This window comes from Oncorhynchus keta, unplaced genomic scaffold (assembly GCF_023373465.1).
Source record: "Oncorhynchus keta strain PuntledgeMale-10-30-2019 unplaced genomic scaffold, Oket_V2 Un_scaffold_19987_pilon_pilon, whole genome shotgun sequence".
NCBI classification, from domain to species: domain Eukaryota; kingdom Metazoa; phylum Chordata; class Actinopteri; order Salmoniformes; family Salmonidae; genus Oncorhynchus; species Oncorhynchus keta.
In genome coordinates, this window is record NW_026290851.1 from 1 (window position 1) to 142769 (window position 142769).

General features: G+C 45.6%; 8 protein-coding genes and 7 long non-coding RNA genes across 78 annotated transcripts in view; 9 read left to right on the plus strand and 6 right to left on the minus strand.

Moving 5' to 3' along the window:
* The first annotated feature begins 3404 nt into the window (after positions 1-3404).
* Positions 3405-6076, plus strand: LOC127927955 (uncharacterized). Its single transcript, XR_008129691.1, has 3 exons — positions 3405-3499; positions 3674-3802; positions 6012-6076. It is a non-coding gene; the product is annotated as an uncharacterized LOC127927955 (long non-coding RNA).
* Positions 6077-10688: 4612 nt separating this feature from the next.
* LOC127927958 (uncharacterized) lies at positions 10689-14522 on the plus strand. 2 transcript variants are annotated; one of them, XR_008129692.1, is made up of 6 exons: positions 10689-10840; positions 12650-12802; positions 12884-13042; positions 13299-13662; positions 14202-14273; positions 14376-14522. It is a non-coding gene; the product is annotated as an uncharacterized LOC127927958 (long non-coding RNA). The 2 variants fall into 2 exon arrangements; XR_008129693.1 differs by having other exon boundaries at positions 12665-12802.
* Positions 14523-18951: 4429 nt separating this feature from the next.
* LOC127927962 (zinc finger protein 90 homolog) lies at positions 18952-35962 on the plus strand. Its single transcript, XM_052514742.1, has 6 exons — positions 18952-19096; positions 19467-19990; positions 21000-21131; positions 30040-30104; positions 33764-33962; positions 34525-35962. Exons 2-6 carry the CDS (start codon positions 19663-19665, stop codon positions 35064-35066), a joined length of 1266 nt encoding a protein of 421 aa, XP_052370702.1. The 5' UTR covers positions 18952-19096; positions 19467-19662; the 3' UTR covers positions 35067-35962.
* Positions 30387-32119, minus strand: LOC127927967 (uncharacterized). The gene is made up of 5 exons (XR_008129738.1): positions 32035-32119; positions 31468-31791; positions 31036-31197; positions 30739-30900; positions 30387-30549 (listed from the first exon to the last, which is right to left on the minus strand). It is a non-coding gene; the product is annotated as an uncharacterized LOC127927967 (long non-coding RNA).
* Positions 35963-40222: 4260 nt separating the features above from the next.
* On the plus strand, positions 40223-54696 carry LOC127927963 (zinc finger protein 239-like). Of its 2 annotated transcripts, none has more exons than XM_052514744.1 (7): positions 40223-40969; positions 43263-43412; positions 44918-45351; positions 45459-45553; positions 45847-46032; positions 54069-54251; positions 54528-54696. In XM_052514744.1, the coding sequence occupies exons 1-7, from the start codon at positions 40919-40921 to the stop codon at positions 54602-54604; spliced, it is 1176 nt and encodes a 391-aa protein (XP_052370704.1). In that variant the 5' UTR covers positions 40223-40918; the 3' UTR covers positions 54605-54696. The 2 variants fall into 2 exon arrangements, with proteins under 2 accessions (XP_052370704.1, XP_052370703.1); XM_052514743.1 differs by lacking the exon at positions 40223-40969 and adding an exon at positions 40985-41454.
* Positions 54697-55231: 535 nt separating this feature from the next.
* Positions 55232-58020, plus strand: LOC127927956 (uncharacterized). The gene is made up of 4 exons (XM_052514720.1): positions 55232-55258; positions 55540-55650; positions 55874-56426; positions 57795-58020. The coding sequence occupies exons 1-4, from the start codon at positions 55232-55234 to the stop codon at positions 57938-57940; spliced, it is 837 nt and encodes a 278-aa protein (XP_052370680.1). The 3' UTR covers positions 57941-58020.
* Positions 58021-68536: 10516 nt separating this feature from the next.
* On the plus strand, positions 68537-79546 carry LOC118381473 (zinc finger protein 835-like). Of its 50 annotated transcripts, XR_008129694.1 has the most exons (9): positions 68537-69116; positions 69421-69607; positions 69859-70974; positions 77003-77696; positions 78695-78772; positions 78813-78890; positions 79009-79048; positions 79123-79202; positions 79280-79345. XR_008129694.1 is itself a non-coding variant. In XM_052514727.1 (7 exons), the coding sequence occupies exons 1-7, from the start codon at positions 68724-68726 to the stop codon at positions 79037-79039; spliced, it is 2499 nt and encodes an 832-aa protein (XP_052370687.1). In that variant the 5' UTR covers positions 68538-68723; the 3' UTR covers positions 79040-79080. The 50 variants fall into 50 exon arrangements, 15 of the variants coding, with proteins under 15 accessions (XP_052370687.1, XP_052370688.1, XP_052370701.1 ...); XR_008129696.1 differs by lacking the exons at positions 78813-78890; positions 79009-79048 and having other exon boundaries at positions 68538-69116; positions 78734-78812; positions 79280-79334; XR_008129722.1 differs by lacking the exons at positions 78813-78890; positions 79009-79048 and having other exon boundaries at positions 68538-69116; positions 77003-77666; positions 78700-78812; positions 79280-79334.
* LOC127927965 (uncharacterized) lies at positions 71196-77567 on the minus strand. Of its 2 annotated transcripts, none has more exons than XR_008129731.1 (4): positions 77428-77567; positions 71757-71930; positions 71436-71549; positions 71196-71321 (listed from the first exon to the last, which is right to left on the minus strand). It is a non-coding gene; the product is annotated as an uncharacterized LOC127927965 (long non-coding RNA). The 2 variants fall into 2 exon arrangements; XR_008129730.1 differs by having other exon boundaries at positions 71379-71549.
* A 2985-nt stretch (positions 79547-82531) lies between the features above and the next one.
* Positions 82532-83953, minus strand: LOC127927959 (buccalin-like). Its single transcript, XM_052514724.1, has 3 exons — positions 83487-83953; positions 83292-83369; positions 82532-83252 (listed from the first exon to the last, which is right to left on the minus strand). Exons 1-3 carry the CDS (start codon positions 83951-83953, stop codon positions 82805-82807), a joined length of 993 nt encoding a protein of 330 aa, XP_052370684.1. The 3' UTR covers positions 82532-82804.
* Positions 83954-86063: 2110 nt separating this feature from the next.
* On the plus strand, positions 86064-88042 carry LOC127927964 (zinc finger protein 567-like). Its single transcript, XM_052514745.1, has 2 exons — positions 86064-86811; positions 87084-88042. The coding sequence occupies exons 1-2, from the start codon at positions 86136-86138 to the stop codon at positions 87542-87544; spliced, it is 1137 nt and encodes a 378-aa protein (XP_052370705.1). The 5' UTR covers positions 86064-86135; the 3' UTR covers positions 87545-88042.
* Positions 88043-90103: 2061 nt separating this feature from the next.
* Positions 90104-91785, minus strand: LOC127927966 (uncharacterized). Of its 6 annotated transcripts, none has more exons than XR_008129736.1 (4): positions 91737-91785; positions 90793-90954; positions 90423-90708; positions 90104-90143 (listed from the first exon to the last, which is right to left on the minus strand). It is a non-coding gene; the product is annotated as an uncharacterized LOC127927966 (long non-coding RNA). The 6 variants fall into 6 exon arrangements; XR_008129737.1 differs by lacking the exon at positions 91737-91785 and adding an exon at positions 91222-91296 and having other exon boundaries at positions 90423-90773; positions 90852-90954; XR_008129732.1 differs by lacking the exon at positions 91737-91785 and adding an exon at positions 91222-91296.
* Positions 91786-93692: 1907 nt separating this feature from the next.
* Positions 93693-100615, plus strand: LOC127927960 (zinc finger protein 782-like). The gene is made up of 5 exons (XM_052514725.1): positions 93693-94701; positions 94967-95126; positions 96791-98302; positions 98517-98717; positions 99688-100615. The coding sequence occupies exons 1-5, from the start codon at positions 94693-94695 to the stop codon at positions 100332-100334; spliced, it is 2529 nt and encodes an 842-aa protein (XP_052370685.1). The 5' UTR covers positions 93693-94692; the 3' UTR covers positions 100335-100615.
* A 12-nt stretch (positions 100616-100627) lies between these two features.
* LOC127927968 (uncharacterized) lies at positions 100628-101565 on the plus strand. Its single transcript, XR_008129739.1, has 3 exons — positions 100628-100905; positions 101158-101208; positions 101549-101565. It is a non-coding gene; the product is annotated as an uncharacterized LOC127927968 (long non-coding RNA).
* Positions 101566-103475: 1910 nt separating this feature from the next.
* Positions 103476-113243, minus strand: LOC127927954 (uncharacterized). Its single transcript, XR_008129689.1, has 15 exons — positions 113075-113243; positions 112095-112370; positions 110525-111076; positions 108637-110090; positions 107946-108185; positions 107423-107742; positions 107037-107236; positions 106744-106903; positions 106146-106465; positions 105593-105992; positions 105005-105404; positions 104716-104835; positions 103847-104166; positions 103608-103767; positions 103476-103487 (listed from the first exon to the last, which is right to left on the minus strand). It is a non-coding gene; the product is annotated as an uncharacterized LOC127927954 (long non-coding RNA).
* A 7613-nt stretch (positions 113244-120856) lies between these two features.
* Positions 120857-142769, minus strand: part of LOC118383942 (oocyte zinc finger protein XlCOF6-like) — a 22012-nt gene continuing 99 nt past the window's right edge. The window contains exons 1-4 of one of the 7 annotated variants that reach the window (XR_008129690.1): positions 142508-142738; positions 138784-139354; positions 133792-136036; positions 132910-133743 (exon numbers count right to left, since the gene is read on the minus strand). Coding sequence is in view for 6 of the 7 variants with exons in the window: in XM_052514714.1 (XP_052370674.1) it covers positions 121797-123902; positions 124076-124655; positions 142508-142575 (2754 nt within the window). In the remaining variant the exon portion in view is untranslated. The other 6 variants (XM_052514714.1, XM_052514716.1, XM_052514717.1 and 3 more) reach the window with 6 other exon arrangements.

Genomic DNA, 142769 nt, shown 5'->3' on the forward strand with positions numbered 1-142769 from the left:
AAGACCAATCAGATTTGTTGTTCGGATGGTGTGTTCTCTTTCTAACATTAGTAAACCCAGCTGATAGATGGAGCCGATACCGAGGTAACGTGATCTAAGTCTACCATGACGACAAAAATACAAACAAGATGTTGGGAGATTACCATAGCACGCTTGTAGCCTATTGAATGCTATAGGAGACTCGTAAATACAGCTATTTATCGATATTATTGTGGGAGTCAGCAGCCAATTATGGCAATTTTAAGTCATAGAGCCACTTTTCTCTACGTTACCAGCTAAGCTATGTCAATGCTACCACTTTTCTCTACGTTACCAGCTATGTCAATGCTACCACTTTTCTCTATGTTACCAGCTAGGCTATGTCAATGCTACCACTTTTCTCTACGTTACCAGCTATGTCAATGCTACCACTTTTCTCTACGTTACCAGCTATGTCAATGCTACCACTTTTCTCTACGTTACCAGCTATGTCAATACTACCACTTTTCTCTACGTTACCAGCTAGGCTATGTCAATGCTACCACTTTTCTCTACGTTACCAGCTAGGCTATGTCAATGCTACCACTTTTCTCTACGTTACCAGCTATGTCAATACTACCACTTTTCTCTACGTTACCAGCTAGGCTATGTCAATGCTACCACTTTTCTCTACGTTACCAGCTAGGCTATGTCAATACTACCACTTTTCTCTACGTTACCAGCTAGGCTATGTCAATGCTACCACTTTTCTCTACGTTACCAGCTATGTCAATGCTACCACTTTTCTCTACGTTACCAGCTATGTCAATACTACCACTTTTCTCTACGTTACCAGCTATGTCAATACTACCACTTTTCTCTACGTTACCAGCTAGGCTATGTCAATGCGCTAGCTCTAGATGTAAAGAAACTAGGCAGGTCTCTAAGTTACGTAACGATAGCAGAACTAACGATTCACAACAGCACTGACGTTACATGTCAGGTTTTCAATGTGAAAACATTAGCTGACGCAAAACACTTACTCTGCTGTTATCTGTCTTCTTCGCTGGTTTAGGATGTCTTCTGCAGATGATCTTCAGGGTTACAGTCTCCAGGCTGTTTAACTAGAACGCACACATTTTCCCCGCATTCGCGGGCGGGGCATAGGAAGTAGAGATCAGAAATCAACTCAATCCTCCTGAAGCCTGCTAGTTTAAAAAAAACGTGTTTACCCCCTTAAATATTCCACTGATGGTCAAACTGATTCAAAAAAATAATACCTAGCTTTTTGATCTACAGGGCTACAGGTTCATACCGTGATCTGACAACAATGTGGAGGTCAAAAATGGCCATTGAGTTCCTTTTTAATTTTAAGTCCAAAAATGGATGTAGCAACTATAGATTCTAGCTTTTTTTTTAAATGACTCATTACCCTTTGACCTTTTTTTTAAATGACTTTGACCTTCAGCTCTCATGTTAAGTTAGTTAGTTAGTTAGTTGATTAGTTAGTAATTAATGGTTTAGTATATTTAACACAAACTATTGTCCTCATCCACACAGGAGACAGTTCTAACAACCACCACTCTGAGACTACTGAGGAGAGTCTCCCTGCAGCCGTAGAGCATAAACAACAACAACACAAAAACAGCATCACAGCTGTCACAGAAGAGTCCACTCCCTGCCTTGTGTGTGGAAAGGAGTTTCCCATTGCATACAAGCTACAAGTCCATATGAGAATCCACACTGGAGAGAAGCCTTACTCCTGCTCTGTGTGTGGGAAAGAGCTTCGCCCAGAAGGGGAGCCTGACGCTCCACCAGATCGTCCACACCGGAGAGAAACCTTACTCCTGCCCCGACTGTGGGAACACCTTCTCCCAGATGATCAGGTGTGTTGTTGTTGTTATCAGTGTTGACCAGTTCCGTATTAACTTCTTGCGTCGAGCAATCCCGTATCGGGAGCGTAATCATAGCCTCAAGCTCATTACCATAGCAAGCGTTAACTATTCATGAAAATTTAAAATGAAATTAAATAAATATATTGGCTCACAAGCTTAGCCTTTTGTTAACAACACTGTCATCTCAGATTTTCAAAATATGCTTTTCAACCATAGCTACACAAGCATTTGTGTAAGAGTATTGATAGCTAGCATAGCATTAAGCCTAGGATTCAGCAGGCAACATTTTCACAAAAACAAGAAAAGCATTCAAATAAAATAATTTACCTTTGAAGAACTTCGGATGTTTTCAATGAGGAGACTCTCAGTCAGATAGCAAATGTTCAGTTTTTCCAAAAATATCATTTGTGTAGGAGAAAACGCTCCGTTTTGTTCAGGTTTGGCTAAGAAAAAACCCTGAAAATTCAGTCATTACAACGCCAAACTTTTTTCCAAATTAACTCCATAATATCGACAGAAACATGGCAAACGTTGTTTAGAATCAATCCTCAGTGTTTTTCACATATCTATTCGATGATAAATCATTCGTGGCAGTTTGGTTTCTCCTCTGAACCAAATGGAAAAATGCACGCAGCTGGGAGATTACGCAATAATTTCGACGGAGGACACCAAGCGGGCACCTGGTAAATGTAGTCTCTTATGGTCAATCTTCCAATGATATGCCTACAAATACGTCACAATGCTGCAGACACCTTGGGGAAACGACAGAAAGTGTAGGCTCATTCCTGGCGCATTCACAGCCATATAAGGAGACATTGGAACACAGCGCATTCAAAATCTGGGGCACTTCCTGTATGAAATTTCATCTTGGTTTCGCCTGTAGCATTAGTTCTGTGGCACTCACAGACAATATCTTTGCAGTTTTGGAAACGTCAGAGTGTTTTCTTTCCAAAGCTGTCAATTATATGCATAGTCGAGCATCTTTTCGTGACAAAATATCTTGTTTAAAACGGGAACGTTTTTTTTTTTATCCAAAAAATTAAAAGAGCGTCCCCTATATCGAAGAAGTTAATTAGTGCATACCTAGATTCTAGTGCACACCATAGCAAAACGTTTTTGCAAGGAGAATGAAAACAAGCGCTTCATATTGAACAGGTCATCCCTTCTCTGTTACGGCTGTGTGCATCTTTCGGTTCCTAGTGAACCCGATCCTCGTCCGTCCTTTTTTAAGTATATATATATTTAGGTTGGCACATACCATTTGCTCATGGAGTTCATTGGTTTGTTTTGACTGGCTGCTATGTGGGTGTAATGAAACTTAAACTACCTATAACCGACTTATCTTTATAACTGATCAGCCTGAAGAGACACCAACTGCTGCACACGGAGAAGACCGTACAGCTGCTCCGAGTGTGGGAGAAGCTACACCCAGCAGAGAAACCTGAGGTGTAACTATGCTTTTTATTTATCAAATATACGGTTTACAGGGTCATTTCAAATAGTCAGAAGTGTTTTTTGTTGTTGTTTTTTATCTACTTTTATCTTATCTTAGGGCCCACCAGCTGAAGCACACCGCAGAGAGACTTCACCGCTGCTCTGTGTGTGAAGAGCTTCTTCACACCCTCAGGACTCAGGGATCACCAGAGGTTAGTATGGACTTGAATCGATGATTTCACTATTATTTTTTGTAATCTCTTTCATTTGATGTTCCTTTATTAATCTCTTTTATTGCCTTCTGTTGTAGTTTTTGATCTCCTATATTTCATTGTTAAGTGTTGTGATTTTAAATACACTTTTAAATCAAGTTTGATTTGATTTAGGTCTCACACAGGAGAGAAACCATTCCATTGCTCTGTGTGTGGAAGAGCTTCTCACGGCCTGGTCCCCTGAGAGAACACCAGCAGACTCACACGGGAGATGGTGGACAGGTGGAGCGAGACCGCGGCAAGGTGGGAGACAAACCAAATCGCAATAGCCTGGGCCTTGGGAATAGGGTTCCATTTAAATTATGACTGACAGTGTTTCAAGTGTTTCAAGTGTTTCAAGTGTTTCAAGAGGAGACGTCAATATTCTGTCTACTAGGGAACCTACATAGGTAGTCAGGGCCATCTAGGGAACCTACATACAGGTAGTCAGGGCCATCTAGGGAACCTACATAGTAGTCAGGGCCATCTAGGAACCTACATAGGTAGTCAGGGCCATCTAGGGAACCTACATAGGTAGTCAGGGCCATCTAGGGAACCTACATAGTAGTCAGGGCCATCTAGGGAACCTACATAGGAACCTACATAGGTAGTCAGGGCCATCTAGGAACCTACATAGGTAGTCAGGGCCATCTAGGGAACCTACATAGGTAGTCAGGGCCATCTAGGGAACCTACATAGGTAGTCAGGGGCCATCTAGGTCAGGGCCATCTAGGGAACCTACATAGGTAGTCAGGGCCATCTAGGGAACCTACATAGGTAGTCAGGGCCATCTAGGGAACCTACATAGGTAGTCAGGGCCATCTAGGGAACCTACATAGGTAGTCAGGGCCATCTAGGAACCTACATAGGTAGTCAGGGCCATCTAGGGAACCTACATAGGTAGTCAGGGCCATCTAGGGAACCTACATAGGTAGTCAGGGCCATCTAGGGAACCTACATAGGTAGTCAGGGCCATCTAGGGAACCTACATAGGTAGTCAGGGCCATCTAGGGAACCTACATAGGTAGTCAGGGCCATCTAGGGAACCTAAATAGGTAGTCAGGGCCATCTAGGGAACCTACATAGGTAGTCAGGGCCATCTAGGGAACCTACATAGGTAACATCTAGGGAACCTACATAGGTAGTCAGGGCCATCTAGGGAACCCATAGGTAGTCAGGGCCATCTAGGGAACCTACATAGGTAGTCAGGGCCATCTAGGGAACCTACATAGGCAGTCAGGGCCATCTAGGAACCTACATAGGTAGTCAGGGCCATCTAGGGAACCTACATAGGTAGTCAGGGCCATCTAGGGAACCTACATAGGTAGTCAGGGCCATCTAGGGAACCTACATAGGTAGTCAGGGCCATCTAGGGAACCTACATAGGTAGTCAGGGCCATCTAGGGAACCTACATAGGTAGTCAGGGCCATCTAGGGAACCTCATAGGTAGTCAGGGCCATCTAGGGAACCTACATAGTCAGGGAAACCTAAATAGTCAGGGCCATCTAGGGAACCTACATAGGTAGTCAGGGCCATCTAGGGAACCTACATAGGTAGTCAGGGCCATCTAGGAACCTACATAGGTAGTCAGGGCCATCTAGGGAACCTACATAGGTAGTCAGGGCCATCTAGGGAACCTACAGTCAGGGCCATCTGGGAACCTCAGGGCCATCTAGGGAACCTACATAGGTAGTCAGGGCCATCTAGGGAAACCTACATCTAGGGTCTAGGAACCTACAGGTAGTCAGGGCCATCTAGGGAACCTACATAGGTAGTCAGGGCCATCTAGGGAACCTACATAGGTAGTCAGGGCCATCTAGGGAACCTACATAGGTAGTCAGGGCCATCTAGGGAACCTACATAGGTAGTCAGGGCCATCTAGGGAACCTACATAGGTAGTCAGGGCCATCTAGGGAACCTACTAGGGAACCTACGTAGGTAGTCAGGGCCATCTAGGGAACCTACATAGGTAGTCAGGGCCATCTAGGGAACCTAAATAGGTAGTCAGTGCCATCTAGGGAACCTACATAGGAACCTACATCTAGTCAGTGCCATCTAGGGAACCTACATAGGTAGTCAGGGCCATCTAGTGAACCTACATAGGTAGTCAGGGCCATCTAGGAACCTACATAGGCAGTCAGGGCCATCTAGGGAACCCACATAGGCAGTCAGGGCCATCTAGGGAACCTACATAGGTAGTCAGGGCCATCTAGGGAACCTAAATAGGTAGTCAGGGCCATCTAGGGAACCTACATAGGTAGTCAGGGCCATCTAGGGAACCTACATAGGTAGTCAGGGCCATCTAGGGAACCTACATAGGTCAGCCATCTCAGGTAGTCCAGGGCCATCTAGGGAACCTACATAGGCAGTCAGGGCCATCTAGGGAACCTACATAGCCAGTCAGGGCCAAGAGCTTAGTTATTCCTATCTTGTTTAAAAAAAATATTATATTGAATTACATTTCCATTCTAGGACCCTGGTGACCGATCGAGACCCAAACCCACAGAGTCCCTGGGTGAAACTCTGGGACTGAAAATATAGTTAGTTGAAGAACGAGAGGAGAAGAGGAGGAAGGAGGTTGGAGAAAGAAGGGAGGGGAAGGAGGCGAGAGGAGAGGAGGGGGGAAGGGGAGAGAGGAGAAGAGGAGGGGAAGGAGGCGAGAGGAGAAGAGGAGGAGGGGAAGGAGTCGAGAGGAGAAGATGAGGAAGTTGGTGGTTTGATCAATTCCGACGGAGAGGAAGTTGGTCACGTTTCTCTTTCTAGTAAGAGGAAGAATGATGATGATGATTTTGATTGAGCTCTTCAAAATGGCACCCAATTCTCTACATAGCACTACTTTTGACCAGAGCCCTATAGGGAATAGGGTGCTATTTGGTACACAGCCTCTGTGTTAGTTAGTCGGTCAGCTACTGTTAGCATAACGGCTAAGTATTTGTTTAACCTGCTCTACACTTTTGCCCTTAGGGCTCTATGTAGGAAATAGGGTTTCATTTGGGGACGCAGATCCATTGTTTAACCTCTCCACTTTTCCACACAGGAAAAAGCCCTGTCCCAGTCTTTGTTAGCGGTGAGATTCCCTCTACATCAACAGAACCTGAACAACACCAAAACATCCAGGAGAAACGATACAGAACCAAGAAGCCTCACCTCTGCTCGGTGTGTGGAAAGGAGTTCCCTAAACCATCGAAGCTAGTTGCACATCTCCGCACACACAGCGGAGAGAAACCCTTCCGCTGCTCCGTGTGTGGAAGAGGTTTCTCCACAGGGGTATCACCCTACAGAGACACCTTCTGACGCACACAGGGAGAAACCTTACCACTGTTCTGTCTGCGGGAAGAGGTTCATCCAGCGAGGGAATCTGTTAAAACACCAGAAGGTACACACTGGAGAGAAACCTTACCCTGCTCCGTGTGTGGACGGAGTTTCCCTCGATTTGAGCGTCTGAAGGACCACCAGCGGACACATACAGGAGAGAAACCTCAATCTTGCGATGTCTGTGGGATGAGGTTCTCCTACGCATCCTCCCTCAAGGTCCTTTAGCCATTATTACACTTCCCTATATTGTTTTTATCACTTAAATTTAAATTGTCACATGCTTTGTAAACAACAGGTGTAGACAATATACACAATGAGTAACGATAACTTGGCCAGTACTGAGTCCATGTGCAGGGTTACCTTTATTTAACTAGGCAAAGTCAGTTAAGAACAAATTCTTATTTTCAATGATGGCCTAGGAACAGTGATGTAACTGCCTTGTTCAGGGGCAGAACGGCAGATTTGTACCTTGTCAGCTCGGGGATTCGAACTTACTAGTCCAATGCTCTAACCACTAAGCTACCCTACTGCCCCAGGGTAGACATGAGGTAGACATGAGGTAGATATGTACAAATATAACTAGGAATAAAGTGACAGATAATAAAGAGTAACTAACTATTAATCTGATGGATTGGGGGGGTAGAAGCTGTTCAGCAGTCTGATGGCTTGGGGGGGTAGAGGCTGTTCAGCAGTCTGATGGCTTGGGGGGGTAGAAGCTGTTCAGCAGTCTGATGGCTTGGGGGGTAGAGGCTGTTCAGCAGTCTGATGACCTGGGGGTAGTAGAGGCTGTTCAGCAGTCTGATGGCTTGGGGGGTAGAGGCTGTTCAGCAGTCTGATGGCTTGGGGGGTAGAGGCTGTTCAGCAGTCTGATGGCCTGGGGGGTAGAGGCTGTTCAGCAGTCTGATGGCTTGGGGGTAGAGACTGTTCAGCAGTCTGATGGCTTGGGGGGGTAGAGGCTGTTCAGCAGTCTGATGGCTTGGGGGTAGAAGCTGTTCAGCAGTCTGATGGCTTGGGGGTAGAAGCTGTTCAGCAGTCTGATGGCTTGGGGGGTAGAAGCTGTTCAGCAGTCTTATGGCTTGGGGGTAGAAGCTGTTCAGCAGTCTTATGGCTTGGGGGGTAGAAGCTGTTCAGCAGTCTTATGGCTTGGGGGGTAGAAGCTGTTCAGCAGTCTTATGGCTTGGGGGGTAGAAGCTGTTCAGCAGTCTTATGGCTTGGGGGGTAGAAGCTGTTCAGCAGTCTTATGGCTTGGGGGTAGAAGCTGTTCAGCAGTCTTATGGCTTGGGGGGCTGTTCAGCAGTCTTATGGCTTGGGGGGTAGAAGCTGTTCAGCAGTCTTATGGCTTGGGGGGTAGAAGCTGTTCATGGTCCTGTTGGTTCCAGACTTGGTGCATCGGTACCGCTTGCCGTGCATTAGCACAGAGGGCAGTCTATGACTTGAGTCTTTGACAATGTTTAGGGCTTTCCACCTGGTATAGAGGTCCTGGATGGCTGGGAGCGTGGAGTGCAATTGAGATTGCATCATCTGTGTATCTGTTGGGTATGTGAATAGGACTGTTATATTATATTATTATATTATTATATTATTATTATATATTGGACTCTGGGTCCAGGGTGTCTGGGATGATGATGGTGTTGATGTGAGCCATGACCAGCCTTTCAAAGCATTTCATGGCTACAGAAGAGTGTTACGGGCGATAGTCATTTAGACAGGTTACCTTGGCCTTCTTGGGCACAGGGACTATGGTGGTCTGCTTGAAACATGTTGGTATTACAAACTGGCTCAGGGAGAGATTGAAAATGTAAGTGAAGACACTTGCCAGCTGGTCAGTGCATGCTCTGAGTATGCATCCTGGTAATCTGTCTGGCCCTGTGGCCATAGTGAATGTTAACCTGTTTAATGGTCTTACTCACATCGGCTACAGAGAGTGTGATCACAGAGTCGTCCGGAACAGCCAGTGCGCTCATGCAAGGTTTACTGTTGCTTGCCTCGAAGTGAGCATAGAAGGCATTTAGCTTGTCTGGTAGGCTTGTGTCACTGGGCAGCTCTCGGCTAGGTTTCCCTTTGTCATCTGTGATAGTTTGCAAGCCCTGCCAGATCCGACGTGTGTCAGTGCCGATGTATGAGGATTCGATCTTAGTCCTGTATTGATGCTTTTGCCTGTTTGATGGTTCATCCGAGGGCGTTGCAAAATTTCTTATCAGCATCCGGATTAGTGTCCTGCTCCTTGGAAGCAAAGCTCTGGCCTTTAGCTCATTGCGGATGTTGCTTGTAAACCATGGCTTCTGGTTGGGATATGTACGTACCGTCACTGTGGGGGGACGATGTCGTCGATGCACTTATTAATGAAGCTGGTGGCTGATGTGGTAAACTCCTCAATCCTGGAACATATTCCAGTCTGTGCTGAAGAGAAACAGTCCTGTAGGTTAGCATCCGCTTCATCGGACCACGTTCGCATTGAGCATTACTGGTACTTCCTGATTAGAGTTTTTGCTTGTAAGCAGGAATCAGGAGGATAGAGTTATGGTCAGATTTGCCAAATGGAGGGCAACGGAGATATTTGTATGCGTTTCTGTGTGTGGAGTAAAGGTGATGGTAGAAAGGAGGTAAAACAGATTTCAGTTCACAAATTAACTCACATCAGTAAACTCCACCTTGCTTTCGGTGGGCTGTATTTTTCCACAGTTCACATACATAGTTTATCACCCTTCTGCAACATGTTTCATTATCTTCTGCAAGCCTAGGCTTTTCTAACAGTTGCTCTCCTCCCTAGGGTGGGGAGGCTCTCTCCAGTTATTAGTTTCACCGTTATTACAAGTCGACAGTTCAGTTGTCCTTGTAATGTCTCAACTATACCCAGGTCATATTGCGAAATAGTAACACAATGGCCTAGTCTTAAAAAGTATAGTCACACATATTATTGGATTATGACTAACACATTTTGACTCTAACACATTTCATGCAATTATATGGTTTCAGGGTGGAATACTTTAGTCATTATCTTAAACATACAAATTCTTCTATCAACAGGTCCATCGCAGGATGCACACTGGGGAGAGACCTTACCAGTGCTCTGTCTGTGGGGAGAGCTTTAACTCAACAGCAAACCTGAGAAAACACAGACAGTCCCACACTGGAAATAAAGGGTCTGCTAACATGAAGAGGGGTCGGCTCCTGAGGTCGTCCCACACTGGAGAGGGGTCTGCTGCTGTTACTGGAGGATTTCAGACTGCTGGAGGTGATGCTCTGGTAAATCATCAGACTACCTGTGGACTATTCAAACCAGATGGGGGAATATGACATCACTAACAGGATTAATTGATTGATTTGTGGCTACAATATTTGTACAGTTTAAAAGTACAAATAAATGCCAGAGGATAAAAACATTTTATAAACTGGGTGGTTCGAGCCCTGAATGCTGATTGGCTGACAGCTGTGGTATATCAGACATTATAAACTAGGTGGTTTGTGCCCTGAATGCTGATTGGCTGACAGCCTTGATATATCAGACATTATAAACTGGGTGGTTCGAGCCCTGAATGCTGATTGGCTGACAGCAGTGGTATATCAGACCGTATACCACGGGTATGACAAAAGATTACATTTTTGGGCTCTAATTACGTTGATAACCAGTTTATAATAGCAATAAGGCACCTTGGAGGTTTGTGGTATATGGCCAATATACCGCGGCTATACCCCTCGTGCCTTATTGCTTAAAAATACACGTATTTCATCAGAGTAGGATGGAATACATTTTTAAAAAACTAAACAGTCTCTTAACTCAACGTACTGTGTGACTCCTCTGCCATTTAGGGAACCGTGGTCAAAGATAAAGCTCTCTGGATCCTGACCCAGGCCACGGTGAAGGCTGCAGTCAAACATCTACCATATATATCGAGAATAAAGAAGAAGAAGAAGAGGAGGAGGAGGAGGAGGAAGTTGGTGGTTTGATAAATTCGAAGGAGAAGAAGTTAATTGGGATTACCTCAGTAAGTAAAATATTATTATTGATGTATTGGCTGAATCCTACATAGTGAACTAGATGGTTGTTGATGTTCAGGCTGAATCCTACATAGTGAACTAGATGGTTGTTGATGTATTGGCTGAATCCTACATAGTGAACTAGATGGTTGTTGATGTATTGGCTGAATCCTACATAGTGAACTAGATGGTTGTTTATCTACAGGCTGAATCCTACATAGTGAACTAGATGGTTGTTTATCTACAGGCTGAATCCTACATAGTGAACTAGATGGTTGTTTATAGATGGTTGTTTACAGGCTGAATCCTACATAGTGAACTAGACGGTTGTTGATGTACAGGCTGAATACATAGTGAACTAGATGGTTGTTTATCTACAGGCTGAATCCTACATAGTGAACTCAGGCTGAATCCTACATAGTGAACTAGATGGTTGTTTATCTACAGGCTGAATCCTACATAGTGAACATTGGCTGAATCCTACATAGTGAACTAGATGGTTGACAGGCTGTACATAGTGAACTAGATGGTTGTTTATCTACAGGCTGAATCCTACATAGTGAACTAGATGGTTGTGAACTTTATGTTCAGGCTGAATCCTACATAGTGAACTAGATGGTTGTTTATCTACAGGCTGAATCCTACAGTGAACTAGATGGTTGTTGATGTTCAGGCTGAATCCTACATAGTGAACTAGTTTATGCTGTACATAGTGAACTAGATGGTTGTTTATTCAGGCTGAATCCTACATAGTGAACTAGATGGTTGTTGATGTTCAGGCTGAATCCTACATAGTGAACTAGATGTTCAGGGTTGTTGATGTTTATCTACAGGCTGAATCCTACATAGTGAAACTTAGTGAACTAGAAGGTTGTTGATGTTCAGGCTGAATCCTACATAGTGAACTAGACGGTTGTTGATGTTCAGGCTGAATCCTACATAGTGAACTAGATGGTTGTTTATCTACAGGCTGAATCCTACATCGTGAACTAGACTTGTTGATGTTCAGGCTGAACTAGTGAACTAGATGGTTGTTTATCTACAGGCTGAATCCTACATAGTGAACTAGACGGTTGTTGATGTTCAGGCTGAATCCTACATAGTGAACTAGATGGTTGTTGATGTATTGGCTGAATCCTACATAGTGAACTAGACGGTTGTTGATGTTCAGGCTGAATCCTACATAGTGAACTAGATGGTTGTTTATCTACAGGCTGAATCCTACATAGTGAACTAGATGGTTGTTTATCTACAGGCTGAATCCTACATAGTGAACTAGATGGTTGTTTATCTACAGGCTGAATCCTACATAGTGAACTAGATGGTTGTTGATGTTCAGGCTGAATCCTACATAGTGAACTAGACGGTTGTTTATCTACAGGCTGAATCCTACATAGTGAACTAGATGGTTGTTTATCTACAGGCTGAATCCTACATAGTGAACTAGACGGTTGTTGATGTTCAGGCTGAATCCTACATAGTGAACTAGACGGTTGTTGATGTATTGGCTGAATCCTACATAGTGAACTAGATGGTTGTTGATGAATTGGCTGAATCCTACATAGTGAACTAGATGGTTGTTGATGTTTAGGCTGAATCCTACATAGTGAACTAGATGGTTGTTTATCTGACATTGGCTGAATCCTACATAGTGAACTAGATGGTTGTTTATCTACAGGCTGAATCCTACATAGTGAACTAGATGGTTGTTTATCTACAGGCTGAATCCTACATAGTGAACTAGACGGTTGTTGATGTTCAGGCTGAATCCTACATAGTGAACTAGATGGTTGTTGATGTATTGGCTGAATCATCAGGTCCTGGATCTTCAGCATTGCAGGGCCCGAAGTCAGTTTCTGAAAAGTTTGAGAACCAAGTTGAAGATGATGATGATGATGTGGAAGAAGAGGAAGTTGGTGGTCTGATCAATTCAGACGGAGAAGAAATTGGTTGGGATCGTCATCGTATCAGTAAGTGATAGAATGTTGACAGTTAGAATGTTGATGATTCACTCGTTATCTAACCCCCCCCATACTGTTTCATCAACACAGTCAGCCGTCCTTCTGACAGCGAGGAGAGTCCCTCCGCATCAGGAGAACCTGAACAACACCAGGAGGATCCCAACAACACCAAGTCTCACCACTGCTTTAGATGTGGGAAAGACTTTGCCAACATCTCTAACCTACGGCGACACCAGAAGAGACACTCAGGTCGTTGTCTCCACTGAGTGCCTGTTAAAATGATGAGTTCTAAATATGGAATTCCACATGACGTTCTTTGATTCCTTTTCATTGATATGTTGTTGTGACCCATTTTAGAATTCACTTTGAACGTGTGTTCCAAATGGCACCCGATTCCCTTCGCAGTGTGCTACTTTTGACCAGAGCTCTATGGGCCCTAGTGCACCACCAAGGGAATAGGGTGCCAATTCGGACACAACCCTAAACACTAAATCTGACTCGACAGGAGAGAGTTCCGAACACAGATCTGACAGTGAAGCCAGGAAGTCCCACTGCTGCCCAGAATGTGGAAGAGACTGTAAGAAGCTATCAGCTCTACAAAAACACATGAAGATCCACACGGGAGAGAAGCCGTACCCTTGCTCCGTGTGGGAAACAGTTCCGTGAAAGAACAGCCCTCCGCGACCACCAGAAAGTGCACACGAGAGAAAACCTTACCCTTGCCCCGACTGTGGGAAGAGGTTCGCTCACTCAGGAGCTATGAAGAGACACCTGCTGACGCACACCGGAGAAAAACCTTACTCCTGCTCTGTGTGTGGGAGGAGCTACACCCAGATAGGGCGACTGAGAGAACACGAGCGAACACACAGGTCGGTTCTATGTTAAGTTTAGATATTCGGCTGTTTAGTCTTTGCTGGCTCCTTCTTAGTCTGCCTATCTTGTAGTATTAGTCACACACATATATAGGTTTTAGCCCGTTTTTAAAAAGCATTTCTACCGCTGTTGCTGATGCACATCAGATCTGGGCCACAAAACTTCTCAGAGTAGAAGTGCTGATCTATGACCTGTTCATATAATCTTATTCATTATGATCTAAAAAGGCTAAACTGATCCTAGATCAGTACTCCTACTCTGAGAGGTGTTGTGAATTACGGGCCCAGCTCATTTGTCAAATAATTGGGCAAAAGTTCAGAATTAGGCTGTCTGTGTAAACGTAACCTTTGTGATTTCTGTGTGTAATAAAAAGTGGTCTACACATAAAATGCATTTATTATTATTGTTATTATTGTTATTATTGCTATTATTATTATTATTATTATTATTATTGCTATTATTGTTATTATTGTTGTTGTTGTTGTTGTTGTTATTATTGTTATTATTCTTTTTATTATTCTTATTATTAATATAGCGATGAGAAACACGACTGTTCCGTCTGTTGGAGGAGCTTCGCCAAAGCTAAGGCCCTCGTCGCTCACTTCAGGTAAAGCACTTTGGGACAACAACTGGTGTTAAAAAGGGCTTTTATTAAATACATTTGTGATCCACTGATTCATTAATGAATTGACGTTTTGATTTGATTCAGGACCCACACGGGAGAGAGACCCTACAGCTGTGAGGAGTGCGGGAAGAGCTACGTACGAACCCAGAACCTCAGAGCCCATCAGAGGAAAAGTCACAGCAGCTCACTACCAAACCCTGGGACTGGGACAGGGGAAACCCTGGGACTGGGACAGGGGGAAACCCTGGGACTGGGACAGGGGAAACCCTGGGACTGGGACAGGGAAACCCTGGCTGCAGGGGTGAAGAGTGAAGAGGATTCTATTAGTATCAGTGACGAAGAAGAGAAGGAGTTGATGCTAGCAGGGGTGGAGGAGAACGAGGACTAGCCAACCACATTAGGATAGATTCCTCTTTGTGCTGACCATCTCTAGACACCGAATGAATAGAATGGACCAGAGCGAGGACTAGCCAACCACATAGGATTTTCTGCATCAAAAATGGTACCCTATTCCCTAAATACCAGGTCCTGGTCAAAACTAGTGCACTATATATAGGGAATAGGGTGTCATTTGGGATGCAGATAGAGTCTGTGGTGATGATCTGTAGACAAAGAACCAATAGAATGGACTGTAGTTCTAAATTCCACCAGCGGAGGGCGAGCAAAGTCGGACGAAAATTATTAGTGTTGAGAAATTTAGTTTTATCTAAAACATACTTTTAGTCATGTAGTGTATGTGGACACCTGCTCATCTAACATCTCATTCCAAAATCATTGGCATTAATATGGAGTCGGTCCCGACTTTGCTGCTATAACAGCCTCCACCTCTTCTGGGAAGGCTTTCCACTAGATGTTGGAACATTGCTGCGGGGACTTGCTTCCATTCAGCCACAAGAGCATTAGTGAGGTCGGGTACTGATGTTGGGCGATTTAGGCCTGGCTCGCAGTCTGTGTTCCAATTCATCCCAAAGGTGTTTGATGGGGTTGAGGTCAGAGCTCTGCAGGCCAGTCAAGTTCTTCCACACTGATCTGAACATACCATTTCTGTATGGACCTCATTTTGTGCATGGGGGCATTGTCATGCTGAAACAGGAAAAAGCCTTCCCAAACTGTTGCCACAAAGTTGGAAGCACAGAATCTTCTAGAATGTCATTGTGTGGTGTAGCGTTAAGATTGGTGGCAAACTTTACACCACTCTGCCCGATGCTTGGTATTGCGCATGGTGATCTTAGGCTTGTGTGCGGCTGCTCGGCCATGGAAACCCATTTCGTGAAGCTCCCGACTAACATTTATTGGGCTGATGTTGCTTCCAGAGGTGATTTGGAACTCGGTAGTGAGTGTTGCAAACCGAGGACAGGTGATTTTTTTTTTTACACACTTCAGCACTCTGCGGTCCTGTTCTGTGAGCTTGTGTGGTCTACCACTTTGTGGCTGAGCCGTCTTTGCTCCAAGAAGTTTCCACTTAGTTAGTTGAAATGTGGCATCCAATGACGATGCCACATTGAAAGTCACTGAGCTCATCAGTAAGGCCATTTTACTAGTTTGTCTATGGAGATTGCATGGCTGTGTGCTCGATTTTTAAACGGATGTGACTTAAATAGCCGGATCCACTAATTTGAAGGGGTGTCCACATACTTTTGTATATATATATTGTGTATAGAAGGGTTGTCTTTTACTTTTTTTTTTTTAAACTGCATTGTTGGTTAGAGGCTAGTAAATAAGCAAGTTCACTGTAAAGTCTACACCTGTTGTATTCAGCGCATGTGACTAAATACAATGTGATTGTCAGGAAAAGGATGAGTGCAAATCAATGGGGCAGAAGGCCGTGAGTTGTTATGATTCTGAACGTCATTTAGCAAAGCAACAATGACAAGGAGCTGCCATAGTTCCATCTGGTTCTCGATACCATGTCTTGTTTTGACTGATGTCTCATCTATGCTAATATGGCTCAAATTAACTAGCTAGCTAACCAACGACGATTTATTTGAGCGATTTGAACAAGTTGTCTCATTGTGCAAATGTATTGGTTTTCAAAAAACATTTGTAGAATAAAAATATAGTTTACATATTGTCAACAATATAAGCCTGTTTTTTCCTCAAAAGTTGCGCCTCATTATTAACGTAAACTCACCCCATTCCGTACAAATGTGCGCAACCGCAACATTCAAACTAGGCTACAAAGAAAACTAATGGGACTGTAGCGACTGTTCACGTCAAAATTGAGGGTGTGAACTAGGTTTCTATTCAAGCATTGATCGACATGGTAATGGCTCTATAGTATTGGAGAAAAGTTGGAAAAAAACGGACCGTTACATTATGACGTGTCATGTCGTAACGTACAGCACGCATAAAGCAACTATTTCTGTCTTACAATCTCTCTCCACCAGGTGTAGCACTTCTCTCATCCTTTAAAAACAAGAAATGGACAGTGACGGGGTAAGGGGGGGGATACCTAGTCATTTTTTTTTGCGTCATCCTTCTGTCATCCTTCTGCCGCTGTTTATTTCTAAGATCACTTTAGCACCGCCCTAAAAACCCGATTCAAATTCGACACAAACCTTCAAATAGGTATGTAATGAAAGATTATATAAACTCTTTATAGTGTTTTATTTACATTTTAGAGTCGATAAGGTGATAAGCTCGAGTGAAAAGAAGCAATTTTCCCACACATCTCTCCTTTTCACTATCAGGCATTAGTTTCGCTTCCCCACCCGCCATTTTTAAAAAGACCAGATGGGGCTCATAGCCTGCTTGAATTATGCAGAAACAGGCAGCGTTTAGGTCATGCAATTGATTCTGTTGGAAAGGGGAGACATTGTGCTTTACAATGGTATTGACATTACAGTTTAAGGTATAAGGTGAATGCACCAATTTGTAAGTCGCTCTGGATAAGAGCGTCTTAAATGACGTAAATGTAAATGTAACGATCTAAATTACGTTTTGGGGCGCTAAAATAAGGGCAATTGTACGGACCAAGGCGATGTACGAGTTTACGTTAGTTGCTTTTACAACCAACCCATCCACTGACCACGAACATTCCGTTAAATTTGGAGAACTTGACTGAAGAGATTATGCAATTCTGTTCTTTTTGTATACATCTCAATCATTCAAATATGTTAAATTCCTTCACATTTGATCATATTTGTATTTTTTCTGGTGGTGCCAATAATTAACCCTGTGCGTTGTAGCCAACACATGCAATACCACTCACTGAACAGACAACACATGGACGTCTATGCACAATTTCAATGTCATGATTGAATAAATACCTGGCCCCTTGAACAAAACCTGCTCCTTTCCCTAAATTAACGAATCAATGATATTTTAATTAATGTCACTAGGGTCTATAGCAGTTTACCAGGCAGTTGCCCCTCTCCCTCCTGTTTACTGCCTTTCCCCTCCAACACGTGGCGGTAGAGCGCCAGGTGCTGCTCACTGACCGAAGAAGAATATCCCGGAAGTAGGTGGATGCAAGCGCTAGTTGGATAGCTACTTCACTTCAAAATACGGATTAAAATATGTCCATATACCATTTCTGATACGGTTGTGATTGGCATAGACATTATGTAAAAAAAAAAAAAAAACATTATGTAACTGTAACGAGCTAGACGCGAGGAGGCACAAAACAACTTTTGGTAATTTAGCTTGTTTAGCTAACAAGTTAGCTGTCAAATAGTTTCCACGACAACCGTTCCGACCCCCCGTTCTGAGGTGACGGTTTGTTTCTCCAAACCACAAAAGTCTTACAGAAGAACTGTTGGGTCGATTCACAATGGATGAGGTGAGAACGCGCACATCTAGTAACACACGTTCGCTCGGTCGCTAGCTGGTTTGTTGTCATAGCAAATGTTAGTGGCTAGTTATCGTGGAATAAAAGGCAAGCGGTCAGTCGATCCCTGTGTTATTGCTCCATCTAATGATCGTTATATTCCACTACAGTAGGTAATGGTAGTAAATGCAATCTTTAGCGGTCTGTCAGATTCATAATATAGGCCGCAGATTTATCCCTGACTAAAGACCACGTGACCTGGCCAGGAAAACTCTGGGCCTTGTTTCCGGATCAGATCTTATTGGCCTGTTCCAAGTGGCACCCGATTCCCTATATAGTGCACTGCTTTTGACCAGGGTCCATAGGACTGAAGTATTGTACTATATAGCCATTTGTGAAGGATACATTGTCAGGGTAAAACTCATGGTCGTAGTAGTATAATATAATACATTGTAGTTAACGTCAGACATCCCTCTGTTCCATCATTGTATCTGTGGCAGATCGCCTAGCAGTTACAAGCATTGGGACAGTCACTAGTTTGAAATTTATTTATTTTATTTATATTTCACTAGGCAAGTCAGTTAAAGAACAAATTCTTATTTACAATGACAGCCTACACCGGCCAAACCCAGACGACGCTGGGACAATTGTGCACCGCCCTGTGGTACTCCCAATCACAGCTGGTTGTGATACAGCCTGGATTCGAACCAGGGTGTCCGTAGTGCCTGAGACCGCTGCGCCACTCGGGAGCCACTTGGAATCCCCGAGCCGACCTGGTGAATCTGTTGATGTGCCCTCGAGCAAGGCACTTAACCCTCATTGCTCCTGTAAATCGCTCTGGATTAGAGTGTCTGTTAAATGACTAAAATGTAATGTAAACATTTATTGTAGGACGGTGATGGCAGATCCAGCCTGTCTAACTCCTGTCCCACTCGACCTGAACCCACACAGTCACCGGTTCCTGTCAGGAACCACAGGAACCAGAGAACACTGCAGGGCCCCAAGCTGCTAGAAGTTGACTGGGATTCTCTTTTTAGTAAGTTGGAATAGTTTGGGAATGTTTTGAATTTGAAGTTTTGGGATGGAATAGAAAGTGACTTATCGTTGAATGATTTACGTTCATCTAACTCTGTGTTCTTCAATCCTGGTCCTGGGGACCCAAAGGAAGCACATTTGAGTTTTTGCCCTACCACTCACACACTTTGAACTCATCAACTCATCATCAACCCTTTGCTTTGAATCAGGTGTTTTAATGCTAGGGCAAAAAAAAAAAAAAAAAAATGTGCAACCATTTGGGTCCCTGGGACCAGGATTGAGAAACGCTGATCTAACCCAGATGTGTTGAATTCATGTATTTCCACCAATAGTACTAATGCGTGATAACATTCGTTTTATCATTCACACAGGAGAGAGACAACCTCCACCAGGGGCAGCTAAACAACACCAGGAGAATCAGCAGAAACCCAAGACATTTCACGCCTGTCCAGTGTGTGGAAGACACTGCCAAAAGTTATCCATCCTGCAGATCCACATGAGAATCCACACGGGAGAGAAGCCGTACCCTGCCCCGACTGTGGCAAGAAGTTCGCTCACCTGGGAGCCATGAGACGACACCACCTCACACACACGGGAGAGAAGCCTTACTCCTGCTCTGTGTGTGGGAAGAGTTTCACCCAATCAGGACATCTGAAAGAGCACCAACAGTCTCACTCCGGAGAGAAGCACCACTGTCTGATCTGTCTGAAACAGTATATCAGAGCAGAAGATCTGAAGATTCACCACAGAGTTCACACGGGAGAAAGGCCCTACCGCTGTGCAGAGTGTGGCAAGAGCTACATCAGGTCAAAGAATCTCCGGGCTCACAAGCTGACTCACCAGAGGACAGGAGGTGCTGCTAAAAGTCACAGGGAGATGGCAGCTACTATCCAGGGTGAGTTGGGAGATCATTTATTAATAATAAACTATGCATAAAGGACTGGGGGTGTCCCGAACAGAGTGAGCCAAGACTTGGACTAAGAAGATCTTTTAATGGAGAATCTCCAATTGAGAATGCTTGTTAGTCCGGCACTAGGCCCACTGTGAATGCTTGTTAGTCCTGCACTAGGCCCATTGAGAATGCTTGTTAGTCCGGCACTAGGCACATTGAGAATGCTTGTTAGTCCTGCACTAGGCCCATTGAGAATGCTTGTTAGTCCGGCACTAGGCCCACTGAGAATGCTTGTTAGTCCTGCACTAGGCCCATTGAGAATGCTTGTTAGTCTGGCACTAGGCCCATTGAGAATGCTTGTTAGTCCGGCACTAGGCCCATTGAGAATGCTTGTTAGTCTGGCACTAGGCCCATTGAGAATGCTTGTTAGTCTGGCACTAGGCCCATTGAGAATGCTTGTTAGTCCGGCACTAGGCCCATTGAGAATGCTTGTTAGTCCGGCACTAGGCCCACTGAGAATGCTTGTTAGTCCGGCACTAGGCCCATTGAGAATGCTTGTTAGTCCGGCACTAGGCCCATTGAGAATGCTTGTTAGTCCGGCACTAGGCCCATTGAGAATGCTTGTTAGTCCGGCACTAGGCCCATTGAGAATGCTTGTTAGTCCGGCACTAGGCCCATTGAGAATGCTTGTTAGTCTGGCACTAGGCCCATTGAGAATGCTTGTTAGTCCGGCACTAGGCCCATTGAGAATGCTTGTTAGTCCGGCACTAGGCCCATTGAGAATGCTTGTTAGTCCGAATGCTTGCACTAGGCCCATTGAGAATGCTTGTTAGTCCGGCACTAGGCCCATTCTATGTCTGGGAAACTGTCCCAGGAGGTTTTCCTGATGATGATGATGATGATGATGATGATGATGATGATGATGATTAGTTCTACATTTAGATGATGCCTGTACATCAATAGCTGTGTCATAAATTAACAAACATGCTTTGTCTTTCTCTCTGCCTGCCAGTGAAAGTGAAGGAGGAGGAAGAAGAGGAAGAGGTTGGTGGTTTCATCAATGCCGAAGGAGAGGAGGAAGAGGAGGTTGGTGGTTTCATTAATGCTGACGGAGAGGAAGTTGGCTGGAGTTTCCCTGATCTCAGTAAGTAGAGGCAGAATGGTGACACAATCAGTTGTATTGGTTGTGTGTTCCAATTGACACCCTAATCCCTTTATAGTGCACTTACTTTGACCAGAGCCCTGTGGGGAATAGGGTGCCATTTTGGACACGACCTAGATCACTTGTTTGGCTTATTTAGCCACCCAATTATTTAACTCACAAATTATCTCCACAGGAGAGTCCGTAATACCAACCTATCTCCATAGGAGAGAGTCCTGTCCATGGCTCTGGTAGTCTCATTATAACCAAAAATACCAACCAGTGAGAGTTAAAATTATGTTTTCGAATGACATCCCCGGGAGGTAAAAATATTTTGTGAAAACAATAGTGGTCCTAAAACGAAACCTTGAGGAACACCGAAATTTACAGTTGATTTGTCAGAGGACAAACCATTCACAGAGACAAACTGATATCTTTCCGACAGATAAGATCTAAACCAGGCCAGAACCTGTCCTTGTAGACCAATTTGGGTTTCCAATCTCTCCAAAAGAATGTGGTGATCGATGGTATCAAAAGCAGCACTAAGGTCTAGGAGCACGAGGACAGCTGCAGAGCCTCGGTCTGAAGCCATTAAAATGTAATTTGCCACCTTCACGAGTGCAGTCTCAGTGTTATGATGGGGTCTAAAACCAGACTGAAGCGTTTCATATACATTATTTGTGTTCAGGAAGGCAGTTTAACAATTTTGAGAGGAATGGGAGATTTGATATAGGCCAATATTTGTATTTATTTTCTGGTTCAAGATTTTGCTTTTTCAAGAGAGGCTTTATTACTGCCACTTTTAGTAAGTTTGGTACACATCCGGTGGATAGAGAGCCGTTTATTATGTTCAACATAGGAGGGCCAAGCACAGGAAGCAGCTCTTTCAGTAGTTTAGTTGGAATAGGGTTTAGTAGGCAACTGGAAGGTTTAGAGACCCTAACCTTTTTCGGGAATATTTGAGAGAGATACAGGATTAAAAAACTCTGTCTCCCTTGATCTGAGGTCCTGGCAGTTCTGTTCAGACTCAGGACAACTGAGTTTTAGAGAAATTCGCAGATTCTTGTTTTAAGAGGTGTGACTGCCTTCCAGAGTATTATGCAAAAATAAATGTAGATACCTGGTTAGGGGGTTAATTGATTTTTGTACTCTGACGTCCTTGGGTAGGTGGAGGGAGTCTGGAAGGGCATCTAGGAATCTTTGGGTTGTCTGAGAATTTATAGCGCAGCTTTTGATGATCCTTGGTTGTTGTCCGAGCAGATTATTTGTTGCGATTGCAAACGTAATAAAATGGTGGTCCGATAGTCCAGGATTATGATCCACAATATTTATTCCACGGGATGAAACTAGATCCAGAGTATGACTGTGTCAATGCGTAGGTCCAGAGACATGCTGGACATGATGACGTTGATGCCTCCGAAAGCCTTTTGGAATGAGAATGTGGACTTCTCCATGTTAATATTGAAGTCACCAAAAATGTGAATATAATCTGCCATGACTACAAGGTCCGATAGGAACTCAGTGAGGAACACTGTATACGGCCCAGGAGGCCTGTAAACAGTAGCTATATAAAATGTTTGGGTAGGCTGCATAGATTTCATGACTACAAGCGCAACAGACTAAACTGCTTTCAAAATATATATATTATTATATATATATATAAATTGAAATTTGCTGTCAAATGTTAGCAACACTTCAGTCTTTGCGGGATGCGCGGGGGATATGGTCACTAGTGTCACCTGGAAAAGAGGCCTCATTTAACACAGTAAATTCATCAGGCTTAAGCCATGTTTCAGTCAGGCCAACCACATCATTATACCTCTCATTATAACCCATAATACCAACCTCTCTCATTATAACCCATAACCCATAATACCAACCTCTCTCATTATAACCCATAATACCAACCTCTCTCATTATAACCCATAATACCAACCTCTCTCATTATAACCCATAATACCAACCTCTCTCATTATAACCCATAATACCAACCTCTCTCATTATAACCCATAATACCAACCTCTCTCATTATAACCCATAATACCAACCTCTCTCATTATAACCCATAATACCAACCTGTCTCATTATAACCCATAATACCAACCTCTCTCATTATAACCCATAATACCAACCTCTCTCATTATAACCCATAATACCAACCTATCTCACTATAACCCATAACCCATAATACCAACCTCTCTCATTATAACCCATAATACCAACCTCTCTCATTATAACCCATAATACCAACCTCTCTCATTATAACCCATAATACCAACCTCTCTCATTATAACCCATAATACCAACCTGTCTCATTATAACCCATAATACCAACCTCTCTCATTATAACCCATAATACCAACCTCTCTCATTATAACCCATAATACCAACCTCTCTCATTATAACCCATAATACCAACCTCTCTCATTATAACCCATAATACCAACCTCTCTCATTATAACCCATAATACCAACCTCTCTCATTATAACCCATAATACCAACCTCTCTCATTATAATCCATAATACCAACCTCTCTCATTATAACCCATAATACCAACCTCTCTCATTATAACCCATAATACCAACCTCTCTCATTATAACCCATAATACCAACCTATCTCACTATAACCCATAATACCAACCTATCTCACTATAACCCATAACCCATAATACCAACCTCTCTCATTATAACCCATAATAACAACCTCTCTCATTATAACCCATAATACCAACCTCTCTCATTATAACCCATAATACCAACCTCTCTCATTATAACCCATAATACCAACCTCTCTCATTATAACCCATAATACCAACCTCTCTCATTATAACCCATAATACCAACCTCTCTCATTATAACCCATAATACCAACCTCTCTCATTATAACCCATAATACCAACTACTCTCTCATTATAACCCATAATACCAACCTCTCTCATTATAACCCATAATACCAACCTCTCTCATTATAACCCATAATACCAACTCATTATAACCCATAATACCAACCTCTCTCATTATAACCCATAATACCAACCCTCTCATTATAACCCATAATACCAACCTGTCTCATTATAACCATAATACCAACCTGTCTCATTATAACCCATAATACCAACTCTCTCATTATAACCCATAATACCAACCTCTCATTATAACCCATAATACCAACCTCTCTCATTATAACCCATAATACCAACCTCTCTCATTATAACCCATAATACCAACCTCTCTCATTTTATAACCCATAATACCAACCTGTCTCATTATAACCCATAATACCAACCTCTCTCATTATAACCCATAATACCAACCTCTCTCATTATAACCCATAATACCAACCTGTCTCATTATAACCCATAATACCAACCTGTCTCATTATAACCCATAATACCAACCTAGTCTCATTATAACCCATAATACCAACCTCTCTCATTATAACCCATAATACCAACCTCTCTCATTATAACCCATAATACCAACCAACCTGGAAGTCTCATTATAACCCATAATACTACAACCTAGTCTCATTATAACCCATAATAACCTGTCTCATTATAACCCATAATACCAACCTCTCTCCAACCTGGTAGTCTCATTATAACCCATAATACCAACCTACAGGAGTCCTGGTAGTCTCATTATAACCCATAATACCAACCTCTCTCTACAGGAGTCCTGGTAGTCTCATTATAACCCATAATACCAACCTCTCTCTACAGGAGAGAGTCCTGTAGTCTCATTATAACCCATAATACCAACCTATCTCTACAGGAGAGAGTCCTGTAGTCTCATTATAACCCATAATACCAACCTCTCTCTACAGGAGAGAGTCCTGTAGTCTCATTATAACCCATAATACCAACCTCTCTCTACAGGAGAGAGTCCTGTAGTCTCATTATAACCCATAATACCAACCTATCTCTACAGGAGTCCTGTAGTCTCATTATAACCCATAATACCAACCTCTCTCTACAGAGTCCTGGTAGTCTCATTATAACCCATAATACCAACCTATCTCTACAGGAGTCCTGTAGTCTCATTATAACCCATAATACCAACCTCTCTCTACAGGAGTCCTGGTAGTCTCATTATAACCCATAATACCAACCTCTCTCTACAGGAGTCCTGGTAGTCTCATTATAACCATAATACCAACCTATCTCTACAGGAGTCCTGTAGTCTCATTATAACCCATAATACCAACCTCTCTCTACAGGAGTCCTGGTAGTCTCATTATAACCCATAATACCAACCTCTCTCTACAGGAGAGAGTCCTGTAGTCTCATTATAACCCATAATACCAACCTCTCTCTACAGGAGTCCTGGTAGTCTCATTATAACCCATAATACCAACCTCTCTCTACAGGAGTCCTGGTAGTCTCATTATAACCCATAATACCAACCTCTCTCTACAGGAGAGAGTCCTGTAGTCTCATTATAACCCATAATACCAACCTCTCTACAGGAGAGAGTCCTGTATCTCATTATAACCCATAATACCAACCTCTCTCTACAGGAGTCCTGTAGTCTCATTATAACCCATAATACCAACCTCTCTCTACAGGAGAGAGTCCTGTAGTCTCATTATAACCCATAATACCAACCTCTCTCTACAGGAGAGAGTCCTGGTGTCTCATTATAACCCATAATACCAACCCTCTCTACAGGAGTCCTGTAGTCTCATTATAACCCATAATACCAACCTCTCTCTACAGGAGTCCTGGTAGTCTCATTATAACCCATTATACCAACCTATCTCTACAGGAAGTCCTGTAGTCTCATTATAACCCATAATACCAACCTCTCTACAGGAGAGTCCTGTAGTCTCATTATAACCATAATACCAACCTCTCTCTACAGGAGAGAGTCCTGTAGTCTCATTATAACCCATAATACCAACCTATCTCTACAGGAGAGAGTCCTGGTCAGTCTCATTATAACCCATAATACCAACCTCTCTCAGGAGTCCTGTAGTCTCATTATAACCCATAATACCAACCTATCTCTACAGGAGTCCTGGTAGTCTCATAATATAACCCATAATACCAACCTCTCTCTACAGGAGAGAGTCCTGTAGTCTCATTATAACCCATAATACCAACCTCTCTCTACAGGAGTCCTGGTAGTCTCATTATAACCCATATCTCTCTCTACAGGAGGAGTCCTGTAGTCTCATTATAACCCATAATACCAACCTCTCTCTACAGGGAGGAGTCCTGTAGTCTCATTATAACCCATAATACCAACCTCTCTCTACAGGAGTCCTGTAGTCTCATTATAACCCATAATACCAACCTATCTCTACAGGGAGTCCTGTAGTCTCATTATAACCCATAATACCAACCTCTCTCTACAGGAGTCCTGGTAGTCTCATTATAACCCATAATACCAACCTATCTCTACAGGAGTCCTGTAGTCTCATTATAACCCATAATACCAACCCTCTCTACAGGAGTCCTGTAGTCTCATTATAACCCATAATACCAACCTCTCAGGAGTCCTGGTAGTCTCATTATAACCCATAATACCAACCTCTCTCTACAGGAGTCCTGTAGTCTCATTATAACCCATAATACCAACCTCTCTCTACAGGAGAGAGTCCTGTAGTCTCATTATAACCCATAATACCAACCTCTCTCTACAGGAGTCCTGGTAGTCTCATTATAACCCATAATACCAACCTCTCTCTACAGGAGTCCTGTAGTCTCATTATAACCCATAATACCAACCTCTCTCTACAGGAGTCCTGGTAGTCTCATTATAACCCATAATACCAACCTCTCTCTACAGGAGAGAGTCCTGTAGTCTCATTATAACCCATAATACCAACCTCTCTCTACAGGAGTCCTGGTAGTCTCATTATAACCCATAATACCAACCTCTCTCTACAGGAGAGAGTCCTGTAGTCTCATTATAACCCATAATACCAACCTATCTCTAGGAGTCCTGGTAGTCTCATTATAACCCATAATACCAACTTATCTCTACAGGAGTCCTGGTAGTCTCACTATAACCCATAATACCAACCTATCTCTACAGGAGTCCTGTAGTCTCGTTATAACCCATAATACCAACCTCTCTCTACAGGTGAGAGTCCTGTAGTCTCATTATAACCCATAATACCAACCTCTCTCTACAGGAGTCCTGTAGTCTCATTATAACCCATAATACCAACCTATCTCTACAGGAGTCCTGGTAGTCTCATTATAACCCATAATACTAACCTCTCTCTACAGGAGAGAGTCCTGTAGTCTCATTATAACCCATAATACCAACCTATCTCTACAGGAGAGAGTCCTGGTAGTCTCATTATAACCCATAATACCAACCTATCTCTACAGGAGTCCTGTAGTCTCATTATAACCCATAATACCAACCTCTCTCTACAGGAGTCCTGGTAGTCTCATTATAACCCATAATACCAACCTCTCTCTACAGGAGAGAGTCCTGGTAGTCTCATTATAACCCATAATACCAACCTATCTCTACAGGAGGAGTCTGGTAGTCTCATTATAACCCATAATACCAACCTCTCTACAGGAGTCCTGGTAGTCTCATTATAACCCATAATACCAACCTATCTCTACAGGAGTCCTGGTAGTCTCATTATAACCCATAATACCAACCTCTCTCTACAGGAGTCCTGGTAGTCTCATTATAACCCCATAATACCAACCTCTCTACAGGAGTCAGGTCTCACTATAACCCATAATACCAACCTCTCTCTACAGGAGAGATGTAGTCTCATTATAACCCATAATACCAACCTATCTCTACAGGAGCCTGGTAGTCTCATTATAACCCATAATACCAACCTCTCTCTACAGGAGTCCTGTAGTCTCATTATAAAAATTAAAGCTCTCTACAGGAGTCCTGGTAGTCTGAACTATAATAATACCAACCTATCTCTACAGGAGTCCTGGTAGTCTCATTATAACCCATAATACCAACCTCTCTCTACAGGAGTCCTGGTAGTCTCATTATAACCCATAATACCAACCTCTCTCTACAGGAGTCCTGGTAATCTCATTATAACCCATAATACCAACCTATCTCTAAGGTGAGAGCTGTAGTCTCACTATAACCCATAATACCAACCTATCTCCACAGGGGTCCTGGTGGTCTCATTTATAACCCATAATACCAGCCTCTCTCTACGAGAGTCTGTAGTCTCATTATAACCCATAATAAACCTATCTCTTCACCTATCTCATTATAACCCATAATACCAACCTCTCTCTAAAGCCTCTCATTATAACCCATAATACCAAGCTCTCCACAGGGTCTGGAGTCTCATTAAACCCATAATACCAACCTATCTCTACAGGAGAGAACCCTAATGTACCAACCTCTCTCTCATGGTAGTCTCATTATAACCCATAATACCAACCTATCTCTACAGGAGTCCTGGTAGTCTCATTATAACCCATGTAAACCTATTTTCTGACATCCCCAGGAGGAGTCCTGGTAGTCTCATTATAACCCATAATACCAACCTCTCTCTACAGGAGTCCTGGTAGTCTCATTATAACCCATTAATACCAACTATCTTACAGGTCCTGGTAGTCTCATTATAACCCATAATACCAACTATATCTTTACAAAGAGGCCAGAACCTGTCCTGTAGTCTCATTATGGGTTTACCAGCCTCTCTCCAAACCTATCTCATTATAACCCATAATACCAAGCCTCTCTCTACAGAGTCCTTGAGTAGTCTCATTATAACCCATAAAACCAACCTCTCTCTACAGGATTTGTGTCTCAGGAAACCAGTTTAACAACCTTTTAGAGGAAGAGATTTGTCCTGGTATTCTCATTATAACCCATAATACTTTTTCAACCTATCTCTACTTTTAGTAAGTCCTGGTACACATCGGTGGATTAGAACCCGTTTATTATGTTCAACCAGGGACCAAGCACAGGGGAAGCAGCTCCTGGTAGTTTCATTATAACCAATGGAAGGTTTACCAACCTATCTCTACAGGAGTCCTGGTAGTCTCATTAAAACCCATAATGTCTCCTGATCTGAGGTCCAGGAGTCCTGGTAGTCTCAGGACAACATAATACCAACCTTTTAGAGAAATTCGCAGATTACCAACCTGTTTTAAGTGACTGGTAGTCTCATTATGCAAAAATAATAGATACCTGGTTAGGGGGTTAATTGATTTTGTTGAACCTAGGTGGAGGGACAGGAGAGAGTCCTGTAATCTCATTGGGTTGTAATACCAACCTATCTCTACAGGAGAGAGTCCGAGCAGATGTAGTCTCATTATAACCCATAATACCAACCTATCTCTACAGGAGTCAGGTAGTCTCATTATAACCCATAATACCAACCTATCTCTACAGGAGTCCTGGTAGTCTCATTATAACCCATAATACCAACCTATCTCTACAGAGAGTCCTGTAGTCTCATTATAACCCATAATACCAACCTCTCTCTACAGGAGAGAGTCCTGTAGTCTCATTATAACCCATAATACCAACCTATCTCTACAGGAGTCCTGGTAGTCTCATTATAACCCATAATACCAACCTCTCTCTACAGGAGAGAGTCCTGTAGTCTCATTATAACCCATAATACCAACCTCTCTCTACAGGAGTCCTGTAGTCTCATTATAACCCATAATACCAACCTCTCTCTACAGGAGAGAGTCCTGTAGTCTCATTATAACCCATAATACCAACCTCTCTACAGGAGAGAGTCCTGTAGTCTCATTATAACCCATAATACCAACCTATCTCTACAGGAGAGAGTCCTGTAGTCTCATTATAACCCATAATACCAACCTCTCTCTACAGGAGAGAGTCCTGTAGTCTCATTATAACCCATAATACCAACCTATCTCTACAGGAGAGAGTCCTGTAGTCTCATTATAACCCATAATACCAACCTCTCTCTACAGGTGAGAGTCCTGTCCATGACTCTGGTAGTGAAGGAGGAAGTCCCCCTACATCACACACCAACAAGGTGGGAGACATTAATGACCAACATTTTATGAGATTAAATGTAGTTCATTATAACCCATAATCAGGTCTGGAACCCTAATACCAACCTTTCTCTACAGGTGAGAGTCCTGTCCATGACCTAATGTAAAGCTTTCAGGACTGGAATGTCCCTTACATCACACACCAACAAGGTCAGGACTGGAACCTAATGTAAAGCTTTTCTGGAACCTAATTAAAGCTTTCATCTGGAACCTAATTTAAAGCTTTCAGGACTGAACCTAATGTAAAGCTTTCAGGACTGGAACCTAATGTAAAGCTTTCAGGACTGGAACCTAATGTAAAGCTTTCAGGACTGGAACCTAATGTAAAGCTTTCAGCTCTGGAACCTAATGTAAAGCTTTCAGGACTGGAACCTAATGTAAAGCTTTCAGGTCTGGAACCTAATGTAAAGCTTTCAGGACTGGAACCTAATGTAAAGCTTTCAGGTCTGGAACCTAATGTAAAGCTTTCAGGACTGGAACCTAATGTAAAGCTTTCAGGTCTGGAACCTAATGTAAAGCTTTCAGGACTGGAACCTAATGTAAAGCTTTCAGGTCTGGAACCTAATGTAAAGCTTTCAGGTCTGGAACCTAATGTAAAGCTTTCAGGTCTGGAACCTAATGTAAAGCTTTCAGGTCTGGAACCTAATGTAAAGCTTTCAGGACTGGAACCTAATGTAAAGCTTTCAGGACTGGAACCTAATGTAAAGCTTTCAGGACTGGAACCTAATGTAAAGCTTTCAGGACTTGAACCTAATGTAAAGCTTTCAGGACTTGAACCTAATGTAAAGCTTTCAGGACTGGAACCTAATGTAAAGCTTTCAGGACTTGAACCTAATGTAAAGCTTTCAGGACTGGAACCTAATGTAAAGCTTTCAGGACTGGAACCTAATGTAAAGCTTTCAGGACTGGAACCTAATGTAAAGCTTTCAGGACTTGAACCTAATGTAAAGCTTTCAGGACTTGAACCTAATGTAAAGCTTTCAGGACTGGAACCTAATGTAAAGCTTTCAGGTCTGGAACCTAATGTAAAGCTTTCAGGACTGGAACCTAATGTAAAGCTTTCAGGACTGGAACCTAATGTAAAGCTTTCAGGACTGGAACCTAATGTAAAGCTTTCAGGACTTGAACCTAATGTAAAGCTTTCAGGACTGGAACCTAATGTAAAGCTTTCAGGACTGGAACCTAATGTAAAGCTTTCAGGTCTGGAACCTAATGTAAAGCTTTCAGGACTGGAACCTAATGTAAAGCTTTCAGGACTTGAACCTAATGTAAAGCTTTCAGGTCTTGAACCTAATGTAAAGCTTTCAGGACTGGAACCTAATGTAAAGCTTTCAGGTCTGGAACCTAATGTAAAGCTTTCAGGACTGGAACCTAATGTAAAGCTTTCAGGTCTGGAACCTAATGTAAAGCTTTCAGGTCTGGAACCTAATGTAAAGCTTTCAGGTCTGGAACCTAATGTAAAGCTTTCAGGTCTGGAACCTAATGTAAAGCTTTCAGGTCTGGAACCTAATGTAAAGCTTTCAGGACTGGAACCTAATGTAAAGCTTTCAGGTCTTGAACCTAATGTAAAGCTTTCAGGACTGGAACCTAATGTAAAGCTTTCAGGACTTGAACCTAATGTAAAGCTTTCAGGTCTTGAACCTAATGTAAAGCTTTCAGGTCTTGAACCTAATGTAAAGCTTTCAGGTCTGGAACCTAATGTAAAGCTTTCAGGACTGGAACCTAATGTAAAGCTTTCAGGACTTGAACCTAATGTAAAGCTTTCAGGTCTTGAACCTAATGTAAAGCTTTCAGGTCTTGAACCTAATGTAAAGCTTTCAGGACTGGAACCTAATGTAAAGCTTTCAGGACTGGAACCTAATGTAAAGCTTTCAGGTCTTGAACCTAATGTAAAGCTTTCAGGTCTGGAACCTAATGTAAAGCTTTCAGGACTTGAACCTAATGTAAAGCTTTCAGGTCTGGAACCTAATGTAAAGCTTTCAGGTCTGGAACCTAATGTAAAGCTTTCAGGACTTGAACCTAATGTAAAGCTTTCAGGACTTGAACCTAATGTAAAGCTTTCAGGTCTGGAACCTAATGTAAAGCTTTCATGTCAGGTCTTGAACCTAATGTAAAGCTTTCAGGTCTTGAACCTAATGTAAAGCTTTCAGGTCTTGAACCTAATGTAAAGCTTTCAGGTCTTGAACCTAATGTAAAGCTTTCGGGTCTTGAACCTAATGTAAAGCTTTCGGGTCTTGAACCTAATGTAAAGCTTTCAGGTCTTGAACCTAATGTAAAGCTTTCAGGTCTTGAACCTAATGTAAAGCTTTCAGGTCTTGAACCTAATGTAAAGCTTTCAGGTCTTGAACCTAATGTAAAGCTTTCAGGTCTTGAACCTAATGTAAAGCTTTCAGGTCTTGAACCTAATGTAAAGCTTTCAGGTCTTGAACCTAATGTAAAGCTTTCAGGACTTGAACCTAATGTAAAGCTTTCAGGTCTTGAACCTAATGTAAAGCTTTCAGGTCTTGAACCTAATGTAAAGCTTTCAGGTCTTGAACCTAATGTAAAGCTTTCAGGACTTGAACCTAATGTAAAGCTTTCAGGTCTGGAACCTAATGTAAAGCTTTCAGGACTTGAACCTAATGTAAAGCTTTCAGGACTTGAACCTAATGTAAAGCTTTCAGGTCTTGAACCTAATGTAAAGCTTTCAGGACTTGAACCTAATGTAAAGCTTTCAGGTCTGGAACCTAATGTAAAGCTTTCAGGTCTTGAACCTAATGTAAAGCTTTCAAGTCTTGAACCTAATGTAAAGCTTTCAGGTCTTGAACCTAATGTAAAGCTTTCAGGTCTTGAACCTAATGTAAAGCTTTCAGGCCTTGAACCTAATGTAAAGCTTTCAGGTCTTGAACCTAATGTAAAGCTTTCAGGTCTTGAACCTAATGTAAAGATTCAGGTCTTGAACCTAATGTAAAGATTCAGGTCTCGAACCTAATGTAAAGCTTTCAGGTCTCGAACCTAATGTAAAGCTTTCGGGTCTCGAACCTAATGTAAAGCTTTCGGGTCTCGAACCTAATGTAAAGCTTTCGGGTCTCGAACCTAATGTAAAGCTTTCGGGTCTCGAACCTCATGTAAAGCTTTCGGGTCTTGAACCTCATGTAAAGCTTTCGGGTCTTGAACCTCATGTAAAGCTTTCGGGTCTTGAACCTCATGTAAAGCTTTCGGGTCTTGAACCTCATGTAAAGCTTTCGGGTCTTGAACCTAATGTAAAGCTTTCGGGTCTTGAACCTAATGTAAAGCTTTCAGGTCTGGAACCTAATGTAAAGCTTTCAGGTCTGGAACCTAATGTAAAGCTTTCGGGTCTTGAACCTAATGTAAAGCTTTCAGGTCTTGAACCTAATGTAAAGCTTTCAGGTCTTGAACCTCATGTAAAGCTTTCAGGTCTGGAACCTAATGTAAAGCTTTCAGGTCTGGAACCTAATGTAAAGCTTTCAGGTCTTGAACCTAATGTAAAGCTTTCAGGACTGGAACCTAATGTAAAGCTTTCAGGTCTGGAACCTAATGTAAAGCTTTCAGGACTGGAACCTAATGTAAAGCTTTCTTGTATTGTGTTTATAAATATAGTTCTGACATGGTTCATGATGATGTTCTGTTTTCATTGTAGGATCCTGGTCACCAATCCAGCACCAAAGCTGTAGAGTCCCCGGGTCCCGATCCAAGACATGAGGAGGACATCACTCAAACACCTGGGATGAACATTCATATTGTAGAAGAGGGGAAGGAGGAAGTGAAAGAGGAGGATGAAGTTGGTGGTTTCATCAATTCTGAAGGAGAAGAATTTGACTGGGATTCTGTTCAACATAGTAAGTGGAGGTAGTGTTCTTTAGTTGACTGGGGTTCTGTTCAACATAGTAAGTGGAGGTAGAACTCTGTTCTTTAGTTGACTGGGGTTCTGTTCAACATAGTAAGTGGAGGTAGTGTTCTTTAGTTGACTGGGGTTCTGTTCAACATAGTAAGTGGAGGTAGAACTCTGTTCTTTAGTTGACTGGGGTTCTGTTCAACATAGTAAGTGGAGGTAGAACTCTGTTCTTTAGTTGACTGGGGTTCTGTTCAACATAGTAAGTGGAGGTAGAACTCTGTTCTTTAGTTGACTGGGATTCTGTTCAACATAGTAAGTGGAGGCAGAACTCTGTTCTTTAGTTGACTGGGGTTCTGTTCAACATAGTAAGTGGAGGTAGAACTCTGTTCTTTAGTTGATTGGGGTTCTGTTCACCCCATCTCCTATGAAGTGCACTACTTGTTGACCAGGGTCCTGGACAAAGTGGATGCACTTGATAGAGGATAAGGTACCATTTTGGGATACGGACTGTGAATGAATGTCGACTTGCTCGCCTCAATACCTAACCCACTCTGTTATTCACACAGGAGAGAGCCCTGACTGTGGCTTCAACAGCAAAGCGAGTCCCGCCACATCAGAACATCCTGAACACCAGGAGAGTCACAAAACGAAGACGTCTCACTGCTGCTCAGTGTGTGGCAGAGAGTGCTACAAGCTCTCAGTACTGCAGATCCACATGAGAATCCACACGGGAGAGAAGCCGTACCCCTGCCCCGACTGTGGCAAGAAGTTCGCTCACCTGGGAGCCATGAGACGACACCTCCTCACACACACGGGAGAGAAGCCTTACTCCTGCTCTGTGTGTGGGAAGAGTTTCACCCAATCAGGACATCTGAGGGAGCACCAGCAGTCTCACAGTGGAGAGAAGCCTCACCTGTGTCTGGTGTGTGGGAGAGGGTTCTCTAGAGCGTCAGACCTCCGGATCCACCACAGAGTTCACACAGGGGAGAGGCCGTACAGCTGTGACTACTGTGGGAAGAGATACGGCCGCTGTCAGAAGCTACGGGCTCACCAACGGACACACCACAGCGACAGGACACACGCTGATACTGGAGAGGAGACGGAGTGAATGACCACGAGGCTTTGAACATGAGACGTGATAAGCTTAGTATTCCTACAGGTGATGTTAGCAGGCTGGACAACAACGATGACACACGTTGATCGTCATCAGACAGGAGAACAATACACTCCATTGGAATAGACATGGTTCTAGAATCCACCTAAATGATTCACAGAATTCTGATGCAGGACACGGGCTGCTGGGGAGGGGAGAGACGCTGGGTGAAGTTCCCCTGCCTGAATCCTAACCTTAACCATTAGTGGGGGAGATGCAAAACTGACCAGCGTCTAGGGGCAACTTCACCCTACTCCGTTTGGGGGAAAGAATGGGGAGGCTTTATCAGTAAGTGTTGACAGTAGAACTAATGGGTGTTTGTTAGTAGGGTGGACAAACACAACTATTAACCTTGTGATGAAGAATGAGAGGCTCGGTTAGAACCATTACAATGGACGTGGTTCTACATTCCACTTGAAGAAAGCACCCAGTTCTGATGGAGAGATGAAATAATCAGTGCTGTCCAGTTTGTTATTGAACTTGAACCAGAGAAAGTGAACCCCAAAAGATGGCCGCTAGACGGTGTTCTAAATTGGAATCGTGGAATGCTTGTTCTCTGTCCACCACATCCTGTGTGAGGAACCCAGTTGAAATGATTGTTTAAAAAATAATAATAATGTTGATGTAATAATTGTGTTCTATATTGGATAACATCCCAAATAATGTTCAGTCACAGGACATTTTGATGACAGAGAGAGAGCTGTGGCTCCGTCCATGCTGTCATTCAGATCATTACGCCACTATAAGATAGTAAACAAAGGTGTGTCATGGTGGTTTTAATAAATAGGTTACAAAAACCTACCTAACTTTTTAATCTATTTAAAAATAAAAACAAGTTTCTGTTTTCTGTACCATTTTATGCCAACTCCTTTCACACTACTGAGCCAAGCTGATGGATATGAAGAGTAAGGTTTTTATTTGCTATGCTTGAAGACGGCCTTGGTAAACGTGGGGCTTTTACATGGCAATGCGGAAAATGTAACAGGGCTATATTGAAGTGTTTACTATGATTACAGCAGGGGATCTGTCAGTATACTCAGTTAAACTGTTGGTGATAGTAGTTGTCCTCCAGTGGGTGATAATAGTTGTCCTCCAGTGGGTGATAATAGTTGTCCTCCAGTGGGTGATAGTAGTTGCCCTCCAGTGGGTGATAGTAGTTGCCCTCCAGTGGGTGATAATAGTTGTCCTCCAGTGGGTGATAATAGTTGCCCTCCAGTGGGTGATAATAGTTGTCCTCCAGTGGGTGATAATAGTTGCCCTCCAGTGGGTGATAATAGTTGCCCTCCAGTGTCCTCCAGGTGATAATAGTTGCCCTCCAGTGGGTGATAATAGTTAGTGCCCTCCAGTGGGTGATAATAGTTGCCCTCCAGTGGGTGATAATAGTTGCCCTCCAGTGGGTGATAATAGTTGCCCTCCAGTGGGTGATAGTAGTTGCCCTCCAGTGGGTGATAATAGTTGCCCTCCAGTGGGTGATAATAGTTGCCCTCCAGTGGGTGATAATAGTTGCCCTCCAGTGGGTGATAATAGTTGCCCTCCAGTGGGTGATAATGCCCTCCAGTGGGTGATAGTAGTTGCCCTCCAGTGGGTGATAGTAGTTGCCCTCCAGTGGGTGAGTAGTTGCCCTCCAGTGGGTGATATAGTTGCCCTCCAGTGGGTGATCCAGTGGGTGATAATAGTTGCCTCCAGTGGGTGATAGTAGTTGCCCTCCAGTGGGGTGATCCAGTGGGTGATAGTAGTTGCCCTCCAGTGGGTGATAATAGTTGCCCTCCAGTGGGTGATAATAGTTGCCCTCCAGTGGGTGATAATAGTTGCCCTCCAGTGGGTGATAGTAGTTGCCCTCCAGTGGGTGAGCCCTCCAGTGGGTGATAGTAGTTGCCCTCCAGTGGGTGATAGTAGTTGCCCTCCAGTGGGTGATAATAGTTGCCTCCAGTGGGTGATAATAGTTGCCCTCCAGTGGGTGATAGTAGTTGCCCTCCAGTGGGTGATAATAGTTGCCCTCCAGTGGGTGATAATAGTTGCCCTCCAGTGGGTGATAAGTAGTTGCCCTCCAGTGGGTGATAATAGTTGCCCTCCAGTGGGTGAGTAGTTGGTAGTTGCCCTCCAGTGGGTATAGTTGCCCTCCAGTGGGTGCCCTCCAGTCCAGTGGGTGATAATAGTTGTCCCTCCAGTGGGTGATAATAGTTGCCCTCCAGTGGGTGATAGTAGTTGCCCTCCAGTGGGTGATAATAGTTGCCCTCCAGTGGGTGATAATAGTTGCCCTCCAGTGGGTGATAGTAGTTGCCCTCCAGTGGGTGATAATCCAGTGGGTGATAGTGTTGCCCTCCAGTGGGTGATAGTAGTTGCCCTCCAGTGGGTGATAGTAGTTGCCCTCCAGTGGGTGATAGTAGTTGCCCTCCAGTGGGTGATAATAGTTGCCCTCCAGTGGGTGATAGTAGTTGCCCTCCAGTGGGTGATAGTTGCCCTCCAGTGGGTGATAGTAGTTGCCCTCCAGTGGGTGATAGTAGTTGCCCTCCCTCCAGTGGGTGATAGTAGTGCCCTCCAGTGGGTGATAATAGTTGTCCTCCAGTGGGTGATAATAGTTGCCCTCCAGTGGGTGATAATAGTTGCCCTCCAGTGGGTGATAATAGTTGCCCTCCAGTGGGTGATAATAGTTGCCCTCCAGTGGGTGATAGTAGTTGCCCTCCAGTGGGTGATAATAGTTGCCCTCCAGTGGGTGATAATCCAGTGGGTGATTGTCCTCCAGTGGGTGATAATAGTTGCCCTCCAGTGGGTGATAATAGTTGCCCTCCAGTGGGTGATAGTAGTTGCCCTCCAGTGGGTGATAATAGTTGCCCTCCAGTGGGTGATAGTAGTTGCCCTCCAGTGGGTGATAGTAGTTGCCCTCCAGTGGGTGATAGTAGTTGCCCTCCAGTTGCCCTCCAGTGGGTGATAGTAGTTGCCCTCCAGTAGTTGCCCTCCGCCCTCCAGTGGGTGATAATAGTTGCCTCCAGTGGGTGATAATAGTTGCCTCCAGTGGGTGATAATAGTTGCCCTCCAGTGGGTGATAGTAGTGCCCTCCAGTGGGTGATAGTAGTTGCCCTCCAGTGGGTGATAATAGTTGCCCTCCACAAGGAGCCTCAGCCCGCCCTCCACAAGGAGTCAGCCCTCCAGTGGGTGATAATAGTTGCCCTCCCCCTCCACAAGGAGCCCTCAGCCCTCCCCAGTGGGTGATAATAGTTGCCCTCCAGTGGGTGATAGTAGCCCTCCAGCCCTCCAGTGGGTGATAATAGTTGCCCTCCAGTGGGTGATCAGCCCTCCAGTGGGTGATAGTAGTTGCCCTCCCCAGTGGGTGATAGTAGCCCTCCAGTGGGTGATAGTAGTGCCCTCCAGTGGGTGATAGTAGTTGCCCTCCAGTGGGTGATAGTAGTTGCCCTCCAGTGGGTGCCCTGCCCTCCAGTGGGTGATAGTAGCCCTCCAGTGGGTGATAGTAGCCTCCAGTGGGTGATAGTAGTTGCCCTCCAGTGGGTGATAGTAGCCTCCAGTGGGTGAGCCTCCAGTGGGTGATAATAGTTGCCCTCCAGTGGGTGATAGTAGTTGCCTCCAGTGGGTGATAGTCAGCCCTCCAGTGGGTGATAGTAGTCAGCCCTCCAGTGGGTGATAGTAGTTGCCCTCCAGTGGGGGTGATAGTCAGCCCTCCAGTGGGTGATAGTCAGCCCTCCAGAGTGATAGTCAGCCCCTCCACAAGGAGTCAGCCAGTGGGTGCAGTTGCCCTCCACAAGGAGTCAGCCCTGCCACAAGGAGTCAGCCCGCCACAAGGAGTCAGCCCGCCACAAGGAGTCAGCCCGCCACAAGGAGTCAGCCCGCCACAAGGAGTCAGCCCACCACAAGGAGTCAGCCCACCACAAGGAGTCAGCCCGCCACAAGGAGTCAGCCCGCCACAAGGAGTCAGCCCACCACAAGGAGTCAGCCCGCCACAAGGAGTCAGCCTGCAGGCGCCCAGCCCACCACAAGGAGTCAGCCTGCCACAAGGAGTCAGCCTGCCACAAGGAGTCAGCCCGCCACAAGGAGTCAGCCTGCAGGCGCCCAGCCTGCCACAAGGAGTCAGCCTGCCACAAGGAGTCAGCCTGCCACAAGGAGTCAGCCTGCAGGCGCCCAGCCCACCACAAGGAGTCAGCCTGCCACAAGGAGTCCGCCTGCCACAAGGAGTCAGCCCACCACAAGGAGTCCGCCTGCCACAAGGAGTCCGCCTGCCACAAGGAGTCCGCCTGCCACAAGGAGTCAGCCCACCACAAGGAGTCAGCCTGCAGGCGCCCAGCCTGCCACAAGGAGTCAGCCTGCCACAAGGAGTCAGCCTGCAGGCGCCCAGCCTGCCACAAGGAGTCAGCCTGCCACAAGGAGTCAGCCCGCCACAAGGAGTCAGCCTGCCACAGGCGTCAGCCCACCACAAGGAGTCAGCCCGCCACAAGGAGTCAGCCCGCCACAAGGAGTCAGCCCCACAAGGAGTCAGCCACACAAGGAGTCAGCCCGCCACAAGGAGTCAGCCCGCCACAAGGAGTCAGCCCACCACAAGGAGTCAGCCCGCCACAAGGAGTCAGCCTGCAGGCGCCCAGCCCACCACAAGGAGTCAGCCTGCCACAAGGAGTCAGCCTGCCACAAGGAGTCAGCCCGCCACAAGGAGTCAGCCCGCCACAAGGAGTCAGCCTGCCACAAGGAGTCAGCCCGCCACAAGGAGTCAGCCTGCAGGCGCCCAGCCTGCCACAAGGAGTCAGCCCGCCACAAGGAGTCAGCCCGCCACAAGGAGTCAGCCCGCCACAAGGAGTCAGCCCACCACAAGGAGTCAGCCCACCACAAGGAGTCAGCCTGCAGGCGCCCAGCCCACCACAAGGAGTCAGCCTACAGGCGCCCAGCCCACCACAAGGAGTCTCTAGAGCACGATGAGCCAACTAAAGCCCCCCCTGGCCAAGCCCTCCTCTAACCTGGACGATACTGGGTCAATTGTGCGCCGCCCTATGGGACTCCCGGTCACGTCTGGTTGTGACACACTACAGCCTGGGATCGAACCCCAGGCTGTAGTGATGCCGCAACACTACGATGCAACGCCTCCCAGCACATTTGGGTGTGTAAGGTAATGTAATTGTTGACCAGTTAGCCAAAATAGTTTTGAAATTAGATATAATTGATGTTAATGTTCCACTGGGTAGAGATGAGGCCAAATGTAAGATCAGAGCCATTCTGATAGATGTGTGTCAGAAGAGATGGGACTCTGAGCCCAAGGGCCGGTGTTTATATGCCCTCTACAGAAAGGTCAGTGGACCAAGGTTTTAAAGGTCAGATTAGGAAGGAAGAGGTGGTGATTGTGTTTAGGACATTGTACATTGAACTCATCATTACATCTGGTTAGCAGCGTGTGAATGGTTTGTGGGTTAGGCCGTCATTGTAAATAAGAATTTGTTCTTAACTGACTTGCCTAGTTAAATGAAGTTTAAATAAAAAAATGTATATTTTGAACAAGATTCCAGCAGGTTAGCTCCTTGTATTGCCTGCCTTCTCACTCCTGTACACTAGGTGGCGCTAATGCACCGGGTAGTTTAGTCATGCAGAAGAATCATACCCGGAAGTACGGTGAAGCAGTAACGCAGACAGTCGGCTTATTTACCTTTCTTCAAAACAGTCTAGCGAGCTAGTTACTGTTAAAATGACAACATATAGGATTTCTGCATGTATTGCCTGGCTGGTTAGGTTTCAAATCGTTTAACGACCAGTAAATTGTTCATCTGACGTGAGTGACCTCGAGCTGATGTGAACGCAAAAGAACAACGATCAATAACATGTCGGCAGAATTCACTCTTCCCGGTTCTGACCGACCCATAATGGACGAGGTAAGACACGGGACGGACGAATGCCCGTTAGCTAGCCAGCCAAATCTAATAACATTGTCCTAGCCCGAATGCCTCACATGACATGAATGGTACAAGCTTTGTCTCAAATCGGGTTGTGAACACTCCATTGCTGTAATTGCAAGACGATGCGTAACAGAGTTGCAGTAATAGTGTAACGGATGTGAAAATAAATAGCGTTTCAATCGGTTACGTCACTTGCTCTGAGACCTTGAAGTAGTTGTTCCCCTTGCTCTGCAATGGGTGACTGTTGCCGATGTGTGCAGAGGGTCCCTGGTTCGCGCCCGGGTATGGGCGAGGGGACGGACGTAAAGTTATTCTGTTACAATAGCACAGACCGGTTATGCTCAGTCGTCTGAGAACTGATTTGATTGTAGTTGTTCATGTTACAAAGTATCAAGCTGGCGGGTTGTTTCCTGCTGCTGTTCAGTCAGTCTGTAGTCGCAACTTTGACACCATGCCACTGGGTGAGTCTTTTGAGCCAAGGCCAGTCTTATCTGGGTGGGTGCAGTCATTTGTTCCTACCAAGCACTAACACAAACACACTGATCTAGGATCCGTTTTGCTTTAGGATTACTTGGACAGGGAGGGTCTGAGGTCAGCATTCTTACTGTTAGATGCTTTGTGAAATACAGGCCCTGATTCCCTGATCAAAGTATTGGACACTCATATAGTCTACCACAGCAACACTCATATAGTCTACCACAGCAACACTCATATAGTCTACCACAGCAACACTCATATAGTCTACCACAACAACACTCATAGTCTACCACAGCAACACTCATATAGTCTACCACAGCAACACTCATATAGTCTACCACAGCAACACTCATATAGTCTACCACAGCAACACTCATATAGTCTACCACAGCAACACTCATATAGTCTACCACAGCAACACTCATATAGTCTACCACAGCAACACTCATATAGTCTACCACAGCAACACTCATATAGTCTACCGCAACAACACACTCATATAGTCTACCACAACAACACTCATATAGTCTACCACAGCAACACTCATATAGTCTACCACAACAACACTCATATAGTCTACCACAGCAACACTCATATAGTCTACCACAGCAACACTCATATAGTCTACCACAACAACACTCATATAGTCTACCACAGCAACACTCATATAGTCTACCACAGCAACACACTCATATAGTCTACCACAACAACACTCGTATAGTTTACCACAACAACACACTCATATAGTCTACCACAGCAACACTCATATAGTCTACCACAACAACACTCGTATAGTCTACCACAACAACACTCGTATAGTCTACCACAACAACACACTCATATAGTCTACCACAACAACACTCATATAGTCTACCACAGCAACACTCATATAGTCTACCACAACAACACTCATATAGTCTACCGCAACAACACTCATATAGTCTACCACAACAACACACTCATATAGTCTACCGCAACAACACTCATATAGTCTACCACAACAACACTCATATAGTCTACCGCAACAACACTCATATAGTCTACCACAACAACACTCATATAGTCTACCGCAACAACACTCATATAGTCTACCACAACAACACTCATATAGTCTACCACAACAACACTCATATAGTCTACCACAACAACACTCATATAGTCTACCACAACAACACTCGTATAGTCTACCACAACAACACTCATATAGTCTACCACAACAACACTCGTATAGTCTACCACAACAACACTCATATAGTCTACCACAACAACACTCGTATAGTCTACCACAACAACACTCGTATAGTCTACCACAACAACACTCGTATAGTCTACCACAACAACACTCGTATAGTCTACCACAACAACACTCGTATAGTCTACCACAACAACACTCGTATAGTCTACCACAACAACACACTCATATAGTCTACCACAACAACACTCGTATAGTCTACCACAACAACACTCGTATAGTCTACCGCGACAACACTCGTATAGTCTACCGCAACAACACTCGTATAGTCTACCGCAACAACACTCGTATAGTCTACCACAACAACACACTCATATAGTCTACCACAACAACACTCGTATAGTCTACCACAACAACACTCGTATAGTCTACCGCAACAACAACACTCATATAGTCTACCACAACAACACTCGTATAGTCTACCACAACAACACTCGTATAGTCTACCGCAACAACACTCGTATAGTCTTCCACAACAAAACAATAGTTCCCCTCTCCAGAACTAGTCAAGGCTGCCTTCTGCCCTTCATCCTCTTTTAGGATGATGTTAACAACCAGCCCAGCCCGTCCCCATCCCACAGCCCCCCTGCATCAGGAGAAGCTGATCAAGAGGACCAAACAGAACCAACCAAAACCTTTTCTCACGGTTGTCTGGACTGTGGGAAAGAGTTTTCCCGCCCATGTGACCTGGTGAGTTTGATGGGTTTTATTTGCCAGTTTAAAAAGAAGAAGAAATATACACACAGTACATGAAACGTGACAACACAAAAACAACAAGTCAATGACCTACCCCTGTCAGGACAACACAATGAAGTGGCTGTAAGTCAATGACCTACCCCTGTCAGGACAACACAATGAAGTGGCTGTAAGTCAATGACCTACCCCTGTCAGGACAACACAATGAAGTGGCTGTAAGTCAATGACCTACCCCTGTCAGGACAACACAATGAAGTGGCTGTAAGTCAATGACCTACCCCTGTCAGGACAACACAATGAAGTGGCTGTAAGTCAATGACCTACCCCTGTCAGGACAACACAATGAAGTGGCTGTAAGTCAATGACCTACCCCTGTCAGGACAACACAATGAAGTGGCTGTAAGTCAATGACCTACCCCTGTCAGGACAACACAATGAAGTGGCTGTAAGTCAATGACCTACCCCTGTCAGGACAACACAATGAAGTGGCTGTAAGTCAATGACCTACCCCTGTCAGGACAACACAATGAAGTGGCTGTAAGTCAATGACCTACCCCTGTCAGGACAACACAATGAAGTGGCTGTAAGTCAATGACCTACCCCTGTCAGGACAACACAATGAAGTGGCTGTAAGTCAATGACCTACCCCTGTCAGGACAACACAATGAAGTGGCTGTAAGTCAATGACCTACCCCTGTCAGGACAACACAATGAAGTGGCTGTAAGTCAATGACCTACCCCTGTCAGGACAACACAATGAAGTGGCTGTAAGTCAATGACCTACCCCTGTCAGGACAACACAATGAAGTGGCTGTAAGTCAATGACCTACCCCTGTCAGGACAACACAATGAAGTGGCTGTAAGTCAATGACCTACCCCTGTCAGGACAACACAATGAAGTGGCTGTAAGTCAATGACCTACCCCTGTCAGGACAACACAATGAAGTGGCTGTAAGTCAATGACCTACCCCTGTCAGGATAACACAATGAAACTGTAAGTCAATGACCTAACTTACAACCCATTGTGTTCCACAACACACACAACAAGTGGGAGACCCCTGTCAGGATAACACAAAACAACTCATTAATAACTTAGTCAATGACCACCACAAAGACACCATGTCAGTACACAGTGGGAGTCAAGACCTACCCCTGTCAGGACAACACAAAACAACTCATTAATAATATTCCCATTGTGTTCCACAATGGTGAGACAGTCAGAGGGTACACACAGGACAAACTACCCCTGTCAGGACAACACAAAACAACTCATTAATAACTTATTCCCATTGTGTTCCACAAGGTGAGACACCAGAGAGTACACACAGGGGAGAAGCCCTACCCCTGTCAGGATAACACAAAACAACTAATTAATAACTTATTCCCATTGTGTTCCACAAGGTGAGACACCAGAGGGTACACACAGGGGAGAAGCCCTACCCCTGTCAGGACAACACAAAACAACTCATTAATAACTTATTCCCATTGTGTTCCATAAGGTGAGACACCAGAGGGTACACACAGGGGAGAAGCCCTACCCCTGTCCTGACTGTGGCAAGAGGTTCGCCCACTCAGGAGGCCTCCGAGAACACGAGAGGATACACTCCGGAGAGAAGCCTCACTCCTGCTCTGTGTGTGGGAAGAGCTTCACCCAGAAGGGAAGTCTTAGGGTCCACCTACGGACACACACGGGGGAGAGACCTTATTCTTGCGCCGTCTGTGGCAAGAGTTACACCCAAAATGAATTTTTGAAAGTGCACCAGCGAACACACACGGGAGAGAGGCCCTACTCCTGTTCTGTGTGTGGCAAGGGCTTTGCTCAGATAGGAAACCTGAAGAAACACCAGCGGATTCACACGGGGGAGAAGCCTTACCAGTGCCTGGAGTGTGGAGCCAGTTTCACCCAGAAGGACAGCCTGAAGATGCATCAGAGGTCATTTATTTCATACTTGTTTTCATTTTGATCTCCCTGTTGTTTTACCGTAAAGTCCGTTTCCAAGTTTTAAACGCACTTTGAATAAAGAACGATTTTGATTTTAGGTCTCACACGGGAGAGAAACCCTGCGTCTGCCCCGAGTGCGGGAAGGGTTTCCGGGACAACGGGCACCTGAAAGTCCACTTGAGAGTGCATACAGGTGAGGTTGATTTTAACGATCGAAGGACATCAGTGTCTCAAAACTCTTGAGTTGTCCACAATGTGGTTATTTTAAATAAAACCTGAATCTTTATGCAGCTATTGACAGTATACATAACAGAACTGTCATTTGTCTGGGATACACATGGTAATACAACGTCCAATGAAATGCTTACTTGCGGGTTCCTTTTCAACAACAATAAGAAATAATACGAACATGAAGTAAATGGCTCATTATTGTGGAGTGACACTGTCTTTCCCACCCACCCGTCTGTCCACCCATCCATCCATCAGGGGAGAAGCCGTACTCCTGCGCCGACTGTGGGAGACGGTTCAGCCAGGCAGACGTCCTGAAGAGACACCAGATGGTGCACACAGGGGAGAAGCCGTACTTCTGCGCCCTGTGTGGGAGGAGGTTCGCCCAGCCTGCCACTCTGAAGTACCACCTCCGGACCCACGCAAGAGAGAACCAGACAGGAGGTGAGTTCAACAACACTTCCCTTTACAGCCGACGCGTTGCCACAGTAACAATTTCAGTTGGAACGATTTGAATGAACATTCCAGAATGTTACGGCAAAGCTGCAAATAGATCATTTTTCTATGTATTCAAACAGCAGATGCTAATCTTACTACGTGTAATAGAAAGACTGCATAGCAACATGTATTATTTGTATTATTATTTATGTATTTGTATTATTATTGGTAGTGACAGTTTAGACAGGAAACAGATACTCATGTTTACCTCACACTGCCTTCTGAGACTGTCGGCCACTTCACTGCCTTCTGAGACTGTCTGTCACTTCACTGCCTTCTGAGACTGTCTGTCACTTCACTGCCTTCTGAGACTGTCTGTCACTTCACTGCCTTCTGAGACTGTCGGCCACTTCACTGCCTTCTGAGACTGTCGGCCACTTCACTGCCTTCTGAGCCTGTCGGCCACTTCACTGTCTTCTGAGACTGTCTGTCACTTCACTGCCTTCTGAGACTGTCTGTCACTTCACTGCCTTCTGAGACTGTCGGCCACTTCACTGCCTTCTGAGACTGTCGGCCACTTCACTGTCTTCTGAGACTGTCGGCCACTTCACTGTCTTCTGAGACTGTCGGCCACTTCACTGCCTTCTGAGACTGTCTGCCACTTCACTGCCTTCTGAGACTGTCGGCCACTTCACTGCCTTCTGAGACTGTCGGCCACTTCACTGCCTTCTGAGACTGTCGGCCACTTCACTGCCTTCTCGGCCTGTCGGCCACTTCACTGCCTTCTGAGACTGTCGGCCACTTCACTGCCTTCTGAGACTGTCGGCCACTTCACTGCCTTCTGAGACTGTCGGCCACTTCACTGCCTTCTGAGACTGTCGGCCACTTCACTGCCTTCTGAGACTGTCGGCCACTTCACTGCCTTCTGAGACTGTCGGCCACTTCACTGCCTTCTGAGCCTGTCGGCCACTTCACTGCCTTCTGAGACTGTCGGCCACTTCACTGCCTTCTGAGACTGTCGGCCACTTCACTGCCTTCTGAGACTGTCGGCCACTTCACTGCCTTCTGAGACTGTCGGCCACTTCACTGCCTTCTGAGACTGTCGGCCACTTCACTGTCTTCTGAGACTGTCGGCCACTTCACTGTCTTCTGAGACTGTCGGCCACTTCACTGCCTTCTGAGACTGTCGGCCACTTCACTGTCTTCTGAGACTGTCGGCCACTTCACTGCCTTCTGAGACTGTCTGTCACTTCACTGCCTTCTGAGACTGTCGGCCACTTCACTGCCTTCTGAGACTGTCGGCCACTTCACTGCCTTCTGAGACTGTCGGCCACTTCACTGCCTTCTCGGCCTGTCGGCCACTTCACTGCCTTCTCGGCCTGTCGGCCACTTCACTGCCTTCTGAGACTGTCGGCCACTTCACTGCCTTCTCGGACTGTCGGCCACTTCACTGTCTTCTCGGCCTGTCGGCCACTTCACTGTCTTCTGTCGGCCTGTCGGCCACTTCACTGCCTTCTGAGACTGTCGGCCACTTCACTGCCTTCTGTCGGAGACTGCCTTCTGTCGGCCACTTCACTGCCTTCTGAGACTGTCGGCCACTTCACTGCCTTCTGAGACTGTCTGTCACTTCACTGCCTTCTGAGACTGTCTGTCACTTCCTGCCTTCTGAGACAACACACTTCACTGCCTTCTCTGAGTGAAAGTCTGAGACTGTCGGCCACTTCACTGTCTTCTCGGCCTGTCGGCCACTTCACTGCCTTCTGAGACTGTCGGCCACTTCACTGCCTTCTGAGACTGTCGGCCACTTCACTGCCTTCTGAGACTGTCGGCCACTTCACTGTCTTCTGAGACTGTCGGCCACTTCACTGTCTTCTGAGACTGTCGGCCACTTCACTGTCTTCTGAGACTGTCGGCCACTTCACTGTCTTCTGAGACTGTCGGCCACTTCACTGCCTTCTGAGACTGTCGGCCACTTCACTGCCTTCTCAGCCTGTCGGCCACTTCACTGCCTTCTCAGCCTGTCGGCCACTTCACTGCCTTCTGAGACTGTCGGCCACTTCACTGCCTTCTGAGACTGTCGGCCACTTCACTGCCTTCTGAGACTGTCGGCCACTTCACTGCCTTCTGAGACTGTCGGCCACTTCACTGCCTTCTGAGACTGTCGGCCACTTCACTGCCTTCTCAGCCTGTCGGCCACTTCACTGCCTTCTCAGCCTGTCGGCCACTTCACTGCCTTCTGTCGGCCACTTCACTGCCTTCTGTCGGCCACTTCACTGCCTTCTGAGACTGTCGGCCACTTCACTGCCTTCTGAGACTGTCGGCCACTTCACTGCCTTCTGAGACTGTCGGCCACTTCACTGCCTTCTGAGACTGTCGGCCACTTCACTGCCTTCTGAGACTGTCGGCCACTTCACTGCCTTCTGAGGCTGTCTGTCACTTCACTGCCTTCTGAGACTGTCGGCCACTTCACTGCCTTCTGAGACTGTCGGCCACTTCACTGCCTTCTGAGACTGTCGGCCAGACACTGTCTTCTCGGTACCGTCGGCCACTACACTGCCTTCTGAGACTGTCGGCCACTTCACTGCCTTCTGAGACTGTCGGCCACTTCACTGCCTTCTGAGACTGTCGGCCACTTCACTGCCTTCTGAGACTGTCGGCCACTTCACTGCCTTCTGAGACTGTCGGCCACTTCACTGCCTTCTGAGACTGTCGGCCACTTCACTGCCTTCTGAGACTGTCGGCCACTTCACTGCCTTCTGAGACTGTCGGCCACTTCACTGCCTTCTGAGACTGTCGGCCACTTCACTGCCTTCTGAGACTGTCGGCCACTTCACTGCCTTCTGAGACTGTCGGCCACTTCACTGCCTTCTGAGACTGTCGGCCACTTCACTGCCTTCTGAGACTGTCGGCCACTTCACTGTTCTGAGAAACACTTCACTGAAATTCTGTCGGCCACTTCACTGTCTTCTGAGACAGGACTTCACTGTCTTCTGAGACTGTCGGCCACTTCACTGTCTTCTGAGACTGTCGGCTACACTGTCTTCTGAGACTGTCGGCCACTTCACTGCCTTTTGAGACTGTCGGCCACTTCACTGCCTTCTGAGACTGTCTGTCACTTCACTGCCTTCTGAGACTGTCTGTCACTTCACTGCCTTCTGAGACTGTCGGCCACTTCACTGTCTTCTCGGCCTGTCGGCCACTTCACTGTCTTCTGAGACTGTCGGCCACTTCACTGCCTTCTGAGACTGTCTGTCACTTCACTGCCTTCTGAGACTGTCTGTCACTTCACTGCCTTCTGAGACTGTCTGTCACTTCACTGCCTTCTGAGACTGTCGGCCACTTCACTGTCTTCTCGGCCTGTCGGCCACTTCACTGTCTTCTGAGACTGTCGGCCACTTCACTGCCTTCTGAGACTGTCGGCCACTTCACTGTCTTCTGAGACTGTCGGCCACTTCACTGTCTTCTGAGACTGTCGGCCACTTCACTGCCTTCTGAGACTGTCGGCCACTTCACTGCCTTCTGAGACTGTCGGCCACTTCAAACAGCCTGTCGGCCACTTCACTGCCTTTCACTCGGCCGCTTCACTGCCTTCTGAGACTGTCGGCCACTTCACTGCCTTCTGAGACTGTCGGCCACTTCACTGCCTTCTGAGACTGTCGGCCACTTCACTGCCTTCTGAGACTGTCGGCCACTTCACTGCCTTCTCAGCCTGTCGGCCACTTCACTGCCTTCTGTCGGCCACTTCACTGCCTTCTGAGACTGTCGGCCACTTCACTGCCTTCTGAGACTGTCGGCCACTTCACTGCCTTCTGAGACTGTCGGCCACTTCACTGCCTTCTGAGACTGTCGGCCACTTCACTGCCTTCTGAGACTGTCGGCCACTTCACTGCCTTCTGAGACTGTCGGCCACTTCACTGCCTTCTGAGACTGTCGGCCACTTCACTGCCTTCTGAGGCTGTCTGTCACTTCACTGCCTTCTGAGACTGTCGGCCACTTCACTGCCTTCTGAGACTGTCTGCCACTTCACTGCCTTCTGAGACTGTCGGCCACTACACTGTCTTCTCGGCCCGTCGGCCACTACACTGCCTTCTGAGACTGTCGGCCACTTCACTGCCTTCTGAGACTGTCGGCCACTTCACTGCCTTCTGAGACTGTCGGCCACTTCACTGCCTTCTGAGACTGTCGGCCACTTCACTGCCTTCTGAGACTGTCGGCCACTTCACTGCCTTCTGAGACTGTCGGCCACTTCACTGCCTTCTGAGACTGTCGGCCACTTCACTGCCTTCTGAGACTGTCGGCCACTTCACTGTCTTCTGAGACTGTCGGCCACTTCACTGCCTTCTGTCGGCCACTTCACTGTCTTCTGAGACTGTCGGCCACTTCACTGCCTTCTGAGACTGTCGGCCACTTCACTGCCTTCTGAGACTGTCGGCCACTTCACTGCCTTCTGAGACTGTCGGCCACTTCACTGCCTTCTGAGACTGTCGGCCACTTCACTGCCTTCTGAGACTGTCGGCCACTTCACTGCCTTCTGAGACTGTCGGCCACTTCACTGCCTTCTGAGACTGTCGGCCACTTCACTGTCTTCTGAGACTTCGGAGACTGCCTTCTGTCGGCCACTTCACTGCCTTCTGAGACTGTCGGCCACTTCACTGTCTTCTGAGACTGTCGGCCACTTCACTGCCTTCTGAGACTGTCGGCCACTTCACTGCCTTCTGAGACTGTCGGCCACTTCACTGCCTTCTGAGACTGTCGGCCACTTCACTGCCTTCTGAGACTGTCGGCCACTTCACTGTCTTCTGAGACTGTCGGCCACTTCACTGCCTTCTGAGACTGTCGGCCACTTCACTGCCTTCTGAGACTGTCGGCCACTTCACTGCCTTCTGAGACTGTCGGCCACTTCACTGCCTTCTGAGACTGTCGGCCACTTCACTGTCTTCTGAGACTGTCGGCCACTTCACTGCCTTCTGAGACTGTCGGCCACTTCACTGCCTTCTGAGACTGTCGGCCACTTCACTGCCTTCTGAGACTGTCGGCCACTTCACTGTCTTCTGAGACTGTCGGCCACTTCACTGCCTTCTGAGACTGTCGGCCACTTCACTGCCTTCTGAGACTGTCGGCCACTTCACTGCCTTCTGTCGGCCACTTCACTGCCTTCTGAGACTGTCGGCCACTTCACTGCCTTCTGAGACTGTCGGCCACTTCACTGCCTTCTGAGACTGTCGGCCACTTCACTGCCTTCTGAGACTGTCTGCCACTTCACTGCCTTCTGAGACTGTCGGCCACTTCACTGTCTTCTCGGCCGTCGGCCACTTCACTGCCTTCTGAGACTGTCGGCCACTTCACTGCCTTCTGAGACTGTCGGCCACTTCACTGTCTTCTCGGCCTGTCGGCCACTTCACTGCCTTCTGAGACTGTCGGCCACTTCACTGCCTTCTGAGACTGTCGGCCACTTCACTGCCTTCTGAGACTGTCGGCCACTTCACTGCCTTCTGAGACTGTCGGCCACTTCACTGCCTTCTGAGACTGTCGGCCACTTCACTGCCTTCTGAGACTGTCGGCCACTTCACTGTCTTCTGAGACTGTCGGCCACTTCACTGCCTTCTGTCGGCCACTTCACTGTCTTCTGAGACTGTCGGCCACTTCACTGTCTTCTGAGACTGTCGGCCACTTCACTGTCTTCTGAGACTGTCGGCCACTACACTGTCTTCTGAGACTGTCGGCCACTTCACTGCCTTCTGAGACTGTCGGCCACTTCACTGCCTTCTGAGACTGTCGGCCACTTCACTGTCTTCTGAGACTGTCGGCCACTTCACTGCCTTCTGAGACTGTCGGCCACTTCACTGCCTTCTGAGACTGTCGGCCACTTCACTGCCTTTTGAGACTGTCGGCCACTTCACTGTCTTCTGAGACTGTCGGCCACTTCACTGCCTTCTGAGACTGTCGGCCACTTCACTGCCTTCTGAGACTGTCGGCCACTTCACTGCCTTCTGAGACTGTCGGCCACTTCACTGCCTTCTGAGACTGTCGGCCACTTCACTGCCTTCTCGGTCACTGCCTTCTGTCGGCCACTTCACTGCCTTCTGAGACTGTCGGCCACTTCACTGCCTTCTGAGACTGTCGGCCACTTCACTGCCTTCTGAGACTGTCTGTCACTTCACTGCCTTCTGAGACTGTCGGCCACTTCACTGCCTTCTGAGACTGTCGGCCACTTCACTGTCTTCTGAGACTGTCGGCCACTTCACTGCCTTCTGAGACTGTCGGCCACTTCACTGCCTTCTGAGACTGTCGGCCACTTCACTGCCTTCTGAGACTGTCGGCCACTTCACTGTCTTCTGAGACTGTCGGCCACTACACTGCCTTCTGAGACTGTCGGCCACTTCACTGCCTTCTGAGACTGTCGGCCACTTCACTGTCTGTCGGCCACTTCACTGCCTTCTGAGACTGTGGCCACTTCACTGCCTTCTGAGACTGTCGGCCACTTCACTGCCTTCTGAGACTGGAGGAACTTCACTGCCTTCTGAGACTGTCTGTCACTTCACTGCCTTCTGAGACTGTCGGCCACTACACTGTCTTCTGGCCCGTGGCCACTACACTGCCTTCTGAGACAGGCCACTACACTGCCTTCTGAGACTGTCGGCCACTACACTGCCTTCTGAGACTGTCGGCCACTTACACTGTCTTCTGAGGCCCGTCGGCCACTTCACTGCCTTCTGAGACTGTCGGCCACTTCACTGCCTTCTGAGACTGTCGGCCACTTCACTGCCTTCTGAGACTGTCGGCCACTTCACTGCCTTCTGAGACTGTCGGCCACTTCACTGCCTTCTGGACTGTCGGCCACTTCACTGCCTTCTGAGACTGTCGGATGGACTTTGCCTTCTGAGACTGGGGCCACTTCACTGTCTTCTGAGACTGTCGGGCCACTTCACTGCCTTCTGTCGGCCACTTCACTGTCTTCTGAGACTGTGGCCACTTCACTGTCTTCTGAGACTGTCGGCCACTTCACTGTCTTCTGAGACAGGGTCACTATCACTTCTGAGACTCTCGGCAAGAACACTGCCTTCTGAGACTGTCGGCCACTTCACTGCCTTCTGAGATGTCGGCCACTTCACTGCCTTCTGAGACTGGGCCACTTCACTGCCTTCTGAGGGGCCACTTCTGCCTTTGAGACAGGCCACTTCACTGCCTTTGAGACTGTCGGCCACTTCACTGCCTTCTGAGACTGTCGGCCACTTCACTGTCTTCTGAGGGGGCCACTTCACTGTCTTCTGAGACTGTCGGCCACTTCACTGCCTTCTGAGACTGTCGGCCACTTCTGCCTTCTGAGACTGTCAGGCCACTACACTGTCTTCTGAGAGCCACTACACTGTCTTCTGAGACTGTCGGCCACTTCCTGTCTTCTGAGACTGTCGGCCACTTCACTGCCTTCTGAGACTGTGGCCACTTCTGCCTTCTGAGACTGTCGGCCACTTCAATGTGAGAGACTGTCGGCCACTTCACTGACTTCTGAGACTGTCGGCCACTTACTGCCTTCTGAGACTGTCGGCCACTTCACTGCCTTCTGAGACTGTCGGCCACTTCACTGCCTTCTGAGACTGAGAGCCACTTCACTGCCTTCTGTCGGCCACTTCACTGCCTTCTACGGCCACTTCACTTCTGTGGCTAGCATTCTAACTAATCACAAACCTTCTGTCCCACTTCACTGCCTTCTGATGGTCCATGACACTGCCTTCTGAGACTGTCGGCCACTTCACTGCCTTCTGGACTGTCTGTCACTTCACTGCCTTCTGAGACTGTCGGCCACTTCACTGCCTTCTGACCCTGTCGGCCATCTTCACTGTCTTCTGAGACTGTCGGCCACTTCACTGTCTTCTGAGACTGTCGGCCACTTCACTGCCTTCTGAGACTGTCGGCCACTTCACTGCCTTCTGAGACTGTCGGCCACTTCACTGCCTTCTGAGACTGTCTGTCACTTCACTGCCGACACAAAACAAACAGAACGCTGTTGCTAGCATTCTAACGTTCACAAACCATTTCCCCAGGGCCTCAATGCTGCCCAGTGTGTGGACAGGACCTCCCTACAGAGCAGGCTCTGAGAAAACACCTGCAGGCACACATGGGGGAGGACCTCGGTCACAACGGGGGACAGGAAGACGGGGAGGAGGAAGTTGGTGGTCTGATCAATTCTGATGGAGAGGACGTTGGCTGGGACCCTTCTCATCTTAGTAAGTGGAGGCAGGTTATTCGTCCCTATTGGCTCCCTATTCCCTACGTAGTGCACTACTTTAGACCATCCATCCTTCCATCAAATGATAAGCATGAGAGATCAACTACTTTACCATCCATCCTTCCAGATACAGGAGAGAGAGTCTCATTATAACCTCCATACAGGAGAGAGTCCTGTAGTCTCATTATAACCCATAATACCAACCTATCCTACAGGAGAGAGTCCTGACTCTGGTAGTCTCATTATAACCCATAATACCAACCTCTCTCCACAGGAGAGAGTCCTGTCCGTGGCTCCGGTAGTGAAGAAAGTCCTGCTACATCAGACATCAACAAGGTGGGAGAAAATTAGCTTTATACATGTTACTGTAAACTAATGTAATCTATTTCAGGGGCCAAATGTATCAAGCATCTCAGAGTCGGAGTGCTGATCTAAGATCAGTTTAGCATTTTAGATTATAAATAATGGACAAGGGGGGACCTGATCCTAGATCAGCTCTCCTATTGGATCTGATATGTACAAGGGGGCCTGTTCCTAGATCAGCTCTCCTATTGGATCTGAACAACATCACATGTACAAGGGGACCTGATCCTAGATCCGCTCTCCTATTGGATCTGAACAACATCACCTGATCCTAGATCAGCTCTCCTATTGGATCTGATCTGAACAGCATCACATGTACAAGGGGATCACTTCTCCTATTGGATCTGAACAACATCACCTGATCCTAGATCAGCTCTCCTATTGGATCTGAACAGCATCACATGTACAAGGGGACCTGATCCTAGATCAGCTCTCCTATTGGATCTGAACAACATCACATGTACAAGGGGACCTGATCCTAGATCAGCTCTCCTATTGGATCTGAACAACATCACATGAACAAGGGGACCTGATCCTAGATCAGCTCTCCTATTGGATCTGAACAACATCACCTGATCCTAGATCAGCTCTCCTATTGGATCTGAACAACATCACATGTACAGGGGATCTGATCCTAGATCAGTTCTCCTATTGGATCTGAACAACATCACCTGATCCTAGATCAGCTCTCCTATTGGATCTGATCTGAACAGCATCACATGTACAAGGGGACCTGATCCTAGATCAGCTCTCCTATTGGATCTGAACAACATCACCTGTTCCTAGATCAGCTCTCCTATTGGATCTGAACAACATCACCTGTTCCTAGATCAGCTCTCCTATTGGATCTGAACAACATCACATGTACAAGGGGATCTGATCCTAGATCAGCTCTCCTCCTCTGAGCTGTTTTATTAACACAGACCCTGATCTTCAGAGGAAATATTACTTCCTGTATTATTGACCACTGTTTTCATTCTAGAATCCCTGACCAATCCGGATCCGGATCCGGATCGTCACCTGATGACAGAGAGGTCTTCAGTCAGACACTGGGTCCTGATGACAGAGAGGCCTTCAGTCAGACACTGGGTCCTGATGACAGAGAGGCCTTCAGTCAGACACTGGGTCCTGATGACAGAGAGGCCTTCAGTCAGACACTGGGTCCTCTGACTGCCTTTATTAACACAGACCCTGATCTTCAGTCAGACACTGGGTCCTGATGACAGAGGTCTTCATTCTAGAGGTCCCTGTGACCAGGTCTTCAGTCAGACACTGGGTCCTGATGACAGAGAGGTCTTCAGTCAGACACTGGGTCCTGATGACAGAGAGGCCTTCAGTCAGACACTGGGTCCTGATGACAGAGAGGTCTTCAGTCAGACACTGGGTCCTGATGACAGAGAGGTCTTCAGTCAGACACTGGGTCCTGATGACAGAGAGGCCTTCAGTCAAACACTGGGTCCTGATGACAGAGAGGTCTTCAGTCAGACACTGGGTCCTGACGACAGAGAGGTCTTCAGTCAGACACTGGGTCCTGATGACAGAGAGGCCTTCAGTCAGACACTGGGTCCTGATGACAGAGAGGTCTTCAGTCAGACACTGGGGATGAACATTAAAGTAGTGGAGGAGGAGGAGCTGGAGGACTTGAGTCAAACTGTTGGGGTGACAGTTAAAGAAGAAGAGGAAGAGGTGGAGCTGGAGGACTTGAGTCAAACTGTTGGGGTGATTGTTAAAGAAGAAGAGGATGATGAGGAAGTCAGCAGATTCATTCTGTCCACAGTAGAAGAAGTGGACTGGGAGGCTGTTGAACTTAGTAAGTAGAGGGAGGGAGTCTGTTGAACTTGGTAAGTAGAGGGAGGGAGTCTGTTGAACTTGGTAAGTAGAGGGAGGGAGTCTGTTGAACTTGGTAAGTAGAGGGAGGGAGTCTGTTGAACTTGGCAAGTAGAGGGAGGGAGGCTGTTGAACTTGGTAAGTAGAGGGAGGGAGTCTGTTGAACTTGGTAAGTAGAGGGAGGGAGGCTGTTGAACTTAAAGAAACATGAAGTAATGAGGACTTACCATCTCTGTGTCCCAAATGGCATCCTATCCCCTACTTTAGACCAGAGCTCATAGGGAATAGGGTGCCATCCTATCCCCTACTTTAGACCAGAGCTCAATAGGGAATAGGGTGCCATCCTATCCCCTACTTTAGACCAGAGTTCTATGGGGAATAGGGTGCCATCCTATCCCCTACTTTAGACCAGAGTTCTATGGGGAATAGGGTGCCATCCTATCCCCTACTTTAGACCAGAGTTCTATGGGGAATAGGGTGCCATCCTATCCCCTACTTTAGACCAGAGTTCTATGGGGAATAGGGTGCCATCCTATCCCCTACTTTAGACCAGAGTTCTATGGGGAATAGGGTGCCATCCTATCCCCTACTTTAGACCAGAGTTCTATGGGGAATAGGGTGCCATCCTATCCCCTACTTTAGACCAGAGTTCTATGGGGAATAGGGTGCCATCCTATCCCCTACTTTAGACCAGAGTTCTATGGGGAATAGGGTGCCATCTGGGTAACATCTCATATGTTAAAGGTTGCGTTGTGTATTTCCCATATTGTGTTCTATATGTAACCTGTACTTACTGTTCCCATAGGAATAGGGTCCTACTATCCCCACTTTGCTCAGAGTTCTATGGGGAATAGGGTGCCATCCCCCAGCAGACCAAGCTCAACAGCTAAACACCATCATCATCCCTACAGACCAACATAAGCCTAACTCCTATCCCCTACTTTGACCAGAGCTCATAGGGAATAGGGTGCCATTGATTAGACCAGAGTTCTATGGGGAATAGGGTGCCATCCTATCCCCTATTTAGAGTTTAAGTTCTGAATAGGGTGCCATCCTACCTACTTTAGACAGAGTTCTATGGGGAATAGGGTGGTATCCCCTACTTTAGACCAGATTCTATGGGGAATAGGGTGCCATCCTATCCCTACTTTAGATTGGGAATAGGGAACATCCTTCCCCTACTTTAGACCAGAGTTCTATGGGGAATAGGGTGCCATCCTATCCCCTATTTTAGACCAGAGTTCTATGGGGAATAGGGTGCCATCTGGGTAACATCTCATATGTTAAAGGTTGCGTTGTGTATTTCCCATATTGTGTTCTTATATGTAACCTGTACTTACTGTTCCCATAGGAGAGAGTCCTAACCACTGCTCAGACTGTGAGGAGAGACCTCCCCAGCAGGAGAATCACACAGCTAAACACCATCATCACCACACAGAGAACACAAGCCTAACTCCTGCTCCGACTCTATTTGAAGGACCTGATCAAAGCCATTGATTAGGAAATAATTAGGTTCATGATATCATTTAGTTACTGTACCCTATTACAGATATGTCTGTTTAATTAATTGTATTTGATTGAATCCAGGCAACAACCTGCTTCTCTGCTCCATGCATAAGAAACTGGGTGGTTTAACCCTGAATACTGATTTACATAATAACTATCCAATATACCACAGGTATGACAAAACTACATTTCCAGGCACTCAAATTACGTTGCTCCATGCATAAGAACAGTATTTAACCGTGGTAAATTAATAATAACATCCAATATGGCCAATATACCACAGCTAATAACTATCCAGGCACTCTGTCGTTGCTCCATGCATAAGAACAGTATTTAACCATGGTAAATTAATAATAACTATCCAATATACCACAGCTAATAACTATCCAGGCACTCCGTCGTTGCTCCATGCATAAGAACAGTATTTAACCGTGGTAAATTAATAATAACTATCCAATATACCACAGCTAATAACTATCCAGGCACTCCGTCGTTGCTCCATGCATAAGAACAGTATTTAACCGTGGTAAATTAATAATAACTATCCAATATACCACAGCTAATAACTATCCAGGCACTCCGTCGTTGCGCCATGCATAAGAACAGTATTTAACCGTGGTAAATTTGCCATATACCACACCCCTTCGGACCTTATTTCTTAAATAGACCGTTCAATCTTAATTCTAGGGTGACCAGACGTCCCCGATTTTGGTGGCCAGTACCCGGATATAACTGTCCCAGAAAAATGTCTCTGATTAGGCTTCAGAAAGAAAAAGTTAAATTGACTCTGATATTTCCATTAAAAAGAATGGCTGTCCCATCCCTGTCCCAAGCTCGTTTGCTCCCGCAGCTTTGTCACCGGCTTTTATGACGACGTTTAATCAGTGATACATAAAACCACCATATGAACAGCCATGTCCAGATTTTGGTGACAGTTTTTCACGAGAATGTTCTAAAATCGTAATAAAAACAACATGCAATTTCAGGGTTTCCTTTAGGAAAAGTAGGCGCCGGACATCACGGCGGGGAATTTGTCGGACATTTTAGAAATGTAACGGACATTCATATGCATTCAGACCTCACCTGGCGCAGCCAGCGCCATCAATAAACGAGGAATGTTGGGAGCCCCATTTTTACATGTTCTTAAAAACAGACAATAACAAATGACAAAAACACTGTTCCCTGTGTTTTGTTGTGTAGCATTGGCAAAACTTTATATATATATAAAAAGACTACTTTCCTAAAACATGAATTGTCCTCCTGTCGTGGTGACTAGTACCTCCCAGACGTCCTACTGGGTCCACTGCCGCGCGGATGGTCTTTGCCTGTGGATCTTCTCTTGACCGCAGGCCGCGGTATGAGCCTCTTTCCTGGTGAGGGGGGCCTCTCGGTCTTCCTACCCGAGGCGGAGTTAGCAATGGAGCCCTGGGCTTCACTTTATCAACCGGGTCACCCCTCTTGGTACATCTCTGCTTGCCACAGAGGTTAGTTCACTCCTTCCTACTGGAAACATTTCACCGGGTAGTTGGTGACACGGTATACTATCCGTCAGCGGGGGTATTTCTGTGTACAACATCAACGAGTAATCAGATATTTATTTATAGTCTGTTCGGCGCTATTTTAGCGTGGCCCAGTTCTTACTGCGTGTTATCTCGTATTTCACGCGAGATACGTTCAACCGTTATACTAGGTTATTTGTATGCGCGTGGCATAGTCTCAGACAACACACTCACCGGTGAGTCACACTCGCCAAATCCCGGTTATTTATTGAAATAAATTCTTAACTGAAAGCAGGGGTTCAAGCACTTCATCTGAGTAAGGACAAACTACAGCCTACTCAGTGGTCTTCACACAGTCACCCTCGAGCTCCCCTGTGGTTTCCTGCTAGAGCCCACAATATGGACTCGCTGCAGGACACCTGAAGCTGCCTGAGCCTGTAGTTGTTATAATGCTACTCTTCTTCTTCGGCACTTTATTCAACAAATCATTTAACTAGTTAATGAAACCCAGTAACACTTCTCTTTTAGTTCCACAGTTTCACAAATGCTGGAATTTATATATATATATATTTTATTTTTATTTTTATTTTTTTATATTGCAATTACAATTCAGTAGCTTCTAACAATGGTAATTAAGTTCTGTTCTTACCTCAAGAGTCTTCTAACTTCTAACAATAGTAATTAAGTTCTGAGTCTTCTTCTAACAATAGTAATTAAGTTCTGTTCTTACCTCAAGAGACTTCTAACAATAGTAATTGAGTTCTGTTCTTACCTCAAGAGACTTCTAACAATAGTAATTAAGTTCTGTTCTTACCTCAAGAGACTTCTAACAATAGTAATTGAGTTCTGTTCTTACCTCAAGAGACTCTAACTTCTAACAATAGTAATTGAGTTATGTTCTTACCTCAAGAGACTTCTAACAATAGTAATTGAGTTATGTTCTTACCTCAAGAGACTTCTAACTTCTAACAATAGTAATTAAGTTATGTTCTTACCTCAAGAGACTTCTAACAATAGTAATTGAGTTCTGTTCTTACCTCAAGAGACTTCTAACAATCAGTCAGTTCTGTTCTTACCTCAAGAGACTTCTAACAATTTTAATTGGTTTTTTCTCCTACCTCAAGATATGCCTCTTTTCTAACACACAAGACATCCTCAACCTGACACTTGACATTTCAAGAGACGTTATGTTCGTTACGTCTACACAGAGTCAGATAAACACAGTGGTTCCTTTAACAATAGTCTAATTGAGTCAGATAAACACAGTGGTTCCTTTCAACGAGACGTCTAACAGAGTCAGATAAACACAGTGGTTCCTTTCTTACGTCTACACAGAGTCAGATAAACACAGTGGTTCCTTTAATTGAGTTACATGTTCAGATAAACACAGTGGTTCCTTTAACAATAGTCTACACAGAGTCAGATAAACACAGTGGTTCTTTACGTCAAGAGACTTCTACACAGATCAGATAAACACAGTGGTGTTTTACCTCAAGAGACTTCTACACAATAGATAAGTGGTTCCTTGTTCTTACGTCTAAGAGACTTCAGATAAACAATGGTTCCTGTTCTTACCGTCTACAGAGAGTCAGATAAACACAGTGGTTCCTGATCTGTTACACGTCTCCCTACACAGAGTCAGATAAACACAGTGGTTCCTGACGTCTTCCCCAGAGTCAGATAAACCAGTGGTTCCTTTCTCGTCTACACAGAGTCAGATAAACACAGTGGTTTTTACACTGACGTCCCAGAGTCAGATAAACACAGTGGTTCCTTGACACGTACAGCTACACAAGACATAAACACAGTGGTTCCTTTACACGTGACGTTTAAACACAGAGTCAGATAAACACAGTGGTTCCTTTACACGTGACGTCTACACAGAGTCAGATAAACACAGTGGTTCCTTTACACGTGACGTCTACACAGAGTCAGATAAACACAGTGGTTCCTTTACACGTGACGTCTACACAGAGTCAGATAAACACAGTGGTTCCTTTACACGTGACGTCTACACAGAGTCAGATAAACACAGTGGTTCCTTTACACGTGACGTCTACACAGAGTCAGATAAACACAGTGGTTCCTTTACACGTGACGTCTACACAGAGTCAGATAAACACAGTGGTTCCGTGCCATCAGGCAACTGTACCAACTCCTCCCAGAGTCAGATAAACACAGTGGTTCCTTTGTGGTCTACACAGAGTCAGATAAACACAGTGGTTCCTTTACACGTGACGTCTACACAGAGTCAGATAAACACAGTGGTTCCTTGCGTACGTCTACACAGAGTCAGATAAATCAGTGGAGGGAGGAGTCACACAGAGTCAGATAAACACAGTGGTTCAGTGTTACCATGACTCTGTCTGGAGACAGAGGGAGGAGTAAACACAGTGGTTCCTTTCCGTTGTCTCAGTGATAAACACAGTGGTTCTGTCTGGAGACTGGAGGGACAGTCACGTGATGTCATCTCTTCGTGTTGTCTCAGTGTTACCAACTCCATCCCAGCGTTGAGATCTTACAGGGTGGAGACTGGAGGGAGCAGTGGATCATCTTCATTGTCTCAGTGTTACCAATCAGGTGGAGGGAGGTGTCACCAGGTCCTCTTCCTTGTCTCATTGTTACCATGACTCTGTCTGGAGACTGGAGGGAGGAGTCACCAGGTCCTCTTCCTTGTCTCAGTGTTACCATGACTCTGTCTGGAGACTGGAGGGAGGAGTCACCAGGTCGCCTTCCTTGTCTCAGTGTTACCACGACTCTGTCTGGAGACTGGAGGGAGGAGTCACCAGGTCCTCTTCCTTGTCTCAGTGTTACCATGACTCTGTCTGGAGACTGGAGGGAGGAGTCACCAGGTCCTCTTCCTTGTCTCAGTGTTACCATGACTCTGTCTGGAGACTGGAGGGAGGAGTCACCAGGTCCTCTTCCTTGTCTCAGTGTTACCATGACTCTGTCTGGAGACTGGAGGGAGGTGTCACCAGGTCCTCTTCCTTGTCTCAGTGTTACCATGACTCTGTCTGGAGACTGGGGGGAGTGAGGAGTCACCAGGTCCTCTTCTTTGTCTCAGTGTTACCATGACTCTGTCTGGAGACTGGAGGGAGGAGTCACCAGGTCCTCTTCCTTGTCTCAGTGTTACCATGACTCTGTCTGGAGACTGGAGGGAGGAGTCACCAGGTCCTCTTCCTTGTCTCAGTGTTACCATGACTCTGTCTGGAGACTGGAGGGAGGAGTCACCAGGTCCTCTTCCTTGTCTCAGTGTTACCATGACTCTGTCTGGAGACTGGAGGGAGGAGTCACCAGGTCCTCTTCCTTGTCTCAGTGTTACCATGACTCTGTCTGGAGACTGGAGGGAGGAGTCACCAGGTCCTCTTCTTTGTCTCAGTGTTACCATGACTCTGTCTGGAGACTGGAGGGAGGAGTCACCAGGTCCTCTTCCTTGTCTCAGTGTTACCACGACTCTGTCTGGAGACTGGAGGGAGGAGTCACCAGGTCCTCTTCCTTGTCTCAGTGTTACCATGACTCTGTCTGGAGACTGGAGGGAGGTGTCACCAGGTCCTCTTCCTTGTCTCAGTGTTACCATGACTGTCTGTCTGGAGACTGGAGGGAGGAGTCACCAGGTCCTCTTCCTTGTCTCAGTGTTACCATGACTCTGTCTGGAGACTGGAGGGAGGAGGAGTCACCAGGTCCTCTTCCTTGTCTCAGTGTTACCATGACTCTGTCTGGAGACTGGAGGGAGGAGTCACCAGGTCCTCTTCCTTGTCTCAGTGTTACCATGACTCTGTCTGGAGACTGGAGGGAGGAGTCACCAGGTCCTCTTCTTTGTCTCAGTGTTACCATGACTCTGTCTGGAGACTGGAGTCCACTGTATGAGTTATATATACACATATTTATTTATATTAAATAATATATATATAGATAAATATATATATATATTTATATATTTATATATATTATATATATATATATTTATATATTTATATATATATATATATATATTAAATATTTTTATATTATATATTTATTTATTTAATACATCAAATACTCCATAATATATCACAATTATATACATATATATATACATTTATATATATATAATATATATAAGTATTCAGACCCTTTACTCAGTACTTTGTTGAAGCCTTTTTATAAATATATATATACACCTGTATTTATAAATATATTATAAATATATATATAAATAAATATAAATAAATATATATATAAATAAACTATTATAAATAGTGACATATAGGATATAAATAAATAATTATAAATATATAAATATATATATATTTACAATGGATGAGTTAACATATATATATATATAAATATAAATATATATATTTATATATTTATATCAATATATATTTATATATATAAACCAATGGAAACCAGGACAACAGGAGAGGATATTTTTAAATATATATATCAAATGGATATGGTATATGTTTGTATCTGTACTATAATAGCAAAATATATATGACAGGGAGACATAGTATGGTGCCTACAGCGCATTCGGAAACTATTCAGACCCCTTGATTTTTCCCCCCACATTTTGTTACATTACAGCCTTATTATAAAATTGATTAAATTGTTTTTCCTCTAATCAATCTACACACACTAATGACATCACAATACTCCATAATGACATCACAATACTCCATAATGACATCACAATACTCCATAATGACAAAGCAAAAAAGTTTTTATAGCCATTTTTGATAATTTATTAAAAACAAAAACAGACATATCACATTTACATAAGTATTCAGACCCTTTACTCAGTACTTTGTTGAAGCCTCTTTGGCAGCGATTACAGCCTTGAGTCTTCTTGGGTATGACGCTACACGCTTGACACACCTGTATTTGCGGATATGGCTGGGACAATGCTGGGGGGAAAAGGCCTCAAAAAACTATACAGACAATGCCTCCATCAAACAACACTGTTTCACGATGCATCAGTGACATGGCAGGAGATGTCTTTCTGTCTGCAAACATCTTCTCTGTCTTCACATACAAGCCAGTGTCTTCTATGCTTTACAGCTGGACATGAGTTAACAGTCTGCATTAACAAGGGCCACACAGTCTCCTGTCTGCATTAATATGGACGTTACAGGTCTTATGGGGGTCATTAACAAGGAAACATCCAGGTCTTCTGCAAACCAATGGAAACCAGGACAACAGGAGAGGATCTTTTTAAAGCTTTTTATACTGCATTACTGGACATCAAATGGACTTCTGCATTGGTCAATATGTTTGTATCTGTACTGATGGAGCAAAAGCCATGACAGGAGACATAGTGGAGTGGTAACAAGGCGTGCACAGGCAGTTGCATTAACAAGACGACACTTGAGTCCACTGCAGCATCCACCGAGAGGCTCTTGCTGCATTAACAAGGAATGCCTGACCGTCTGCATTGAAATACGTTTTGGACACAAGGACAGTGAAAATGATTAACAGAGGCCCCTGAACACAGTGTATTTGTCTGCATTATGCAATGATATGGGCAGCTCCGTCTGTCTGCATTTACAACCAACATACAGAAGGGCGCTGGTTATCAAGGGGCAAAGTTTTCTGTTTTAAAAAAATTGAGAGACGAGCTTGAAGTTTTATTTACTGACCATATTTTCCACTTCTCTGACCGCTTGTTTGATGAGGAGTTTGTCACTCGACTGGCCTTTCTGGGAGATGTTTTTTCTCGCCTGAATGATCTGAATCTAGGATTACAGGGACTCTCCGCAACTATACTCAATGTGCGGGACAAAATTGAGGCTATGATTCAGAAGTTGGAGCTCTTCTCTGTCTGCATTAACAAGGACGACACACAGGTCTTCTCTGTCTGCATTAACAAGGACGACACACAGGTCTTCTCTGTCTGCATTAACAAGGACAACACACAGGTCTTCTCTGTCTGCATTAACAAGGACAACACACAGGTCTTCTCTGTCTGCATTAACAAGGACAACACACAGGTCTTCTCTGTCTGCATTAACAAGGACGACACACAGGTCTTCTCTGTCTGCATTAACAAGGACAACACACAGGTCTTCTCTGTCTGCATTAACAAGGACAACACACAGGTCTTCTCTGTCTGCATTAACAAGGACGACACACAGGTCTTCTCTGTCTGCATTAACAAGGACGACACACAGGTCTTCTCTGTCTGCATTAACAAGGACGACACACAGGTCTTCTCTGTCTGCATTAACAAGGACAACACACAGGTCTTCTCTGTCTGCATTAACAAGGACGACACACAGGTCTTCTCTGTCTGCATTAACAAGGACAACACACAGGTCTTCTCTGTCTGCATTAACAAGGACAACACACAGGTCTTTCCATCATTGTATGCTTTTTTGTGTGCAAATGAACTCAAGCTTACAGACAATGTCAAATGTGATATAGCGAAGCACCTGAGTGAGCTGGGTGCGCAATTACGCAGGTACTTTCCCAAAATGGACGACACAAATAATTGGATTCGTTATCCCTTTGGTCCCCTCCAGTCTACTGACTGATGTCTGAACGAAGGAGCCTCATCGAAATTACAACAAGCGGTTCTGTGAAAATGTAATTGAGTCAGAAGCCACTACCAGATTTCTGGATAGGGCTGCGCTCAGAGTATCCTGCCTTGGCAAATCGCACTGTTAAGACACTGATGCCCTTTGCAACCACGTACCTATGTGAGAGTGGATTCTCGGCCATCACTAGCATGAAAAACTAAATACAGGCACAGACTGTGTGTGGAAAATGATTTAAGACAGACTCTCTCCAATACAACTCAACATTGCAGAGTTATGTGCATCCTTTCAAGCACACCCTTCTCATTAACCTGTGGTGAGTTATACACACCCTTCTCATTAACCTGTGGTGAGTTATTCACAATTTTTGATGAACAAATAATGTTTTATATGTAAGATGGTTAAATAAAGAGCTAAGTTATTGATTATGATTATATTCTTATTTGTGCCCTGGTCCTATAAGAGCTCTTTGTCACTTCCCACGAGCCGGGTTGTGACAAAAACTCACACTCATTCTTAAGTTTAATAAATGTATCGTATAGTGTGTGTGTGGCAGGCTTCCAATGATGACAAAAAAACAACATTTGAGAGTGAGCTGACCCTGGTGCAAGAGGGGGTACAGCTGGAGGTTGAATGTTTGAAGGGATACTGGACTATAACAAGGGAAGCACTGCTGTATTCTATACAGATTTCGATGTACATAAGGAGGGTCATTTGATCATTTGTATAAAGATAAGCATTATATATTGTTAGATTATAGGAGTAACTCTGGTAGGTCTGAAACAGTCTTCCCAACCTCATGTTCAACTGTGGGAGTCAGTTGGAGCACCAGGCCGCACTGCCTTCATATCAGAGGCCTGCAGTAGCTACAGATTAATAACAGACACAACAAACCCCACACAGCAACGCAGACACAGAAACACAGACCCTATCTGCTCCTGCACCAACTCTTCTGAAGTCAAATCTCGTAAACACAAATTCCACCACAACAATTATTTTCTGTGATTTTACGTTCCATTTCTGCGATACGTTTGATACCCATCGTTGTGAACGCTAAGAAGCCAAACTTATTGAAGCAGATATCACTCGTTTATATATATATTTATTTATATATCACTCGTTGGCCTTTCCCTCTGTGCTGGCACAGATCTACTCCCCACTGGGATCCTCTCAGGATCCCTTGACCCAATATATATATATATATATGTTTGTTTTAACCTTTATTTAACTCGGGCCAGTCAGTTAAGAACAAATTCTTATTTACAATGACAGCCTCCCCATTTTCCTTTCTTCACTGCCTCAGCATACGACAGCTTCGGCACTACTCTGACTCTTGCCACCTCAAACATCCTGTCTCACACCAGACACTTCCGTTCAACACCATAGTGCCCACGAAGCTCATCACTAAGCTAAGGACTCTGGGATTAAACACCTCCCTCTGCAACTGGATCCTGGACTAAAAAGCAACATGGGCACCCCTTACAGTTGACATACACTTTATCTACCAAAACAAACAATCCTCTGTCCAATGCCTTTTATTTTTAACCTTTAGTTAATTAGGCAAGTCAGTTTTAAGAACAAATTCTTATTTACAATGACGGCCTACCCCGGCCAAACCCAGACGACTCTGGGCTAATTGGGCTCCAGAGTGGCGCAGTAGTCTCAGACGCTGCATCTCAGTGCAAAGGCGTCACTACAGTCCCCGGTTCAAATCCATCATTGTAAATAGCAATGTGTTCTTAACTGACTTGCCTAGTTAATTAAAGGTTACATTTAAAAAATATTGTTTAGGTAATTTGCGCACCGCGCTATGGGACTCCCAATAACGGCCGGGTGTGTTACAGCCTGGAATCGAACCAGGGACTGTAGTGACTCCTCTTGCACTGAGATGCAGTGCCTTAGACCGAGGCACCACTCAGGAGCCCAAACACAATCCTCACTCCTGCTCTGACTCTATTTTAAGGACCTGATCAAAGCCATTGATTAGGAAATAATTAGGTTCATGATATCATTAGTTATTGTATCCTATTGCAGATATGTATGTTGAATTAATTGACACAACACAGCACATTATCTTCACTTTATTGAAGCTCCCTGATGTTGCTAAGAAACCTGATGACTGTCAGCAGTAGCATACTGACATCATGTGAAGACAGTCAGTGTGGCAATTCCGCATAAGGTATTTGATTGAATAAATCATCACTGCCACAACTTTCATCTCTCAATTCAACAAACCGTTCAGTACCTATTTGGATATTCTCTAGTTTTACATCGTGTTTGTCTTTACACTCCACACTGGGGCGGCAGCGTAGCCTAGTGGTTAGAGCGTTGGACCGAGGCACCGGAAGGTTGCGAGTTCAAACCCCCGAGCTGCCCCTGAACAGGCAGTTAACCCACTGTTCCCAGGCCGTCATTGAAAATAAGAATGTGTTCTTAACTGACTTGCCTGGTTAAATAAAGGTAAAATAAAAATAAAATAAACACTCCTGTGTGGCATTACCGCCACAACAATAGGTGGCGGTAATGCGCATTTTCAGTTGGTTTGCAAACATTACAACAACAACACTACAGCAGAATCAAAAAGGGCGAAGAAGAAAATAGGAAGTAGTCGACGAGAAGCTAGCTAGCATGTTTAATATTTAGCTTAGCTGCTTCTCTCCAGAACACAGTAGTAACTCATTAACAATCTCTTGAACGGATTGTAGCTGTCTTGTCATTGACTACGTGTTGTTGTTGTTGGTGGTACGTGGGTAGGACAATATGAGCGGAGAGAGAGAAACGTTGCTGGATGGAATCGAACAGAGTTTGTGGAATTTAACCGAGAACCATTTACGTTACCTGTGTGAACGTTGTGGAATAGCTGGTCAAGATGGCCTCGACGTCAAAGGGAGGAATTATCGCTCGCTGCGTCGTAAAATAGAAGAATATTGTGAAAGTGATGATTTAATGAAATTAGAGGACCAGGGAATGTCTTGGTTACGCCAATTGCAAAACGACATCAAAACGATACAACGAGATGCTAGCCTCAGGCAGTCAGCGCAAGTGGACACACTGGACGGCACCGAGCCAAGCAGAACCGAGAACGAGGGGGGCGCTGAGAGCTCGACAGACCCGGATCCAGAGAGACACATACCACCAGAACGGAGGGAGAACGTGAGTGACGGGAGTATTAAATCCCGGTCACGGACACTTCACAGTTACTGGCCAGACAATTATTAAAGTAGATCAGAAAACAGATACAGATTAGCTCAGCTTCAGTAGCCTAGAATCGCAGGCTATTTGGCCCGATCTAGGATCAGTTTAGCCTTTTGGATCATAACGAATGAATTATGTACATAAGGGGGGTGGGACCTGATCGTAGATCAGCACCCATACTCTGAGACATTTTATTAATATATAGGCCCAGATCCTTATTACTTTAAGACTACACTGACACAATCTCTATTTTGTACTGTAGGACTCAGAAGACTCATCCTCCAGACAGTCCCCACCCAGTTCTTCAGAACCCCAACTCTCGACGTCATCACCGGGTCCCGACAGCAACCATGGTGACCAGAGGTCAAAACTGGGTAGTCTGCGGATAGTTCTACAAAAAGTTGTTGTCGTCAAGGAGGAGGAAGACGACTGGGATTGCTGTGTTACAGGTAAGTGATTAGATGTGTTAAGATGAGATGTACTTTAATGTCCATTAACTTAGAACACTTTGTGTTAGTTTTTGTGTTAGTGCTGGATGGAACGAAAGACTGCACAGTCTGTAGATAATTAAGCCTTGGGACAGGATGTACAAGTACACCCACTGGACAGGACATTATTCCCCAGGACCAAATGAAGAATAACAACATGAGCTGGACTCACTTGCCTCTGTTCCTTATTCTCTCCCATCTCTGTCCCACAGGTGAGAGTCCCAACCAACCATCTGCCAGTGAATATAGTCCCTCTTCAACGGAAGAACCAGAACATTCCGAATCCGAAGATCCTGAACATTCCGAATACGAAGAACCTGAACATTCCGGATCAGAAGAACCTGAACAACGACGAGCGAAACGCAAAACTAAGACTCACAGCTGCCTAGCGTGTGGGAGGAAGTTTGTCTCCTTGTACACACTAAGGAGACACCAGAACAGGACACACACAGGAGAGGAGACGGAGAACAGGACACACACAGGAGAGGAGACAGAGAAGAGAAAAAGACAGAGTCCTGCTTCAGGAGAACCTGAACAACAGAAGAGGAAATGGGGAGTCAGGAAGACCCACTCCTGCCCCGAGTGTGGGAGACACTGCCCATCGTTATCAGCACTGAAGGTCCACCAGAGAATCCACACTGGAGAGAAGCCTTACCTCTGCTCTGAGTGTGGGAAGGGCTTCACTTATCAAAGTAGCTTGAGATTACACCAGAAGAAAGACTCCGCCGACAAGGTGACCTGCTGCTGTGGACAAGAGTTCTCCTCAAAGTGTGTTCTGGAGGTTCACTTGAAGACGGACACGGGAGCCAAGCCTTACACCTGCTGTGTGTGTGGCAAAGGGTTCGGTAAAAAAGAACGGCTAAAAGAACACCAGCGATCCCACACAGGAGAGATGCCTTACTCTTGCTCGTTCTGTGGCAAGGGTTACTACCAAAAACCAGCTTGGAAAGCCCACGAGCGAACGCACACAGAGGAGAAGCCCCTGTGCTCCGTGTGCGGACGGACCTTCTCTAATAAGACTACGTTAAAAGTCCACCAACGAACACACACAGGAGAGAAGCCTTTCCTCTGCTCGGAGTGTGGCAAGGGCTTCCTCAGTAAAGCATACCTGACGACCCACCAGCGATTCAACTGTTCCGGGGGAGAAGAACGACGGCGAGCGAAGAGGTTTCACAAGTGTCCGGACTGTGGGAAGGAGTTCACACAAGCAAACAAACTGGAGAGACACGTGAGAACACACACAGGAGAGAGGCCTTACCAGTGCTCTGTGTGTGGGATGAGGTTCAACCAGAAAGGGAATCTCAAAACGCATTTTAAAGTGCACACAGGTGAGTGTCCTCCTTTACCGTTAATACATCCTGATGGACTACTAGCTACTACTAACTGTCAGTGATCCAAACCATGTTGTTTAAAACAATAATCTCATTCAAACCTTAACAATAACATTGTTGCATGTTGCATTGTTCCAAACGACACCCTATTCATCTATAGTGCACTACTTTTGACCAGGGCCCATATGGGCCCACTGAGTTTCCCTGTGTCTGTCTATACAGGAGTGGATCCCAGTTTAGTGGCTGACATGGAGACTCCCTCTGAACAACCTCGGGACAACAGACGTAAAGCTGGGAGGCCACAACGCTGCCTCCATCAGCATGACGAGGAGGGAACCCAAAACCTACCGGCACCACAAACCCACCACCTCCCGGCACCACAGAGGGAGGGAACCCAAAACCTACCGGCACCACAAACCCACCACCTCCCGGCACCACAGAGAGAGGGAACCCAAAACCTACCGGCACCACAAACCCACCACCTCCCGGCACCACAGAGAGAGGGAACCCAAAACCTACCGGCACCACAAACCCACCACCTCCCGGCACCACAGAGAGAGGGAACCCAAAACCTACCGGCACCACAAACCCACCACCTCCCGGCACCACAGAGGGAGGGAACCCAAAACCTACCGGCACCACAAACCCACCACCTCCCGGCACCACAGAGGGAGGGAACCCAAAACCTACCGGCACCACAAACCCACCACCTCCTGGCACCACAGAGGGAGGGAACATCCCACCACCTCTCTGCACCACAGAGAGAGGGAACCCAAAACCTACCGGCACCACAAACCCACCACCTCCCGGCACCACAGAGAGAGGGAACCCAAAACCTACCGGCACCACAAACCCACCACCTCCCGGCACCACAGAGAGAGGGAACCCAAAACCTACCGGCACCACAAACCCACCACCTCCTGGCACCACAGAGGGAGGGAACATCCCACCACCTCTCTGCACCACAGAAACCCACCATGTCCCTCAGGGGAGAAAAACACTATCTCTGCCCTGAATGTGGCAAGACTTACACCCGGGAATACGACCTCCGAGTCCACCTCAGAACGCACACGGGAGAGCGACCGTACCAGTGCGATGAATGCGGAAAGACCTTTGTTCGGAAACAAGGGCTCCGTCAACACCGGCGGTCACACGCTCCCAAGCCCATGGGACCGACCCGTCAGTTAGGCAGACCCGTCAGCATGGGTTCCAGTAGCAGGAGACCGAACCAATCATCACCCAGGATGGGGCGCTCCAAGCAGCAGTTGCCCAGGGTTGATAAAGCCACGCCTCCGTTCTCTAGTGGAGAGAGACCCATGCCCTTCCACACAGTGGAGAGACCCATGCCTTTACATCGGGTGGAGAGACCCATGCCTTTACCAGACATGGAGAGAGAACACTGGCAGTACTGGCATCTTTAAACTCCACGGCTATGGTCTGCATCCTATTCCCTATGTAGTGCACTGCTTTTGACCAGGGCTCAGTGCACTATAAATGGAATAGGGTGCCATTTTGGACATTGCATGTCTCTCATGACTACACAGAACTGTTATTTTTGCTTCCGTTTGTGTGTGTGTGTGTGTGTGTTGTTGCTTCCTCATTTATGGTCAGTATAATAATCGTTACCGCCGAGCGAGATAATCTTGCCAACCGTAGTTATAGTAACGTACATATTTTTTAAATCAACAAAAAAATTAAGCGATTGCATTTACATCCATTCTAGTGTTTAAAAAAAAAGAAATATATATAAATATGTTATGTGACTTATTGAAGCTGTAATGATGCAACAATAAGAATCCACAGAGACGTACGTGTCATAATGCCAGTATCAAACGGCCGGCCCCTTTTTCTATACGCCTTATAACATTACATTTTCATGTCATTGACGGTATAAGCAGAGATGGCATCTGTTGTCTTTACACTTCAACCCGGATGGTGGCGGTGTGTGTGTGTGTGTTGCTTCCTCATCTGTGATCAGTACAATAAAGTCTGCTGTATTGTGTAAGATAATCATTCCAACTGTAGTTGTCGTCCTGTGCATATTTTAAATCAACAAAAATGAAGTGTTTGCATTTTAGTCCTTGTGTTTTTTTATATATCTGATGTTACTGATCGAAGCTGTCATGATACTATGAAATCCACAGTGACTTGCATGTCATAATGACATGGACCAATACATTAACATTGGGAGGAGGGGAAACGTATTTCTCTCCTTATTACCTTTATCTATAAAAACATTTAACTTTAGAAACGGTCAGGCAGCTTCGTTGAAAGAGACTTGTACTCTCCTTCCTTGTTCTCCAGACCGCATGGGGGCGCTACAGCACAAACACAAGACAACTTCATACCAGAAGTAGGAAGCCAAACTGAGTTCCGACAGTTTACCGAACTTCACTTATAGCATCTCATCGTTCAAAAAACACTTTTTGCAGAAAAAAAAATGTAATGGAAAGGAAGACCGCAGCTTTTTGATTAAATAGCCTCAGACGTTGGTATTACTCAGCTTCCATCCAACGAGACTCGAGGTTACGACCAACAACATTGCAAGTCATCATTATACATTTTAAAACTCAACTAGTTTTCTAGTTATCTCAGGGATTAAATCCCTATGCTATGGACGAGGTAAGAATCTGAATGTGTGCTCGCCACATCTCTTTTCTGCAATCTGCCCTGCGGTTGCTATACCAAATGTTGTGGCTGGTTAGTAAATCAAGTTGCTCAGTATTTTATAGACTACAGTGAACGGTAGCAACATCAGTAACGTTACTAGCTGACTATGTTGTAGCTCGCTGATATAATGTTTTCTAGTAAGGTAACGTAGCTAGTTAACTAACTAGCTAGATGAATGACAATACAATCAACAGTTGCTGGTGTATTTTGGTTTGCATTGATTGATATCAAATGTTATTGGTCACATACACATAGCGGGGTGAACAGGTTGTGGCTCGGGTGGTTGATGTCCTCGATGATATTTTTGGCCTTCCTGTGACATCGGGTGCTGTAGGTGTCCTGGAGGGCAGGCAGTGTGCCCCTGATGATGCGTTAGGTAGACCGCACCACCCTGTTGCGGGCGGTGCAGTTGCCGTACCAGGTGGTGATACAGCCGCTCTCAATTGTGCATCTGTAAAAGTTTGTGAGGGTCTTCGGGACCAAGACAAATGTCTTCAGCCTCCTGAGGTTGAAGAGGCGCTGTTGTGCCTTCTTCACCACACTGTGTGTGTGTGTGGACCATTTCAGATGGTCAGGGATGTGTACACCGAGCGACTTGAAGCTTTCCACTGATAGTTCCTCAACCAGTTCTACTCAGCTGGAAAGGTTTATTTCAGAGAGAAGTTGTATTTCTTTCCATAGCAAACAAAAAAAATAGGATGGTGTCATATTGCTAAATCTACATATTAATAATTCTAACTAACTAGTGTGCTGTTAAAACTGCGCTGTCACTCTTCATCATATAGGACTCTGAAGACCCGTCCAGCCCGTCTCCATCCTGCTCCACTGAACCCCAACCCACGGTGTCCCCGGGTCCTGACAGAAACCATGGCGACCAGGAGGACAGTAACCATGGTGATCAGAAAGAAAAACCGCAGGGTCAGGAGAGGGTTACTGTGAGTCTGGACATCAACAGTGAAACACCAACATTTAATATCGTAGTCAAAGAAGAAGAAGAAGAAGAAGACTGGGAACTAGATAATACAGGTGAGTAGCTGGAGCCATGCTAACTTGGGATGGGTCCCAAAGGGAATACTAATCCCTATCTAGTACACTACAGTTGACCAGAATGGCACCCTATTCCCTATCTAGTACACTACTGTTGACCAGAATGGCACCCTATTCCCTATCTAGTACACTACTGTTGACCAGAATGGCACCCTATTCCCTATCTCGTCCACTACTGTTGACCAGAATGGCACCTTATTCCCTATCTCGTCCACTACTCTTGACCAGAACCCTATGGCTATGGTCAAAAGGAGTGCACTTTATAGGGTGCCATTTGGGGAGCTGTCTTGGATTGCTTTGCCATCAATCCTGCAACAGGAGAAGCACAGGAGACGTTGTAAAATAAGGGAGAAACCCGGTAGGTCTGCATATGCACACTGAGTCTGACTCAGTCTCACTGACTATCTGTCCTGTCTCATCCCCACAGGAGAGAGTCCCAGCCATCACTCTGAAGCTGGGGAGAGACCCTCTACATCAGGAGAACCTGAGTCTGACTCAGTCTCACTGACTATCTGTCCTGTCTCATCCCCACAGGAGAGAGTCCCAGCCATCACTCTGAAGCTGGGGAGAGACCCTCTACATCAGGAGAACCTGAGTCTGACTCAGTCTCACTGACTATATCTGTCCTGTCTCATCCCCACAGGAGAGAGTCCCAGCCATCACTCTGAAGCTGGGGAGAGACCCTCTACATCAGGAGAACCTGAGTCTGACTCAGTCTCACTAACTATATATGTCCTGTCTTCACTCTGCAGCAGGGGAGAGACCCTCTACATCAGGAGAACCTGAGTCTGACTCAGTCTCACTAACTATATATGTCCTGTCTCATCCCCACAGGAGAGTCCCAGCCATCACCTGAAGCTGGGGAGACCCTCTACATCAGGAGAACCTGAGTCTGACTCAGTCTCACTAACTATATATGTCCTGTCTTCACTCTGCAGCCAGGGGAGAGACCCTCTACATCAGGAGAACCTGAGTCTGACTCAGTCTCACTAACTATATATGTCCTGTCTTCACTCTGCAGCCGGGGAGAGACCCTCTACATCAGGAGAACCTGAGTCTGACTCAGTCTCACTAACTATATATGTCCTGTCTTCACTCTGCAGCCGGGGAGAGACCCTCTACATCAGGAGAACCTGAGTCTGACTCAGTCTCACTAACTATATATGTCCTGTCTTCACTCTGCAGCCGGGGAGAGACCCTCTACATCAGGAGAACCTGAACAACACCAGATGAAACGCAGAACGAGGCAGAAAAAGACCCACCGATGCCCAGATTGTGGGAAACACTGCCAGACATTATCGGCGCTACAAATACACATGAGAACCCACACAGGAGAGAAGCCTTACGCTTGCTTTGTGTGTAAGAAAACATTCATTATTAGACAAGCTTTGAAAACACACCAGCGAACACACACAGGAGAGAAGCCTTATACCTGCTCTGAGTGTGGCAAGGGCTTCGCTCATCAATGTAGTTTGAGATACCATCAAAAGAGGAATTCTGAACAGATTAAAACTGACCCGAATGAGAAGATGACCTGCTGCTGTGGACAAGAGTTCTCCTCAAAGTGTGTTCTGGAGGTTCACTTGAAGACGGACACGGGAGCCAAGCCTTACACCTGCTGTGTGTGTGGCAAGAGGTTCAATAAAGAATCATTAAAAGAACACCAGCGATCCCACACAGGAGAGATGCCTTACTCTTGCTCTTTCTGTGGCAAGGGTTACTATCACAAACCGGCTTGGAAAGCCCACGAGCGAACGCACACAGAGGAGAAGCCCCTGTGCTCCGTGTGCGGACGGACCTGCTCTAGTAAGTATACGTTAAAAGTCCACGAGCGAACACACACAGGAGAGATGCCTTTCCTCTGCTCGGAGTGTGGCAAGGGCTTCATCAGTAAAGGACTCCTGATGACCCACGAGCGATTCAACTGTTCCGGGGGAGAAGAACGACGGCGACCGAAGAGGTTTCACAAGTGTCCGGACTGTGGGAAGGAGTTCACACAAGCAAACAAACTGGAGAGACACGTGAGAACACACACAGGAGAGAGGCCTTACCAGTGCTCTGTGTGTGGGATGAGGTTCAACCAGAAAGGGAATCTCAAAACGCATTTTAAAGTGCACACAGGTGAGTGTCCTCCTTTACCGTTAATACATCCTGATGGACTACTAGCTACTACTAACTGTCAGTGATCCAAACCATGTTGTTTAAACCAACATGTAAACCATGACTTAGTATACTCATCCACACCTTAACAATAACATTGTTGCATTGTGTCTCTCCTTTCTCTCTGTCCGTTTTGTCTGTCATGCAGGCAGGGATCCCAGTTTGCTGCCTGACATGGACATGAGGACGACTTCTTCAGAAGCTGCGAAACAACCTCCGGACAACAGACATAATGTTGGGAAACCACAACCATTCCTGAATCAGATTGGCAAGGAGGGAACCCACAACTTTCCGGCACCACAAACCCACAACCTACCGACACCACAAACACACAACCTACCGGCACCACAAACCCACAACCATCCATCCGGCACCACAAACCCACAACCATCCGGCACCACAAACCCACAACCATCAGGCACCACAAACCCACAACCATCAGGCACCACAAACCCACAACCAACCGGCACCACAAACCCACAACCATCCGGCACCACAAACCCACCACCTCCCGGCAGCGCAGAGGGAGGAACCCACCACCTCCCGGCAGCGCAGAGGGAGGGAAGCCACCACATCTCGGCACCACAGAAACCCACCATGTCCCACAGGGGAGAAAAACACTATCTCTGCCCTGAGTGTGGCAAGACTTACACCCGGGAATACGACCTCCGAGTCCACCTCAGAACGCACACAGGAGAGCGACCGTACCAGTGTTATGACTGCGGGAAGGCCTACGTCCGGAAAAACAATCTCCAACAACACCGGCGGTCACATGCTCCCAAGCCCCTGGGACCGACCCGCCATTTAGGCAGACCACCCAGGGTGGGCTCTAGTAGTGGAAGGTCCAACCAATCACCCAGGGTGGGGCTCTAGTAGTGGAAGGTCCAACCAATCACCCAGGGTGGGGCTCTAGTAGTGGAAGGTCCAACCAATCACCCAGGGTGGGGCTCTAGTAGTGGAAGGTCCAACCAATCACCCAGGGTGGGGCTCTAGTAGTGGAAGGTCCAACCAATCACCCAGGGTGGGGCTCTAGTAGTGGAAGGTCCAACCAATCACCCAGGGTGGGGCTCTAGTAGTGGAAGGTCCAACCAATCACCCAGGGTGGGGCTCTAGTAGTGGAAGGTCCAACCAATCACCCAGGGTGGGGCTCTAGTAGTGGAAGGTCCAACCAATCACCCAGGGTGGGGCTCTAGTAGTGGAAGGTCCAACCAATCACCCAGGGTGGGGCTCTAGTAGTGGAAGGTCCAACCAATCACCCAGGGTGGGGCTCTAGTAGTGGAAGGTCCAACCAATCACCCAGGGTGGGGCTCTAGTAGTGGAAGGTCCAACCAATCACCCAGGGTGGGGCTCTAGTAGTGGAAGGTCCAACCAATCACCCAGGGTGGGGCTCTAGTAGTGGAAGGTCCAACCAATCACCCAGGGTGGGGCTCTAGTAGTGGAAGGTCCAACCAATCACCCAGGGTGGGGCTCTAGTAGTGGAAGGTCCAACCAATCACCCAGGGTGGGGCTCTAGTAGTGGAAGGTCCAACCAATCACCCAGGGTGGGGCTCTAGTAGTGGAAGGTCCAACCAATCACCCAGGGTGGGGCTCTAGTAGTGGAAGGTCCAACCAATCACCCAGGGTGGGGCTCTAGTAGTGGAAGGTCCAACCAATCACCCAGGGTGGGGCTCTAGTAGTGGAAGGTCCAACCAATCACCCAGGGTGGGGCTCTAGTAGTGGAAGGTCCAACCAATCACCCAGGGTGGGGCTCTAGTAGTGGAAGGCCAACCAATCACCCAGGGTGGGCTCTAGTAGTGGAAGGTCCAACCAATCACCCAGGGTGGGGCTCTAGTAGTGGAAGGTCCAACCAACCACCCAGGGTGGGCTCTAGTAGTGGAAGGTCCAACCAACCACCCAGGGTGGGCTCTAGTAGTGGAAGGTCCAACCAATCACCCAGGGTGGGGCTCTAGTAGTGGAAGGTCCAACCAACCACCCAGGGTGGGCTCTAGTAGTGGAAGGTCCAACCAATCACCCAGGGTGGGCTCTAGTAGTGGAAGGTCCAACCAACCACCCAGGGTGGGCTCTAGTAGTGGAAGGTCCAACCAACCACCCAGGGTGGGCTCTAGTAGTGGAAGGTCCAACCAATCACCCAGGGTGGGGCTCTAGTAGTGGAAGGTCCAACCAACCACCCAGGGTGGGGCTCTAGTAGTGGAAGGTCCAACCAATCACCCAGGGTGGGGCTCTAGTAGTGGGGTCCAACCAATCACCCTGGGGCTCTAGTAGTGGAAGGTCCAACCAATCACCCAGGGTGGGGCTCTAGTAGTGGAAGGTCCAACCAATCACCCAGGGTGGGGCTCTAGTAGTGGAAGGTCCAACCAATCACCCAGGGTGGGGCTCTAGTAGTGGGGCCAACCAATCACCCAGGGTGGGGCTCTAGTAGTGGAAGGTCCAACCAATCACCCAGGGTGGGGCTCTAGTAGTGGAAGGTCCAACCAATCACCCAGGGTGGGGCTCTAGTAGTGGAAGGTCCAACCAATCACCCAGGGTGGGGCTCTAGTAGTGGAAAAATCCAACCAATCACCCAGGGTGGGGCTCTTTTAGTGGAAGGTCCAACCAATCACCCAGGGTGGGGCTCTAGTAGTGGAAGGTCCAACCAATCACCCAGGGTGGGGCTCTAGTAGTGGAAGTTCCAACCAATCACCCAGGGTGGGGCTCTAGTACTGGAAGGTCCAACCAATCACCCAGGGTGGGGGGTGGGGCAGGCGTGGGGCTTCTAGTAGTGGAAGGTCCAACCAATCACCCAGGGTGGGGCATCTAGTAGTGGAAGGTCCAACCAATCACCCAGGGTGGGGCTCTAGTAGTGGAATTTCATAAACCCAGGGTCCAATAAATGGGGTGGGGAAAATCACGTCCAGGGTGGGGCTCTAGTAGTGGAAGATCCAACCAATCACCCAGGGTGGGGCTCTAGTAGTGGAAGGTCCAACCAATCAACCAGGGTGGGGCTCTAGTAGTGGAAGGTCCATTTTTTTCACCCATGGGTAGGCAAAATCACCCAGGGTGGGGTAGCAGTGGAAGGTCCAACCAATCACCCAGGGTGGGGCTCTAGTAGTGGAAGGTCCAACCAATCACCCAGGGTGATGGATAGTAGTGGAAGGTCCAACCAATCACCCAGGGTGGGGCTCTAGTAGTGGAAGGTCCAACCAATCACCCAGGGCTTTTTTTGGGGCTCTAGTAGTGGAAGGTCCCAACCAATCACCTCAGTTCTATAAGGTGGGGCTCTAGTAGTGGAAACCACCAACCACCCAGGGTGGGGCTCTAGTAGTGGACAGGTCCAACCAATGACCCAGGGTGGGGCATTATTTAAAATTGGAAGGTCCAACCAATCACCCAGGGTGGGGCTCAGAATAAAGGTCCAACCAATCACCCAGGGTGGGGCTCTAGTAGTGGAAGAATCTTCAAACCAATCATTCTAGGGTGGGGCTCTAGTAGTGGAAGGTCCAACCAATCACCCAGGGTGGGGCTTTAGTAGTGGAAGGTCCAACCAATCACCCAGTACTTCAGTATGGTTCAAAACACTGGCTCTAGTAGTGGAAGGTCAACCAATCACCCAGGGTGGGGCTCTAGTATCAAAAGTGGAAAAACAACCAATTTTCCAGGGTGGGGCTCTAGTAATTTATCCAACCAATCACCCAGGGTGGGGCTCTAGTACTCTGTAGGTATAAATCACCCAGGGTATTCCTAGAATAGTGGAAGGTCCAACCAATCACCCAGGGTAGGAAGAGCTAAGCAAAAAATACCTACATCAATGTCAATATGAGAGACTCATGCCCTTACCGCAGATGGAGAGAGGAACACTGGCAGTTCTGGCACCTTTAAACACGGGCTGGGTCCATATCATCATCCCAAATGGCACCCTATTCCCTATATAGTGCACTTCTTTTGACCAAGGCCCATATGGGAACCTTTAAGGGCTCTGCTGAAATGCAGTGCACTATATAGGGAATAGGGTGCTATTTTGGACACTCACAATGCATCTTATGACTACAGAATCGTTATTCTTTCTGGTGTGTGTGCGCGTCTGTAACACGCATGTATTTGTGTGTGTGTTGTTGTGATCAGTACGATACAGTCCACTGTGCTGTGTAAGATAATCATACTATGTAATCCTGTGCATTTTAATTACTTGTTTATTTTATATATCTTATGTTACTTATTGAAGATATCATGATACTAAGAAATGACTTGCATTTCATATAACGCCATGGTCCAATAAATGAACATTGGGGGAAAAACGTCTCTCCTTTATTACCCCTTATCCAGGGCACGATGCGCGACTCTTTCGGGCGGCAGTAAGGAAGCCATCGCGATCTGCCCGCAGCCTAGATTTACGTATTTATGACTTCTAAACAAAATAAACTTTTTGGTGTTCTGATAGGCTTACAATGATGTTTTGATTATTTATTTTACAGTCGCTAAGATTATAGATGGTTGTGATCTTAGCAAAATAACTATTTTTGGATGTAGCAGTTTTGCCACAAATTGCTGATCACGCAGTCATTGATTATAACCATCTGAAATCATAAGATGAGAATTTTACTGGTTCAATGCACATCACTGGAAGTTTTTTTGCTTATAATGCTAGGTAATTTTGATGATGAAAAACACAAATTAATCAGGACATTCATTTGAGCCTTAAAACAAGTATAATACTAAAAGTAGTGTGAAATGCAGTGCAGTGAGCAACATGAAATAGATGCTTTTTTTTGCTGGCGTTCTATAAGAACTAAAGTGTTATTATAAGAACTCTATTTATTCAATTAAATTTTATTTATTCTTTTCCACCAATTTGCGCACGTCGCCCTGTCAAAGCATTGTTTTCAAATGAAAGGGAGAAACACAAAAAAATGGAAACATTTAAATTCAGAAGCGGTCAAACAGCTACAGGTAACTGCCAGAATAAAGGAAATAACCAATATAAGGCTTTTCTTTATAGGATACAGTGTGATGGACTTCACCACGAGCAGTTAGAACATCTTCAATTAACCGTTGGCATAATTTCTACACTGCGTTTTTGTCTGGAACTAAATATTTGAATTGGATGTGATGTTTCACCATTCGGTGAGTGTGTAAATTACATCATTTTTTGTTGCTTTATTGTTGGCGGTGGTGCCTTTCTTCTTAAAATACTGGCTCTATGCCTCCTGAGCAGAATCTCCGGGGAAAAGTTCGGCTCTAGTTGCCATGGTAAATCAGTTAATCTGTGATCTGTGGCGGGGTCATTTGGTTGAGCCATGGTTTTCATGCTCATCAAATTGGTTTCACCTGGCTTAATGAATCCGTGTCTGCTCTGTGGATGAGCTCTTTGTAACCAAGAAGTCACTGCCATCAGCATTTAAATGATTCACCATAGGTTTATCCCGGATGTCTTAACCTTGTTTGTGCAACAGGCCTCCTAGGTGACAGAGGGCTCTGGCAATGGTGTTCCTGGAGAGCATGCTCTCCTAGGTTTCAGCCAGGGCTCTCCAACCTTGTTCCTGGAGAGCAACCCTCCTATAGGTTTCAGCCAGGGCTCTCCAACCCTGTTCCTGGAGAGCTACCCTCCTATAGGTTTCAGCCAGGGCTCTCCAACCTTGTTCCTGGAGAGCAACCCTCCTATAGGTTTCAGCCAGGGCTCTCCAACCTTGTTCCTGGAGAGCAACCCTCCTATAGGTTTCAGCCAGGGCTCTCCAACCTTGTTCCTGGAGAGCTACCCTCCTATAGGTTTCAGCCAGGGCTCTCCAACCTTGTTCCTGGAGAGCAACCCTCCTATAGGTTTCAGCCAGGGCTCTCCAACCTTGTTCCTGGAGAGCAACCCTCCTATAGGTTTTCGCTCCAACCCCAGTTGTCACTAACCAGATTCAGCTCATCAACCAGCTAATTATTAGAATCAGCTCATCAACCAGCTAATTATTAGAATCAGCTCATCAACCAGCTAATTATTAGAATCAGGTGCGCTACCTGAAGGTTGTAGCAAAAACCTACAGGACCAAACAGTGTTGGAGAGGCCTGGTTTAAACCTACATGACAGAACAGTGTTGGAGAGGCCTGGTTTAAACCTACAGGACAGAACAGTGTTGGAGAGGCCTGGTTTAAACCTACAGGACAGAACAGTGTTGGAGAGGTCTGGTTTAAACCTACAGGACAGAACAGTGTTGGAGAGGCCTGGTTTAAACCTACAGGATGGTAGCTCCCCAGGAACAGGGTTGGAGAGGCCTGGTTTAAACCTACAGGACGGAACAGGGTTGGAGAGGCCTGGTTTAAACCTACAGGACGGAACAGTGTTGGAGAGGCCTGGTTTAAACCTACAGGACGGAACAGTGTTGGAGAGGCCTGGTTTAAACCTACAGGACGGAACAGTGTTGGAGAGGCCTGGTTTAAACCTACAGGACAGAACAGTGTTGGAGAGGCCTGGTTTAAACCTACAGGACAGAACAGTGTTGGAGAGGCCTGGTTTAAACCTACAGGACGGAACAGTGTTGGAGAGGCCTGGTTTAAACCTACAGGACAGAACAGTGTTGGAGAGGCCTGGTTTAAACCTACAGGACAGAACAGTGTTGGAGAGGCCTGGTTTAAACCTACAGGACAGAACAGTGTTGGAGAGGCCTGGTTTAAACCTACAGGACGGAACAGTGTTGGAGAGGCCTGGTTTAAACCTACAGGACGGAACAGTGTTGGAGAGGCCTGGTTTAAACCTACAGGACGGAACAGTGTTGGAGAGGCCTGGTTTAAACCTACAGGACGGAACAGTGTTGGAGAGGCCTGGTTTAAACCTAAAGGACAGAACAGTGTTGGAGAGGCCTGGTTTAAACCTACAGGACAGAACAGGGTTGGAGAGGCCTGGTTTAAACCTACAGGACAGAACAGGGTTGGAGAGGCCTGGTTTAAACCTACAGGACAGAACAGGGTTAGAGAGGCCTGGTTTAAACCTACAGGATGGTAGCTCCCCAGGAACAGGGTTGGAGAGCCCTGGTTTAAGATGATCACTCAAAATGGCTGTAAGGAGGGACAAGTGTTTGCTGGTATTTCTTTTTTCCCTTTCAATTAAGACAGAGATCCTTACTAATGAGGGACCTTTATTCATCAATCAAGTACAAGGGTGGAGCGAAAACCTGCAGACACTCAGCTCTCCGCGGAATGAGTTTGACAGGTGCTCTAAGGCAGCGTTTCCCAAAACCATGCCAGGAACAAGCATCCTACATCATAACATCATTTGTATCCCTCATTTCCTCAAGAGTTTCATTCCCAACACTCAGACATATTTTACAACATATTTGTGTTTAGTGAGTCTGACAGATCAGAGGCAGTAGGAATGACCAGGGATATTATCTTGATACATGCGTGTCTCGAACCATTTTCCTGTCCTGCTAAGCATTCAAAATGTAATGAGTACTTTTGGGTGTTAGGGAAAATGTATGGAGTAAGAAGTCCATGATTTGGAGTAAAATGTGGTAAAATATGTAAAGTACAGATGCCCCCCAAAAACTACTACTACTTGTAATACTTCAAAGTATTTACACTTAATTAAGTACGTTGCCTTTAACTTCCAGACCGCATGTCGGCGCTAAACCGGAAGTAGGAAGCCAACGAGAGTTTGACAGTTTATTTACATGTACAACATTGTAACGTTAGCATAGCCATTTGAAAAAAATAATACAGTAAATTTCGATTAAATATTCTCAGGTGTTGGTATTTCCCAGTCTACATCCAACGAGGCGCGAGGTTACGACCAACAGCATTGGCAGTCATCATAAATTAAAACTAAACTAGATTTATATCTTCATTTCTCAGTTAGCTAGCGAGCTCAGGGATTGATTTTACAATGGAAGAGGTAGTAATCTGAACATGTGCTAGCCACATCACTTTTCTGCTCTGCAAACTGCTCGTTTGTTGCTATACCAAATGGTGCGGCTAGCTTGCAAGTCAAGTTGCTCAACGCATGCTAGTAACAGCAGTACTAGCTAGCTACGATTGTGTTGCTTGATGATGCGACTTTTGTTTTCTAGTAGGTATCTATCGTTAGCTAACTGGCCAGCGCTAGCTAGCTAGGTGAATGAAAATTACAATAAATTAGCTGCTGTAATTTGGTTTGCATTGATTGATCGTTTTTAAAACAAGTATATTTAGTTTGAACGGTTTCTTTACTGAGAAATGGTCATTTCTATAATAAGCAGAGACATTGCCTTGCTGTTAAGGATGGCGTCATATTTGCTGAGTCCATCTTTCATAATGTAGCTTGTTGTGAAAACTGCGCTGTCGCTCTTCATCATATAGGACTCTGAAGACCCGTCCAGCCCGTCTCCATCCTGCTCCACTGAACCCCAACCCACGGTGTCTCCGGGTCCTGACAGAAACCATGGCGACCAGGAGGACAGTAACCATGGTGATCAGAAAGACAAACCGCAGGGTCCGGAGAGGGTTACTGTGAGTCTGGACATCAACAGTGAAACAACAACATTTAATATCGTAGTCAAAGAAGAAGAAGAAGAAGACTGGGAACTAGATAATACAGGTGAGTAGCTGGAGCCATGCTAACTTGGGATGGGTCCCAAAGGGAATACTAATCCCTATATAGTGCACTGCTCTCTATGGTCCATCAGGCTCTAATCAAAAGTGGTGCACTATATAGGGAATAGGGTGGCATGATTTGGGACTCAGTCTTGTGTGTTGCCATAAATATGAGAATGGGAGTAGCACGGGAGATGTAAAACAATGGAGAAACACAGTAGGTATGTACAATAAACTTAGACTCAGTCCCAGCCATCACTCTGCAGGCGAGGAGATGCCCTCAACATCAGGAGAACCTGAGTCTGACTCAGTCTCACTGACTATCTGTCCTGTCTCATCCCCACAGGAGAGAGTCCCAGCCATCACTCTGCAGCCGGGGAGAGACCCTCTACATCAGGAGAACCTGAGTCTGACTCAGTCTCACTAACTATATATGTCCTGTCTTCACTCTGCAGTCTTCACTCTGAGGGGGAGAGACCCTCTACATCTGAGTCTGACTCAGTCTCACTAACTATATATGTCCTGTCTTCACTCTGCAGCAGGGGAGAGACCCTCTACATCAGGAGAACCTGGATGTCCTGTCTTCACTCTGCAGCAGCTGGGGAGAACCTCAGGAGAACCTGAGTCTGACTCAGTCTCACTAACTATATAGCAACACCAGATGAAACGAACAACACCAGAGAACGAGGCAGAAAAAGACCCACCGATGCCCAGATTGTGGGAAATGCTGCCAGACGTTATCGGCGCTACAAATACACATGAGAACCCACACAGGAGAGAAGCCTTATACCTGCTCTGAGTGTGGGAAGGGCTTCACTCATCAATGTAGTTTGAGATGCCACCACCAGAAGAAACATTCTGAACAGATTAAAACTGACCCGGATGACAAGATTGGCTGCTGTTGTGGACAAGAGTTCTCCTCAAAGAATGTTCTGGAGGTTCACTTGAAGACAAACACTGGAGACAAGCCTTACACCTGCTGTGTGTGTAAGAAGACCTTTACTCATAAAGCATTACTGAAAGTACACCAGCGATCCCACACAGGAGAGAAGCCTTTCTCTTGCTCTCTGTGTGAGAAGAGTTTTACTCAAAAAGGAAATTTGACAACACACGAGAAGTCGCACGCCGGAGAGAAACACCCTTGCTCAGTCTGTGGAAAGAGTTTCACTCAGAAAGGCTATCTGAAGATTCATCAGCGGCTTCACTGTTCCGAAGGGGAGTTGAGTTCCTCTGTATCAAGAGCACTTGAACACCGACAGAGGAGAGCTAAGGCGACTCACAGATGCCCAGACTGTGGGAAGGAGTTCCCTCAAACGTATTACCTGGACAGACACATGAGAACACACACAGGAGAGAGGCCTTACCAGTGCTCTGTGTGTGGGATGAGGTTCACGCAGAAAGGAAATTTAAAAACGCATCAGAAAGTGCACACAGGTGAGAAAACGTTATGCTGTCATTGATTTATTATTATTATTATTATTATTATTGATTAATCATGATTGATGACGACGGCCTACACTCCTAACAGCTTCACATTTAGCACGTTGCATGTAAACTATAATGGAGGAGGTAGGACCCTGGTTTGCAAGCTACAAATAGTGTTTTAGGGCTACAGAGTGAACAGAATATGAAATGGCATTAAATGACATTAAAACAAGTAGGGAAAAAGGGCATCTGAAACAGCTCACACTGTTTCTTTCCCACAGGAGATTATCCCTCCAGCTCCTGGTCCACTGGTGAGGGGAGTCCCTGTACATCGGGAGAAGCTGAACAACACCAGGAGAACCACGCCGACGTCACATCTCACGGCTGCCTCGTGTGCGGCGAGGAACACTCTAACCTCCCGGAACTACACAAACACATGAGATCTCACTCGGGAGAAAAGCGCCTCGTCTGCCCTGTGTGTGGCAAGACTTACCCCAGAGAATTTGACCTCAAAGTCCACCTCAGAACACACACAGGAGAGAAACCCCACGAGTGCATCGAATGCGGCAAGAGCTTTGTTCGTAAACAAGGGCTCCGGCAGCACCAGCGGACACATGACGCCAAGCCCATCGGACCGACCCGCCAGCTAGGCAGGCCAAAGCACTTAACCAGGGCTCAAATGTCCAAGAAATTGCCTAAGATGGAGAGTGATACAGAGATGCAGGACTGCCAAGTACTATGACAATTAACCACGACTTTGTCTCTTTAGTAGGTAGGAGTTCTTCTTCTCGCTGAAGCTCTGTCTGTGTTGTCGCCATCTCTGATCAGTTAGATAATCATGCTAACTCTCACTCATCTCATCAATCAACATATTATGATCAACAAAAGGGGGGAGGGGGGGGGGTCAATTTTTCATCAATGCTGTGATGGTGCTAAGAAATCAACCTTGTAGCCCACTTGTGAAATGTTCCTCACTGAGAATAACCATGTCATGATTAATAAAGTAGCATTCTGGTTATGGTTCCTGTTGTCTTTCCCTCCAGCTCAGATGGTGGCAGTAATGTCCAGGCAGGAGAGGACCTGAAGGACACAAGGAAGTAGTAATGTAGCTAGCTAAGCTAACGTTGGATAAGCGGTTGTTTACGTTCTCACTTCACTGACTAACGTTAGCTTGCAACTAGCTAGCGTAACCTTTCTTTGAGCTGAACGCAACAAGGAAAGAACAACATGTTTGTTCTTCGTAGCAACGGTGGATTAACGCTGGCACAGCGTCCTTCTCGAGATACTTTCGAGTTCATTCACAATGCATGAGGTTAGCTAACGTCAGCTAGGTAGCTAACTAGTTGGAGCCATAGATATCCTATTAAATTTACAAGAGGGGCTACGCCATAAACCCTCAAAGTTCCATAGTGGAGCCAAAAATGGCAGCCATCTTGGTCAGGGAGAAATACAAAACCAGTCTAATGGGTGTGAATGGCAGTAGGTGATGCATTTCCTGCTTTTACTGATGCAGGAACATAAAAGGCATGTGATGTATCAGACATTGTGTCATAAATTACATTCAACCTAAAAATATTGGTTATATAATTGTAAATACCTGTTATACAGGTTTTATACAAATGTTATGTATAAATTGTCTCTAAAATATATGCAAACGGACCATAAATGTCTCCATTTTTTTTTATTGGAAAGCTGTGACTGCAATTATATCATACAATATTAGTACTTGTTGCATTTACAAGTTATCTAGTTAATTTAAACAATTGATGTAATCATTCCTGTAAAACTGCCTGGCTAGCAAGCTAACACACATACAATGCAGATAAGTTCTTCACATTAGGTGAGATTCTGCATGTTATTCTGGGTGTAACTCACAGAGATCCTATTCAATTAGTTTAGGTGAGATTCTGCATGTTATTCTGGGTGAAACTCACAGAGATCCTATTCAATTAGTTTAGGTGAGATTCTGCATGTTATTCTGGGTGAAACTCACAGAGATCCTATTCAATTAGTTTAGGTGAGATTCTGCATGTTATTCTGGGTGAAACTCACAGAGATCCTATTCAATTAGTTTAGGTGAGATTCTACATGTTATTCTGGGTGAAACTCACAGAGATCCTATTCAATTAGATTAGGTGAGATTCTGCATGTTATTCTGGGTGAAACTCACAGAGATCCTATTCAATTAGTTTAGGTGAGATTCTGCATGTTATTCTGGGTGAAACTCACAGAGATCCTATTCAATTAGTTTAGGTGAGATTCTGCATGTTATTCTGGGTGAAACTCACAGAGAAACTCACAGAGATCCTATTCAATTAGATTAGGTGAGATTCTACATTCTGTTATTCTAGGTGAAACTCACAGAACTATTCAATTAGTTTAGGTGAGATTCTGCATGTTATTTTGGGTGAAACTCACAGAACTATTCATGAGGTGAGATTCTACAGATTCTGTAAGTCGGAAAGGTTTCAGGTTTAGGGTCAATTTGAATTGAAGTCAGTCAATTCGGGATGCGATTTGAATGGAAAATGGAAAAACGTTAAAAAAATATATATCTTTTATTTTTAAATTTATTGAGAAGTCATTGAAAATAGATGCTTTTCCTTTCAATTATTGAATTGGATTGTCAGTTTACATCCTGAAAGGTTTGACTTAAACTCAAATGGACCCCAACCCAGTTGTAAGTGGTTATGAGTGACTGAAAGTCTGGTTTATCACATAGTTTAGCACAGCTCAACATTAGTAACGTTACATCATGGAACACTTCGCATCAAAGAAACAACTGTACTGGTACCCCCTGTATATAGCCTCCACATTGACTCTGTACCGGTACCCCCCTGTATATAGCCTCCACATTGACTCTGTACCAGTACCCCCTGTATATAGCCTCCACATTGACTCTGTACCGGTACCCCCCTGTATATAACCTCCACATTGACTCTGTACCGGTACCCCTGTATATAGCCTCCACATTGACTCTCTGTATATAATATAATAATAATAATAATAATAATAATAATAAATATAATAATAATAATAATAATATATGCCATTTAGCTGACGCTTTTATCCAAAGCGACTTACAGTCATGTGTGCATACATTCTACGTATGGGTGGTCCCGGGAATCGAACCCACTACCCTGGCGTTACAAGCGCCATGCTCTACCAACTGAGCTGCAGAAGGACCACAATATAGCCTCCACATTGAGCGGTACCCCCTGTATATAACCTCCACATTGACTCTGTACTCTGTACCGGTACCCCTGTATATAGCCTCCACCGGTACCCCTGTATATAACCCCCTCCACATTGACTCTGTACCGGTACCCCCTGTATATAACCTCCACATTGACTCTGTACCGGTACCCCCTGTATATAGCCTCCACATTGACTCTGTACCGGTACCCCCTGTATATAGCCTCCACATTGACTCTGTACTGGTACCCCTGTATATAGCCTCCACATTGACTCTGTACTGGTACCCCCTGTATATAGCCTCCACATTGACTCTGTACCGGTACCCCCTGTATATAACCTCCACATTGACTCTGTACTGGTACCCCCTGTATATAGCCTCCACATTGACTCTGTACCTCCACATTGGTACCCCTGTATATAACCTCCACATTGACTCTGTACCGGTACCCCCTGTATATAACCTCCACATTGACTCTGTACTGGTACCCCCTGTATATAACCTCCACATTGACTCTGTACCGGTACCCCCTGTATATAACCTCCACATTGACTCTGTACCGGTACCCCCTGTATATAGCCTCCACATTGACTCTGTACCGGTACCCCCTGTATATAACCTCCACATTGACTCTGTACCGGTACCCCCTGTATATAACCTCCACATTGACTCTGTACTGGTACCCCCTGTATATAACCTCCACATTGACTCTGTACCGGTACCCCCTGTATATAGCCTCCACATTGACTCTGTACTGGTACCCCCTGTATATAGCCTCCACATTGACTCTGTACCGGTACCCCCTGTATATAGCCTCCACATTGACTCTGTACTGGTACCCCCTGTATATAACCTCCACATTGACTCTGTACTGGTACCCCCTGTATATAGCCTCCACATTGACTCTGTACTGGTACCCCCTGTATATAACCTCCACATTGACTCTGTACTGGTACCTCCTGTATATAACCTCCACATTGACTCTGTACCGGTACCCCCTGTATATAGCCTCCACATTGACTCTGTACTGGTACCTCCTGTATATAGCCTCCACATTGACTCTGTACCCCCTGTATATGCCTCCACATTGTAGTACCCCCTGTATATAGCCTCCACATTGACTCTGTACTGGTACCCCTGTATATAGCCTCCACATTGACTCTGTACCGGTACCCCCTGGTACCCTCCTGTATATAGCCTCCACATTGACTCTGTACTGGTACCCCCTGTATATAGCCTCCACATTGACTCTGTACTGGTAGCCCCTGTATATAGCCTCCACATTGACTCTGTACTGGTACCCCTGTATATAGCCTCCACATTGACTCTGTACTGGTACCCCTGTATATAGCCTCCACATTGACTCTGTACTGGTACGGTACCCCTGTATATAGCCTCCACATTGACTCTGTACTGGTAGCCCCTGTATATAGCCTCCACATTGACTCTTACTGCTGCTCTTTCATTAGCCTCCACATTGACTTTGTTATATAGCCTCCACATTGACTCTGTACTGGTACCCCTGTATTTTGACTCTGTACCGGTACCCCCTGTATAAGCCTCCACATTGACTCTGTACTGGTGTATTCCCTCTGTATATAGCCTCCACATTGACTCTCCACCCCTGTATATAGCCTCCACATTGACTCTGTACTGGTACACCTGTATATAAGCCTCCACATTGACTCTGTACTGGTACCCCCTGTATATAACCTCCACATTGACTCTGTACCGGTACCCCCTGTATATAGCCTCCACATTGACTCTGTACTGGTACCCCCTGTATATACATTGATGGTACCCCTGTATATAGCCTCCACATTGACTCTGTACTGGTACCCCTGTATATAGCCTCCACATTGACTCTGTACCGGTACCCCTGTATATAACCTCCACATTGACTCTGTACCGGTACCCCCTGTATATAGCCTCCACATTGACTCTGTACCGGTACCCCCTGTATATAACATTGACTCTGTACCGGTACCCCCTGTATATAGCCTCCACATTGACTCTGTACCGGTACCCCTGTATATAACCTCCACATTGACTCTGTACCTGTACCCCCCAACTCTGTACTGGTACCTCCTGATATATATGAACTGTGAAACCACTGTATATAACATTGAACTGGTAGTATATAAACATTACCTGTATATAGCCTCCACATTGACTCTGTACTGGTTTCAAAACACTCTGTACTGGTACCCCCTGTATATAGCCTCCACATTGACTCTGTCTGGTACCCCCTTATATAGCCTCCACATTGACTCTGTACCGGTACCCCCTGTATATAGCCTCCACATTACATATAGCCTCCACAAATGTACACAAGATAAAATAAATAATCATAAATATGGGTTGTATATAGCCTCCACATTGACTCTGTACTGGTTGCCCCCTGTATATAGCATTGACAGGTCCAATTGACTCTGTTGTACCCCCTGTATATAACCTCCACTGATGCCTCCACATTGACTCTGTGGTAATTAGCCCCAGTCCACATTGACTCTGTACTGGTAGTATATAGCCTCCACATTGACTCTGTGTACCCCCTGTATATAGCCTCCACATTGACTCTGTACTGGTACCCCCTGTATATATTGACTCTCCACATTGACTCTGTATCTAGCCTCCACATTGACTCCGGTACCCCTGTATATAGCCTCCACATTGACTCTGTACCGGTAGGTGATACTGGTAAGCCTCCACACTCTGCTACCCCCAGTTTCCACATTGACTCTGTACCGGTACCCCCTGTAGCCTCCACATTGACTCTGCACCCCCTGTATATAGCCTCCACATTGACTCTGTACCGGTACCCCCTGTACATTGACTCTGTACCCCTGTATATAGCCTCCACATTGACTCTGTACCGGTACCCCCTGTATATAGCCTAGGTACCCCCTGTATATAGCCTCCACATTGACTCTGTACCGGTACCCCCTGTCATATAGCCTCCACATTGACTCTGTACCGGTACCCCTGTATATAGCCTCATTGACTCTGTACCGGTATAGCCTCCACATTGACTCTGTCGGTACCCCCTGTATATAGCCTCCACATTGACTCTGTACCTCTGTATATAGCCTCCACATTGACTCTGTACCGGTACCCCCTGTATATAACCTCCACATTGACTCTGTACCGGTACCCCCCTGTATATAGCCTCGCTATTGTTATTTTACTGCTGCTCTTTCATTATTTGTTAAATTTTTGTGTGTGTGTATTTTTTCTTAAAACTGCATTGTTGGTTAATTAAGGGCTTGTAAGTACGCGTTTCACTGACAACACTACTATCTCTGCCCTCTTTCAGAAGTGTGCACGTGGTCACGACCCCTCATGCATTTAAAGCCATTGGATTGGTGCAAGCATGGCTCGAGGGAGTTTCCACCATATCCCATTGACTTTCCACCAATCCATTCCTTTAAATACACGAGGGGGAGCGCGAGAGCACAAGGATAGAGAATCCGAACTTCTTCCGACATGTTGTATTTCCCACCACCTGTTCGTCTGTTATTCGTTCCTGATATATTTAATAAGAACAAAACTAAGGGCCCCTCTGCACAAAGCTTCTGTTGGTCGTAAAAATAATATTTTCTTGTCACCCATTTGAATTGTCTGTATTATTATTATTTCACCTCATTGATGTTACTTATTGTGCCAAGAAATCCCCAGTGATTTACAGACCACTAGTGACATGTTACTCACTGATCATATGTCCTGATGGAATACAAGAGCATTGTGGGGATAAACATCTTATGTGTTTATTATCTATAAAACATGTGATTTAAGAAACCGTGTCAGTAGGCTACTTAGTATACTGATATATTGTAACAGGCTTCGGACATTGTCTTTCCCATCCAGCCCAGATGATGACAGTACAGGTGCATCCAAGAGGTGAAAAAAAAACCAGCTTCTATTTCCAGGCCATCAGATTGTTAATTAGTGACTACACTGCACCTTACAGACAGACTGCTTCCTAACACTGGTCACTTTAATCATATTTACATACTGTTTTACACACTTCATATGTATATACTGTATTTTGTATTTTAGCCAATGCTAATGCTATATTACTACTGCTATACACACCTTATATATTAATATACTGTCTATACACACCTCAACATATATACATTGACATTCCTGACTTGGACCATGGCTCGTTCTCATATTTCTTAATTTCCACATGTTTTATTTTTGGGGGATTTTGTGTTTGGTATTGTTTGGTATTACTGCACGAATTAGAAACATAAGCATGTCACTGCATCTGCGATAACAGCTGCAAAAGATGTGCACGCCACCAATACAATTGGATTTGATTTACTAAGGCGCACCAAGAAGACGACGTAAACCAAACACGGAAGTAGTAATGCAGATAGCTGATGTTAACTAACCAGTTTATTTATCGCACTTCAAAGCATTGTAGCTAGTTCCATACAGCTAATATCACCAGATATAACTTATGATAGGGTTATGGTAACGTTAATTATTATTCACTGGCTGGACTAGTTAAAGTATAGAACTATGCAACGCAGGATTTCCGCCTCTGCCAGTTTAGGAGCTACAATACTAGCCAGTTGTAGCAGCGCGTTATCGTTATATAACATTTCTCCCTCACAGTACAGCAAGAGACTGGAATAACTCTGGCACAACAACATATTCTTTGAGATATTTGAAGCCCATTCACAATGCATGAGGTGAGAAGACAACCTGTTAACTTATTCGTTTGCTAACGTTAACTAGCTAGCTGTATTAGCTACCTAACGCGTTTAGCTATGCAACTGCACTTGTCAGAGTTGAATAAGTCGATAAGTTGTCAGGACGGTCAGCTAAGCTAGTTATCTAAAAAATAAAAAAAATAAACGTTATCAACCCTAACTAAGCTAGTTGTTAGGACTGTAAACAAAGCTTAATTTACATTATTGATACATTTTGTGATGTGCTCTCTCACCTTTCTAATAGTTGGATGAACGCCAACCGTCAAAATGGCGGAGTCCTGGCTGTAACCATGGTGACCAGAGCAGCAGACTCCAGGGTCTCGAGACGGTCCATAGATTTAACATTGTATTCAAAGAGGAGCCAGAAGGTGATGATCATGCACCTTGTGGTCAGAGTAATACTGGTGAGTGTGCAATGCCTTTCAATAGTTGTCCCATGTAGCTGGACACAAGAGAGAATAACCTGACAAAGACCCAAGGTTTACGTCCCAAATGACAACCCTTTAGTGCAATACGTTGATGCTGTATATAGGGAACAGAGTGCCATTTGGAACACTATATTGCTTTTGTATCGTCAAGAGCATTAAAGGGTCAGCTGTAGCAGCAACCAGTGAGCAGACAGAGATTGGCTTTATTAGAGCATTAAAGGGTCAGCTGTAGCAGCAACCAGTGAGCAGACAGAGAGATTGGCTTTATTAGAGCATTAAAGGGTCAGCTGTAGCAGCAACCAGTGAGCAGACAGAGATTGGCTTTATTAGTTCATGCTGATAGTCCAATAAGAGCCCACTTGAGAAAAAGCTCCACCTTTTGGTCCTCTGAGAGGTCAGGTGGAATCATCCCCATACTGCTTAGACCAATCAGATCTCAACAAGTGTGTAGGGTCTGTTTGGAACTGGGCCTCTAATGTGGTTCCCACTGGAGCTAGACGGACCGGACTCTTCCTATTTCATTTAACATTACATTTAAGTCATTTAGCAGACGCTCTTATCCAGAGCGACTTACAAATTGGACAAATTCTTATTTTCAATGACGGCCTAGGAACAGTGGGTTAACTGCCTGTTCAGGGGCAGAGCGACAGATTTGTACCTTGTCAGCTCAGGGATTTGAACTTGCAACCTTCCGGTTGCAAGTCCAACGCTCTAACCACTAGGCTACCCTGCAGCCCTATTTCGCCACAGGAGAGAGTTCCAGCCGTCACTCTGACAGTGAGGAGGTTCTACCTCGGGAGAACCTAAACAATAGGACCAGTCCAAACACAGACACCAACAGATCCACCAAGGGGTGAAACCTTACCGATGTTCTGCATCCAGGAAGAACTTGACGCTACACCAGGTAGTGCACACAGGAGAGAAACCTTACTCCTGCCCTGTCTGTGGCATGGGCTTGACTCAGCAGGAAGATGTGACTGCCCACACTGTAGAGAGAGAGAGAGTAATGACACTGAGGAGGAAGAGAAGGAAGAAGAGGAAGTAGGTGGATTGATACATTCTGAAGGAGAATTAGGTCATTTGGATTCTCTTCAGCTTGGTAAGTAGTGGTGAAAGGATGCCTTTAAACATAAAAGATATTCCCCAAAGGGCACCCTGTTCCCTACGTAGTGCACTACTTTACCCTGTTATACATCCCTAATGGCACCCTATTCCCTACGTAGTGCACTACTTTACCCTGTGATACATCCCTAATGGCACCCTATTCCCTACGTAGTGCACTACTTTACCCTGTGATACATCCCCAATGGCAACCTATTCCCTACATAGTGCACTACTTTACCCTGTGATACATCCCCAATGGCAACCTATTCCCTACATAGTGCACTACTTTACCCTGTGATACATCCCTAATGGCAACCTATTCCCTTCATAGTGCACTACTTTACCCTGTGATACATCCCTAATGGCCCCCTATTCCCTACATAGTGCACTACTTTTGACTAGGGCCCACAGGGTTCTGGTCAAAAGTAGTGCACTCTAAAGGGAATAGGGAGTCATTTGGGATCGACTCAACCAATACTACCATAGTTATTGACCTATTTGCTCTATTAGTAAATCCATATTATTTTCCCCCACAGGAATGAGTCCTGCCTCCAGCCACGGCAGTGAGGAGACTACCTCTACATCAGGAGAACCTGAGCAACACCAGGAGAATCACGACACAGCCACGCCGTCTCACCAGGAGACTCATCAGACAGCCACGCCGTCTCACCAGGAGACTCATCAGACAGCCACGCCGTCTCACCGGGGACTCATCAGACAGCCATGCTCTCACCACCTGGAGACTCAGCTACAGCCACGCGTCTCAGGAGACTCATCAGACAGCCACGTCTCATTTGACTCATCAGAAACGCCGTCTCCACCATTTTCCCCCATCAGGAATGACAGTCCTCACCTCCAGCTCACAGGCAGTGAGGAGACTCATCAGACAGAAAAATCTCATCAGGAGAACCTCAGAGCAACACCAGAGACAGCCACGTCGTCTCACCAGGAGACTCATCAGACAGCCACGTCGTCTCACCAGGAGACTCATCAGACAGCCACGTCGTCTCACCAGGAGACTCATCAGACAGCCACGACTCATCAGACGTCTCACCTGGAGACTCATCAGACAGCCACGCCGTCTCACCAGGAGACTCATCAGACAGCCACGCCGTCTCACCAGGAGACTCATCAGACAGCCACGTCGTCTCACCAGGAGACTCATCAGACAGCCACGTCGTCTCACCTGGAGACTCATCAGACAGCCACGCCGTCTCACCTGGAGACTCATCAGACAGCCACGCCGTCTCACCAGGAGACTCATCAGACAGCCACGTCGTCTCACCAGGAGACTCATCAGACAGCCACGCCGTCTCACCAGGAGACTCATCAGACAGCCACGCCGTCTCACCAGGAGACTCATCAGACAGCCACGCCGTCTCACCTGGAGACTCATCAGACAGCCACGCCGTCTCACCTGGAGACTCATCAGACAGCCACGTCGTCTCACCGGGAGACTCATCAGACAGCCACGCCGTCTCACCAGGAGACTCATCAGACAGCCACGCCGTCTCACCGGGAGACTCATCAGACAGCCACGCCGTCTCACCGGGAGACTCATCAGACAGCCACGCCGTCTCACCGGGAGACTCATCAGACAGCCACGCCGTCTCACCAGGAGACTCATCAGACAGCCACGCCGTCTCACCAGGAGACTCATCAGACAGCCACGCCGTCTCACCAGGAGACTCATCAGACAGCCACGCCGTCTCACCTGGAGACTCATCAGACAGCCACGCCGTCTCACCAGGAGACTCATCAGACAGCCACGCCGTCTCACCTGGAGACTCATCAGACAGCCACGTCGTCTCACCACTGCTGCTGTGCCTGTGGACAGGAGTTCCCTGGTGCCTATGACCTCATGCTACACCAGAGGACTCACTATATAAGGAACAGGGTTCCATGTGGGACACATACCATGACTGCACACCTGCAAACATCCGCTGTAAAGAGAGAGCGTGGTCACACTGAGGAGGAGGAGGAAGGAGAGGAAGTTGGTGGATTTATTAAACGTGAAGAAGCAGCTACTTGGGATCCTCCTCAACTCGGTAAGGGGCTGGGATATGATGCTGTTAAAGAACACAAAGGTTAGTCCTAAATGGCACCCTATCCCCTACATAGTGCACTACTTTTGACCAGAGCCCCCATAGGGAAAAGGGTGCCATTTGGGACACGTGGAAATGAGTGTGCCGTTTTAAGTACGTAGTAGACTAGTATGGGTATTCGGACATGGCCACTGTCTTTCTTTCTTTCCTGCATCAGGAATACCTGGACAACACCGGACGAATCCCAAAGCTAAGAAGTCTCACGACTGTGTAGTGTGTGGAAAACAACTATGGGAAGCAATGAAGCTGAAGAGGCACATGAGGACACACACAGGAGAGAAACCTCACGACTGCTCTGTGTGCGGCAGAGGATTCACACAGAAAGGAAATCTGAAAACACACATGAAAACACACAGAGGTGAGGAGAAACCTTAAATGACTGTCCCTGTAATAACTATGCATAGCAGTAACTATGGAAACCTTTGTCATCTGTCCCAGTAATAACTATGCATAGCAGTAACTATGGAAACGTTTGTCATCTGCCCCAGTAATAACTATGCATAGCAGTAACTATGGAAACCTTTGTCATCTGTCCCAGTAATAATAACTATGCATAGCAGTAACTATGGAAACGTTTGTCATCTGCCCCAGTAATAACTATGCATAGCAGTAACTATGGAAACCTTTGTCATCTGTCCCAGTAATAATAACTATGCATAGCAGTAACTATGGAAACGTTTGTCATCTGTCCCAGTAATAACTATGCATAGCAGTAACTATGGAAACCTTTGTCATCTGTCCCTGTAATAACTATGCATAGCAGTAACTATGGAAACGTTTGTCATCTGTCCCTGTAATAACTATGCATAGCAGTAACTATGGAAACGTTTGTCATCTGCCCCAGTAATAACTATGCATAGCAGTAACTATGGAAACCTTTGTCATCTGTCCCAGTAATAATAACTATGCATGGCAGTAACTATGGAAACGTTTGTCATCTGCCCCAGTAATAACTATGCATAGCAGTAACTATGAAAACGTTTGTCAGCTTGAGTTTATTATGCAAAAAAATATACTTCAGACATTACGGGCGGCAGCGTAGCCTAGTGGTTAGAGTGTTGGACTAGTAACCGGAAGGTTGCGAGTTCAAACCCCCGAGCTGACAAGGTACAAATGAGCAGGCAGTTACACATTGAAAATAAGAATGTGTTTTAAAACAGTTTTATAAAACAGTTTTATCCGATTTAAAAAATAATAATGTTGAGTAGTTCTGAAAAGATAAAAATGTATGTCCTAGTAAGTGTTTGACCGCATTTCCATTGGACTTTCTTACTTCTTCACGAAGTACATGCTGGTTTGACCGACTTCACACCATGTCTTCCACGCAGGGCTGAACCCCAAATTGTGGTCCGCTGGAGAGGCCAGTCCCTCGACATCAGGAGAACCTGAACAACACCAGAAGAACCACACAGCTAAGACATTTCAGAATTGCATAGAATGTGGGGAGATGTGCCAAACTCTACCAGCACTAAAAAAACACATGAAAACTCACACCAGTAAGAAGCCGTCTTACCAATGCTCCCTTTGCGGGGCGGAATTCACTGAGAAAGGGCAAATCCAAGAGCACCAGTTACAGCATGTTGGAGAGAAGCCGTACTCCTGCCCTGACTGTGGGAAATGTTTCGTCAATGAAAGCTACATTAAAATTCACCAGCGAACCCACACTGGAGAGAGACCCTACAGCTGCCTTGTGTGTGGAAATAGTTTTGTGAAAAAAGCATACTTAAAAAGTCATGTACTGACACACACTGGAGAGAAGCCGTACCTTTGCTCCATCTGTGGGAAGACATACAGTCGAGAAGGAACTTTCAAAATCCACCAGAGAGTTCACACGGGAGAGAAACCGTACCTGTGCACTGAATGTGGGAAGCGTTTCAGCTGTAGAGCGAACCTTTATTCACACAACAAGAGACACGCTGGCAAACCCATAGGACCTAAACGTCAGTTAGGCAGACCGAAGCAACTGACAAACTGACAGGACAAATGAACTTGTGTCGCGTCTCTCCTGATCACCAACAAAATAGTTATGTTCCATCTTGATTATGCATTTCTCATAAACGGACATAAAACAATACAATATTAAGTATCTGTGGATGTCTGAAAGACTGAAGATTTGTCAGCACCTGGACCTAAACGGCAGTTAGACAGACCCAAGCAGCTGCCAAACTGACAATGGGACAGGACAAATGAAGATATCTCAGCACCTGGACCTAAACAGCAGCTAGGCAGACCCAAGAAACTACCATGGGGGAAACAGTGCTGTTACGCAGTGACTTCATTTTGTCTAAGACAAAAGTATATGGCCCATGGAAATCAAGAGAGAGGTTGGTCCACAGAGAGAGGTGGTCCACAGAGAGAGGTGGTCTACAGAGAGAGGTGGTCTACAGAGAGAGGTGGTCTACAGAGAGAGGTGGTCCACAGAGAGAGGTGGTCTACAGAGAGAGGTGGTCCACAGAGAGAGGTGGTCCACAGAGAGAGGTGGTCCACAGAGAGAGGTGGTCCACAGAGAGAGGTGGTCCACAGAGAGAGGTGGTCCACAGAGAGAGGTGGTCTACAGAGAGTCTATAGAGAGAGGTGGTCCACAGAGAGTCTATAGAGAGAGGTGGTCCACAGAGAGTCTATAGAGAGAGGTGGTCCACAGAGAGAGGTGGTCTACGAGAGAGGTGGTCCACAGAGAGAGGTGGTCCACAGAGAGAGGTGGTCCACAGAGAGATGTGGAGAGGTGGTCTACAGAGAGGTGGTCCCAGAGAGAGGTGGTCTACAGAGAGAGGTGGTCCACAGAGAGTCTACAGAGAGAGGTGGTCCACAGAGAGAGGTGGTCTACAGAGAGAGGTGGTCCACAGAGAGAGGTGGTCCACAGAGAGAGGTGGTCTACAGAGAGAGATGGTCCACAGAGAGAGGTGGTCTATAGAGAGAGGTGGTCTATAGAGAGAGGTGGTCTACAGAGAGAGGTGGTCTATAGAGAGAGGTGGCCTACAGAGAGAGGTGGCCTACAGAGAGAGGTGGCCTACAGAGAGAGGTGGTCCACAGAGAGAGGTGGTCCACAGAGAGAGGTGGTCCACAGAGAGAGGTGGTCCACAGAGAGAGGTGGTCCACAGAGAGAGGTGGTCCACAGAGAGAGGTGGTCCACAGAGAGAGGTGGTCCACAGAGAGAGGTGGTCTACAGAGAGAGGTGGTCTACAGAGAGAGGTGGTCTACAGAGAGAGGTGGTCTATAGAGAGAGGTGGTCTACAGAGAGAGGTGGGATAACATTTTTAAAAAGATCTGTAATCGTTAGGAAACACCACATATATCATGTATACAGGAGGGGGCTTAGAGTGGTGTTGTGGAGAGGAGTGGCTAACCAGCGTCAACAAAACCCGGAGCAAACTCGACGCCAGGGGACACAGTGAGGTGCGTTGCTGAGGCTGCGGATCTGACTGGCTCCCTCCAAGACCACGAATGCTTCCTCCTCTCTTAATACCATCTGTTCTGCCTCAACTCTCAGACCACCTTCATCCGTCAGCCTCCATCATCAGCACCCATCAGTCAGCTCCCATCCATCAGCCTCCATCAGTCAGCCTCCATCCGTCAGCCTCCATCCGTCAGCCCCCATCCATCAGCCTCCATCAGTCAGCCCCCATCCGTCAGCCTCCATCCGTCAGCTCCCATCCGTCAGCCCCCATCCATCAGCTCCCATCCGTCAGCCTCCATCTGTCAGCCTCCATCCGTCAGCTCCCATCCGTCAGCTCCCATCTGTCAGCCTCCATCCGTCAGCCTCCATCCGTCAGCCTCCATCCGTCAGCCTCCATCAGTCAGCTCCCATCCATCAGCCTCCATCCGTCAGCCCCCATCCGTCAGCCTCCATCCGTCAGCCTCCATCCATCAGCCTCCATCCATCAGCTCCCATCCATCAGCCTCCATCCATCAGCCTCCATCCATCAGCTCCCATCCATCAGCCTCCATCCATCAGCTCCCATCCATCAGCCTCCATCCGTCAGCCCCCATCCGTCAGCCTCCATCCGTCAGCTCCCATCCGTCAGCCTCCATCCGTCAGCCTCCATCCATCAGCCTCCATCCGTCAGCCTCCATCCATCAGCCTCCATCCATCAGCCTCCATCCGTCAGCTCCCATCCGTCAGCCTCCCATCCGTCAGCTCCCATCCGTCAGCCTCCATCCGTCAGCCTCCATCCGTCAGCCTCCATCCGTCAGCCTCCATCCGTCAGCCTCCATCCGTCAGCCTCCCATCCGTCAGCCTCCATCCGTCAGCCCCATCCGTCAGCCTCCATCCGTCAGCCCCATCCGTCAGCCCCATCCGTCAGCCTCCATCCGTCAGCCTCCATCCGTCAGCTCCCATCCGTCAGCCTCCATCCGTCAGCCTCCATCCGTCAGCTTCCATCCGTTAGCCCCCATCCGTCAGCCTCCATCCATCAGCCTCCCATCCATCAGCCTCCATCCGTCAGCCCCCATCCATCAGCTCCCATCCGTCAGCCTCCATCCATCAGCCCCCATCCGTCAGCTCCCATCCGTCAGCCCCCATCCGTCAGCCTCCATCCGTCAGCCTCCATCCGTCAGCCTCCATCCGTCAGCCCCCATCCATCAGCCTCCATCCATCAGCCTCCATCCGTCAGCCTCCATCCATCAGCCCCCATCCATCAGCCTCCATCCATCAGCCTCCATCCATCAGCTCCCATCCATCAGCCTCCATCCATCAGCTCCCATCCGTCAGCCTCCATCCATCAGCTCCCATCCGTCAGCCCCCACCCGTCAACCTCCATCCATCAGCCTCCCATCCGTCAGCCTCCATCTGTCAGCCTCCATCCATCAGCCTCCATCCGTCAGCCTCCATCCATCAGCTCCCATCCATCAGCCCCCATCCGTCAGCCCCCATCCGTCAGCCTCCATCCGTCAGCCTCCATCCGTCAGCCTCCATCCGTCAGCCTCCATCCGTGCAGATTTGTATGTTTTTTGGGGGGTTCAAACTTGTATATGCTGATATTGAGTTTTTAGCTGCCAGGTTTTATTGGTATGTAACTGTTATGAAAGTTGTCAATTTGTTTTGGTATTTAAACACCACTTTAAACGTGTACATGACACTGCAACAACATTTCCCCTTGGGGACAATAAAGTCTGTAAAGTAAAGTAGGGTCTACATGTAGTAATAACAGAGTGGTGAGGAGGAGCTCCACCTACATGTTATAATAACAGAGTGGTGAGGAGGAGCTCCACCTACATGTAGTAATAACAGAGTGGTGAGGAGGAGCTCCACCTACATGTAGTAATAACAGAGTGGTGAGGAGGAGCTCCACCTACATGTTATAATAACAGAGTGGTGAGGAGGAGCTCCACCTACATGTAGTAATAACAGAGTGGTGAGGAGGAGCTCCACCTACATGTAGTAATAACAGAGTGGTGAGGAGGAGCTCCACCTACATGTAGTAATAACAGAGTGGTGAGGAGGAGCTCCACCTACATGTATAATAACAGAGTGGTGAGGAGGAGCTCCACCTACATGTAGTAATAACAGAGTGGTGAGGAGGAGCTCCACCTACATGTTATAATAACAGAGTGGTGAGGAGGAGCTCCACCTACATGTTATAATAACAGAGTGGTGAGGAGGAGCTCCACCTACATGTTATAATAACAGAGTGGTGAGGAGGAGCTCCACCTACATGTTATAATAACAGAGTGGTGAGGAGGAGCTCCACCTACATGTAGTAATAACAGAGTGGTGAGGAGGAGCTCCACCTACATGTAGTAATAACAGAGTGGTGAGGAGGAGCTCCACCTACATGTTATAATAACAGAGTGGTGAGGAGGAGCTCCACCTACATGTATAATAACAGAGTGGTGAGGAGGAGCTCCACCTACATGTTATAATAACAGAGTGGTGAGGAGGAGCTCCACCTACATGTTATAATAACAGAGTGGTGAGGAGGAGCTCCACCTCCACATGTATAATAACAGAGTGGTGAGGAGGAGCTCCACCTACATGTAGTAATAACAGAGTGGTGAGGAGGAGCTCCACCTACATGTAGTAATAACAGAGTGGTGAGGAGGAGCTCCACCTACATGTATAATAACAGAGTGGTGAGGAGGAGCTCCACCTACATGTTATTAACAGAGTGGTGAGGAGGAGCTCCACCTACATGATAACAGAGTGGTGGAGGAGCTCCACCTACATGTTATAATAACAGAGTGGTGAGGAGGAGCTCCACCTACATGTAGTAATAACAGAGTGGTGAGGAGGAGCTCCACCTACATGTTATAATAACAGAGTGGTGAGGAGGAGCTCCACCTACATGTAGTAATAACAGAGTGGTGAGGAGGAGCTCCACCTACATGTATAATAACAGAGTGGTGAGGAGGAGCTCCACCTACATGTAGTAATAACAGAGTGGTGAGGAGGAGCTCCACCTACATGTAGTAATAACAGAGTGGTGAGGAGGAGCTCCACCTACATGTTATAATAACAGAGTGGTGAGGAGGAGCTCCACCTACATGTTATAATAACAGAGTGGTGAGGAGGAGCTCCACCTACATGTTATAATAACAGAGTGGTGAGGAGGAGCTCCACATGTTATAATAACTACATGTTATAATAACAGAGTGGTGAGGAGGAGCTCCAACATGTTATAATAACAGAGTGGTGAGGAGGAGCTCCACCTACATGTAGTAATAACAGAGTGGTGAGGAGGAGCTCCACCTACATGTAGTAATAACAGAGTGGTGAGGAGGAGCTCCACCTACATGTTATAATAACAGAGTGGTGAGGAGGAGCTCCACCTACATGTTATAATAACAGAGTGGTGAGGAGGAGCTCCACCTACATGTTATAATAACAGAGTGGTGAGGAGGAGCTCCACCTACATGTAGTAATAACAGAGTGGTGAGGAGGAGCTCCACCTACATGTAGTAATAACAGAGTGGTGAGGAGGAGCTCCACCTACATGTTATAATAACAGAGTGGTGAGGAGGAGCTCCACCTACATGTAGTAATAACAGAGTGGTGAGGAGGAGCTCCACCTACATGTTATAATAACAGAGTGGTGAGGAGGAGCTCCACCTACATGTAGTAATAGTAATAACAGAGTGGTGAGGAGGAGCTCCACCTACATGTTATAATAACAGAGTGGTGCTCCACCTACATGTTATAATAACAGAGTGGTGAGGAGGAGCTCCACCTACATGTTATAATAACAGAGTGGTGAGGAGGAACATGTTATAATAACAGAGTGGTGAGGAGAGCTCCACCTACATGTAGTAATAACAGAGTGGTGAGGAGGAGCTCCACCTACATGTTATAATAACAGAGTGGTGAGGAGGAGCTCCACCTACATGTAGTAATAACAGAGTGGTGAGGAGGAGCTCCACCTACATGTTATAATAACAGAGTGGTGAGGAGGAGCTCCACCTACATGTAGTAATAACAGAGTGGTGAGGAGGAGCTCCACCTACATGTTATAATAACAGAGTGGTGAGGAGGAGCTCCACCTACATGTTATAATAACAGAGTGGTGAGGAGGAGCTCCACCTACATGTTATAATAACAGAGTGGTGAGGAGGAGCTCCACCTACATGTTATAATAACAGAGTGGTGAGGAGGAGCTCCACCTACATGTTATAATAACAGAGTGGTGAGGAGGAGCTCCACCTACATGTAGTAATAACAGAGTGGTGAGGAGGAGCTCCAACATGTATAATAACAGAGTGGTGAGGAGGAGCTCCACCTACATGTTATAATAACAGAGTGGTGAGGAGGAGCTCCACCATGTAGTAATAACAGAGTGGTGAGGAGGAGCTCCACCTACATGTAGTAATAACAGAGTGGTGAGGAGGAGCTCCACCTACATGTTATAATAACAGAGTGGTGAGGAGGAGCTCCACCTACATGTTATAATAACAGAGTGGTGAGGAGGAGCTCCACCTACATGTTATAATAACAGAGTGGTGAGGAGGAGCTCCACCTACATGTAGTAATAACAGAGTGGTGAGGAGGAGCTCCACCTACATGTAGTAATAACAGAGTGGTGAGGAGGAGCTCCACCTACATGTAGTAATAACAGAGTGGTGAGGAGGAGCTCCACCTACATGTTATAATAACAGAGTGGTGAGGAGGAGCTCCACCTACATGTTATAATAACAGAGTGGTGAGGAGGAGCTCCACCTACATGTATAATAACAGAGTGGTGAGGAGGAGCTCCACCTACATGTTATAATAACAGAGTGGTGAGGAGGAGCTCCACCTACATGTTATAATAACAGAGTGGTGAGGAGGAGCTCCACCTACATGTTATAATAACAGAGTGGTGAGGAGGAGCTCCACCTACATGTAGTAATAACAGAGTGGTGAGGAGGAGCTCCACCTACATGTATAATAACAGAGTGGTGAGGAGGAGCTCCACCTACATGTTATAATAACAGAGTGGTGAGGAGGAGCTCCACCTACATGTTATAATAACAGAGTGGTGAGGAGGAGCTCCACCTACATGTAGTAATAACAGAGTGGTGAGGAGGAGCTCCACCTACATGTTATAATAACAGAGTGGTGAGGAGGAGCTCCACCTACATGTAGTAATAACAGAGTGGTGAGGAGGAGCTCCACCTACATGTAGTAATAACAGAGTGGTGAGGAGGAGCTCCACCCATGTTATAATAACATGTTATGTAATAACAGAGTGGTGAGGAGGAGCTCCACCTACATGTTATAATAACAGAGTGGTGAGGAGGAGCTCCACCTACATGTTATAATAACAGAGTGGTGAGGAGGAGCTCCACCTACATGTAGTAATAACAGAGTGGTGAGGAGGAGCTCCACCTACATGTTATAATAACAGAGTGGTGAGGAGGAGCTCCACCTACATGTTATAATAACAGAGTGGTGAGGAGGAGCTCCACCTACATGTTATAATAACAGAGTGGTGAGGAGGAGCTCCACCTACATGTATAATAACAGAGTGGTGAGGAGGAGCTCCACCTACATGGTGAGGAGGAGCTCCAGCTCCCTACATGTTATAATAACAGAGTGGTGAGGAGGAGCTCCACCTACATGTATAATAACAGAGTGATGAGGAGGAGCTCCACCTACATGTTATAATAACAGAGTGGTGAGGAGGAGCTCCACCTACATGTAGTAATAACAGAGTGGTGAGGAGGAGCTCCACCTACATGTAGTAATAACAGAGTGGTGAGGAGGAGCTCCACCTACATGTTATAATAACAGAGTGATGAGGAGGAGCTCCACCTACATGTAGTAATAACAGAGTGGTGAGGAGGAGCTCCACCTACATGTAGTAATAACAGAGTGGTGAGGAGGAGCTCCACCTACATGTTATAATAACAGAGTGGTGAGGAGGAGCTCCACCTACATGTAGTAATAACAGAGTGGTGAGGAGGAGCTCCACCTACATGTAATAATAACAGAGTGATGAGGAGGAGCTCCACCTACATGTAGTAATAACAGAGTGGTGAGGAGGAGCTCCACCTACATGTAATAATAACAGAGTGGTGAGGAGGAGCTCCACCTACATGTAGTAGTAATAACAGAGTGGTGAGGAGGAGCTCCACCTACATGTTATAATAACAGAGTGGTGAGGAGGAGCTCCACCTACATGTAGTAATAACAGAGTGGTGAGGAGGAGCTCCACCTACATGTTATAATAACAGAGTGGTGAGGAGGAGCTCCACCTACATGTTATAATAACAGAGTGGTGAGGAGGAGCTCCACCTACATGTAGTAATAACAGAGTGGTGAGGAGGAGCTCCACCTACATGTTATAATAACAGAGTGGTGAGGAGGAGCTCCACCTACATGTTATAATAACAGAGTGGTGAGGAGGAGCTCCACCTACATGTAGTAATAACAGAGTGGTGAGGAGGAGCTCCACCTACATGTAGTAATAACAGAGTGGTGAGGAGGAGCTCCACCTACATGTTATAATAACAGAGTGGTGAGGAGGAGCTCCACCTAACATGTATGTTATAATAACAGAGTGGTGAGGAGGAGCTCCACCTACATGTTATAATAACAGCTCCACCTACAGTGGTATAATAACAGAGGAGGAGCTCCCACATGTTATAATAACATGTATAATAACAGATAATAACAGAGTGGTGAGGAGGAGCTCCACCTACATGTTATAATAACAGAGTGGTATAATAACAGAGGAGGAGCTCCACCTACATGTATAATAACAGAGTGGTGAGGAGGAGCTCCACCTACATGTTATAATAACAGAGTGGTGAGGAGGAGCTCCACCTACATGTAGTAATAACAGAGTGGTGAGGAGGAGCTCCACCTACATGTAGTAATAACAGAGTGGTGAGGAGGAGCTCCACCTACATGTTATAATAACAGAGTGGTGAGGAGGAGCTCCACCTACATGTAGTAATAACAGAGTGGTGAGGAGGAGCTCCACCTACATGTAGTAATAACAGAGTGGTGAGGAGGAGCTCCACCTACATGTTATAATAACAGAGTGGTGAGGAGGAGCTCCACCTACATGTTATAATAACAGAGTGATGAGGAGGCTCTTAAAGAAGTTACAGGTCTGTGAGAGCCAGAAATCTTGCTTGTTTGTAGGTGACCAAATACTTATTTTCCACCATAATTTGCAAATAAATTCATAAAAATGTAACGACGTTCGTCTGTTGTAAGAAGAGAGTCAGACCGAAATGCAGCGTGTAGGTTACTCATGACTTTAATGAAAGTATCGCGGTACATGAAATAACTGATATAAGAAAACAGCAAACGAAACGTGAAACTAATTACAGCCTATCTGGTGACTACAACACAGAGACAGGAACAAACACCCACAAAATACAAAGCGAAAGTCAGGCTGTCTAATTACGGTTCTCAATCAGAGACAACGACAAGCACCTGACTCTGATTGAGAATCGCCTCGGGCAGCCAAGCCTAACTAGACACACCCCTAATCAGCCGCAATCCCAAATAATACAAACCCCAATATGAATACAACATATAAACCCATGTCACACCCTGGCCTACCCAAACATATAACAAAAACACAAAATACAATGACCAAGGCGTGACAAAAAAAATCCTACGATGTGTTTTTCTGGATTCTTTTTTTCTCATTTTGTCTGTCATAGTTGAAGTGTACCTATGATGAAAATTACAGGCCTCTCTCATCTTTTAAAGTGGGAGAACTTGCACAATTGGTGGCTGACTAAATACTTTTTTTGCCCCATTTTTGTTGTTGTGTGGATGGGATGTTGGGACCAGCTTGGCTTGGGTAGGCAAGGATGTAATAATATGCAAATACTTATTTTTAAATGTCTGAAGCACAACAACATGTTTTTCTTATTTTTAAAGCCCAAACAAAGAACTGCTGATGCTGTAAATGAGTGCGCTAAATAAAATGACTCTTCTTCATCTGTATCTGTCCCTGCCAAATGAATCACGACCACCTGACTCTTCATCTGTATCTGTCCCTGCCAAATGAATCACGACCACCTGACTCTTCATCTGTATCTGTCCCTGCCAAATGAATCACGACCACCTGACTCTTCATCTGTATCTGTCCCTGCCAAATGAATCACGACCACCTGACTCTTCATCTGTATCTGTCCCTGCCAAATGAATCACGACCACCTGACTCTTCATCTGTATCTGTCCCTGCCAAATGAATCACGACCACCTGACTCTTCATCTGTATCTGTCCCTGCCAAATGAATCACGACCACCTGACTCTTCATCTGTATCTGTCCCTGCCAAATGAATCACGACCACCTGACTCTTCGTCTGTACGACCACCTGACTCTTCATCTGTATCTGTCCCTGCCAAATGAAACACGACCACCTGACTCTTCATCTGTATCTGTCCCTGCCAAATGAATCACGACCACCTGACTCTTCATCTGCATCTGTCCCTGCCAAATGAATCACGACCACCTGAATCAAATGAATCACGACCACCTGACTCTTCATCTGTATCTGTCCCTGCCAAATGAATCACGACCACCTGACTCTTCATCTGTATCTGCCAAATGAATCACGACCACCTGACTCTTCATCTGCATCTGTCCCTGCCAAATGAATCACGACCACCTGACTCTTCATCTGTATCTGTCCCTGCCAAATGAATCACGACCACCTGAGTCTTCATCTGTATCTGTCCCTACCAAATGAATCACGACCACCTGACTCTTCGTCTGTACGACCACCTGACTCTTCATCTGTATCTGTCCCTGCCAAATGAATCACGACCACCTGACTCTTCATCTGTATCTGTCCCTGCCAAATGAATCACGACCACCTGACTCTTCATCTGTATCTGTCCCTGCCAAATGAATCACGACCACCTGACTCTTCATCTGTATCTGTCCCTACCAAATGAATCACGACCACCTGACTCTTCATCTGTATCTGTCCCTACCAAATGAATCACGACCACCTGACTCTTCATCTGTATCTGTCCCTGCCAAATGAATCACGACCACCTGACTCTTCATCTGTATCTGTCCCTACCAAATGAATCACGACCACCTGACTCTTCATCTGTATCTGTCCCTGCCAAATGAATCACGACCACCTGGCTCTTCATCTGTATCTGTCCCTGCCAAATGAATCACGACCACCTGACTCTTCATCTGTATCTGTCCCTGCCAAATGAATCACGACCACCTGACTCTTCATCTGTATCTGTCCCTGCCAAATGAATCACGACCACCTGGCTCTTCATCTGTATCTGTCCCTACCAAATGAATCACGACCACCTGACTCTTCATCTGTATCTGTCCCTGCAAATGAAAATGACTCTTCATCTGTATCTGTCCCTGCCAAATGAATCACGACCACCTGACTCTTCATCTGTATCTGTCCCTGCCAAATGAATCACGACCACCTGACTCTTCATCTGTATCTGTCCCTGCCAAATGAATCACCACCACCTGTATCTGAGGCTCTTCATCTGTATCTGTCCCTGACCAAATAATTATTTTTGACCACCATAATTTGCAAATAAATTCACTCTAAAACGACTTGTCTGTTGTAAGAAGAGAGTGACTCTTCATGCAGTCCCTGCCAAAGGTTACTCTGACTTTAATGAAAGTATCGCGGTAATGCAATAACTGATATAAGAAAACACCAAATGAAACGTGAAACTGAATCTCTATCTGTGATACTGTCACCCCAAAATGAATCACGACCACCTGACTCTTCATCTGTATCAATCAAATGAAACGACAAGCACCTGACTAAAATGATCTGTCCCTACCAAATGCCAAGACCTTAACTGTAGAAACACCCTAATCAGACTCTTCATCCCAAATCTGTCCCCCAAAATGAATCAACATATAAATCTTCACACCCTGGCCTACCCAAACATATAACAAAAACACAAAAATACAATGACCAAGGCTGACAAAAAATCCGACCATGACTTTTTCATTCTTTTTTCTCATTTTGTCTGTCTTCATCTGAAGTGTACCTATGATGAAAATTACAGGCCTCTCTCATCTTTTAAAGTGGGAGAACTTGCCACAATTGGTATCTGACTAAATACTTTTTTGCCCCATTTTTGTTGTTGTGTGGCTAAATCCCGGATGTTGGGACCACCTTTAAAATGGCTTCCTAAAGGCAAGGATGTAATAATATGCAAATACTTATTTTTAAAATCCCACAACAACATGTTTTTCTTATTTTTAAAGCCCAAACAAAGTCCTGATGCTGTAAAATCGACTAAATAAAATGACTCTTCTTCATCTGTATCTGTACCAAATGAATCACGACCACCTGACTCTTCATCTGTATCTGTCCCTGCCAAATGAATCACGACCACCTGACTCTTCATCTGTATCTGTCCCTGCCAAATGAATCACGACCACCTGACTCTTCATCTGTATCTGTCCCTGCCAAATGAATCACGACCACCTGACTCTTCATCTGTATCTGTCCCTGCCAAATGAATCACGACCACCTGACTCTTCATCTGTATCTGTCCCTGCCAAATGAATCACGACCACCTGACTCTTCATCTGTATCTGTCCCTGCCAAATGAATCACGACCACCTGACTCTTCATCTGTATCTGCCACCCTTTAAAATCCCTACCAAATGAATCATCTACGACCACCTACCACCCTGCCAAATGACTCTTCATCTGTATCTGTCCCTGCCAAATCCCTGCCAAATGAATCACGACCACCTGACTCTTCATCTGTATCTGTCCCTGCCAAATGAATCACGACCACCTGACTCTTCATCTGTATCTGTCCCTGCCAAATGAATCACCGACCACCTGACCACCCTTCATCTGTATCTGTCCCTGCCAAATGAATCACGACCACCTGACTCTTCATCTGTATCTGTCCCTGCCAAATGAATGACTTTAAAATGGACTCCATCTGTCCCTACCAAATGAATCACGACCACCTGACTCTTCATCTGTATCTGTCCCTGGACCAAATGAATCACGACCACCTGACTCTTCATCTGTATCTGTCCCTGCCAAATGAATCACGACCACCTGACTCTTCATCAACTGTATCTGTCCCTGCCAAATGAACCTGACTCTTCACGACTACCTGACTCTTCATCTGTATCTGTCCCTGCCAAATGAATCACGACCACCTGACTCTTCATCTGTATCTGTCCCTACCAAATGAATCACTTTAAAATGGACCACCTGACTCTTCATCTGTATCTGTCCCTACCAAATGAACACGACCACCTGACTCTTCATCTGTATCTGTCCCTGCCAAATGAATCAACCACCTGACTCTTCATCTGTATCTGTCCCTGCCAAATGAATCACGACCACCTGACTCTTCATCTGTATCTGTCCCTGCCAAATGAATCACGACCACCTGACTCTTCATCTGTATCTGTCCCTGCCAAATGAATCACGACCACCTGACTCTTCATCTGTATCTGTCCCTGCCAAATGAATACGACCACCTGACTACTTGACTCCATCTGTATCTGTCCCTGACCAAATGAATCACGACCACCTGACTCTTCATCTACTATCTGTCCCTGCCAAATGAATCACGACCACCTGACTCTTCATCTGTATCTGTCCCTGCCAAATGAATCACTACGACCACCTGACTCTTCATCTGTATCTGTCCCTGCCAAATGAATCTACGACCACCTGACTCTTCATCTGTATCTGTCCCTGCCAAATGAATCACGACCACCTGACTCTCTTCATCTACTGTCCCATGCCAAATGAATCATACTACCACCTACTCTTCATCATGTATCTGTCCCTACCAAATGAATCACACCACCTACTCTTCATCTGTATCTGTTGCCAAATGAATCACATACTACCTATCTGTCCTACTACTAAATACCTCTCTTCTATCTGTATCTGTCCCTCTACTACAAATGAACCCATACTACCTGACTCTTCATCTACTATCTGTCCCATACTAAATGAAACTTACACCATATGGACATCATACCTACTACCACTCTTAAAATACTATCTGTACTGCCAAATGAATCACTACCACCTGACTCTTCAAATGTATCTGTCCCTGCCAAATGAATCACTACCACCATACTACTTAATACCCTACTTAAAATGTACTGCCATACTAAATGCAAACCACCCTTTAAAATGGACAACATACTCTAAATCTGTATCTGTCCCTGCCTAAAATGCTACAAACTGACCCTTACTAAAATGGACAACCTGACTCTACTAAATCTACCATACTCTCTCTACCTGCCAAATGGACAACTGACTACTCATCTATCTGCTCTGAATACCACCCTTTAAAATGGACAACATACCTAATGACTCTTCAAAATCTGGACAACCTACCAAATGAATACGACCACCCTCTTATCTGGACTGTCCCTACTAAATGAATCACGACCACCTGACTCTTCAATCTGGCCAAATGAACATACTAATACTCTTCATCTGCATCTGTCCCTGCCAAATGAACACGACCACCTGACTCTTCATCTGCATCTGTCCCTAAAATGACAACATACCACCTGCTACTCTTCATCTGTATCTACTACTACTACCCATACCCTACTACTACTTACCCTACTACCTAAATGAAACGACCACCTACTACTACTTCATCCATATCTACTACTACCAAATGACCTCACTACTATGACTACATACTACCTCATACTGACCCTACAAATACTACATACTACCCACCACCTGACTCTTCATCTCTACCTCTCCCTACCAAATGACCTCTTCTACTAATACACCATGACTCTTCATCTACCATACTACCAAATGACTCACCCACCTACTCTTCATCTGTATCTAATGGACCCATACTGCCAACCATGATAATACTATACCCATTTACATCTACACTACTTACCCATACTACTCTAAACTACATACTCACTATGTATTCTACTATAATATGGTACCCTTACTACGAACCCATACTACCCTACCATACTACCTATACTAAATCCCCATACTCTACTACTACCCATACTACCCTTCTACTACTACCCATACCTCTTACTACTACTACCCATACTACCTCTACTACTACTACCCATACTACCATACTACTCTACCCATACCCTACTACTACCTACTACTACTACATACTACCCTACTACTACCCATACTTCTACTACTACTACCCATACTACCTCTACTACTACCTCTACTACTACCCATACTACCTCTACTACTACTCCTCCTACTACTACCCATACTACCTTCTACTACTACTACCCATACTACCTCTACTACCCTACTACTACCCATACTACCTACTACTACTACTACCCATACTACCTCTACTACTACCTCTTCTACTACTACCCATACTACTACCCATACTACTACTACTACTACCCATACTACCTCTTCTACTACTACCCATATTACCTCTTCTACTACTACCCATACTACCTCTCTACTACTACTACCCTACTACTACTACCCATACTACCTCTTCTACTACTACTACTACCCATACTACCTCTACTACTACTACCCATACTACCTCTTCTACTACTACCCATATTACCTCTTCTACTACTACCCATACTACCTCTACTACCCATACTACCTCTTCTACTACTACTACTACCCATACTACCTCTTCTACTACTACTACCCATATTACCTCTTCTACTACTACCCATACTACCTCTACTACCCATATTACCTCTACTACTAGCCATACTACCTCTACTACTACTACTACCCATACTACCTCTTCTACTACTACCCATACTACCTCTACTACTACTACTACCTCTTCTACTACCTATACTACCTCTACTACTACCCATACTACTCTTCTACCCATACTACCTCTACTACTACTACTACCCATACTACCTCTTCTACTTCTACCCATACTACCTCTACTACTACTACCCATACCACCTCTACTACTACCCATACTACCCTACTACTACCCATACTACTACTACTACTACCCATACTACCTCTACTACTACTACCCATACTTCTACTACTACTACCCATACTACCTCTACTACTACTACCCATACTACCTCTACTACTACTACCCATACTACCTCTACTACTACTACCCATACTACTACTACTACCATACTACCTCTTCTACTACTACCCATACTACCTCTACTACTACTACCCATACTACCTCTACTACTACTACTACCCATACTACCTCTCTACTACTACTACTACTACCATACTACCTCTACTACTACTACCCATACTACCTCTACTACTACTACCCATACTACCTCTACTACTACTACCCATACTACCTCTACTACCCATACTACCTCTACTACTACCCATATACTACCCTACTACTACTACTACTACTACCCATACTACCTCTACTACTACCCATACTACCTCTACTACTACCCATACTACCTCTACTACTACTACCCATACTACTCTACTACCCATACTACCTCTACCCTACTACTACCCATACTACTCTACTACTACTACCCATACTACCTCTACTACTACTACCCATACCACCTCTACTACTACCCATACTACCTCTACTACTACTACCCATACTACCTCTACTACTACTACTACCCATACTACCTCTTCTACTACTACTACCCATACTACCTCTACCCATACTACTACCCATACTACATCTACTACTACTACCCATACTACCTCTTCTACTACTACCCATACTACCTCTACTACTACTACCCATACTACCTCTTCTACTACTACCCATACTACCTCTACTACTACTACCCATACTACCTCTACTACTACTACCCATACTACCTCTACTACTACTACCCATACTACCTCTTACTACCCATACTACCTCTACTACTACTACCCATACTACCTCTACTACTACTACCCATACTACCTCTACTACTACCCATACTACCTACTACTACTACCCATACTACCTCTACTACTACCCATACTACCTCTACTACTACTACCCCTACTACCTCTACTACTACTACCCATACTACCTCTACTACTACTACCCATACTACCTCTTACTACTACTACCCATACTACCTCTACTACTACTACCCATACTACCTCTACTACTACCCATACTACCTCTACTACTACTACCCATACTACCTCTTCTACTACTACCCATACTACTACTACTACTACCCATACTACTTCTCTACTACTACCCATACTACCTCTGCTACTACTACTACCCATACTACCTCTACTACTACTACCCATACTACCACCCATATTACCTCTTCTACTACTACCTCTACTACTACTACTACTACTACCCATACTACTACTACTACTACCCATACTACCTCTACTACTACTACTACTACTACCCATACTACCTCTACTACTACCCATACTACCTCTACTACTACCCATACTACTACCTCTACTACTACCCATACTACCTCTACTACTACTACTACTACCCATACTACTACCCATACTACCTCTACTACTACTACTACTACTACCCATACTACCTCTACTACTACTACTACCCATACTACTACCCATACTACCTCTACTACTACTTGTTATTGACTGGACTCTACTATGTACTACTACTACTACCCATACTACCTCTACTACTACTACCCATACTACCTCTACTACTACCCATACTACCTCTACTACTACTACTACCCATACTACCTCTACTACTACTTACCCATTATTGACTACTACCTTATGTACTGTTATTGCTTCCTACTGAGGGAACTATACTACCTCTACTACTACTACTACTACTACTACTACCCATACTACCTCTACTACTACTACTACTACTACTACCCATACTACCTCTACTACTACTTGTTATTGACTGGACTCTTATGTACTGTTATTGTTGAGGGAACTAGCACATTCACATTTCCCTGCATCTTTTATACCTGCTGTGAACTGTGTATGTGACCAATACAGTTTGATTTAACTGTCAACCCGTTAATACAAAAAACTCCTCGGCAAGAATGTGATCAGAGTATTATAATTTATGTTTGAAACAGACAAAGTGCAATACCTTTCCCAGTGATATATATATACAGGAAACCCTGCTATGGAATTCTATGGAGTCATTTAGAATGTTTGAAGACGAGCCTTTCAGAACCTGGAATCAGAACCTGGAATCAGAACCTGGAATCAGAACCTGGAACTGATCCAATACTTTGTCCAGTGGTCCAGTGACAGGAGGTCAGTTATATCGAGTTCTACTTCATGGGCGGGTGTCCCGATTCTCCACAAGTGTGACAAATTTGAACACTTTGGGAGAATCTTCAATTGCCTTTGATTCCTCGTGTCCTCTCCCCTCGCCTCCTTCTCAAAACCCATTGGAGAAGAAAGTGAGAGCGGATGGGGAACCTCTGACCTTCTCATCCAATGGGTTTTTTAGAAGCCGACGAGATTCTCCTTATTCTGGAATGGATTTGACCAATGGTGGAAGCTCTCTTCAGCCCGATGCTTGTAACAATCCCCTGCGTTTAGATCCATGTCGGAGACGGTGCCTCTCATGGAAAAGGCTGGAGAGAAACAGCACTTCTTTTGTTCCTTTGTATAGTTCTATTTCCCATCTGTTTTGTCTTTTGATTCCCTCAGGTCATCTGGTCCGCAAACCCCTCCCGAGATCTGTCAACGTGGAACGGTGGGGGCCAAAGGGGACGTGGTAGGTAGGGGGGGGGGGTGAGGTCTGTCAACGTGGAACGGTGGGGGCCAAAGGGGACGTGGTAGGTAGGGGGGGGTTGAGGTCTGTCAACGTGGAACGGTAGGGGCCAAAGGGGACGTGGTAGGTAGGGGGGTGAGGTCTGTCAACGTGGAACGGTGGGGGCCAAAGGGGACGTGGTAGGTAGGGGTGGGGTTGAGGTCTGTCAACGTGGAACGGTAGGGGCCAAAGGGGACGTGGTAGGTAGGGGGGGGTGAGGTCTGTCAACGTGGAACGGTAGGGGCCAAAGGGGACGTGGTAGGTAGGGGTGGGGTGAGGTCTGTCAACGTGGAACGGTAGGGGCCAAAGGGGACGTGGTAGGTAGGGGGGGGGTGAGGTCTGTCAACGTGGAACGGTGGGGGCCAAAGGGGACGTGGTAGGTAGGGGGGGTGGGGTGGGTCTGTCAACGTGGAACGGTAGGGGCCAAAGGGGACGTGGTAGGTCTAGGGGGGGGGTGAGGTCTGTCAACGTACGGTGGGGGCCAAAGGGATACGTGGTAGGTAGGGGTGGGGGGTGAGGTCTGTCAACGTGGAACGGTAGGGGCCAAAGGGGACCGTGGTAGGTAGGGGTGGGGGTTGAGGTCTGTCAACGTGGAACGGTGGGGGCCAAAGGGGACGTGGTAGGTATCAACGAGCACCACGGTAATGAATCAGGTCTGTCAACGTGGAAAATAGGGGCCAAAGGGGACGTGGTAGGTAGGGGTGGGGGGTGAGGTCTGTCAACGTGAACGGTGGGGCCAAAGGGGACGTGGTACAAGGTCTGTCAACGTGGAACGGTAGGGGCCAAACGTGGTAGGTATGGGGGGTGTCTGTCAACGTGGACGGTAGGGGCCAAAGGGGACGTGGTAGGTAGGGGTATTTAGGTCTGTCAACGTGGAACGGTAGGGGCCAAAGGGGCGTGGTAGGTAGGGGGGGGGTTGAGATCTGTCAATAACGTAGGGGAGGGGACGTGGTAGGTAGGGGTGGGGTTGGGCTGTCAACGTGGAACGGTAGGGGATCATTCTAGGGGTGGGGGGGTTTAATGTCCCAGGTTCTCAACGTAGTACAGATACCTGTAGTCTGGGGGGGATCTGGTCACAATCTAGGGGCCATGCGTCATGTGTGCCCTGAACTGATGTGGATAAGACTTAGAACAATAAGTTTATACATCAATAGCACCACGTGGTAATGTCTTGTGGTAAAAATAGGTCTGTACACAGCTGGATGCTCTGGTGTATGTCTCAACTCAGCCATAGTACAATCCTGTTTCAGCCTGTAGTCTTGTCATGAATGACAGAGCACAGCTGGTATGCTCTGTGTATTCTGTCTCAGCTCTAGTACATATAGCCTGTAGTCTTGTGGTAGCACAGCTGGATGCTCTGTGTATGTCTCAGCTCTAGTACATATAGCCTGTAGTCTTGTGGTAGCACAGCTGGATGCTCTATGTATGTCTCAGCTCTAGTACATATAGCCTGTAGTCTTGTGGTAGCACAGCTGGATGCTCTGTGTATGTCTCAGCTCTAGTACATATAGCCTGTAGTCTTGTGGTAGCACAGCTGGATGCTCTGTGTATGTCTCAGCTCTAGTACATATAGCCTGTAGTCTTGTGGTAGCACAGCTGGATGCTCTGTGTATGTCTCAGCTCTAGTACATATAGCCTGTAGTCTTGTGGTAGCACAGCTGGATGCTCTGTGTATGTCTCAGCTCTAGTACATATAGCCTGTAGTCTTGTGGTAGCACAGCTGGATGCTCTGTGTATGTCTCAGCTCTAGTACATATAGCCTGTAGTCTTGTGGTAGCACAGCTGGATGCTCTGTGTATGTCTCAGCTCTAGTACATATAGCCTGTAGTCTTGTGGTAGCACAGCTGGATGCTCTGTGTATGTCTCAGCTCTAGTACATATAGCCTGTAGTCTTGTGGTAGCACAGCTGGATGCTCTGTGTATGTCTCAGCTCTAGTACATATAGCCTGTAGTCTTGTGGTAGCACAGCTGGATGCTCTGTGTATGTCTCAGCTCTAGTACATATAGCCTGTAGTCTTGTGGTAGCACAGCTGGATGCTCTGTGTATGTCTCAGCTCTAGTACATATAGCCTGTAGTCTTGTGGTAGCACAGCTGGATGCTCTGTGTATGTCCCAGCTCTAGTACATATAGCCTGTAGTCTTGTGGTAGCACAGCTGGATGCTCTGTGTATGTCTCAGCTCTAGTACATATAGCCTGTAGTCTTGTGGTAGCACAGCTGGATGCTCTGTGTATGTCTCAGCTCTAGTACATATAGCCTGTAGTCTTGTGGTAGCACAGCTGGATGCTCTGTGTATGTCTCAGCTCTAGTACATATAGCCTGTAGTCTTGTGGTAGCACAGCTGGATGCTCTGTGTATGTCTCAGCTCTAGTACATATAGCCTGTAGTCTTGTGGTAGCACAGCTGGATGCTCTGTGTATGTCTCAGCTCTAGTACATATAGACTGTAGTCTTGTGGTAGCACAGCTGGATGCTCTGTGTATGTCTCAGCTCTAGTACATATAGCCTGTAGTCTTGTGGTAGCACAGCTGGATGCTCTGTGTATGTCTCAGCTCTAGTACATATAGCCTGTAGTCTTGTGGTAGCACAGCTGGATGCTCTGTGTATGTCTCAGCTCTAGTACATATAGCCTGTAGTCTTGTGGTAGCACAGCTGGATGCTCTGTGTATGTCTCAGCTCTAGTACATATAGCCTGTAGTCTTGTGGTAGCACAGCTGGATGCTCTATGTATGTCTCAGCTCTAGTACATATAGCCTGTAGTCTTGTGGTAGCACAGCTGGATGCTCTGTGTATGTCTCAGCTCTAGTACATATAGCCTGTAGTCTTGTGGTAGCACAGCTGGATGCTCTGTGTATGTCTCAGCTCTAGTACATATAGCCTGTAGTCTTGTGGTAGCACAGCTGGATGCTCTGTGTATGTCTCAGCTCTAGTACATATAGCCTGTAGTCTTGTGGTAGCACAGCTGGATGCTCTATGTATGTCTCAGCTCTAGTACATATAGCCTGTAGTCTTGTGGTAGCACAGCTGGATGCTCTATGTATGTCTCAGCTCTAGTACATATAGCCTGTAGTCTTGTGGTAGCACAGCTGGATGCTCTATGTATGCCACAGCCTCCCCACTGGAGTCCAGGGTTCAATCCCTGCATCTACTCTTCACTGTCTTCCCTCCTCATCTGTCTCCGTCTCTACTTCTAACCTCTCCATTAAAAACAACTACAACATCTAATATAACCCCCTTTAAAAAAACACATGGTTCACATCTTGTTTCTTTGAAGTAGTAAACACACCTGTAATGGATTGGACAGGTGTAAACCAGGTTACAATGGAGTGTGATGTGGGTAGGGATAAGGGACATGCTGGTTGGGTGGTGGGTAGGGATTAGGGAGTCTTGAGACAGAGACAGGCTGTGTTTGCCTGTGTGTGTCCTGATGTTTCTTCAGACTGCTCAACTGAGCGAAGGCTTTATCACACAAGCGGCACTGGAATGGTTTCTCTCCTGTGTGGGTCCGCCGGTGGTTTTTCAAGACATTCCCATCACGAAACCTCCTCCCGCAGTCAGGGCATTGGTACGGTTTCTCTCCAGTGTGGATTCGCAGGTGAAGAGTGCAGTGGCTCTTACTTGTGAAGCTCTTGTCACAGTAAGTACAGCAGTAAGGTTTCTCACCCGCATGAATCCGGAGATGAAGTTTTAAACTCCCTGTCAGAGAGAAACTCTTCCCACACTGAGGGCAAAGGTAAGGCCTCTCTCCAGTGTGCTTCCTCTGGTGAACTAGTAAATTACGTTTAGTGGAGAAGGTCTTGTCGCACTGTGGGCAGTGGACACGGCTGTTGTGGGTCTTCTGCATGTGATCCTTCAGAAGAGCCTTGGTAGAGAACTTCTCCCCACAGTGGGGGCATGGAAGAGGGCCTTGGTGCATACGGACTGGACCCAGTGTCTCCCCCTTGTGGTTCTTCAGGTGGTGCTGCTTTAGCGAGATTGTATGGCGAAACTTCATCCCGCACACTGAGCAGTGATAGGGTTTCTCTCCCGTGTGAGTTCTCATGTGTCTCTGTAAGAGTCCTGATTGGGTAAAATCCTTACCGCAACGACCGCAGACGTACGGTTTCTCCCCCGTATGGATTCTCAGGTGTATTTTAAGATTGTCGGCATATCTGAATCCCCTTCCACATTCAGAGCACACGTGTGGGTTCTTCAGAGGATCGCTAGGCGGGTGTCGTGTCTTAATGTGTGATTCCAGTCTTTCTGCAGTTATGAAACTCTTCTTACATTGACCACAGCGATGAGGGTGATCCGTGTGAACAATTTCCTGGTGATGTTTCAGGCTTATTTTTACACGGAAATTCTTCCCACAATCCGAGCAGTGGTAAGGTTTCTCACCTGTGTGGGTTCTGATGTGTTTCTGTAAGTTTCCAGAATCATTGTAGTCCTTCCCACAATGATGGCAGACGTACGGTTTCTCCCCAGTATGAGTTCTCAGGTGTCTCTTAAGACTGCCGGCCTCACTGAATCCCTTTCCGCATGTAGAGCACACGTGTGGTTTCTCTCCAGTCAAGTTATCTCTGTATCTCTTCAGGTACTGTAGGTGTAGTTTTAGACTTCTTGCTGTGGTAAAATTCTTCCCACAGTGATCACAGATATGGGAGCCATCTCCTGAGAGGGGTTCCTTACGTTGCTTAGCGTTAGGTGTGCTGCGAAGCTTCTCTCTTGTGTGTTTTCTCTGTTGTAGTCTCTGTTCGCGTGAGGTAGCAAAGCTCATCCCACAGTCGTCAGAGGAGAAATGGTAAGGTTTCTCTCCTGTATGGTTGCTCTTCTGAGGGACAACGACCTCCTCTCCTGGGTGAGCTCTTTTGATGTGTTTCTTCAAGCCTCCAGATTCAATAAAGTCCTTCCCACAACGAGGGCAGTGGAAAGGTTTCTCTCCCGTGTGAGTTCTGATGTGTCTCTTTAAGGTTCCAGATTCAGTGAAACCCTTCCCACACTGATAACAAACGTACGGTTTCTCCCCAGTGTGAGTTCTCCAATGTATCTTAAGACTGTAGGCCTGAGAGAATCCCTTTCCGCAATCAGAGCACACGTGTGGTTTCTCTGCAGTGACGGTATCACTGAATCTCTTCAGGTTCTGTAGGTGTAGTTGTAGACTTCTTGCTGTGGTAAAATTCTTCCCACAGTGATCACAGATGTGGGAGCCAGGCCTGTCTCCTGAGAGGGTTTTGTGTTGTTCAGCATTAGACCAGCTGTGGGGTTTCTCTCCCGTCTGTGTTGTCTTGTGTATTATATGGCTACTCTGCCCCGGTGTCTTCCTGCAGTCGACCAGCCGCACAGACACACTCTTCTGACTCTGCAGTAAGATGCTACTGGGAAAGGCACGACCTGGAGACTCTGGGCGAGGGGAGGGGGGTGGTGGAGGCTTGTCCTGGAAATCCTTTAAAAAAGAGACAGACTTAATCAGGGTAAAACTCTCAAAAAGTCTTTCCTTGATTCCTTTGACTCATTTCAGGAGAAATTCCAAGAGGATGAACCTTGAATCTTCTCCTCCAATGCATTTATAGAAGGAGGTCAAGGAATAATTTTACGACTGGAAAAATAAATACTCACCTCTCTTACTCTCTGCTCTGGAGTGTGCCTCTCTGGATCTGACTCTGACTCCAGCCCATCGCTAGCCAACCAATCCTTGTCCTCCACGTCCCAGTCTTTGTCGCAGTCTGCAGCGTCGTCATCGGATTGGCTGGAACTCAAGTGTTCCGCCTTCAGTCCATTACTCGGCAACCAATCGCTGTCCTCCTTGTCGCATTCTTCGTCATAGTCGATAGCATCATCATCATCGGACTTGCTGGGACTAATTTGTGCCCCACTAGCATCCTCCAGCATCCTCCTGATGTCCTCTTTCAGTTGGACTAACCAAGACATTCCCTGCTCCTCTGATTTCATTGAATCCGTATTGTCCCACATTTCCTCCATGACTTTACGCCTTAATAAGCGATGATTCATCCCTTTAATTTCAGATCCATCTTTGCCATGACGTTCACACAGGTAGCGTAAATTGTCCTCAGTTAAAGTGAATAAACTCTGTTCAATTTCATCAATCAACGTTTCCTTCTCTGAACTGAGTGGATTCATATTGTCCTGCTCGTGTGGCAACAACGACCATGCAGTCAATGGCAGCACTTTAGAGAACCTGTAAAAAAAAAAGATTTATACATCAAAACACTCATCTGTCATTTCACGTCATCATTAGCTGATATTTAAAACACGTCACCAGGCGTTGTGAGATCTGGCAGCCGTCTACAAAGAAGCCTGGGACGTGACCGTCGCTTTGTTAGCCGTTTAGCAAGTTATCTGGCTACTTAGCTTAGCTAGCTATTCTGTTCACGTTGTGTAGGGGACCCAAATCAGTTCAATCGATTTACAGATCCTGGAAATACACATCACAGCTTGAACGTGTAGCAAAGTTGGGAAAATAAACCCCATCTTACAGTATACAATAAACAAAGATCTAGCTAGATAGCGGTGTACAAAGCAGCTACACGTTAGCGTAGCTAGATCAGCATGTGCTAACTTAGCTAGCTACCCATGTGGACCGAGCCATCTAGCAGCTATATCGCTGACTATGCCTATCTTACAAAGCGAATATAAATGGTCTATATATGTATTTATAATATACCTGGCTGCTTTTAATAACTCTGTTCATATAGTCTGTGATTTTCCTTCTGATGTTTACATTTTGACCACAATTCTACTGGCAGCAGTTCGATGACGTCGCATTCTTCTTCTTCTTCTTCTTTGGGATCTAACGCCGGTTGGCATCCAATATGTTGCATTACCGACCCCAACTGGACTTTAATATAAATCCATGATACTTTGCGATACAAAACGGGAAAAGGGGGAAATTAGAAAATAATAAAATAAAATATATTTTTAAAACCCTTCCGACTAACCCTACACTCATTCATAACCGCAGGGCTCTCCAGGAGGTGGTGCGGTCTGCACAATGCATCAATGGGGGCAAACTAACTGCCCTCCAGGACACCTACAGCACCCGTTGTCACAGGAAAGCCCAAAATATCATCAAGGACATCAACAACCCGAGGTACTGCCTGTTCACCCGCTTTCAGCCAATCAGCATCCAGGACCCAAAATACCCGGTTTGTAATTTAAAATAACTTTATATTCTCGTAGGCTTTTTCATTCAAGTTGAATTCATCCCCGGTTATATCATACAAAGATGGTTCAGTAGAGGTCATTGAAGCAGTGCAGTTTCACTCTCTCTCTCTCTCTTTTGTGAAAATGCTTTCTGGTTGCAAAATATTTCAAAATGTAGCCTAATCACAAGAACAACTCTGTATTGAAAGCAACTGCTGGAGAGAAAAGGATCAACCAGTGTTGTTTCTATTGAGAGAAAAGGATCAACCAGTGTTGTTTCTATTGGAGAGAAAAGGATCAACCAGTGTTGTTTCTATTGGAGAGAAAAGGATCAACCAGTGTTGTTTCTACTGGAGAGAAAAGGATCAACCAGTGTTGTTTCTACTGGAGAGAAAAGGATCAACCAGTGTTGTTTCTATTGGAGAGAAAAGGATCAACCAGTGTTGTTTCTATTGGAGAGAAAAGGATCAACCAGTGTTGTTTCTGTTGGAGAGAAAAGGATCAACCAGTGTTGTTTCTATTGGAGAGAAAAGGATCAACCAGTGTTGTTTCTATTGGAGAGAAAAGGATCAACCAGTGTTGTTTCTGGAGAGAAAAGGATCAACCAGTGTTGAGAGAGAAAGGATCAACCAGTGTTGTTTCTATTGGAGAGAAAAGGATCAACCAGTGTTGTTTCTACTGAGAGAAAAGGATCAACCAGTGTTGTTTCTATTGGAGAGAAAAGGATCAACCAGTGTTGTTTCTATTGAGAGAAAAGGATCAACCAGTGTTGTTTCTATTGAGAGAAAAGGATCAACCAGTGTTGTTTCTATTGGAGAAAAGGATCAACCAGTGTTGTTTCTATTGGAGTAAAAGGATCAACCAGTGTTGTTTCTATTGGAGAGAAAAGGATCAACCAGTGTTGTTTCTATTGGAGTAAAAGGATCAACCAGTGTTGTTTCTATTGGAGAGAAAAGGATCAACCAGTGTTGTTTCTATTGGAGAGAAAAGGATCAACCAGTGTTGTTTCTATTGGAGTAAAAGGATCAACCAGTGTTGTTTCTGCTGGAGAGAAAAGGATCAACCAGTGTTGTTTCTATTGGAGAGAAAAGGATCAACCAGTGTTGTTTCTATTGGAGAGAAAAGGATCAACCAGTGTTGTTTCTATTGGAGAGAAAAGGATCAACCAGTGTTGTTTCTATTGGAGAGAAAAGGATCAACCAGTGTTGTTTCTATTGGAGAGAAAAGGATCAACCAGTGTTGTTTCTATTGGAGAGAAAAGGATCAACCAGTGTTGTTTCTATTGGAGAGAAAAGGATCAACCAGTGTTGTTTCTATTGGAGAGAAAAGGATCAACCAGTGTTGTTTCTATTGGAGAGAAAAGGATCAACCAGTGTTGTTTCTATTGGAGAGAAAAGGATCAACCAGTGTTGTTTCTGCTGGAGAGAAAAGGATCAACCAGTGTTGTTTCTATTGGAGAGAAAAGGATCAACCAGTGTTGTTTCTATTGGAGAGAAAAGGATCAACCAGTGTTGTTTCTATTGGAGAGAAAAGGATCAACCAGTGTTGTTTCTATTGGAGAGAAAAGGATCAACCAGTGTTGTTTCTATTGGAGAGAAAAGGATCAACCAGTGTTGTTTCTATTGGAGAGAAAAGGATCAACCAGTGTTGTTTCTATTGGAGTAAAAGGATCAACCAGTGTTGTTTCTGTTGGAGAGAAAAGGATCAACCAGTGTTGTTTCTGCTGGAGAGAAAAGGATCAACCAGTGTTGTTTCTATTGGAGAGAAAAGGATCAACCAGTGTTGTTTCTGCTGGAGAGAAAAGGATCAACCAGTGTTGTTTCTATTGGAGAGAAAAGGATCAACCAGTGTTGTTTCTATTGGAGAGAAAAGGATCAACCAGTGTTGTTTCTATTGGAGAGAAAAGGATCAACCAGTGTTGTTTCTATTGGAGAGAAAAGGATCAACCAGTGTTGTTTCTATTGGAGAGAAAAGGATCAACCAGGATTGTTTCTATTGGAGAGAAAAGGATCAACCAGTGTTGTTTCTATTGGAGAGAAAAGGATCAACCAGGATTTCTGATGATTTTCTGTGTTTCTTCCGCCCAGAAGGAAAAGGTGCTCCGCGTCATGCGCTCGGGACAAGACCTGTGACTTACCTTGCTCTCCGGAGCAGGGTGCGTTTGGTGTGACGCAGACCCGGTGGCGTTTGGCGTGACGCAGACCCGGTGGCGTTTGGCGTGACGCAGACCCGGTGGCGTTTGGCGTGACGCAGACCCGGTGGCGTTTGGCGTGACGCAGACCCGGTGGCGTTTGGCGTGACGCAGACCCGGTGGCGTTTGGCGTGACGCAGACCCGGTGGCGTTTGGCGTGACGCAGACCCGGTGGCGTTTGGCGTGACGCAGACCTGGTGCCGTTTGGCGTGACGCAGACCCGGTGGCGTTTGGTGTGACGCAGACCCGGTGGCGTTTGGCGTGACGCAGACCCGGTGGCGTTTGGCGTGACGCAGACCCGGTGGCGTTTGGCGTGACGCAGACCTGGTGGCGTTTGGTGTGACGCAGACCCGGTGGCGTTTGGCGTGACGCAGACCCGGTGGCGAGCATGGAGAAACTGAGAAGACACCGTCATGCGCTAACCCAGGTCTCTCTTACTCATGCCTTAAACTACAGACTCATGAATATTCCGTGTCATAATTACAGCCAGTGTGATATCAATATTTATAAACTGGGTGGTTCGAGCCCTGATTGCTGATTGGCTGACAGCCGTGGTATATCAAACCTTAAACCATGGGTATGACAAAACATGTATTTTTACTGCTCTAATTACATTGAAAAATAGTTTTTAACAGCAATAAGGCACCTCGGGGTTGTGGTATATGGCCAATATACCACGGCTAAGGGCTGTATCCAGGCACTCCGCTTTGCATCGAGCATTAGTTCGTGGTATATTAGGAATATACCACACCCCCTCCCCCTCATGCCTTACTGCTTAAATATATACTAAGCTGTAGATAGGGTGTTGCAATGTAGTCTACATCTTAGATTTACAATTGACAGGACTAATGGTTGCTATGGAGTTGTCTAGATAATCATAAAAACTGTACAGTTAAACAGTAAACAGCCTAATGGTTGCTATGGAGTTGTCTAGATAATCATAAAAACTGTACAGTTAAACAGTAAACAGCCTAATGGTTGCTATGGAGTTGTCTAGATAATCATAAAAACTGTACAGTTAAACAGTAAACAGCCTAATGGTTGCTATGGAGTTGTCTAGATAATCATGAAAACTGTACAGTTAAACAGTAAACAGCCTAATGGTTGCTATGGAGTTGTCTAGATAATCATGAAAACTGTACAGTTAAACAGTAAACAGCCTAATGGTTGCTATGGAGTTGTCTAGATAATCATAAAAACTGTACAGTTAAACAGTAAACAGCCTAATGGTTGCTATGGAGTTGTCTAGATAATCATGAAAACTGTACAGTTAAACAGTAAACAGCCTAATGGTTGCTATGGAGTTGTCTAGATAATCATGAAAACTGTACAGTTAAACAGTAAACAGCCTAATGGTTGCTATGGAGTTGTCTAGATAATCATGAAAACTGTACAGTTAAACAGTAAACAGCCTAATGGTTGCTATGGAGTTGTCTAGATAATCATAAAAACTGTACAGTTAAACAGTAAACAGCCTAATGGTTGCTATGGAGTTGTCTAGATAATCATAAAAACTGTACAGTTAAACAGTAAACAGCCTAATGGTTGCTATGGAGTTGTCTAGATAATCATAAAAACTGTACAGTTAAACAGTAAACAGCCTAATGGTTGCTATGGAGTTGTCTAGATAATCATAAAAACTGTACAGTTAAACAGAAAACAGCCTAATGGTTGCTATGGAGTTGTCTAGATAATCATGAAAACTGTACAGTTAAACAGTAAACAGCCTAATGGTTGCTATGGAGTTGTCTAGATAATCATAAAAACTGTACAGTTAAACAGTAAACAGCCTAATGGTTGCTATGGAGTTGTCTAGATAATCATAAAAACTGTACAGTTAAACAGTAAACAGCCTAATGGTTGCTATGGAGTTGTCTAGATAATCATAAAAACTGTACAGTTAAACAGAAAACAGCCTAATGGTTGCTATGGAGTTGTCTAGATAATCATGAAAACTGTACAGTTAAACAGTAAACAGCCTAATGGTTGCTATGGAGTTGTCTAGATAATCATGAAAACTGTACAGTTAAACAGTAAACAGCCTAATGGTTGCTATGGAGTTGTCTAGATAATCATAAAAACTGTACAGTTAAACAGTAAACAGCCTAATGGTTGCTATGGAGTTGTCTAGATAATCATAAAAACTGTACAGTTAAACAGAAAACAGCCTAATGGTTGCTATGGAGTTGTCTAGATAATCATGAAAACTGTACAGTTAAACAGTAAACAGCCTAATGGTTGCTATGGAGTTGTCTAGATAATCATAAAAACTGTACAGTTAAACAGTAAACAGCCTAATGGTTGCTATGGAGTTGTCTAGATAATCATAAAAACTGTACAGTTAAACAGAAAACAGCCTAATGGTTGCTATGGAGTTGTCTAGATAATCATGAAAACTGTACAGTTAAACAGAAAACAGCTTCAGTCTGGGTTTGGAGTTACGGTGTTTTTTTCTCTCATAATTATAATTTTTTTAAACATTTTTATTTCTCACAAAAATGTGTTAAATTATAAATCACTGGTGGTGTTTATAAATGTTATTGTGTTAATGTTTAAAAAAATGAACTAGCATTTCTTTAGTGGTCTTAAAATGAATCGTGGCCCCTCTGCAGTTCCACAGCTCTGTAGTTGGACACAACCACGTATCTGAATAAAGCAGAATGTCTTAAAATTACAAACAAACACCACAACATACAATTTGACCCACATTTGTCATTTAGAATGAACTGGTTAAGGCAAAGATGGTGGATAAATGTAAGATGAACGACTCAAGACGTTTAACCATTGTCTATTTAAGTGGGTGGCTCTCCAATAGACATCAAATGCGAGTCTGGACTACTTAGTTCATTGACTTCTATTGAAACGGAAACATTTGGGAGTGGGATGTCTCGATTCAATCTCTGGTGAAGGAGGTAAGTTTGCGGTAAAGTATTTCAAAACCCCAGAAATCAGGACACACCAGACTCAATACTTTGAGGAAGTCAGTTGTTCGAGTTCTATTCAGTCTCCCTTCTGTTTCCTCTTTTATTACCTCATCAGGTTCCAAATCCCTCCCGAGATCTGGCCCACATAGAAGGGGGAGGGGCCAGGGGGACGTAGTAGGTAGGGGTTTGTAATGTCCTGAGTGCCAAATGGCACCTTTGTCCCTATAGAGTGCACTAATGTTGACCAGAGCCCTGGTTAAAAGTCTTGCACGAATTGTAGGGCATTAGGCTCTGGTCATAATTAGTGCCCTCTATCGTACAGAATGTAGGGCATTAGGCTCTGGTCATAATTAGTGCCCTCTATCGTACAGAGTGTAGGGCATTAGGCTCTGGTCATAATTAGTGCCCTCTATCGTACAGAGTGTAGGGCATTAGGCTCTGGTCATAATTAGTGCCCTCTATCGTACAGAGTGTAGGGCATTTAGGCTCTGGTCATAATTAGTGCCCTCTATCGTACAGAGTGTAGGGCATTTAGGCTCTGGTCATAATTAGTGCCCTCTATCGTACAGAGTGTAGGGCATTAGGCTCTGCTCATAATTAGTGCCCTCTATCGTACAGAATGTAGGGCATTAGGTTCTGGTCATAATTAGTGCCCTCTATCGTACAGAGTGTAGGGCATTAGGCTCTGCTCATAATTAGTGCCCTCTATCGTACAGAGTGTAGGGCATTAGGTTCTGGTCATAATTAGTGCCCTCTATCGTACAGAGTGTAGGGCATTTAGGCTCTGGTCATAATTAGTGCCCTCTATCGTACAGAGTGTAGGGCATTAGGCTCTGGTCATAATTAGTGCCCTCTATCGTACAGAGTGTAGGGCATTTAGGCTCTGGTCATAATTAGTGCCCTCTATCGTACAGAGTGTAGGGCATTAGGCTCTGGTCATAATTAGTGCCCTCTATCGTACAGAGTGTAGGGCATTTAGGCTCTGGTCATAATTAGTGCCCTCTATCGTACAGAGTGTAGGGCATTAGGCTCTGGTCATAATTAGTGCCCTCTATCGTACAGAATGTAGGGCATTAGGCTCTGGTCATAATTAGTGCCCTCTATCGTACAGAGTGTAGGGCATTAGGCTCTGGTCATAATTAGTGCCCTCTATCGTACAGAGTGTAGGGCATTAGGCTCTGGTCATAATTAGTGCCCTCTATCGTACAGAGTGTAGGGCATTAGGCTCTGGTCATAATTAGTGCCCTCTATCGTACAGAGGGCGCCATTTTGGACAGGATCAAAGGCAGTGTTCCAGTACTTCAGGAAATGCTTCCTCCCAATCTATTTGCATCAGTTGGTAACCAGATCTATAGAGTGATTCCTCATGAAACCCAGACAACAACAACAACGACTGGGCGCAGACATCCATTCTAATTCTATTCCACGTTGATTCAATGTAACTGTCATTGAAACGACGTAGAAACAGTGTTTATTCAACCGGTGCCCAGTGGGGTTTTGGGGGTTGTGACTAAATGTCATCCATAGAATGGTCATTTGGAGAGAGGATCGTTTACCTTATGTTTGAGATTCATCTCTAAAAGCATCATTGAGAAATAACTGATCAACGTTATTACATTTTACCCAGGCCTAATTTAAAACCCCATGTTTCATCTGTAAGTGCTACAAAGCAACAACATTTTTTTTTAGGGGGGGGGGGGATTTGCCAGTTTTTATATATATATATATATATTTTTTTTTTTACATACACACACACACACATCACCGTTCAAAAGTTTGGGGTCACTTAGAAATGTCCTTGTTTTTGGCTGGCCTTCCAGGCAGAGATGCAAAGAAAAAGCCATATCTCAGACTGGCCAATAAAAGGAAAAGATTAAGATGGGCAAAAGATCACAGACACTGGACAGAGGAACTCTGCCTAGAAGGCCAGCATCCCGGAGTCGCCTCTTCACTGTTGATGTTGAGACTGGACAGAGGAACTCTGCCTAGAAGGACCAGCATCCCGGAGTCACCTCTTCACTGTTGATGTTGAGACTGGACAGAGGAACTCTGCCTAGAAGGACCAGCATCCCGGAGTCGCCTCTTCACTGTTGATGTCGAGACTGGACAGAGGAACTCTGCCTAAAAACCAGCATCCCAGAGTCGCCTCTTCACTGTTGACATTGAGACTGGTGTTTTGCGGGTACAATTTAATGAAGCTGCCAGTTGAGGTCTTGTGAGGTGTCTGTTTCTCAAACAAGACACTCTAATGTACTTGTCCTCTTGCTCAGTTGTGCACCGGGTCCTCCCACTCCTCTTTCATTCTGGTTAGGGCCAGTTCTGTTCTGTGAAGGGAATAGTACACAGTGTTGTACAAGATCTTCAGATTCTTGGTAATTTCTCGCATTGAATAGCCTTCATTTCTCAGAACAAGAATAGACAAGAATGAGTTTAAGAAGAAAGTGCTTTGTTTCTGGCCATTTTGAGCCTGTAATCAAACCCACAAATGCTGATGCTCCAGATACTCAACTAGTCTACAGGAGGCCAGTTTTATTGCTTCCTTAATCAGAACAACCATTTTCAGCTGTGCTAACATAATTGCAAAAGGGTTTTCTAATGATCAATTAGCCTTTTAAAATGATAAACTTGGATTACGTAACACAATGTGCCATTGGAACACAGAAGTGATGGTTGCTGATAACGGGACTCTGTACACCTACGTAGATATTCCATTACAAATCGGACGTTTCCAGCTACCAATAATCCTTTGCAACATCAACAATGTCTACACTGTATTTCTGATCAATTTGATGTTATTGTAATGGACAAACATTGTGCTTTTCTTATAAAAAAACAAAAACAAAAAGGACATTTCTAAGTGACCCCAAACTTTTGAAACGTAGTGTATGTATATTTATATAGTTGTACATAATATACTCTATAAGCAAGGACATCCAGCCAACTGGACACAACTGTGGAAAGCATTGGAGTCAACATGGGCCAGCATCCCTGTGGAATGCTTTGGACACCTTGTAGAGTCCACATGGGCCAGCATCCCTGTGGAATGCTTTGGACACCTTGTAGAGTCCACATGGGCCAGCATCCCTGTGGAATGCTTTGGACATCTTGTAGAGTTTATGTCCCAACGAACTGAGGATGTTCTGAGGGAAAAATGGGGTACAACTCAATATTAGGAAGGTGTTAATGTTTTATTCTATGGATTATATTTTGTGAATTTCCCCAATTCATGGTATTTTTCTGTCTGGGTATCATAAGGAATCCCTCTATAAGGGATTGGACAGGTGATAAACCAGGTTACCATTGAGTCTGTGATGGGTAGGGATAAGGGACATGCTGATTGGGTGGTGGGTAGGGATTAGGGAGTCTTGGGACAGAGACAGGCGGAGTTTGCCTGTGTGTGTCCTGATGTTTCTTCAGACTGCTCCACTGAGCGAAGGCTTTATCACACAAGCGGCACTGGAATGGTTTCTCTCCTGTGTGGGTCCGACGGTGGTTTTTCAGGACATTACCGTCACGAAACCTCCTCCCGCAGTCAGGGCATTGGTACGGTTTCTCTCCAGTGTGGATTCGCAGGTGAAGAGTGCAGTGGCTCTTACTTGTGAAGCTCTTGTCACAGTAAGTACAGCAGTAAGGTTTCTCACCCGCATGAATCCGGAGATGAAGTTTTAAACTCCCTGTCAGGGAGAAACTCTTCCCACACTGAGGGCAAAGGTAAGGCCTCTCTCCAGTGTGCTTCCTCTGGTGGACTAGTAAACTACCTTTAGTGGTGAAGGTCTTGTCGCACTGTGGGCAGTGGACTCTGCTTTTGTGAGTCTTCTGAATGTGACCCTTTAGAAGAGCCTTGGTAGAGAACTTCTCCCCACAGTGGGGGCATGGAAGAGGGCCTTGGTGCATACGGACTGGACCCAGTGTCTCCCCCTTGTGGTTCTTCAGGTGGTGCTGCTTTAGCGAGATTGTATGGCGAAACTTCATCCCGCACACCAAGCAGTGGTAAGGTGTCTCTCCCGTGTGAGTTCTCATGTGTCTCTGTAAGAGTCCTGATTGGGTAAAATCCTTACCGCAACGAGGGCAGACGTACGGTTTCTCCCCGGTATGGATTCTCACGTGTCTTTTAAGACTACCGGCCTCACCGAAACCCCTTCCACATTCAGAGCACACGTGTGGCTTTTTCAGAGGATCATTTGGCGGATGCCGGGTTTGCATGTGTGATTCCAGTTTAGAGGCAGTTACGAAGCTCTTCATACAGTGAGCACAGCGGTGAGGGTGTTCCGTGTGAACAACTTCCCGGTGATGTACAAGGCTTATTTTTTCACGAAAATTCCTACCGCATTCCGAGCAGTGGTAAGGTTTCTCACCTGTGTGAGTCCTGATGTGTCTCTGCAAGTTTCCAGAATCATTGTAGTTCTTCCCACAATGATGGCAGACGTACGGTTTCTCCCCAGTGTGTGTTCTCAGGTGTCTCTTAAGACTGCCAGCCTCACTGAATCCCTTTCTGCATGTAGAGCACACGTGTGGTTTCTCTCCAGTCAAGTTATCTCTGTATCTCTTCAGGTACTGTAAGTGTCGTTTTAGACTGCGTGCTGTGATAAAACTCTTCCCACAGTGATCACAGATATGGGAGCCATCTCCTGAGAGGGGTTCCTTACGTTGCTTAGCATTAGGCGTGCTGCAAAGCTTCTCTCTTGTGTGTTTTCTCTGGTGTACTCTGCATTTGCGTGAGGTAACGAAGCTCACCCCACAGTCGTCAGAGGAGCAATGGTAAGGTTTCTCTCCTGTAAGGACGCTCTTCACAACAACCTTCTCTCCTGGGTGAGTTTTTCTCATGTGTCTCCTTAAGTTTCCAGAATCACTCCAAGCCTTCCCACAACGAGGGCAAACAAATGGTTTCTCCCCCGTATGAGTTCTCAGGTGTCTCTTAAGACTGCCAGCCTCGCTGAATCCCTTTCCGCATGTAGAGCACACGTGTGGTTTCTCTCCAGTCAAGTTCTCTCTGAATCTCTTCAGGTACTGTAGGTGTAGTTGTAGACTTCTTGCTGTGGCAAAATTCTTCCCACAGTGATCACAGATGTGGGAGCCAGGCCTGTCTCCTGAGAGGGTTTTGTGTTGTTCAGCATTAGACCAGCTGTGGGGTTTCTCTCCCGTCTGTGTTGTCTTGTGTATTATATGGCTACTCTGCCCCGGTGTCTTCCTGCAGTCGACCAGCCGCACGGACACCCTCTTCTGACTCTGCAGTAAGATGCTACTGGGAGAGGCACGACCTGGGGACTTCGGGAGGGCGGAGGGTGATGTGGGAAGCTTGTTCTGGAAATCATAAAAATAGAGAGAGAACAAATCAGGGTGGGAAACATTCTCCTACGTGGCAAGGAATGTTTTTGCCTCTCAAAAGTCTTTCCCTTGAATCCTCTCATCCTTGATTAAAAAACATTGGAGGATAAAGTCCAAGAGGAGAAACCTTGAATCTTTTCCTCCAATACATTTATAGAAGGAGGAGGACAAGATGAAGCCGACAGACACAGTTGCCTCGTTTCTAGCTACTAGCCAACTTTTCAGTATTTGTGGGGGGTGTTATTGCTGATATATTGGAGGTGTTATTTCTGATATATTGGGGGTGTTATTTCTGATATATTGGGGGTGTTATTTCTGATATATTGGGGGTGTTATTTCTGACATATTGGGGGTGTTATTTCTGACATATTGGAGGTGTTATTTCTGACATATTGGAGGTGTTATTTCTGACATATTGGGGGTGTTATTTCTGACATATTGGGGGTGTTATTTCTGACATACTGGGGGTGTTATTTCTGACATATTGGGGGTGTTATTTCTGACATATTGGAGGTGTTATTTCTGATATATTGGAGGTGTTATTTCTGACATATTGGGGGTGTTATTTCTGACATATTGGGGGTGTTGTTTCTGACATATTGGGGGTGTTATTTCTGACATATTGGAGGTGTTATTTCTGACATATTGGGGGTGTTATTTCTGACATATTGGGGGTGTTGTTTGTGACATATTGGGGGTGTTATTTCTGACATATTGGGGGTGTTATTTCTGATATATTGGGGGTGTTATTACTGACATATCGGGGGTGTTATTTCTGACATATTGGGGGTGTTATTTCTGACATATTGGGGGTGTTATTTCTGACATATTGGGGTGTTATTTCTGACATATTGGGGGTGTTATTTCTGACATATTGGGGGTGTTATTTCTGACATATTGGGGGTGTTATTTCTGACATATTGGAGGTGTTATTTCTGATATATTGGAGGTGTTATTTCTGACATATTGGGGGTGTTATTTCTGACATACTGGAGGTGTTATTTCTGACATATTGGGGGTGTTATTTCTGACATATTGGGGGTGTTGTTTCTGGCATATTGGGGGTGTTATTTCTGACATATTGGGGGTGTTGTTTCTGACATATTGGGGGTGTTATTTCTGACATATTGGGGGTGTTATTTCTGATATATTGGGGGTGTTATTTCTGACATATTGGGGGTGTTATTTCTGACATATTGGGGGTGTTATTTCTGACATATTGGGGTGTTATTTCTGACATATTGGGGGTGTTATTTCTGACATATTGGGGGTGTTATTTCTGACATATTGGGGGTGTTATTTCTGACATATTGGGGGTGTTATTTCTGACATATTGGGGGTGTTATTTCTGATATATTGGGGGTGTTATTTCTGACATATTGGGGGTGTTATTTCTGACATATTGGGGGTGTTATTTCTGACATATTGGGGGTGTTATTTCTGACATATTGGGGTGTTATTTCTGACATATTGGAGGTGTTATTTCTGATATATTGGAGGTGTTATTTTGACATATTGGGTGTGTTATTTCTGACATATTGGGGGTGTTATTTCTGACATATTGGGGGTGTTATTTCTGACATATTGGGGGTGTTATTTCTGACATATTGGGGGTGTTGTTTCTGACATATTGGGGGTGTTATTTCTGATATATTGGGGGTGTTATTTCTGACATATTGGGGGTGTTATTTCTGACATATTGGGGGTGTTATTTCTGACATATTGGGGTGTTATTTCTGACATATTGGGGTGTTATTTCTGACATATTGGGGGTGTTATTTCTGACATATTGGGGGTGTTATTTCTGACATATTGGGGGTGTTATTTCTGACATATTGGGGGTGTTATTTCTGACATATTGGGGGTGTTATTTCTGACATATTGGGGGTGTTATTTCTGATATATTGGGGGTGTTGTTTCTGACATATTGGGGGTGTTATTTCTGACATATTGGGGGTGTTATTTCTGACATATTGGGGGTGTTATTTCTGATATATTGGGGGTGTTATTTCTGACATATTGGGGGTGTTATTTCTGACATATTGGGGGTGTTATTTCTGACATATTGGAGGTGTTATTTCTGACATATTGGGGGTGTTATTTCTGACATATTGGGGGTGTTATTTCTGACATATTGGGGGTGTTATTTCTGACATATTGGAGGTGTTATTTCTGACATATTGGGGGTGTTATTTCTGACATACTGGGGGTGTTATTTCTGACATATTGGGGGTGTTATTTCTGACATATTGGAGGTGTTATTTCTGACATATTGGGGGTGTTATTTCTGACATATTGGGGGTGTTATTTCTGACATATTGGGGGTGTTATTTCTGACATATTGGGGGTGTTATTTCTGACATATTGGGGGTGTTATTTCTGACATACTGGGGGTGTTATTTCTGACATATTGGGGGTGTTATTTCTGACATATTGGGGGTGTTATTTCTGACATATTGGGAGTGTTATTTCTGACATATTGGGGGTGTTATTTCTGACATATTGGGGGTGATGAAGGGAAATGACTGCCTCTGACATGCACGTTCTGATATTTCTTAATTTCTTTAATTATTTTTACATATATTATTACTGTTGGAGCTGGGGAACACAAGTATTTCGCTGCACCTGCGATATCAAGACAAGGAATCAAGGATGAGATTTATCAAGGAAAGACTGAAACACACATTTTACGACTGGGAAAAATAAATACTCGTGTCTCTTACTCTCTGCTCTGGAGTGTGCCTCTCTGGATCTGACTCTGCCTCCAGCCCATCGCTAGCCAACCAATCCTTGTCCTCCACGTCCCAGTCTTTGTCGCAGTCTGCAGCGTCGTCATCGGATTGGCTGGAACTCAAGTGTTCCGCCTTCAGTCCATTGCTAGGCAACCAATCGCTGTCCTCCTTGTCGCATTCTCTGTCATAGTCTACAGCATCATCACCATCGGACTGGCTGGGACTAATTGGTGCCCCACTAGCATCCTCCAGCATCCTTCTGATGTCCTCTTTCAGTTGGACTAACCAAGACATTCCCTGCTCCTCTGATTTCATTGAATCCGTATTGTCCCACATTTCCTCCATGACTTTACGCCTTAATAAGCGATGATTCATCCCTTTAATTTCAGATCCATCTTTGCCATGACGTTCACACAGGGAGCGTAAATTGTCCTCGGTTAAAGTGAATAAACTCTGTTCAATTTCATCAATCAACGTTTCCTTCTCTGAACTGAGTGGATTCATATTGTCCTGCTTGTGTGGCAACAACGACCATGCAGTCAATGGCAGGACTTTAGAGAACCTGTAAAAAAAAAGATTTATACATCAAAACACTCATCTGTAACTTCATGTCCTCATTAGCTGATATTTAAAGGAACAGTTCAGGATTTTGGCAATGAGTTTCTTTACTTCCCCAGAGGTAAATGGACATGTTTAAGTCTCCGCCGTCCAGTATGAAATCAGTTAAGAGACATAGTTCCGCGAGCCAATGCTAACTAGCGTTAGCGCAATGACAAAGTCTACAGAAACAGCTAACAGTGTCCTTAGACTTCCAGTCATTCTTATGATCCAAATCAACACAGGCTTTCATTGTTTTCAAATACGGAGCCGATTTGACTGACAAACCTTCGCTTATTTAACCTTTATTTTACATTGGCAAGTCAGTTAAGAACAAATTCTTAAGTACAATGACGGCCTAGGAACAGCTGAATCAACCGGTTTATCCTCATTAGCTGTGATTACCGTTGACAACAGGCAGCTTCATAGCAGGAGATTCTTCCATCAACCGGTTTATCCTCATTAGCTGTGATTACCGTTGACAACAGGCAGCTTCATAGCAGGAGATTCTTCCATCAACCGGTTTATCCTCATTAGCTGTGATTACCGTTGACAACAGGCAGCTTCATAGCAGGAGATTCTTCCATCATCCGGTTTATCCTCATTAGCTGTGATTACCGTTGACAACAGGCAGCTTCATAGCAGGAGATTCTTCCATCAACCGGTTTATCCTCATTAGCTGTGATTACCGTTGACAACAGGCAGCTTCATAGCAGGAGATTCTTCCATCATCCGGTTTATCCTCATTAGCTGTGATTACCGTTGACAACAGGCAGCTTCATAGCAGGAGATTCTTCCATCAACCGGTTTATCCTCATTAGCTGTGATTACCGTTGACAACAGGCAGCTTCATAGCAGGAGATTCTTCCATCAACCGGTTTATCCTCATTAGCTGTGATTACCGTTGACAACAGGCAGCTTCATAGCAGGAGATTCTTCCATCAACCGGTTTATCCTCATTAGCTGTGATTACCGTTGACAACAGGCAGCTTCATAGCAGGAGATTCTTCCATCAACCGGTTTATCCTCATTAGCTGTGATTACCGTTGACAACAGGCAGCTTCATAGCAGGAGATTCTTCCATCAACCGGTTTATCCTCATTAGCTGTGATTACCGTTGACAACAGGCAGCTTCATAGCAGGAGATTCTTCCATCAACCGGTTTATCCTCATTAGCTGTGATTACCGTTGACAACAGGCAGCTTCATAGCAGGAGATTCTTCCATCAACCTGTCCTTGGCGATACTTTCTTCCTGCTCGACGACATGCTGACCAAACCAGACGAGAGAATCCTATTTCATCTTTATTTAATCAAGGCGAGTCAGTTAAGAACAAATTCTTATTTACAACGACGGCCTAGGAACAGTGGGTTAACTGACTTGTTCAGGGGCAGAATGACAGATTTTGACCTTGTCAGCTCAGGGATTCGATCCAGCAACCTTTCAGGTTACTGGCTCACCGCTTTGGTTTTTAGGAGCATATACACACGTGGTTGATTGAAAGATGAACTGAGGTCCACACTCCGGGAGGTTGTCGTAAGGCTGTAAAGTTGGTTGCCAACCGCCAAATAAAGTCCAAAGAAGAAGAAGCCTTTAGGAAGGAGGAGGAGCCTTTAGGAAGGAGGAGGAGCCTTTAGGAAGGAGGAGGAGCCTTTAGGAAGGAGGAGGAGCCTTTAGGAAGGAGGAGAAAGGAATTCCGTTGACCGTTTTATCTGTGGATTCATTGTCAGAGTTGAGGACCTTGTGCATTTCAGGTAAAATAAACAACCCAATGTTTATATCCCAGGACAAATGAGCTAGAAACAGCAAGCTAACTAAATAGGACAAATTAGATAGCAACTGCTAAAATGGCATAAATGATTAAAATGCTTTTCGACCTGTCCCCAGATTAATATAATTGGTTCAGAGTTTGTTTTCATATTTCAACCTGCCATGTCCTGATCGTGTCTGGTGTAGGGGTACAAAATCAACATGCGCGCGTCCTGTTTGGTCAGCATAGGAGGCACCGTTGTCTTATACGCCTATGTGTCCAGTTGCTGGGGTAACGTTTTAATTTAGAAAACACTTAGATATTAAATTAAATATTTTGTTCCAAGAAGTAAACAAACAATGTAAACGTAGCCATCTTGTCTATTCCTCATCCCTCATTGATCGGAGTCAGGTCAGTCAGTGTACGCTTGATTGGTGGACACCCACCTGGCTCGTTAATTAATCCACCAATCAAGCGTCACTTTGAATGACACTCACCTGGCTCGACCAATGAGAGCAGATCAGAGATAAGACGTCGGTGAATACATCATGGAGCACGACGTGTATTTAATAACGGGAGCGTCTTGTGAATCCAATCGTTCTCGCTGCAACTGGACACGTACATTTAAGAGAATGGGTGCCTCTCCTAATCAAGAACGAAGAAAGTATCGACCAGAAAAAAGGTTTGGTGGATAAATCTCCTGCTATGCAGCTGCCTGAGATCAACGGTTATCACAGCTTAAATGTTAAATGTAGATGAGGATAACCCGTTTGATTCCATTAACTATCACTTTTACCTGGCTTTCTGTATTGGTTGTACTCATTGGCTGCATCATTTTGGTGGTTGGCAACAGAACATAACGTACCACAATATAGCCGGCTTCAGCAACAACAACAAATGCATGTATAATCTCGAGGAACTATTTACCGAATGTAAAGTTAATTCGATAGAGTGGGTCACATTTAACGTCTGTATCCAACTTTTGTCAGAACAGCACCATGTTGAGTTAGACAGCGGCTTGTCATTAGACCACGCACGTCCTACCACTGTCTACAGAGCAGGAATACGGTGCGGTTCGGACAAAGTCTGGATTCAGACGTTTATTTGATAGTGAGGGTCACATTTCAATTTACGTCTGGTAAATAAGAGTTCCTAGAGATTACACACATGCTTTTGCGTAGCCGGCTATATTGTGGTAAGGTTATTTTCCGTCGCGGGCCACCAGAACGACTATATGCACAACTCAGGGAGTCCAACCAATACAGACCCCCGATGTTGTGTTTCAAAGCTACACTGTACCATGCATTTCGATGGACCCACTATATACACACAAAAAATATTTTCTGGCAATTTAACCATTCATTTTTACCAGCATTGATCCGTGTAGACGTGAGGAAAAAAAGAGTGACGCTCGCAGCCAGTCTTCTCATTCTGCATTATATTCGTGCTTAAACACTTATCGTATGATTTTGGCCTTTACAGGTCTATATAAACCGTTCTGATATAGCTAACGTTTGAATAAATACGTTACAACAGTTAACTAGCTAGAGATCCATGTGGACCTAGCTACAAAGCGGTTTATAATTTGGCAAGATGTGCATTTATGATCTACCTGGATGCTTTTAATCGTA

Coding starts and splice junctions, on each gene's coding strand:
- LOC127927959 (XM_052514724.1), bottom strand. CDS start 83,953: ATGAATAAAGGTCCCTCATTAGTAAGGATCTCTGTCTTAATTGAAAGG. Junction 83,370..83,486: donor AACACTGTTCCGTCCTGTAG/GTTTAAACCAGG, acceptor TCTGTCCTGTAG/GTTTAAACCAGGCCTCTCCA. Junction 83,253..83,291: donor AACACTGTTCTGTCCTGTAG/GTTTAAACCAGG, acceptor TCTGTCCTGTAG/GTTTAAACCAGGCCTCTCCA.
- LOC118381473 (XM_052514726.1), top strand. CDS start 68,724: ATGAGCGGAGAGAGAGAAACGTTGCTGGATGGAATCGAACAGAGTTTG. Junction 69,117..69,420: donor CACCAGAACGGAGGGAGAAC/GTGAGTGACGGG, acceptor TTTGTACTGTAG/GACTCAGAAGACTCATCCTC. Junction 69,608..69,858: donor CTGGGATTGCTGTGTTACAG/GTAAGTGATTAG, acceptor TCTGTCCCACAG/GTGAGAGTCCCAACCAACCA.
- LOC127927964 (XM_052514745.1), top strand. CDS start 86,136: ATGAGAACCCACACAGGAGAGAAGCCTTATACCTGCTCTGAGTGTGGG. Junction 86,812..87,083: donor GCATCAGAAAGTGCACACAG/GTGAGAAAACGT, acceptor TCTTTCCCACAG/GAGATTATCCCTCCAGCTCC.
- LOC127927960 (XM_052514725.1), top strand. Junction 95,127..96,790: donor TTGTGGTCAGAGTAATACTG/GTGAGTGTGCAA, acceptor TTTCCCCCACAG/GAATGAGTCCTGCCTCCAGC. Junction 98,718..99,687: donor ACACATGAAAACACACAGAG/GTGAGGAGAAAC, acceptor TCTTCCACGCAG/GGCTGAACCCCAAATTGTGG.
- LOC127927962 (XM_052514742.1), top strand. CDS start 19,663: ATGAGACGACACCACCTCACACACACGGGAGAGAAGCCTTACTCCTGC. Junction 30,105..33,763: donor CTACATCACACACCAACAAG/GTGGGAGACATT, acceptor TTTTCATTGTAG/GATCCTGGTCACCAATCCAG. Junction 33,963..34,524: donor CTGGGATTCTGTTCAACATA/GTAAGTGGAGGT, acceptor TTATTCACACAG/GAGAGAGCCCTGACTGTGGC.
- LOC127927956 (XM_052514720.1), top strand. CDS start 55,232: ATGTACAGGGGATCTGATCCTAGATCA. Junction 55,259..55,539: donor GGGGATCTGATCCTAGATCA/GTTCTCCTATTG, acceptor TTATTAACACAG/ACCCTGATCTTCAGAGGAAA. Junction 56,427..57,794: donor CTGGGAGGCTGTTGAACTTA/GTAAGTAGAGGG, acceptor CTGTTCCCATAG/GAGAGAGTCCTAACCACTGC.
- LOC127927963 (XM_052514743.1), top strand. CDS start 41,371: ATGTTACAAAGTATCAAGCTGGCGGGTTGTTTCCTGCTGCTGTTCAGT. Junction 45,352..45,458: donor AGCCTGAAGATGCATCAGAG/GTCATTTATTTC, acceptor TTTTGATTTTAG/GTCTCACACGGGAGAGAAAC. Junction 54,252..54,527: donor CTGGGACCCTTCTCATCTTA/GTAAGTGGAGGC, acceptor CTCTCTCCACAG/GAGAGAGTCCTGTCCGTGGC.